Source organism: Cupressus sempervirens, chromosome 1 (assembly GCF_028749045.1).
Source record: "Cupressus sempervirens isolate cs-2001-9-10 chromosome 1, ASM2874904v1, whole genome shotgun sequence".
Classification (NCBI taxonomy): domain Eukaryota; kingdom Viridiplantae; phylum Streptophyta; class Pinopsida; order Cupressales; family Cupressaceae; genus Cupressus; species Cupressus sempervirens.
Genome location: NC_143118.1, coordinates 300,091,118 through 300,235,296, shown reverse-complemented (window position 1 = coordinate 300,235,296; position 144,179 = coordinate 300,091,118). Strand labels below are relative to the sequence as shown.

At 33.4% G+C, this 144,179-nt stretch overlaps 1 pseudogene; it reads left to right on the top strand.

The window, feature by feature from the left end:
• The first annotated feature begins 64,944 nt into the window (after nucleotides 1-64,944).
• On the top strand, nucleotides 64,945-66,277 carry LOC149577307 (transcription factor MYB57-like; annotated as a pseudogene).
• The last annotated feature ends 77,902 nt before the right edge of the window (nucleotides 66,278-144,179 follow it).

Here is a 144,179-nt window from a genome sequence, read left to right as displayed (position 1 = left end):
TTTGAGTGATTATGGGATTCAGAAATGTGATTTTGCTAAAGTTGGTTGCAAAAATAAGTGTAATGATGAATATGAAAATTGTATTGACATATCTTCTAGCTATTATAATGACAATATTGGTTTGAATATTATAGAAAGAATAGGTTTAAAAGGTAAAGGTCTAGGAAAGGATGAACAAGGATTGAGGAATCCGATTAATACTACAGTTAGGCCAAAATATGTAGGTCTTGGATATGATATAGGTAGTGAAAAGATGAATAAAGGTTCAAGAGAACCAATTGAAAGCATAAAGATTGTAAAATATTCACAATATAATAGGAAATGACATACAAATGATAGATGTTGTGGGTAAAAGCACAAACCTGTGTCACCCTTTTGTAGAGGAAAAGGCTAACAAAAGTATAACTTTTCACTTTGAATGACATAAAACTGGTATTATTATTTAGAATTTGAAAATGAAGTAAACTAATGAAATTTGTAGAAATGGTTGAGTTTTAGGATTATAATTTTTAATAATTATTTGGAATAAGAAATGATATATTTTCCTTAGTTTTATAGATCAAATTTTAGTTGTTGAAAAACGTTGAAAATTAGGGGTTTGGTTCCCACCACAAAACTATATGAAAATAAACTTATATCCATTTGAACTCAGGCTATGTTATAGATAATATATATATCTAGAACATTCAAAAATAAAAATTTACTTTAGACCTATATTTTCTCTTTTATAGTAATTCAAGTGTCAACACACCCGAAATTGATAGTTTTCATCTCCCACCACATTTTTCAAAACAAACCTATTCTAAGTAAAAGAAAAATTATACATTCTTAAAGAGGACTCTGTCCTCTAGAATGGAATATAAACTTTAAATTTTTTCATGTGATTTAATTTTTTTTCTTTCTCAAAATTGACATCTTTCCGAGTGTTAAAATATGTGCTTGCAGAATCTTTTAATTAGAATATACTATATCTAATTAAAACAATATAAACTCTATATGAGAATATTCTTGACTTTGAGCTCTATAAAATGGTATTTTTGTTTTACTAAAATAATATCATAAGAAATAGTAAGATTTATTGAAATGTGAGCTTTCTAAAATAATATTTTTATTTTAGAAATTGGATATGAACTAGTATAAAACATGTATTTAATAGACATTTCCAATTAGAAAAGTGTGAGACCATATATAACTTAGCTAAAATGAATTTATCTGGATCATATGTTTGACAAGAAATTATTTTTTGATAGAAATATTCAAGTTTAGTCGTTCTAATAAGTCAGCCTGAATGGTGACACAACTTTGTACTTTTATCCTTATACATGCTTGTAATGTTTGTGGCTTGAAAAATCATTGTGATAAGACATGTTGGAATATAGATTGCAAAAAGGATTCTATGGTAGGTTGTATAAAAATAGATTGTGGATAGAGCTATGGACCAAATTGCCAAAGAATTGCAAGAATGATCAAAAGTTTATTCAGGTACATATAAAAATGGATTGTGGGTGTAGCTATGTATCAAATTGGAAAATAATTACAGGAATAATCAAAGATTTATTTAGGTACAAATCTTCAATTGTAAGAAGGAATGCAACAACATTGGGAAATATATTAGAGAAAGGCATCAAAGAGGCAAAAGGTTCTTAGTGAACCTTGTCACCAACATTTATGACAGATGAGGCAAGATTATCAGTGGATCCTATGAAAAGAGGAAATCATTGGTGGCCAATTGCTTACAATTTTTTTGTAGAAATTAAAGGCCAAAACCTTGGAAGACACTATTCATGAAGGCATTAATGGATATCAAGATTATTGGAAAATAGCTTTTTTGCATCAAGTGGAAGAAAGGATTTGGATTTTTATGTAACAACTTTGAGATTGAAATTAGGGGAGAGTGTTGGAATGTGTAATTTGACCGAAAATGAATTGTAAAGTCATATTAGAGGATTCTAGAAACTCTAGCTAGATTACTGAACAGGGTTAGGTCAAATTAATATTTAAGATTGTAAAGTTCTAGAAGTGATTTATGTTTAGATATATCTAGAAAAATCTGTTTGTTCTATGTTAGTTAATTTAGATGTTTCCAAAAATAATCAAAGATCTCTATAAAAAAGAGGCACAATGTAATGGTTCGTCGATCAGCAATGAAATGATTCTATAATTTATATAAGTGTCTGTACTACGTATTTTTTGTTTAATTATCATTGTGGATTCAATCCATCCACCTCCATCATAGGTTCAAATACCATCATATTTGGCTAGTAGTTACTTATTCCAAAGGAATCAGATTTAATCATTTCAAAGTTTTGTGTACTCATGTAATGCATTGAAAGGCTATTAATACTCTTAATCTAGATTTGAGCTCATAGAAAATGAAATTTGGATGGAAAATAGTAATGGACACCATAACTGCTTTCTTTGAAGCCATAGTGACTAGTGTTGGAGGAGTCATTGGAAGTGTGAGTGCAATGTCTAGATTTTGGAAGATTCATGTTGGAACTTTGGTTTTTATGGATAGATAGTATTATTTTGATTTAAATCATGTTTGTTAGCTATCTCAAAGCTCTTGACTATCATATTTATTTTGCATGTTTTATACAATAGCAGTAACTTTGGTGCTAGCACACCTTATTTATTAAGAGTTTTAAATAATATTGTAATTGTGGTCTTATATTACATATTTCCATTTTTTTCTCTCAAACTCAAAAAATGGCATATATTTTTTCCTAGGTTTCTTTTTATAGTGTCTTCTTAATAAAACTTTTAGGGCACTCATTGAAAATGGTTTATTACTATTTTTTTCTTTCATAGATGCTTGAAAGTAAGTTTACAGTTTCACGAGTTTTTCTATTTGATAGATCTAATGGATGAATTGAGACAACAACAAAATGAAACAAGAATCTATTCTATTTTCATGTCCATGAAATATAACGAAGATTGATAATTTGGAGCTATTTTACATAAATTATCAAACCCTCAACATAATACCTCAAACTCTAAGGGCCCATTTGGCAACAAGAATACAAGCAGAATAGGCATATGTAAATTCTTAAAATTTTGAATTTCTCGTTCGGATGCACCAAATCAGAATTGGAATACAAAGTAAAATAGGAATATGTATTCCAATTTTGGCCCAAAAAAGAGGTTTTGCAATTCCACCGAAATAGGTGTTATTGGAATACATATTCCTATTATAGTTTTACTTATTTTAGAAAACAAAAATTTTGGGGTCAGCAAATTCCCCATCAAATATTGGCTGAACCAAACAAAGAATATGAATACGTAGCCCCATTTTCTATTCTAGAATAGCTATTCCTATTCCCGCAGCCAAACAAACCTTAAGTTAAACTTCATATATCAGTCTATGCTACATGCAAGCTTTCCTTAGTAAACTGTGATTTGCATTTGCTAAATGAATATTTAATAGATATATTTTCCTTTTGGTATTTATATACTATTTATACATATTGATGTTATGATGACTAAATTTCATCATTTAGAAATTAGGGCTTCTATCTACTCTTTCCTATGATTTCTATTTTTTTTAACATGATAGACATTATGAAACATTGCTTTAGTAGTTACCTTGGCCACTGTCATCTTTTGTGACTGTATAATAATTCTATACACCGAAAGGTATCCAATTCCCTCTTTTAATCCTTCTAATGTATCTCATTTCCCTCGTTTAATCTTTTTAAAGTATCTCCAATGTATAGTGCAATTAGTTTAATGTTCTTCTAGTTTAATAACATTATCTTTGACCTTTTAGTACTCTAATGTTGTTTCCAATGAAATCATAAAATGCATTTATCCATGCCATTTTTACGCTCCCATACTCTTGAATGTTCACTATGGAATAATATTTAATCTATCTTTAGACATAATACTATAATGGCAATTATTTACATATATTTTATTGTATCAATTAATTTGATGATAAAAATGCTTAACATTATATAATGACCTTCTTTTACTCACCACAACATTATATAACAACCTTCTTTTAATATTGAATTTTCTTTCATATTACATTTTCTAGACTCTATGAAACGAATCTATAGTCATTCATGAATATTGTTAATACCATCCTAAAAATTTAGCACTCATTTATTTAAAATATTAAGGACCCCATTTTAGTTTTTTCATAGATCAAGATGTGTTAGTACTTGATTTTTTTGATTTTTTTCTTTGTTGTAGTTTGCCTATCAATTTTGTACCCTAAAACGAGTATAAAAGTACAAGCAATCTCTTTATTTCAACATCTATTACACTCATTATTATAAGAAATCAAGTTTATATAGAAGATATTATTGGTGATTTGAAGTTCTCTTTTGGATTCAATATTTCAAGGAAAGTCTCCCAATATTTTGCTAACTAATCCTTCAGGATATCTTTTATTTATTTATTTTTTAGGAAGTAGGTTTGCTATAGTTTACTTATGTAATGATTTATATAGTTCCATACAACTGCCTAAATAGTTTTTAGGTTTTATATATTCCCTTGTTCTTATAATACATTTTTCGCTGTGAGCATTTCATTTTACATTCTTTTGGCTAGTTATAATGGTATCAAAGCCAAGTTGTTGGAGAAAAATAATTTAGATTGAATTGTGATTCCAATGCATTCTTTAATTTCAATTGTTGGAATAGTTCTTTCTAGAAAAGAGAATTACCATGAATGGTTTCCAAAAGTTAAAAATACTCTAAGTTTTAATGATTTTTGGAATGATATTTGTGAAAGAAAAGATAAAAATGAAGAGCCAAAGTAGCCTATAAATGAAAAGGAACTTGTCATGTGTAAGAGTAAAGACAAAAAGGCTTATGCTCTCATTGCTGCCTCCATTAAGGAAGAGGTAAGTAGACATATAATCTGTTGTAAGAGTGCATTTGTAACATTAAAGAAACTCAAAGATTTGTATGATTCTCATTCAAAACTTGAAATCATTCAATTATTAATGAAGTTATTCAATTTAGAAATGAAAGACAATGATCCAATGAAGTTAGCCTCTGAAATTAAGGCTTTATTTCATGATATTGAAGCCATGGGTGTTAAATTAGATCTACAACCCACTATTTTATTAAAGCTCTCTATCCTACCCATTCACACTATCTTGAATCTCTTCAAGCTAGAGAAAAGATGAAAGATATAACATTTGACAAACATGTAGAGAATATTTTAGAGAGAGAAAAAGCATTTGGGAATAAAGAGTCACTTTCAAATGCTAAGACTTTGTGTCTTGCACAAGAAAAAAAAAAGGGCAAACATCCAAAGATGAAGCTTCTAGACATGACAACAAAGGTCATGGAAGAAGACAGTCTAGTGGCAAGGGGAATAAAAAGTATCAAGGTGATAGACACTATTCTTGGCCACAACACCACCATAGGGATTATCAACAAAATGAGAGGAAATCTATACAATTCTATAGATGTAGAAAAATGGGTTATAGTGCCAATCTTTATCGAACTCCATGGGAGAAGATTTGTTACAAGAAGGAGAAGCCAACAGATAGAGGTAACCCTCCTAAATTTGCACATTGTGTTATTGCACATTTCAATGTTGGGATTGAAGAAGTTTTTAGTACTTCAAATTTTAGTTTGGATGATACTTGGTTGTTAGATACTAGATCCACATGTCATATGACATTTAGAAGAGATTTTCTTGAGACATTCAATGATCAAGTGGATGGAGTAGTATATTTTGTTGACAAATGTGAGTTAAAACCTGTAGGAATTTTATCTATTAGACTTAAATTACTAGGTCTTTCTAATTACATACTTTCTAATGTTCTTTATCTTCCACAATTGAAGAGAAATTTAATATCACTTGTGCATATTAGACAACAAGTCCATTCAATGCATATGTTTGATGGTATTATTAAGATTAGAAGAGATGATGATCATGTGATAGTAATGACTATGGTGGAAGATGATAAAACTTTTATATTTGAAAGGTACTTCATCAAGTTCTCAGAATTATGCAAATTTCTCACAGCATGGTGGTAATATTTCTTCCAGATTGTTATGGCATGCAAGATTTGGTCACATTAACTATGATAGTCTTAGAATTATTAAAAAAATGGAATTCAAGGACTTCCCACTACCCCAAAACAAATTTCTCAATGTGAAGCTTGCATTTTAGGCAAACATAGTAAACAACCTTTTCATGATTCTATGTTTAGACATTCTAGAAAGCTAGGTCTCATTCACTCAAATTTGAGTGAGGCTATGGCTTTTCCATTAGAAAATGGGAACAAATACATAATGACTTTTATTGATGACTATATCAGGATGTGTTGGGTTTATTTATTAAAAGAGAAATCTCAAGTTTTTGATACCTTCAAAAATTTACACTTGTGGATTAAAAATGAGACTCAACTCAATATTGGAACCCTAAGAAGTCATAATGGTGGTGAGTACACTTCTAAAGATTTTGAGAAATATTTTTAGGAAAATGGTATTAGGAATTAGACAACTATTCCTTATAACCCACAATATGATGGTGTAGTAGAATGTATGAATCAAACACTTTTGAATATGGTAAGATCTATGATGTTTTTTTTTAATGTTAAATTAATGTTTTGGGGAGAAGAAATTCTTTGTGCTATCTACTTAAAGAATATAATTCTTAATTCTACACTACAAAGAAAAACTCCCTATGAAATGTGGCATGGTCATCTTCCAAGTGTTAAGAATTTTAGGGTTTTTGGTTGCACTTGTTATGCTTAAATTTCTACTCAACCAAGAAATAAATTGAAAGTTAGGAGTAGAAAATGTATTTATTGGGGATATTCTACTACTTCAAAGCTTATTGTCTATATGATGAGGAGAATAAAAAATTTGTTATTTCTTGAGATGTTATATTTCTTAAATTTGAAAAAGATGCACACAATATTGACAAACAACTTTCACATTTGAATAGATTTCAATCACAAAAATTCTATCATGAATGGGATAATGAACTTACAACTCTTGAAGGGGGGATTCCCTTTCAAGTCAATGTTTGGAAATTATAGAGAATGAAGATAATATGAAACATAAAAATTCTAAAGAATTTGAAATAGTTTGTGAAGAACCTATTGAAAGAGAAGAGAATAGTTCTAAAAAAATTGAAATTGTTTGTGAAGAACCTGTTGAAAAAATTATGAACCAACTTGTAAAGAATCTAATTCAAAGGCTATTGACATTGATAATACACTAGAGAAATCAATCCATAGATTAATGCATACCAAGATAATACCAAAAAGGTATGAAGATTTTGAATTAAATTTTTTGTTGTTGATTAACCTTCTTCATTTCAAGAAGCAACAACAAGTGATGCATTGAGAATTCCAATGTAAAGAGAGTATGATTCTCTCATAAAAAATGGAACTTGGAGGTTAGTAGATCCTCCAATTGGAACCAAACCTATTGGCTAGAAGTGGGCATATAAGAATAAATATAAAGCTGATGGTTCACTTGATAAACACAAAGCAAGAGTTGTAGCAAAAGGATATGCTTAGAGAGAAGGTGTTGACTACACTAAAACATTTTTTCCTACCACCAAGTGGGGAACTATAAAAGCATTATTCTCTTTGGCAGCACAAAAAGGATGGAATATACATCATACGGATGGTAAAAATGCCTTTTTGAATGAAGATTTGAGGGAAGATGTCTATATGTTGTAACCTCAATGTTTTTTTATCAAAAGGCCAAGAACAAAAGGCATGTAAATTGGTAAAATCTTTGTGTGGTTTTTGAACCTCAATCTACATCTACATCTACATCTAAATGAAAATATAAATAAAAAATAGAAATCTCAAAAATTACTCCAAAATTTCAATTTACTCCTATTCAAAAACGCCAATCTCATCCTTCAATAATCTCCACCTCTTCCTTCTTGAAAAAATATAAAATAAAAGTGAAATGAGGAGCATTTGTTTTATAACTTGTGAGATGCTCCTCATATCCCCCTATGGATGTCTCTTCACATTCCACGAATTTGTTTCAAATTCCCCCACTCCCCACAACAAATAAGCATGAATGTGCATGCAAAATTATATTTAACAAAAAATAAAATCATATTGAAATTATTTGAGCCCTATTTTTTGGGTGTCCATTTGGCTTCCTATTATTTTGGAAAGCTATTATTTTGGGAATGTTTTTGTATTTTATAATTGTATAATTTAATATTTAATTTAGAAGTTTGTAACTGCTCCCTTTTCTTTTTTATTGACAAAGAATCTTGGCATATTCCCATGTTGGACATTTGTGCTGCTATTGTATAGAATGCCTCTCAGCGTAATTAGTGGGTGAGACAACCATGGTAACTACTGCATAGTTAGACAAGGAAATACCACAATAAAAGGAGGAGAACATGCAAGGAATCCCTAGAGGCTATGAAATAAAACTAGATGGAGTGGCAGACACAACTGATAATACAAATTCAAGCTCAAATTCATGGACTTTTGAAGACACCGAAAATATGGTATATAAACGTACATTTAAAAATGATTAAATAAGAATTCAAGAAAAGTAAGAATGATCCTACACTATAAACAAAGATTAATAAGATGGAAGCATAGATATATAATATTATCTTGGAGGAGGTTTGAATGTGGGTTTCTCTTTCTATCCTCTTAAACATTTCAACATATCAATTTAAGTTTATAAATTAAATGCACACCCTTTATGTCTAAGTAAATACAAACATATTAGTTTACAAAATTTCATCAAGTGTGGTATTTGAAAAAAGATAAAAATATTTAATAATTACAACTTCTAGTATATTTATTCTAATCATTGATTTGTATAAATAATAAACTATATAGTTATAAAATTAATTAAAATACATTAAAAATAGAATAATTAAAAACTTTTAAAGATTTTGTTGATTGGTGAAAATGATTAGCTCACAAATAATCCTTCTTTAAGAATGAATTGAGTGATAGATAATGGTCCATCACAAATCTATAAGACATTAGAAAAGAGATAGGCATCATTAATCATTTAAATTAAACAAAAAGAAATCCAATAACTTGTGTACCAAATACCAAGAAGTCAATAATTCATGCATCAACTAGTAAATGCTGTAAGTATAACATGCACATGGAAAAATAATGATAAAGAAAGAGGTGTCAAAATATCTAGAAACAATAATTTCAAAAAAATGCTATAAGTATAAGATGCACATGGCAAAATAATGATAAAGAAAGTGGAGTCAAAATATCTGGTGACAATAATTTTAAAAAGGTGATGGAAGCAATGACGTCAGCAACATGAACAAATGATAATAATTTATATGCAATGGTTTGATGAGTTAAATAAATGAAAGTGGGTTTCCTCGGACTTGGAAGCAGAAAGCTCCAACCACTATTTGTAGCACGATTTAAGTTAAAAAACCATTGGTGGCAGAAACACCAAATAAAAGCACTGTCAAAAACATTAAATCGCACTGACATTCAACTTATTATCTGCTACCACGCCTCCTTCAATCTCGCCCTATTATTCTAATGGTTTATGTTCCATATTCAGATTGTCTATTGTTCTGAACAATCTGTTTCTGTCATTTTCTTCGAATTATATGTCGGCTTTCCATATCTTGTGTGCAGTTTGCTTTATCAACCTCCACAATTATGTGGATATAACGACCCTAGAAATTTAACTGCTCAGAAAGATAAGACTATAAATGGAAACAAAACGTCTCAAGAGGCTGATATTAGTTTTAAAATAATCATTCAAAAGCTCTTCGTCCAAAATAGCTGGCTGATCTCTCTATATATACGTTATTATACAACGACTCATAGAATCAGATAAAATCGTTGTTATAGTTTTAGTAAGTCAATTTCGAGAGGATATGCATGTTTGAAGAAGTAATAGGACGCTATATTACATTATTTGTGGATAGTAATAGTTGTTCTAATTTGAGTTGGGTGTAGCATTCAGAGAATCAAATATAATGGTGGCGGACAGAAGTGCTGGCAGCTCGAAGAAACGTGGAAGAAAAAAAGGGGCCTGGACTTTTGAGGAGGACATTCGACTTATTTTTTATATCATCTTCAATGGTGAAGGGCGTTGGGAAGTTTTAGCCAAAGCATCAGGTATGTTTGGTTTATACAAACTTTAAAATATAGCAGTTGAAAAAAAGTTAGCTTTTATTAATTAGCATTTTTAATCTAAGAATCAAGTCTTAGTGTATGACGTTTAAACCGCCAGCTAAGATATCCACTTGAAAAAGAAAATATCTATTTTAATTGGAAACTAAACAGGACTTGAAAGAAGTGGTAGGAGCTGCAGGCTGAGATGGAAGAACTATCTTAGTCCTAATGTTAATCACACCAACATGACTCTAGAGGAAGAACGTTTGATTGTTGATCTCCATGCTTGTTTGGGAAACAGGTAAAAGGGAAGCATATTATTACTTCTTTAGTTAAATTTATTGTATTCACATATCTTGTCTATATAGTTTTTGTTATCTTAATTAATCTAGTTTTTTATAGGTGTTATTTTAACTTCTGGATAATAACTATAAATACTAGTAATCTGTTATATCTTAGTCCTAATGTTAATCACACCAACATGACTCTAGAGGAAGAATGTTTGATTGTTGATCTCCATGCTTGTTTGGGAAACAGGTAAAAGGGAAGCATATTATTACTTCTTTAGTTAAATTTATTGTATTCACATATCTTGTCTATATAGTTTTTGTTATCTTAATTAATCTAGTTTTTTATAGGTGTTATTTTAACTTCTGGATAATAACTATAAATACTAGTAATCTGTTATATCTTAGTCCTAATGTTAATCACACCAACATGACTCTAGAGGAAGAACGTTTGATTGTTGATCTCCATGCTTGTTTGGGAAACAGGTAAAAGGGAAGCATATTATTACTTCTTTAGTTAAATTTATTGTATTCACATATCTTGTCTATATAGTTTTTGTTATCTTAATTACTCTAGTTTTTTATAGGTGTTATTTTAACTTCTGGATAATAACTATAAATACTAGTAATCTGTTATATGACATTTAAAAGATCTAAATTTAGTTACCTAAATGTAAAGGCAGATGCTTAAGAAAGCTCTAAAACCTACCTTAAGATGTTCAAATAAATGTGCCCGAGAACCACCTTAAAAAATGTCAATATACTTAAGCATAAATAACCTATAATCGTTCAAATTTTTGAAATAATTATAAACATATCTTTGAATGTCTTTCCAAAATTCTCACTAGAATTATGTTAAAAAAGTGTCTATTTCTATATGATATATTTATCAATAGACTTTTACTAATTTTTTTAATTACTTAACCTTAATACTTGCAAGACTAAATTAACAATGAATAGTAATTGGTTTGAATTGACGCTCTTAATTCCCTACTAATCTTTAAAATAATTTATTTTATTTCATTGCTTGTTTTTTTCCCTCTATACACAGTGAATGAACCTTTCGTATGTATGTTTTTCAAGTGGTCTCAGATAGCACAAAGCTTACTAGGTAGGACAGACAATGGAATCAAGAATTATTGGAAAACCCATCTGAATAATAAAATTGAAGTCCACTCTGAGAGTTTAACACCAACTTCAAGTGAACTTCCAATTGATCTACAAAGAGGGGTTTGCAAAAGTTTAATATGGAAAACAATTGAGATCAGCAAAGAACATATTAAAATTAATTCCTTTCAAGCAAATCCAATTCCTTATAAGAATAATGATTTTGATCAATGTGAATCCTTTAATGTTGCTACTACAAGGAAGAGTACTAAATATGAAGCCCAAAATGGTGTTGAATTTAGGACAATTTTTGTTAGAATGAGTAATTTCCACCTCAAATGAATTGTAAAACAATAATAGGGGATTCTAGAAATTCTAAGAGGATTACCAAATAGGGTTAGGTAAAGTTCTAGAATTCAAGATAATTCTAGAGAAGTCTATTTGTCCTATGTTGGCTAATGTAGATGTTTCCAAAAATAATCTAAGACCTCTATAAATAGGGGCATCATGTAATGTTATTGATATGGGAAAAATGGTGAATGAAATATAATATAGTTTAATGTGCGGTAGCACATTGTGTTGTTTTGTGTCTTTGTTATTTTTCTTTTGCACATCCATCACATTGGTATCAGAGTTGTTGTGTGTTTCTACAATTGGTAGTAGAGCCTAATTGGATAGAAGGTTGTACAAAATTTTAGATTGTGATAGGTATGTTGTGCTGCTAAATGGTCGAGGATTGTTTATGAGAAAGATAATTGTTTTGAAGATCACACAAGAAGTGTTGAGCAGGAAAGAGGGACAGTTGGCAACAAAAGGTATGGTGCAAAATTCTATAATTATTTAATTTCATTTGAGAAATTTTCCTATTGTTGTTAGAAAGAAAGAAGATCAAAGTGTGTTAAATCTGTGTGTTTCAAAGGGGAAAGGTGAAGTAAAGAAGGAAAAAGATAGTTTGGAAGAAGAATTGATGAATGTTAGAGTCAAATTCAAATTTGATAAAAGGGTTCAAAGAAGTTGGAAAATAAAATTATGATTATTTGTTTGATTTAGAAATGGAATTGATCAAAGCTAAATAGAAAAATGAGAAATTAGAAGAAAAATTAAAGATATTTGATGATATTAAGAAATGAAATGAAGAATTAGAGGACAAAATGAAGTGACTAAAAGAAGAAAATGACTTGTTAATAGATGAACTAAATCAATCCATCATTGAAAGAAATAAATGCATGTGTCAAAGAAAAAATAGTATGTAATGTTTCATGTAGTACATATGTTTTGAATTCACCACTAGAAAAGTGTGACACTCTTGAGATTGTTTGTGATAAAGAATATGAAAATGTGGCATCATATACTATTAGTTGTGATAATAGGAATGTTGGATGGAATATAATGAAGAAAATGGGTTACAAAGGTAAAGGATTGGGAAAACATCAATAAGGAATCATAGATCTTGTTGAGCCAATCATGAGACCAAAGTATAAAGGACTGGAATATATGATAGATGAAAGGAATGATTATATGCATTCAAACAAATTTGTTCAACGTAAAATATATATGCAATGTTCACATTGTAACAAGAAAGGGCATACAAAGGATAGATGTTGGGACATACATACATGTAGTATTTGTGGCTTAAAGAGTCATAGTGAAAAGACATGTTGGAATAGAGATTGCAAAAATGATTCTGTGGAAGGTTCTATAAAAATGAATTATGGATGGAGCTACGCATCAAGTTGGTAGCCGATTGTAGCAATGATCAAAGGTCTATTTAGGTATAAATATTCAAGAGTAAGAAAAATACAATAGTATTGAAAAGAAAACTAGAGCAAGGCATCAAAGAAGAAAAAGGTTATTGACGTTTCTAACAAATTAGGCAAGCAACATGCATGTATTAACAAAGGCATTATTATTGGAAAATGGCATTTTGGCATTAGGAAAAAGAAATTATTTTGGCATTTGTATGTAATAACATTTAAGGTTGAAATTAAGGGGGAGTGTTGGAATGAGTAATTTCCATCTCAAATAAATTGTAAAATAATAATAGAGGATTCTAGAAATTCTAAGAGGATTACCAAATAGGGTTAGGTAAAGTTCTAGAAGTCAAGATAATTCTAGAGAAGTCTATTTGTGCTATGTCAGCTAATGTAGATGTTTCTAGAAATAATATAAGACCTCTATAAATTGACGCATCATGTAATGTTATTGATATGGGCAAAATGGTGAATGAAATATAATATAGTTTATTGTGTGGCAGCACATTGTGTTGTTATGTGTCTTTGTTATTTTTCTTTTGCACATCCATCAAATTGGTATCAAAGCTCTTGTGTGTGTTGAATTAATGTAATAAGGGGGGAATGTTAGGTTTATTATATTAATTAGGTTAGTTTTTTTGTTTAGATTAGATAAATAAAATCAATTCAATATATAGTTGTTGGGAAGTTATTCCCGTAAGCAGTTGTTGTGAGGGAAAAAAAACTATATAAAGATGCCTAGACATCAATGTAATTGATCTAGTGTTATTAATATCATTATTCATATCATTCCAATTATTCAGTATCATTTCAATGTCATTTTTTAAGTATCAATTTTGTGTGTATCTGAATGATCTAAATCAATAATTTCAGCATTTTATATTGTTGCTCTCTCATTTTATATTTTCAGTTTCACATTCTTTGGGCTTGTCATAGTGGTATCAGAGCAGGTTTGATCAATGAGAAGAAGAGTGCAAATATATTTTGGATAAAGAGGACCCTAACTTCTGTGGATTTATTGAAGAGAGGTTTGAGATTTATTATGAAGATATTACAATGTTATATTGTCATGAATATGGTGTGATCGTTCTTCTTCTCAATTTTTCAATTACATTATTTATTCTACAATATTGTTTTCTAAACAATGGATAAATTATCTGCAATTCCTAAATTTGAAGGGCCTGAGTTTCACACATGGCAAATCAAGATCCAATTACTTTTGATTGAAAAAATATTTATGGGACATTGTTAATGGAACTATTTAGAAACCCCAAGATGCATATGAAATAACAAAGTGGATAGTCAAAGATCATAGAGCCTCTGCATTGATTGGACTTGGTCTATTAGATGCATATTTGAACCACATTGATCTTTCAAAGACATCAAAAGAAATATGGGATGGGCTTAACACCTTGTTTGATTCACAGGCTTCTAGTGCAAAAATGTCTATAAAAAAAAAGTTGTTTAGGTTGAAGATGAATGGAGGTGATAACATTGTTCAACATATAAGTACTTTTCGATCACTTCTTAATCAACTTGCAGGTGTGAACTCTAAAATTGATGATGATGATGCCAAAGTAATCCTACTTAGTAGCATGCCTTCAAGCTTTGATCATATTGTTTTCACTTTGAACAAAATGAATCCTAGCCTAGAAACTATAATTTCTTCTTTAATTGATGAAGGAAATAGAGGTGATAAGAGTCATAATTTTACTGAGGATTTTTGTTTTATTTGCTAGAAAGAAATCTAGTGTTCTTGGTAGAAGACAAATAAAATGTTTTTTATTTTTAGAAAAGTGGACATGTACAAATGAATTGTTTTTAGCGGGCCAAAGATCTTATTGATGGGAAGTTGAAGAAAAATACAGCCTTTTTTGTAGTTGAAGGTGAGACAAACTTTTGTGATTTCACAATACATTCAAATACTAATGATTGTGATAATCCACCTTAAATTGATACAAAATTTGTGCATTAAAGAATTTCAAATAAGTAAATAGGAGGCTAGAGAAAATGGAGGTTGGAGGATTTTTATCATCTCAAGCTAGCTTCTCGCTCAGAGATGATTATTGCATGGGAAGCAACTATTTGTGTCCCTATAAAGTTGGGGCTTGGCCAATTCCTCCCTGAAGATAAGAGGGGAATTGATAGATTTGTGTCCTTTAATAAAAGAGGGGGCTTGGCTACGTGATTTTCCTTCTATTAAGGGGGGGGGGGGGGGGGGCGCACAGGATTTCAACAATGGCGTTTGAGACACTCGGAGGAGATGTCGACTTTTAGAGGAAAGACATCCAGACATTTTAGTGGTAATTTTTTCTATGGAACTTGAGGAGGCATTAGACACACTCGGAGGAGATGTGGACTTTCGAAGGAAAGGTGTCTCATGTGCAGCACCAAAGGAGGCATTAGGCACACTCCATGGAGATGTGAAATTGTGGAAGAACTATGTCTCATTATGTAAAAGAGGTAGAAACAATGTTTTTTATGACACCAACTTCAGGATTTATAACTTGAAGGTGGGATATGAGGGCGACATTAGGATTAAGATTTGAAATTTGAAGTTGTAGACTATTTACAAAGATTGGTAAAGGAGCTCAACTTCAGGATTAAGATTTGAAATCTAAAGTTGTAGACTACTTTTAAAGATTGGTAAAGGAGCTCAACTTCAGGATTAGGATTTGCAATCTAATGTTGCAGACTACTTTCAAAGATGGAGCTTCATCAAAGTTTGTAATATTGGTGAAGGCTTTTCAATTTTGTTAGATTAATGTAATAAGGGGGGAATTTTGGACTTATTACATTAATTAGGTTAGGAATGTTGGACTTATTAAATTAATTAGGTTAGCAAGAATGATTGTTGAATTAATGTAATAAGGGGGGAATGTTAGGTTTATTACATTAATTAGGTTAGTTTTTGTGTTTAGATTAGTTAAATAAAATAAGTTCAATATATAGTTGTTGGGAAGTTATTCCCATAAGCAGTTGTTGTAAGGGAAAATAAAACTATATAAAGATGCTCGGACATCAATGTAATTGATTTAGGGTTATTCATATCATCATTCATATCATTCTAGTATATTATTCAGTATCATTTCAATGTCATTTTTTAAGTATCAAGTCTATGTGTATCTAAATGATCTAAATCAATAGTTTCAGCATTTTATATTGTTTCTCTCTCATTTTATATTTTCAGTTTCACATTCTTTGGGCCTGTTATAGTGTGTTTCTACAATTGATATAAGAGTTGTTGTGTGTTTCTACAATTTTGAAACAAAGAGAATATTCAAGTGATTCAGCTTACAACTTCTCCGGAGAGTTGTATAGCTCTGAAGTGGGTTATTCCTTGCATAACTTTCATTCGCCATACATCTTTTCCAATGAATAGTTTTACTCTGATGAATTGTGGAACATGGACGAGGAAAACCATTGCTTCTTTAGTTCATCAGATCCAAAGTCTTGTTATGCCTATATAATACCCATGATCAAGGGCTATGTCTTAGAACATTAGACATGTGTTAAAGAGTATGTTCATCTTATGATAGATATTTTTACCAAAATGGAAAGAACTTGCTAGATTAAGTACACCTAATATTTTAAAATAACAGATATAAATTGATTTTTGAGCTCACTCTGCTCAAACAAGAGAGGAGCACCACAAGATTCCACCATCATATTTTCAAATAGCTTATAGAATAAATTAAGTATTAAAGCTTACTAAAATAATAGAAGTCTAATTTATATATTCCTATTCCACTTTTTGATATTGTCATTTTGGAAAGAAATTGGTAATCTATTTAAATGTCTTCTTCCATTGCAATGACAATGTTCTTGTCATTACTTTCCAAATAATTATAAATTTTTTAAATCACATAAAAATTGTTGTAGATGTTACTTAGTCATGTGCATTCCACATTCACCACTAGCTTTTTTTTCCAACTATATGGCTTAATAGAACTTAAACCTTGTAAAGACTGAGTTCCTATAACATTTTCACATAAGTAAAATACTTAATACAACACAAAGAGTTTTTTTCAAAAATAAGATCTAATAATTTGAAACTAATTATACATATCAACCAATGGTCTAATAAAAAATAATAAGATAGTGTTATCACAAGCTAACAATAATATAAAGAATGAACATATATTATCATATATGATCGAGGAGATCAAATAATGGTTCTAAATACATAAAAGCATGCGCCAACTTGTAGTCTAGTGGGAAAAAATGATTAGTAAGTTAAATAACATCATGATATTGTCAACCTACTTGACGTACATACAATGTGAGCATATCAAGAAATGATAGAATATGCCACAAACTAAAGTAAAACTAAATACATGTCATCATATCTATGTCCATTTGCATGAAGCCATGTCTCCAAGCCATCATCCATGTCCATCCACTATCATGAAACTGGACAATTGGACCAGATTGATGGAAGAAAACTAATCATGCATTTCAAATATATGCATTTATTTTTTATCTACTTGGCCGTGCGATTTAACGGGAATGAAGAACATGTGAGAAATATATTACCAACCCTAAAAATCAATTTCATAGCCCCAAATAATACTTGAAAAAAAACTATTACTGAGTGCCAGTTTTTCTTGGCACCTTAAGGAGTCGAGTGGCAGGAGAGTGCCGAGTGAGCTCAACAAATGAAGAACAACTCGGCACCAATGGATGCCAAGTGAGCTTAGTAGTGTGGATGCAAAGTGAACTCGGTAGCCACTAGAGGGTGGAGCTCAGTAGAAGAAGGTACCGAGTGAACTCAGCAGCCACTGCAAGGTGAAGCTTCATCTGCAGAGATAAAAAATTCAACAAGACTTGACTGAGTGAAGATTTATAACATGAATATCTTCATCATTAAAAATTAGAGAGATAAAGTATGAAGCTTCTAAATAAAATTTTCAAATGCAATGAATAGAAGAAGCACAATGGATTCTAGTATGCCTCCTTGCTTTCTATTCAACTTTGATTAAATGCTTAAAAAATCTAGGAGCATTTGGCTTCAACCAGAAAACCCTAAAATAACCTTAAAATTGGTGAAACTTGAAACTTCAAAAACTTTAAAGTTGCAGCTCTAATGGCTACATACAATAATGCCTAGAGCAATTACTGTTTCACAAAACGAGCAATAAACTTACAGAATGACTAGAGAAGAAACATGTGCATCTATAGGTACAAAATGAACTTCCTTCTGTCTTTGCACTCTGATGACTAGATCTACTAATAACTTTTCTTCTCTCTACAACTTCTAATCTCTTCAACTTCAACTACTTCTACAAAAGTTTTTCTCTCTGTCTCACTGAATGAATGAATCAAAACATTCCATTTTTTTTCTTTGGAAATAATTTTTCTGCCTCTTTTCCAAATTTGAAAACTCGCCTACTGCATTCATGTTTTCTGTCTATTCTGCAATCTGTCAGGGGTGGTAGGTGGGAATTTGGCTCCAGGGGCAAACATTAACTGCAATTAATATTCCAACACTCCCCCTTTGTCCTAAGCAAAACAAACAAGGATCACTACTAATCCACATCAACTACACCAAGACACTCTCTTAGGTGTACAAAAGTTCCTATGCCTAATGCCTTTGGGAAAATGTCTACTAGCTACTACTCAGACTTACAAAATTCTATTTTGATATCACCATTCTCCACCAACTCTCTGATGAAGTGATAACTGATCTCTATATGTTTGCTTCTCCCATGGAAGACTAGATTCTTAGATAATGCAATAGATGAGATGTTGTCACAATAAATTGTGGTTCAATCCTCTTGCCTTTCATTCAAATCTGTCAAGATTCTTCTTAACCAATTAGCTTGACATGCTGCTGCATTTGCTGCTATATACTCAACCTCTACTATAGATTGAGCAACAATAGGTTGCTTCTTAGATGCCCATGAAATTGCACCCGATCCCATATGGAACATGTATCCAAAAGTGCTTTTCTTATCATCTATACTTCCAGCCTAATCACTATCTGTATAACCTTCCAACTTGAATTCATTTGTTGCAGTATACAAAATTCCAAATCCCTTGGTACCATTCACATGCCTTAGGATCCTTCTTCCCGATTGCCAATGGGAATCCTTTGGTGTTTCCATAAATCTGAAAATCAAACTTACTGCATGCATTAGGTATACTCTTGTATAGTGTTGGATCCATTCTCTTGCTAGAATCTTCCTTGCTCAAATTTAGACCTATAACTGTTGGTGTGGGGGCTGGCTTACTATTCTACATTTTGAATCTCTCCAAGATCTACCTTGCATATTTTTCTTAAGAGATGAAGATGCCATCATGCATTTGTTTTACTTCTATTCCTAGAAAGTACTTCAAAGACCAAGGTCTATCATCTCAAATTAAATTTTCATGACCTCTTTGAACTCGCCAATTAGACTTGTCATTATCAGTAAAAATCAAATCATCCACATACAAGACACCAATCAATACATTCCCATTTGCTGCCTTGATGTAGAGAGTAGGCTCACCATTGCTTTTGCTAAAGCCATTGCTCATCAAATATGAGTCAATCCTACTATACCATGTCATTGGAGCTTTCTTGACCCCATAAAGAGGTCTCTTCAATCTATATACTTTGTTCTCTTCACCTGCTACTTCATAACCAAGTGGCTGCTCCACATATCCTTCTTCCTTCAATACAGCATTTAGGAAGGCGGACTTCACATCCATTTGGTATACCTTCCATTTGTGCTAAGCTGCAATTGCTACAACAATAGGCATGATTTCCATTCTTGCAACCAAGGCATATGTCTCATCATAACTCTGCCATACTACTGTTTGTAGCCCTTGACTATCAGCCTTGCCTTATGCCTATCAATCTTGCCTTCAACATGCATTTGGTCTTGTAGACCCATTTCACTTCAATCACTTTCTTTTTAGGAGGCAATTCAATTAGCTCCCATGTCTCATCCCTTTCTATAGCATCTATCTCCTCATCCATGGCCTTACACCATTTCTTCTCCTTAATAGCTTCTTCAAAATATATTAGATCACTATGAAAAAATAATGCAAAATTAATACTCTCATCATAATCTTCATACCTTTCATCTTGGTATATCTCTCTAAGACTCTTTTTCTTTCTTGGTAATAGGGAGGAGAGTGTGGGATCATAATCTTCACTACTACTTAGCACTGACACTTGGTCATGCCTAGAGAAGCTCAACAATGATTGAGGCTACTTGTCTTTTCTTCTATCTACTCCTTCTTCTTGCTGTTCATCAGCATCCTCTTCACTCATAATTGGCACTTTACTTGAGGTTCTTGGTGATTCATCAGTCGGTCCATATCATGAATGATTTTTAAGAAATTCCACATGTCTTGAGAGAATCATCTTGTTGTTCAATGGGTCATACAATCTGTATGCCTTTCATTCTAAGTTGTACCCTATGAAGAAGCACTTCACACCTTTGGCATCCAATTTTTCACTTTGCTCTTTAGGCACGTGTGCATATGCAACAAATCCAAACACTCTTAGGTGTTCAACTATCCATCTTCCTTATGACTATGCTTTCATTGGAATTTTATCATGAACTACCATTGTAGGACACCTATTAATTAGGTAAACTATTGTTGCCATAGCCTCTCCCCAAAGTTTAGTTGGGAGACCCTTTTCTTTCATCATGCTCCTTCTCATTTCAACAATGGTCCTGTGCTTTCTTTTAGCCACTCCATTTTGCTATCGTGTATAGCTAGTTGTGAGCTCTTTCTTTATGCCATGTTTCTTGCAAAAAATTAGAAAAGAATTGGAAGTATACTCTCCTGTATACTCTCCTCCTCTATTTGATCTTAGGACCTTAATATAGTATCCACATTCTCTTTTAGCCTAGGCTTTGAACTCGAGAAACTTATTAAATGCTTCAGATTTAGATTTCAAAAAATAAACCCATGTCCTACAACTAAAATCATCAATAAATGTCATGAAATAAGTACTCCCCCCAATGGAAGTAACTTGAATAGGACCAACTAGGTCAGTATGCACAAACTCTAATGGATATCTAGCCCTCTTAGAATTTCTAGAATTAAAGGGAAGCCTATGTTACTTACCCAAAATACAAGCCTCACACTTGTCACATGAATTTCCTATACATGGCAAACCTTCTACCATTCTTTTATTTGACAACAAATTTAAACTAGCATAGCCTGGATGACCATACCTAAGGTGCCATAGCCATGAGGGGTCTTCAATCACACTCCTTAGAGATGATTGTGTGGGAGGTGCAACACCAACTTGAGATGAGAAACATATCTCTATCCTCAAGGGAAACATTCTATTCTTTGTCATTTGAACTGCTACAAGTTCGTTCTTGCTCCCATCCTTTTCATGAATGACACACATGTCATTCTCCATCAGCAATTTGTATCCATTTTGAATGAGCTAACCAATGCTCATCAAATTGTGCTTCATACTAGGGTTAAAATAGACATTTTGTATTTCCTTCTTCTCACTTAGCTTGGTGTGGACCATGATAGATCCTTTGCTCACTACTAGTAGGGTTTCATTATTACCCATTTTAATCTCAGATTTGAAACTCTTGTCAATGAATAAAAACAAGGTTTCATTATGACTCATGTGGTTGCTACATCCATTGTCGAGGTACAAAACCTTAGGGCTTCCTTTTTCACCAACATTACACATGATGAAGGCAATGGCATTGTTTCTACTTCCCATGTTAACATTAGCCACATTTTCTTGTCCTGACTGATCATTTTTCTTCTTCCAGAATTCACTTGCATAATGCCCATATTTATTACAGTAGTAGCATTCTACATTACTCCTATTTGAGTTGTAGTTTTTCTTACCTCCTCTTGAAGTATTTTGTGAGCTACTTGCTCCATCTGCTCTTCTCAAGCTTTCTACTGCAGCATTTATTTGTCCTCCATTACCTCGGCTTCTGCCTCTAGAGTTTCTACTTGAGCCATTTATTCCTCTCTGCCTTCCTCTTAGATATGACTGAGCCTTGGAAACTTTCTCTTGGGAAGAAGAAGAAGATGCAAATCTGTTGATCCTATGCTCATGGGTTTGAAGAATACCCATCAACTCATCCATTGTCAAAATAGTGAGATCGTTTGCCACTTCTATGGTCATGACCAAATTGTCATATTTATGATGTAAACTCCTCAATATCTTTTCCACTATCCTCTGTTCTTGATAGTTTTCTCCATTTGACTATAGTTGGTTAATCAAATTAGAGGTCCTTGAACTAAAATCTGTAACTGATTCATTTTCCTTCATCTTAAGGTTCTCAAACTCCCTCCTTATATTATGTAGCTTTACTGTACGAACTTTATCAGTCCCCTTGAAGTTTTTCTCAAGGATATCCTATGCTTCCTTTATGTAATTTGTTGTTGCAATCTTGGGAAATACTATCTCTGTCATTGCTGCCTCAATCAAACTTAATGCCTTAGCATCCTTTGTCCTTGACTCTTTCAACTGAGTATTTTGTGGATTTGTGAGAGAAACATATTGAGCTAGGTCTATCACATCATTGAATCCATTAACCATGAAATCCCAAAAATCATTAGCAACCATTATGGTTTTCATTTTCTTTTCCCATGTATCATAATTTTGTCCATTGAAGGGTGGTGGCTACTATCATATCTTTCCTGCATCTCCTGCCATGTCAAATATCCCAAAAAAAAATTCCTAAATCACTTTGGATGTGGGGTCTCAAAGCTCTGGTACCATGTGAGAAATATATTGCCAGCCCTCAAAAACAATTTCATAGCCCTAAATAATAATCGGCAAAAAACTATTGCTGAGCAGTAGTTTTGCTCGGAACCTTAAGGAGCCAAGTGGCAAGAGAGTGTTGAGTGAGCTCAAATGAAGAACAACTCAGCACCAATGGATGCCGATTGAGCTCGATAGTGTGGATGCAGAGTGAACTCGATAGCCACTAGACGGTGGAGCTCAGTAGAAGAAGGTACTGAGTGAGCTTGATAGCCACTGCACGATGAAGCTTAGTAGAGGAAGGTACCAAGTGAACTCGGTAGCCACTGTAGAGATAAAAATTTCAACAAGACTTGACCGAGTGAAGATTTATAACATGAATATTTTCACCATTAAAAATTAAAGAGCCAAAGTATGAAGCTTCTAAATAAACTTTTCAAATGCAATGAATAGAAGAAGAAAAATGGATTCTAGTATTCCTCCTTTCTTTTTATTCAACTTTGATTAAATGATTACAAAATCTGGGAGCATTTGGCTTCAACTAGAAAACCCTAAAATAACCCTAAAACTAGTAAAACTTCAAAAACTTTAAACTTGCAGCTCTAATGGCTACATACAATAATGCCTAGAGCAATCACTACTTCAAAGGATGAGCAATAAAGTTACAGAATGACCAGAGAAGAAACATGTGCATCTACAAGCACGAAATGAACTTCCATTTATCTCTGTACTTTGATGACTAGATTTGCTGATCACTTCTCTTCTCTTTGCAACTTCTAATCTCTTCAACTTCAACTACTTCTGCTAAAATTTTTCTCTCTGTCTCACTGAATGAATGAATCAAAACATTCCTTTTTTTCTTTGGCAAAAAATTTTCCCCCTCTTTTCCAAATTTGAAAACTCACCTATCGCATTCATGTTTTCTATTTATTCTTCAATCTATCAGGGGGGGTAGGTGGGTGTTTGGCTCCAAGGCCAACGTTAATTGTAATTAATATTCCAACAGAACACAAATCTAACAAGTAGTATAAATAGAAAGAAATCTTTATCTTTATTAATAACTATCCTTCCTTGATAGGCTCATATTCAACAGCCCTCAAGGAGATTGATCAACAACAATGCTTTCATCGTAACCATTTAAGCTAACTTAATTTTATATGAACTTACATCCAATTCTTCGAAGACTATTTAGTTCTCTGATCATTTACTTTTTAATAATTTGAAGAATTAAAAACACATCTCAACTATATAGGCTATTCTCAGTCAAAGAAAGAATAACACAAGAAGCATGGTTATAGTTGATATCTTGATTGAGTATGTTGGAATTTTAATTCATTTATGGTTGCCCTTGAGCCAAGATAGGAGCTCATATGAATGATATTTATTTTTTGGATTTTATTTCCCGCTGGATTCTAACAGTACATTAAATTTTGATACGTAATTTTGAATTTATATTTTTGTGTGGGAAAAGTTTGTAGATAGCAGGAAGACAAAAGAAAAAGAATGTTTCTCATTCCATTATTCTCTCATACAATCTGTTTTTGCAGCAGCAATAGAGAATGTTTGTGGGTATTTTTGTGCAACAATATTATTAGTATTTTGTCTAGTTGAGTAGTGATTGCTCTAGGAAATTTTTGCAAGAACTCTAGATTCTTGCAAGTTTAATTACAGAAGCAGTAGTTTTTAAGTTTTATTTTTATGAAGTTTGTAGTTTCCAATTTATATTTGCAAAAGTTATTTTCAGATTTTTAATAGAAGAAATTATTTGAGTTTTTTAATGTCTCCAAACTCCATCCCCCTATTCTATTGTACTCTTTTTTAATTGAACACAATCATATTGAAGATTTTAGATTCTAGATAGAGTGTACCCTATATTAAATTTTCAAAATTTTAACAAACATTTGTTTTGGAAAGAAACCAATATCTGAAATGTAACATTAATTACTCCAGGTTTCTTGACTTTTTCAAAAGTGAGAGCTTGTTATCTCCCTATGTATAATTCATAGATACAACAATTTTCTAGATTTTTATTTAAAAATTTTAAACTATTGTTTTACAAATTTATTAAGTTTTCATAGTCTTGTCTATATTTGAAAGTAAAGATATAAAAGAAAATGGAAATTCCCCAATAAACTTTAGGTACTTATAATTAGAAATTAACAAAAGGTTTTTTTAAACATTTGGTCCTCAAACCGAAAGACATTGGTTATTGCTACGCATATCTAGTAAAAATTATACTCTGAAACATCCATAATAAGAATTGAAAACAAGGAGATTAACTACAACCATATTTATTGGTTCAACCAAAATAGATAACCATTTCAAATTTTTTATTTCTTAGCTATCATTTCCTAATCATCTGGCATTAACTATAGAGTTTTAAATCATTAGAGTTTTGGGTCTATGACCAATGGAAATTGGTATATCTTTCATATCATAAAAGGTTACCATTTAATAAAGTTTTCTTTGAGCTCTATTCATCACCACAGGGGTAAAAATTTATTAAGACAAAAAGGAACAGAACAAGGAGAGCTCAACAAGGAGCTTTGTTCTAAGCAACAGGTTCATCAAATTCTTGTAACAGATCAAGGGAAATTGACCCCCTATCGATAGTACTTCAGCTGAGAGCATGAATAGAAGCCCATTTGGCCAAACAATCAGCAACTCTATTCCATTCATGAGGGATGTAAGTAAACCTAATGAACTCAAGAGAGGGACAAAAGAAAAGAGTCTGATTAACAATAGTAGCCAGCTGCCAACTAACATCCTCAAACTCCTGTAAAATTAGCAAGTCCATCACCACTTGGGAGTGAGATTCATAGATAATCTTGCAACATCCTTGCAAACAACACTGCTCTACACCATATAAAATGGCCTAAGCATCCATGAGATTGTTAGTATGGTCACCCTTATGCATTGGGAAAAATAATTTAGCTTCACCAGAATTACAATGAGCTACTCCCCCAATACCAAAAGGGCCCAAATTCCCCCAGAAGAACCATCAGTGTTAATTTTTAGAACTCTGCTAGGAGGAGGAGTTCAATGTCCCTCTCAATTCACCAATCCTTTCCCCTATTGTCGAGGCTATTTGGGCACTCTTTGATTCCACTAAGCTGCTGTAATATTGGCTCATTGCCATCTCAACCAATTCTGGTCTATTTCTGATCAATCCTAAAGTCCTATTCCGTTAGGAAAATTCTTATTCGGCTACTTGCTACTTGACTTAATTGTTAGATGCCAAAAACCCTAATCTGCATTCATCATGCTTATTATTTAATTCCTATAGTATTTACTCAAATTAGTCACATTAAACCTATAAATTAATATTTAATTAAATTACTAAGTATTTATACTTTTATTAAATTAAATTATATCTTAAGGCTAATGTACTATGGAATTAAATTTATTTAATTTAATAAATGTACCTATTTTAATTAATTAAATAAAATTATTTAATTAAATGGAGTACTTACTTCTAATTAATTAAAAAAAGTTATTTAATTAAATGGGAAGCCATTCCTAATTAATTAAATGAAGTTATTTAATTAAATAAGAAAAGTGTCTCTAATTAATTAAATTATTATTTAATTAAATAGAAAAGGTAATTATGAGAGTATATCTCATTTTATTAAATTAAATATCTCACCAAAATCTCTCTTCAGTTCAAAAAGGGAAATTTCTAGTTCACTATTGATAAAAAAGGAATTAAATCAGTTAACTCCTTATTCTACTCAAATTAAATTAGTTAACTCCTTATTCTACTCAAAAGAAATTAGTTAACTCCCTCTAATTTGAGAATCTTCCTTTATGACTGAACTTCATCTCCAATCCTGACCGTTGATCCGAATCGATCTCAACCGTTGATGGATTCCAGGAAAGTCTATTTAAGAGACCCTCATCTCTTCATTTTCAGAGGTAGGTTGAATGAGAATTTGCATCGAATTGCTGCTAGATTGTGCATTCATTTGAGCTCCCTACTTTCATATTCATTTTCTAGGTTAATTCTCATCTAGATTTAATATGTATACATTTAGTATAATTTCTTTTACATGTTCTTAGATTAAATGTTTATACTCCATTCTAGATTAATCTACATAATCATATAGGTTAATTTCATTTCAAATTCTTCATTCTTACAAGGTTTGGTTGCTTAAACACCTCGGATCTGAGGACATCTTACAAGCAATTCCCTTTAGATAGAAGGCAACAGGTCACTTTGCAGGCTGATTTTCAGATGAACAATCTAATATTCATTCTGGGATGAATCTGCATACAAAGACCATGTTGAAGTGTGTGTGTTAGCAGAGCCCGCATATTCACGCATACATTTCTGGCACCCATCGTGGGGCGTCAACCAAGTTTCTAGCTCCATCTTCTTTTCTTGCATTTTATTTTCAATCTATTTTTTGACTTCTTTTTTTTGCAGCAGTTTACTAGTTCTAATCAAGTGGTTTTTTAGGTTCTTATTTTAGCTTTTAAGGCTAACCCTTGTGCAGGTTGAGTTGCAGGCAAAATAAAAGTCTTAGGGTTCTTGAAAGATTTGATCATATCCTTCAAACAGTTAATTATTTCAATCTAAAAATTTTATTGCATATTTAGCATGCAATCTACAGTTCACAGTAAAAATTACAGATTTATTTGATCCAAAATGAATTTTTAATAAATTTTTTATGTATTTTTCATAAACAAATTATTTCGCAACACAAATAATTGAATTTAAATTTGAAAATGTTACTGTAGATTTGAGACATGCTGCGCAGTTTATAGTAAAAATTTTAGATTTATTTGATCCGAAATGAATTTTTAGTAATTTTTTAATTTATTTTCATAAAAAAGTTATTTCACAACACAAATCATAGAATTTAAATCTAAAAATTTTATTGTATTTGAGAAATGCTGGGAAATTTACAATAAACATTTCGGATTTTTTTAAGCAAAAAATGATTTTTTATAATTTTTTTATGTATTTTCATAAAAAAATTAATTCTTGACATAAATCAAAGAATTTTAATCCAAAAATTTTATTGAATGTTTGGGAGGCTTTCTATAGACTACAGTAAAAACTTAAGATTTTTTGGATCATAATTCTATTTTTAATAAAAAAAATTATGTGTTTTCATAAAAAAATTTATTAACACATGATGCAAATCTTGGAATTTTAATCAATAATTTTTATTGTTTTTTTTTTTTTTGGAAAATAGAAAGGAAGAAAGAAAGGCCATCCAAATATGACAAAAGAAAGCAAAAAAATAAAATAAAAATGCATCTCGCTTTTGCTAGCTTCGAAAACAGCACAAGAATTGTTTAAAATTAGGTAAAATCTACTAAGTGCTTTGCAAGGATCACCAGGTAACCTTCGTCAGCTGATAACACTTCATTTGCAGCTAAAATGAACATCTCTTGTGTCAATCTTGTGTGTATTTCCTTCCATGTTCTCATTTTACAACACATGCATAATTTGATACTAGGTTGTGATCTCTATTAGTTTCATCTAGCAGGCTTAGTTACTAGTGATAGATCTAATTGGCTATCTTGGGTTATTGGACTCGCTAATTCGTTGGCCCCTCGTTCCACCCTGTGTTTGCAAGATCAGCACCACGTTAAAGGGGAGGGTTCTACAGGAAATAAGTGTTAAATGCTCCACAAGGCAACCCTTTTGTGCTTTCTAGAACTGACTAGTTTCTGAGTTGTGAACTCGTTTTGGCTTGTGTGAGGGGTTAAATGTTCCACATCTTTGGACTCACCTCACAATAGTTAAAGCATTAAGTGTACCACCTTGTGCTTTTTGATTGCTTTTGGATAGATTTTCTTACGGGAATTAACATCTATACATACATAGTAATTAGGCCCCCATGAACACTATTCGTGGATCTTGAGAGAGTGGGTTCCTAGTGAAACTCTTCTCTAAGATGGATTCCTTGTAGGTGGGGAGGATACTTTGAACATCTCGCAAATAGATGAATCTTCAACTTGTTGATTGAGGCATCCTTTCTTCGGAGAGGTTGATAGATCACTGGGAGTTGATATCATAGATCTTTAAGAGATACTTTTAGTTTAGCATGTCGGATTAATCTGTCTGCTTTGATTGGGCTAAAAGTGAAAAGGTGTCAAGACCTTGAATCTGGAAGCTAAGTCCCCTTGTGGTACACTATTGTGAGTCAGTCACCTTTAGAGAGGGTTAACTGTAGCAGACAATCCCTCTACAGGGAAAACTGTATTGACGAAACCTCGAGCGGTAATAGCCATTTTTGACGGGGTAGTGACAACTGCTATATAAATATCCTTGTGGAAGAAATCTCCACAAGTGTGGTTCATTGTGGGTTGTCAAATCTCCCCAACAACTCTTAAAGATTAAGTTCTCGGATTATGTTGAAACCTCGGTGTGTGGAGATTGGAGGTCACCCCTGTGAGTCATAAAAGTTGCAGAGTCAAAACATTACTAAAAACCTTAGAGAGGCCAAACTTTTCACTTTCTAGGAATGTGTGCAATGATTACAAAACTCTTTGAAAACATACACAAATAGCTCTCCTAGGGATTAGCACAAACTAAGTCACTTGATTGTTCTTGCCCAAGGTTGCTTTTGCCCTTGCTCATTGTTTTTAGACGTGCTTAAAATCACCTACTTGCTATTTTACGTGCCTCTTTATCTACCTAGTTACTGAAACGAATCAACAATCTATCCAAAACTATCTGAAATCTTCAAAGTCTTTTCAAAATCTAGTTTAGTTGTCAGTCTGGTTTCCATTTTCACACACAGTTTGCAAACTTTTTTGCGAATACTTGTTGTCCTACTACTTCTTCATGCAGCTTTGTCCAAGTTCTCGTGCAAACAGTTGCACATCTCCATGCAAGATCTTTATGCTATCCAAGTTAACCTTGCACTACTTTGTGTGGCCTATAGCACATCCTCGTGTGAAATCTTTATGCTATCTTGAGTTTTTGCATGGTTTTGTGTACTTTCTCCTGTGCCTTTCTGAGGATCTTCACATGAGATCTTGAGTCTGAACTATCAAGTTAGTCTATTAGAGCTATCTGTGCTCTGTATCAAGTCTATTTCTTACATCGGTTTACTGCTTCTCTGTCTAAAAACAGTCCCAAATAGTGACATCATGCTTAGCTAATGACTTGTGATCCATACTTTAACTAGTCTTGTCTCTCAGTTATCTTGCTCTTGTCCTTTAGTGCTTGTTGTACTCCGTGTTATGATAGTCATAATCTTTAGTTGTTCTAGCCTTCAAATAAAACTATTCATGCCTTAGTATACAACACTCTTATCTTGTCCCATTGAGACTAAGTTCTAGTGTGGTCCTTGTCTAAGCTTTTGCTTTTTGTCATTGTCTATGACTATGGAAACTTGATTTATGTTCTAAAACATGGTTGTCACTACTTGAAACATAGTACATCAAAATGGCTAACAACAATTGTGCTAAATCCAATATTCCTAGTGAGGAAGAAGAGCTACTTATTGCAAACATGAAGCAACAAATTTAATCAATGAGCTCTAAACTTCACAGACTAAAAGAAGAGGAAAACACATCATCAAACAAATTCTCTTTGAGAGAAATTTTCTCTTCCTTCTATGACAACCAAAAATCACATTCTTTTGATCTTGAATCTAAGACATCTGAGAACACCTCACATACACCCAAGAAATCTAGAAATATCTTTGAAGAAAAACCTTGGGAACCTAAACCAAAGTGTGATTTCACACCTTAGGGAAAATCTTATGAATTAACCTTGGAAGAACTTCTTGAAGAGAAACTCATTGTATTACCTAAGGTCACTTTGGTGGGAGTTTCCTTTATGAGTAACTATTGTGCCTATCATAGACATAATTTACATCAAACTTCCCATTGTAAGGAGCTGAAAAATGAGATCTAAGATCTCTTTGACAATGGCATAATTCAAAAATCTAAGCTCTCAACTACTAAAGATTCTACTCTCAAGAAGGATCAACCTCATGAAACCATGTCTAGTAATGGTTCAAACACAACTTCTACTTGCTCCAACATACATCCACCTTCTAAATTGTCCAATCTTTCCAACACATATTCATCAAAAGAACTCACTATTCCCCCAATTGACTATGTGTACCCTCAAGGACTACCTTTAAAGGAAACTCAAACTAATCTTGACTTAGCTGCAAACCTCTCCCATACTACACAAAACAAAGATCCAAAACCTCCATGTGTTGCTCCTCCTATTATCCCCAATCCAACTATTCCTCCATTGTCCCTTCAAGAGCCTGTTATGGAGACTCTAGAAATATATTAAAATATAGATTCAGATACTCCCTCATATTTGGATTTGGTTTCATGTCAAGAGGACCACTTAAATGATGAAGAAACAAGTGTTGATCAAGACCAACATTCCTTCATCCCCTTTCAAGTCTTCCAAGATCTTGTGTCTCCATCTCAAGAGCCACATAGTCCTCCATCTCCCATGTCATGCACCTCTACTAAGAAAGATCAAGATATTCCTTCCACCATCCTTAAGGAGGTTACAAAAGACCAAGAGAAGGATACTTTTCCTATGTTACCGAAAATTCCTTTTGAAGAGAAAAGTGTTCCCTCACTCTCTTATTCTACCTTGCTACATTCACTTCCAAATTATGCTCAAGCTTTAAATACTCATGTCAAAGGTATTGCTCCTATAATAGTTACTCATAAATCTATTGATGGCTTTGGTCATATTTCTCACTCTAAATATGTTGATATCCATACTCATGGTCCGTTCACATCTTCTAAATCTATCCTTGGTCCATACCCATCTAAGCTAAAACCTTCAAGTCTTACATCCGTATTGGGACCTTATGTTCCTCTATCTCCTACTTCCACTCTTAGACCATTACATGTTCCTCCTACCCTACCCCAAGATCAAAAAAGATACACATACTCGAACTCTTCACATCCACCTTCCCATCTAAACTAGTCATATTGGCCTCATTCATCCATAAATCCTAGGTCCTTTGGAAGCAATTTGGATGATCAACTCAAACACAAGTGCATGAATCCATCCTCAAAAGTTCACTATGTCTCCTCTAATCGACATGTGAATGTCAAGAAGGAAAAAACAAAAAAGAGACTGCAAAGGTCCACTATTCAAAGAGCTCAACCAAAGAAAGTATGGGTTCTTAAATCTGTTATTGAAGAAATGCATTCCAAAGCATCTAATGAAAAATCAAAAGCTATATGGATTCCCAAGTCTCTTTTGAAGGACTTGAATATCAAAAACAAATCAAAGTTGACATTCAAGCTTACAGAGGCTTCCACTCCATCTTCTTCCCAACATCTTCCTAAAAAGGTTTCAAAACCTTCTGCTCCACCCCTCTTCAAAATGGCTTTTCCACCTCATACATCTAAACCTCAAACTATTTCATCCATATTTCCTCCATCATTCCACTACCCTTCAAGGTGTGTGTCAATGTTGATCTTTCCTAATATCTCATCCACCCTCATGAGATCCTCTAAATCTTATGCCTGCTTGCCATCCTTGCTTGTTTCAGTCTTCCAAAACCAACAACCTTATCCTCCATCTACCTCTCATTTTCCTATCTCCCTTCCATTACCCTATCAACATCTTTGAGCATACCTTTCTATGGTCTTGGCTTATCATAATTTATCCTTCCAATAGGAGCACTATTCAAATTGAAGAAGGCTTGAATTCTTTCCAAAAACTTTGAAAATCCCCCCCAAAAAAAAAGAAAAAAATGTGCCTTGGTGAAAACCTGGAAATAGGCACCTTGGTAGCAAAAGTAAAGAAAAATAAATCCGTCTTATGGTGAAAACCACTTCTTGTAGCATCTTGGACAAGTACCATGATGAAAACTTGGTAAACAGGCATCATGCGTAATTCTTCCATCCATGACATCCTATCATGATCTTGCTTATCCTTCAGATGTCCTTGTCTCAAGTCACTAACTCATAACCTCCATAAAAAACTTTTTTGTCCTATTTAGTTAACCCTCTAGTCTTGATCAATGAAAGAACGAAGAAAAGTCAGTTCTTAGCAATCTCTTGACATGGTCATTTTCTTGGATTACTTATGTGACACCCTTCATTACACCATGAGCTCATATTGTTATATCCTTTTCCCTAGCTTGGGTAATCTTGTGAAGACTTTCCTTTAGGGTAACATTCATTGCTTCATACTCCTTGCCTTTCCATCTCTGCTTATCCACTAGCTTTCTACTACATATTTCCCTACACCTTGCTAGACACTGGAATAAAATCAAGGTAATCCTTCTTGAGAGCTAGTAATCTCTGAAAAAGTTCTAAAATTTTGCAAAAATCCTAAAAATCAGAAAAAGTCCTAAAAAAATGGTTACCCTAGTGAAAACCTAGCAATAGGCACCTTGGTAACACCAAAAAAAAATCAAAAAGAGAAAAATACAAAAAAATTGAAAAACAAGAAAAGTGCCATTGGTGAAAACCTAGAAACAGGCATCATGGTAGAAAAAAAAAGAAATCTTGCCAAGAAGGTGAAAACCTGGTAAACAGGCACCTCTTGTTCCCAACGCTCCATCCTGCAGTGCATCTTCTAGCTTTCTATACAGTTGCTTTCATGCTTTCACGTTCCTTCTTTTCTTGCTTTCTACTCATGTATCCATGGATTGAGTGTTGTTACAGCTTGGGGGCATTCCCCCTTAGTGTCTCTCTTTTCAAAATTCTCCTCATAGAATCTCCTTTGCGACAGTCACCAGTGGTCCTCACTGCATTTGCCTACTGTTGCCAGTGTCACTCTTTCCAAGATTCTTCTCATAGGATCTCTTTGGCAATAGTCACTAGTTGTTTCAACTGTGTCTGCCTACTATTGCTAAGGTCATGTCTCCAGATTCCTTTATGGAAGATCTCTCTTGCATTAGTCACCAGTCATCCTGGCTGTGTCTGCCTACTATCGCTCAGTCCTTCTTAGGTTCTTCATCATGAATATTCCTCTTTGACCTCAGTCACTAGTCGTTCTGACTACATCTGCCTACTATCATCACCTTATTGAAAATATTTCTTTCAAACATGTTCTGGACACTGACACTTGACATCAATCGAAAAAATGAACTCAAAAATGATATACTTGTTTGGATATGCTAGGATTTTTCTTTGTTTGCTTTGTTTTTTTGATTTATCATATGTCCTCGAGCAACTCGATGATGTCATCGTCAACTAGAGAAGTAATGAGTAGGGGCATGATCTTTTCTTTACTTTTTGTTTGTGGTTTACTTCCAATAAGTTGATTTATTCCTATAAGAGGGGTGTCCACTATAAGAGACTCCATCTTGTATTGGATGGTTGTGTGTACCTCAACTCCTTTTATACGAATACACCAACAACATTGCTTCTTCTCCTTGTTTGTTGGAGTAAACTCTTCATGCTATAGTACATACTAATACTTGTCCTATTAAGTGAACGTACGGGTCATTGCGATTATATCTAGCACACTTCTGTCTTAGGTTACGAATGCAAGGGTCGTTGCGGATAGTATAAATACTGAGTACTTAGCATAAGATGGATCTCCTGTGTGTTTGGTGTGTCTATTATGCAAACAACATTCAGGTCATCCTAGCATCTATGCTTTGATGCTTATGTTAACTTGCTACATTAAAAGGGACAAATGTTCTGGTCATTCTAGCTTCTTGTGCCTCGAATGCTTACATTTAATCCTGACAAACCAATAACATATGTTATATTCATATTTCCATGATTGCAATGTCAGTGGGAATTGTATAACACACGAGCTTTATTTTATATCTGGTGATGATTAAATATTGACGCTCAGTAACCAGACCTAGGGTTGTATTTAACATAGTCTTGCATTGCATACTTCACTTGCATAAGCATGCGATTCAATTGCAAATCTACTTTCACCTTCTTTGATGAGGGATTGTTGATGTCTTCAAAGTATCATGTTCTTTCACGAACTGCAAAAATGATTGATTAATCACCCTCTTGGCTACTTTGGTTCCTCTGAACCCATTTTTTGGGATCGAATTTGAAATCTGACACACTTAAGTGGCTAAAAATGCATTTTAAAATTTTTTGTGCACTCCAAATATTTCTGATACTTTGCAATTCTTGGAATCTTTTCAACTCAAACTTGGTCTTTTGGATCTCAAAATCACTTCGGATCAACGTCCAAATTTCTTTTGATCATTCTGATCTCTTCGTATTTCTTCAAGATCATTCTGATCTCTTTATATTTCTTCAGATCATTCTAATCTCATTATATTTCTTCAGATCATTCTGATCTCTCCAAAATTTCTTCAAATCATTCTGATCTCTCCAAATTTCTTCAGATCATTTTGATCTCTTCATATTTCTTTAGATCATTCTGATCTCTTTATATTTCTTCAGATCATTCTGATCTCTCCAAATTTCTTCAAATCATTCTGATCTATTCATATTTCTTCAAGATCGTTCTGATCTCTTCATATTTCTTCAAGATCATTCTGATCGCTTTATATTTCTTCTGATCGTTCTGATCTCTTCTACATTATGCTACATCTTAGATTTCTTCTGTATCTATTGCTATATTTCTTCACATCTATTTCTGGTGTGTCATCTTTCGATTTCGCTCCCAAGGGGGCAAGATGATTAACATCATTAAATACCTATTGCTTGGGGCATCTGGTTCCCATCTTATGTCCTTATCACTTGGGGTATCTTATCACTCGGGGCATCTTGTTCCCTTCTATTTGGCATCTTTTCTACCTATCTTATCTTTTCATTAATTGATCAACCTTATAATAGCTCTTCTCAGAGTTTGATGGACAATTATTGGGATAGTCTAAACCCTGACTCCTCAGGATCAAGCCTCATTCTGGGAATGAGTCTACGACTCATGATTGGACCTTGTTATCTTTTATTTATCTTAGGTATCTAGGTTTTCTATTTGGATCCTTGAAGGTTAAGCTCCGTTCTAGAGATAGTCTTCTAAATGCTTTTAATCTTAGGTATCTAGTTGTTCTATCTAGATCCTTGAAGATTAAACTCTGTTCTGGAGATAATCTTCTAAATACTTATCAATTTTAGGTATTTAGGTGTTCTATCTGGATCCTTGAAGGTTAAGCTACATTCTGGAGATAGTCTTCTAAATGCTTTTAATCTTAGGTATCTAGGTGTTCTATCTAGATCCTTGAAGATTAAACTCTGTTCTGGAGATAATCTTCTAAATGCTTATCGATTTTAGGTATCTAAACATTCTGTCTGGATCCTTAAAGATTATACTTCATTTTGGAGATAGTCTTTTATATGATATCGATCTTAGGTATCTAAGTGCTCTACTTGGATTCCTTGGGATTAAGCTCTGTTCTAGAGATAATCCTTAAAAGCTTATCAATTGGTCTCCATGTAATCAACTTGGAAACCAATCTCATGTTCACATCATGGTTTCTAATTATCTTTGAATTAAATGTGCTACTCGCACATTCATTCAAAGAGGGGCAAAATGTAATACCCCAAAATTGGCTCATTACCATCTCAACCAATTCTGGTCTATTTCTAATCAATCCTAAAGTCCTATTCTGTTAGGCAAATTCTTATTCGGCTACTCACTACTTGACTTAATTGTTAGATGCAGAAAACCCTAATCTGCATTTATCATGATTATTATTTAATTCCTATAGTATTTACTCATATTAGTCACATTAAACCTATAAATTAATATTTAATTTAATTACTAAGTATTTATACTTTAATTAAATTAAATTATATCTTAAGGCTAATGTACTATGGAATTAAATTTATTTAATTTAATAAATGTACCTATTTTAATTAATTAAATGAAATTATTTAATTTAATGGAGTACTTACTTCTAATTAATTAAAAAAAGTTATTTAATTAAATGGGAAGGCATTCCTAATTAATTAGATGAAGTTATTTAATTAAATAAGAAAAGTGTCTCTAATTAATTAAATCATTATTTAATTAAATAGAAAAGGTAATCTTGAGAGTATATCTCATTTTATTAAATTAAATATCTCACCAAAATCTCTCTTTAGTTCAAAAAGGGAAATTTCCAGTTCACTATTGATCAAAAAGGAATTAAACCAATTAACTCCTTATTCTACTCAAATTAAACCAGTTAACTCCTTATTCTACCCAAAAGAAATTAGTTAACTCCCTCTAATTTGGGAATCTTCCTTTGTGACTGAACTTCATCTACAATCCTGACCGTTGATCGGAATCAATCTCAACTGTTGATGGATTCCAAGAAAGTCTATTTAAGAGATCCTCATCTCTTCATTTTCAAAGGGAGGTTGAATGAGAATTTGCATCGAACTGCTGCTAGATTGTGCATTCATTTGAGCTCCCTACTTTCATATTCATTTTCTAGTTTAATTCTCATCTAGATTTAATATGCATACATTTAGTATAATTTCTTTTACATGTTCTTAGATTAGACGTGCATACTCCATTCTAGATTAATCTGCATAATCATATAGATTAATTTCATTTCAAATCCTTTGTTCTTACAGGGTTTGGTTGGTTAAACACCTCAGATCTGAGGATATCTGACAAGTAATTCCCTTTAGATAGAAGGCAACAGGTCACTTTGCAAGCTAATTTTTGGATGAACAATCCAATGTTCATTTCGAGATGAATCTGCATATAAAAACCAGGTTGAACTATGTGTGTTAGCAGAGGTCGCATATTCATGCATACAACTACAACCCCATCTCAAAGATAAAAATTAAGGCCATTGCATATAGAAAAATTATCCAGATCCATACCCCCATCTAACACACACTTGAATAGTTTCCTAGAGAGAATGTGAGATCTTCCACCAAAGATGCAAAACATGAATTCAACCATCTTGGAAGATTCAATGATTCCTCTCTAGCTAGATATGCCAAAGAATGAACGATGTACAAGCAAGCTAAGCAACATGGAGAGGAGAAGACTTGGAGGAAGCATTACCCAAGCAATCCTTGAACTTAGTCAATGAGGAAGCATGCATACAAGAGAAACCACAAGCACTCCACCAAAGGTGTCATAACTGAGTAGAAAAGGACCAATGGAAGAATAGATGGGAGACATACTCCTCCCCATTACCATACATAATACAATAAGAGGGGCCCTAAATTCCACATTTACAAATATTATCCCATGTAATACAATAGTTGTGGGCCACTAGCCACATGAAAAAATTGCACTTGGACCAAGAAACTTTATTCCAATTTTGCTTCCACCAAGGAACATCAACATCCTCAAATAATTGTGTAGTTATCTCTCGATACCCAGCAAAGACATAATATTTACTAGACAAGGTACCTTCCCATGCCAAAATATATGGTCCTAGAAGAGAGGAACACTCCGTAGAGGCCAAAATTTGAGAAAACTCCTGAAAATCCACTTCTGTGCCTCTAGAAGGCCAATCAAAAGAGTGCTTCCATCTATAAGCAACAATAAGTCCCAATTAATAAGAAGTCTTATAATGAGCCACTTTGTCTCATCCAACAACATGAAAAGAATCATAGAGAGTCTAAAGGTGAGAGGACATGCACAATATTGAGGGGAATCCATTCCAAGCATTAGACCAAAACAAAGCCTCAGAGCCTCCCTTACATATCCAGAAAAAATCTCTCTTGACTAATAGAGCACAAGTCTTCAAAGTATGCCAAACCATAGAGCCAAAACCTTCAAAAGGAAGTGCATAAATAGAGCTAGTATCAACACCTCTAATATATTTGTGAGTGATAATATGAGTCCAAAGTTGATGTTTTCTAGAGCACCATTGCCAATAATTCTTAGCAACCAATGCTTGACTACTCAAGAGAGATGATGGAGACCAAGATTGCCCTCCTTTTTAGGCCTGCACAGAGTCTCCTAGCTAATCAAACTCCATTTAAAGCTATGCAAATTACCACTCCAAAGGAATTCTTGAGAAAGAGTTGTGGCTACCCAATGATTTACCTTTTCTTGAAGCTTGAGAGTCAAATTTTGCTAGAAGAGTCATGGCTACCTAGAAACAACAATAGGGGTGTAAAAATAAGTCAAAGGAAGTGACCCAATTTGAAACTATAGGATATCAAAAATCCTTTTTTGAATAGAATTAGAAATTTTAAAAAGATAAATGGAAGGTTTGTGCTCATTAAATTTTTGGCCTAAATTTGACAAATAAATATCTAAAGAATGTCAAAAGGCTTCATCTTCCTTGATCCTAAAAGGACCTACAAGAGCAAAATCATCAAAAAATTGAAGCTGAGAAAGTGTAGGTAAACTATTACCCCACTACCACCCTTAAATAGAGTTCTGGGACACCTAATACTTAATTAATCTACCTAAGCCCTCAACTATAATGATGAAAAGATAGGAGAAGAGAGGATCACCCTAGAAGAGACCTCTAGAAGCATCAAATAGCTGGGAAGGTTGACCATTAAGAAGAACTGAAAAAGGGGTAGAAGTAATTCAACTCATAGTCCAACTCATCCAATCATAGCTAAAGCCAAAGGTAAGAAGAATATTCCTCAGTAAACTCTATTTAACTCTATTGTAGGCCATAGCCATATCCAACTTAACAAACATTGATCAGTCTCTTGAACTAGCCATAGAGTGAATAACCTTAGGAGCAATAACCACCCCATCCTAAATTTGTCTTCCAGCAACAAAATTGCCTTGTTCCTTTAATATAATAATCGTGAGCCACTTTTTAATTATCTCAAATATCAAATTAGTAATGAGTTTGTAAACTAAATTACATAAGGTAATTGGTCTAAAAACTCCAGTTGATTAGGCCCCCTCTTTTTGGAATAAGAGTCAAGAAAGTAGAATTCAATGCCCAAAGCCTCTGCTTGCTAGAATAGGATTCCTTAAACACCTCCTACAAATCATGGTTAATGATGTCCCAATTTTTTTGAAAGAATTCAACTAGATAGCTATCAAGACCAAAAGCATTTCCCTTAGGTATGCCAAAGACCACCTCCTCTAGTTCTTCTAAAGAGATTAGTCACATGAGATAATCATTAATTTCCTAAGTAATAAGGGAAGGAATACAAAAAAAAATAAAAATTATTCATTATCAAAAGAAGGAGATTCCTCAGAGAAGAGGGTAGAGAAGTACTGAGTAGCCTTCTAGAACATATTTGGAAAGGAAGTTAGTTTAATACTTTGAGAATTAACCAATGAAAAGATATTGCTTTGATTTAGGAAAGATTACACAATTTTATGGAAAAAATTAGTGTTCCTACCACCTTCCTAGAGCCAATCAAATCTAGCCTTTTTCTTCCAATAAATTTCCTCTCGAGGTTTCTCATTCTTCTAGAACTCTAGAAGATAGGGATTCAGGCCTTCCAAGATGTCTTTTAACATATTGAAGTCTTTTAGAAAATGAAAACATAATACTACCATATGTAGGAACTCCATCTCTCCACCAACATAATACAAGATCATGAAGAGAGGAGTCACAACCATATCAATTAGAACTTAAAATGAAAATACTTCAAAATAATAGCCCTAATAGAAAAAAATTTAATTGGCCAATAATTGAAACCCCTTTAGTCCAAAATTTTTGAAGAGAGATTAAGGGTGCCACCAACCTAGAAACAAGAAACAAGAAATCTGTCTAGACATTCTAAGATAGCATTAGCCCTAGTCCTTCAATTATTCCAAGTATAGAGACCATTAGAAGGCTTATCATTAGAGAGGTGCAAAAGAGAAATTTATTGATGAAGAAGAGCTGAAGAAGGTCCCAATCTAGCCAAACCACCTTGCTTCTCCTCCAAAATTAAAACTGAATTGAAGTCTCCTACTAACACTTAAGGATGAAAAGGGTGACAATTTCTAACATACTAAATATGCCTCCAAAGTTCATCCTTTCCCACAAAATCAAAAGGTGCGTACACATTAGTAATCATTATTACCTCTCCTAATTCCAAAGAAAAAACAACCATAGACAGAGATGAGAAAGAAGATAGCCAACCAAGGGGAGACATTTTTTGTAGATCCCAAAAGATAGCCAAACCACTAGCACTTTGTAGAGCACAAACACACTAGCATTTCCCATGAGGCCAAATACTAGAGGCATATAAGACCATAGACTCGATAGAGAGCTCATTCTCTTGGACACAAAAATAATTAGGAGAATGATCAACCACCAAATTCTTAATAGCCTTTTTGTTTAGGGATTCTATTCAAACCCCTAACATTGCATGAGAGAATAATCATCATTGAGTAGAATGGGGAAAATGTGCATCCAATGGTTTCACTAACCCAAAATCTATTAATATATCTCCTGTGAGTTTAATCTTCTCCTAGTCTATTTTGCACCCACTCCTTAGAGGAGTAAAGGAAACTCGCTTAAAAGGTCTATGCATCAATCCCAAGGGGAGAGGAGACCCCTTACCCTTACTAGATGCTAGCACATCCTTAACCAACTCAGCCAAAACAATGTCATTATCCTCTAACACCACAGGTGTCACCAAAGCATATGACATGGGAGCTATAGGGACCTCACTTTCCTAGTGTACAAAAACCTAGGATGCTCCATAAGCATCATGAGATGCAAGTTCCTCATCTTAGAAAACTAGATCATAAGCAATAGTGTGAGAAATATCCTCCTCTAAAACCATGCTATCTAGCACCTCAAAGAAATTAAAACTTGAATCAAATTATAGATCTTTCAAAGGTCTCTTTTGACGATGCCCCTTAGCTCATGGGTGAGTAGGGGTAAATCCATCCTTATCCTACATTTGAGCCTTTCCCTTTCCTATAATATCTTGTTGATTCTTCCCCTTAGTTGTATTATCCATCTAAGCTTATCCTTTTCCTATGACATCTCCCAGACCACCACCACTGCTAACCATAGAACCATCCACTCCTTTGAAAGTCAAGTTGTGAGGACATTGACACTATAAATTACCATACTCATGACATATCCAGCATCAAAAAGTGAGGGATTCATAATCTAACTACTACACCTAAGAAAAAGCCCCAAGACAAATTTACAAAGAATTTGGCAATGGGTTATTTAGATCAATTTCAACTAAAAGTATAGAAAAAGAAATAACCTTTTTATAGAGGGGTTTTTGTGAAATCATAGTTTTTTTTCCTAGAAAAGAAAAAAATTGATGGAGAATGTCTTCTCATCATAATTCTAGGGGAAGGCGAGGCAAGTGAACCCAACCTGGCACTATTGAAGGGAGATCCTCATTAGAATCAATTCTTGAATGCCAAGGTTTGATAAATAACGTCACATGGTTGTAGAAATAAGACCCTCCTTCAAAAACATGATCGTGATTAGATATGCATGAGAATACAACAAAAAAATAGCTATTCCTAGCTAGCATGATCTCCATATCTCCTTCCACCTACCATGAGCAATAGATCCATTCCTTAAGAGTAGATAAGGAAATCTAGATTCCAAGAAATTTTCATATCAAAGCATGCATACTCCAATATTCAATGTCCTCCATCATCATCACTAGAGGAATAACTAGAATAGGGTGATCATGTCTATGAGGAAAGCATCCATTAACTTTTGTCAGCTTGGAGCTCTCACCTAAAAAATGTGATTCAAACCTCATTGCATGCACATTTGGAGTAGAGCCATCTATCTTCACCAATAGAGAAGAAATCATAGGCCCTACCATGCAAGAAATAAAAACCGCAATCCAACAATGTATGCAAATTCTCTCCAAAAATTTGGAACCCACACTTACTTTGTCCAACAATAGTCAATCCAAAAAACTTTCACATCTCTTATAAACAATTAATTTCTAAATTTTATTTATAAAATAAACACTAAAGACATATGTTATTTATTTATATTTCTCGAAAATTTTATTTGAGACAACTAATTTTTGAATCCCATTTAGTAAAATTGGGAAATTCTAGATGGGGACCATATTTTGATAGACTTCCAAACCAAAATCACTTTATTTTGAAGAGCAGCTCAGTTGTTCCTAGTTAGTGCTAAAATGTAGGCTACAATTCAACCAAAAAAAAAAATACTTCTATGATAGTATTACTAGATTTTTTATTATTTTATAAATTCTAAACTTATTCTGGGCAAAAGTTTTGCTAATCAACTCTTTCTACTAGAGCCTATTGTCGGAGTTATAGGTGAAGACTTTAGTTAAAAATTAGAGGTAGCCATGGATTCTAATGACATCATAAATATATATCCATTTAGTGCTTAATGAAGTCATTCTAATCAATTTTTAAGCTATTGCATACTACTTTTAATTGAATTTTCCTAGTCACAATTAGATATAGGCTCAAGTTCATTTCCTAACCATTAGATATTCTTTTATCCCAATTCCATGTATAATTTTCTCCTAAATTTATTCATTTCTTAAATACATTTTTTAATAACTAATCTATTGGAATCTCATTTGGGCCAAGAGAAGAAAAGTAGAAGATGGAAGGATTTAATCAAGCAAGCTACATTGTGAAAATTAGGTAAGAGATTGGTCACTCTATTAAGGTCTCATGTGTCTGTTTGAGCTTTCCTTCTATGTTATCTATTTGTAAAACTACATTTAGAATGAAAATTTTTAGGGCTAGTTTATAATTGCACTAGCGAACTATGATGAATTAGTTGATACTAGTGCTTACACTGTTGCTTTGGAAAGCTACGACACCTTCATTGAACAGATGTCCTTGCAAGTTCATCCAAAAGGTCTTCCATGAGGTATCCCTAATATTATCCTTCTTCTACAAGAATTTGATGTTGCATTTGAATGTTTACAACAACATACTTTGGTAGGGTATTTTATGGGTCTAGGATTCCTCCTAAAGCCATGCTCAGAGAATGGGTTAACAAGAGCTAGACTCCTCATGGAGTCCACCTTGACACTGTGCAAAACCTTACCATTTTAAAAAAATTATTCCTCTTTGCTAACCCATCCTAGGCTGATGTGATTTTTGGCATTGATCCTTGGTTAGTTCATTCCTCCTTTATTGTGTTCCAAATATGGTAACAAGAATTTATAGTCTCTGATGAAAACAAGCTTAGGGTTCCTATTTGGGTTGAGTTTCCTGGTCTGCCCTTGCCTTGCTAGCTATTTTTTGAGTCCATTGCCAACACCCTTGGCAAAGTTGTTACTAAAGAATGCGATAAGTTTTTCAATGCTCACCCTAAAAAATGTGTTGCATTGAGGTTGATTTCTACAAGGATCTCAAAGATTCTATGGAGATTCAGGTTTGTTCCCACACCTTCTCACAAAAGGTTCTCTATATTAAAATTGCCCAACACCTATTATAGGTGCCAATTGGCCAAAGAAAAGATTAGGGATTGCTCTTTGGTAGTGCCTAGGGTTAACCCCCTCCCAAGGATGCTCCTATTAAGCCAGCATAAGGAAAATAAAGGAGGAATGGATCACTATTGGACATAAGGGAAAGTCTTCCTTAGCTCCCAAATAGTTGTAAGTTGTTGCAACTTCTACTCCTCCTATGTAGACAGGAGCTCAAACCTTAGCCTTTATAGGGTTGACAATAGTTTCACCAGAGTCAAATCCTATTGTTTCATAGGTGTCAAACCCATTTGTTTCACAGGGGATCAAGGAAGCTATGATAGCTACCACTCTTGTAGTGGTCTACAGTTCTATTTTTGCATCCTCCATAGTGACACATAATGTACAATGTTCTTGTAGTCCTCTTGAATGTGTTGAGAAACTAGAACACAAACGATGGGCTATCAGTCCATGAGAGTTTCCTTCTATGTTCAACCCACTTTCTACATTTTTCCAAAATAAATACTCCTCTTTCAAGGACAAAGAAGATATGGAAAAAAATTCATGAAATTTTTATCATGGAATGTGTGAGGTCTTAGAAACCCATCTAGAAAGTACTATGTCTAGAATACCCATCATAGACTTGGCAATTTAGGTTTCCTTAGCATGCAAGAGGTTAAAATATTTGGTTTCATACTTTCTTTAGCATGTCGCACCGTTCGTCCAGATGACACTATGTTTTCTTCTAAACACAAAATTGGTAGAGGTGGTGTAGTTACTCTCTTGTCACCTCATCTTTATTATGTTATTAGTTTACATGATTCTGACTCCATGCACAAAATGATTTAGATTTTTCTTTCTATCAATAATCATAACTTTTGTATAGTTAATGTTTATGCAAGTCCAATGATGCTATGGAATGATCTCAACTTTTGTGTTGGATGGTTAACAACGTGCCTCCAACTAGTTGAGTGATGTGTGGTGATTTTAATATGGTTAAGCTGACTTTTGACAAAGAAGACATTTTCATTTTCGCTAGATAGTTAGGGAAATGAAAGCTTGGGACTACATATGTAATAAATTGGGCCTTTATGATCGCAATACTAATTTCCACCAGCAAAGTGGGCTCTGGCACACTTGGTCTAATTTTTAAGCTAGTTCTGACCACATAATAAAACATTTCGATCGTGCCATAATTTCTACACAATCTTTTTTCTTCTTTTGTAAAGATTGAGAGTTACCTGTCATTACTCTATCAGATGTGACATTTTCAGACCACTATCCCATTTATTTTACCATTTTTTTGCAAATAAATGTCTAGCAATCTATTAGAACACAATTTTTCCTCAACACATTAGTGTTGACACATTCTTCCACTATTGCTCAGATTCTATGTGTCTAAAATTTGTAGCCATGTCCCCACTCTCAAACAGGTTGGATTCAATGGTGGAATGATTTTATTACAAGAACCTCTATATTTTTTTGCATCTATGGGAGACTGTTGGTGGTTTTCAAAAAAAAGGGCTTATGAAGCCAATACCAAGGCCCTCAAGAAGGCTTTTGAAGCTCTTGCCCTTAACCTATTTGATGTTGATTTACAAATCTAGCTTTCCAAGATTTTTTGTGATAAATAGATTGCAGATAACTATGCTGCTGAGAGGTCCCAAATCAAGGCTCACCTACACTAGTTGGAGGTTGGTGATAAAGCTTCTAAAGAGTTCTTCAAGACTCTTAGATATCATCATACCAACTTTGGGATTAAAAAGTTTAAACAGGAAAATACTACTCACTCCAATTTCCCTAACATCCTACAAGATTTTGTGCATCATTATGTAAATGTTTTTTCTTCATAGAGAAATTTGGTTACTGGGGAGGAAGCTCTCAGAAAGTGTGTTTCTCTTACACCAAACCACCTACCAGTCAAGCAATAGGCTTTCTTTGAGCAGTTTCTCACTATCAAGGACCTCATGAAGATTATCCTTTCCATGGCATATGCCAAGTCTACTGAATGTGATGAGTTCCCTTGTGAGCTTTACAAATACCTAAGTGATTCTATTGGTCAAGAGCTATACAAAATCTATATTGAATCTTATCATAAGAAGAGCCTAGGAGCCATTATTAATAAAAGCAATATTAAGTTCATACCTAAAGCTAGTGTCCCTAAGAATATCTATAACTAGCAACCCATCACCTTGATTAATGTGTCATACAAGATCATTTCTTGTTAAATTTAGATCTCTACAAATATACTAACAATTGTCATTTTAATTAATCATTTTCAAATGCATATCGAATGATATATAAATATAAGAGGAAGAGACATGTGTCTTGTGGTTAATCATCATTAGATATAGATAACACATTAACAATAATATCCAATATATGTATATTAGATAATATTAATAAATTGGTCCATAATAATCTTCATATTAGGATTTTTTTAATGATATACATCCTTTGATAAGAAGTAAATAGGTATATAGAAAATAAAGGCAATCGATATAGTGAAAAATGCTATAGCAATTGAGGGGATTGCATCTAGTAAAAATTTGAGCCAATTCTCTAGATGTTTCTTATCAAAAGGGGTCATTGATGAAGTAAACCATTCATTCCCCTTCACAAAAAAGGAACTCCTATCAATCTAATAAACATAGTAAATACTCCTAATATAACTAAAGGAAATAGCATTGTCTTGCCTGATTCTTTTGGATATGCAAAAGATCCCTTACGGAAGAAGAAAGGATAAGTGATAGCCAAACCTCTATTCTTTTTGTACAATCCTTCCATGTTATTGGAAATTTGAAATTCTTCTTTAGAAAAGGAATTATTACTTCCTATAATTTGATTCATCATAGAAGCCGCTCTCATTCTATTTAATATCCCAGATTCCTTCTTTCCCCACATATAAGTCAAACATAGTGTAATATGATTGTTATATAAAATAACGAAATTGGCAAGGAAGTCCCCTTCAAAATTAAGTAAATACATACGAAACAAGTAAAAGGTAGTTAATCCTATTGTGAAGTAAGTTATTCCTCCAAAAATGGGATAATATAACTTACTATCACTAAGAATTTGGTCTTTAGACCAAAAAAAAGAAAAAGTTGGAATACTAAAAGGAGAAAGTATTCCTAAAATAAAAGTGATTCCCGTTGTGTGTGTGTGTGTGTGTGTGTGTGTGTGTATCTATGTATGTATGTATATGTATACACATGTATACATATATATACATATATGTATATGTATATGTATATGTATATTTGTATATATATATATATATATATATATGTATATGTATATGTATATTTGTATATATATATATATATATATATATATATATATATATATACATATATATATATATATATATATACATACATATATATATATATATATATATATAGACATACATATATATATGTATATACATACATTAGTTATACATACATATACATACATACATACATACATATATACATACATACATACATCTTTGTATGTATGTATGTATGTATCTATATGTGTATATATAAGTTTATATATAATATATAACTAAATGATGATTTACCAACAACAAGGAATCTTATGAAAATCAATTTGACTATAACTACAAAATTAATACTCCTTAGTTAGGGAGGATTGATTTATAACACATTATGCTCTTGAGTATATGAATAAATATTCCTAGAATGACATATTAAGGATATCAACATGAATCCATCAACACACACACACACACACACACACACACACACACACACACACACACACACACACACACACACACACACACACTCATTAATATATTTAATATATGGAATTTACTTCAACCATAAGGTTAAATTCCTCAACACTCCCCCTTTTAGTAAAGAGGGAATTGAAGCAAATAAAATACAAGATTAAATCCAACCTTGAGTGTGGTCTATGATAGATTTAAGTTATGGGGTTTGGGAAGAGCCAGCCTAAAGAACCATAACAAATGATTTTCATGGTGTCTGGAAAAATCTGACATAATAACCATGATGGATATCAACGTGTCCAAAAAATTTGGCCTAGTAACAATGACACCAATAGTTTTAATGGCATCCAACAAGATCCAGCCTAATAACCACGATGGACATCAACATGTTTGGAAAAGCCTAGCCTAATAACAATGACACCGATAACCTTCAACAATTTTGGTATTATAAGGTTGTTCATTTATTTATAAGATCATCACCTTACAATAGTTACCTTCTATTCATCATCATAACTTCCAACACACCCGAACAACAACTTAATGTAATCTTTTGTAATAACAAGTCCAACTATTGATAAGATTGTCACCTTTAAATAAATCTACTCTAAATATATGCATCAATGAAATATCATCATATTTCATGACATAATTATGAAAACATCGTGTAGTAACTCAGATGATATCCATGATGAACCAAGTTAGATGGTGGACCCACCATAGTTTCTACTAGAGGGTGGAACAAAGGTTTTTCACTTCATACTTCTATCTCATAGAGGAGAGCACATTATAAATAATTTCTCTTAGAACTTCTCCTCATAAATAAGATATCATCCACAAACGATTTCACTTGAAAATTTCTCCCTCTGAACATCGATCCTAGAAAGCCAGGTCCTCTAGTTACTTCCAACACAAGAGCTTAGAAGATTAATACTCAAAGGGAGTCTAGAAAAACATGTGTATGACTACATGATGTTTAAGGGCTTACTCCTATATACATCATGAGGAAATTATGATTTATAACTAGGAAATTAGAAAATTGACATTAGATTCAAAGTGAGTTCGAATAGCATCCTGGGGTAAAGAGAGTTTCTGAGGAAGCTAGGTCATCTAGTTACTTCCTCAAAAACTCTCTTTACCCAAGGATGCTAGTCAAAATCACTTTGAATCTGATATCAATTTTCTAATTTCATGGTGACAATTCATCACTTCCTCATGATATACATACCAGTAGGCCCATGAACATCATGCAGTCATATACATGTTTTTCTAGACTCACTCTGAGTATTAATCTCCTAAGTTCTTGCATTGGCTTAGAAGAAGTTTCATACACTCTCTTAATGTAGAGGAATCTCATGATCTTAATCATCAAGGATGTTTCATTCAAGAGTCTCACTATATCCATCTTTATCATCAGGGTCTTTGAAGCTACTATCATTAGATTGAATTTGCACAATATTGGTAGCATATGTAAAGTACAAACTTTCTTTTCCAGTAAGAATATCGTCAAACATAAAGGAAAAGATCAAGGAAAATAACCCTTATAGTATGTATAGAAATAAAAAATAAGAGAGAGACTACAAGGAGTAGATAATGTTAGAAATATGAATACTTATCTACACATGAAGATTCAAAACTTGTCCTTTTAGGTTATTTGAGAATGGAACATCTCTCCTCTAAATAGGGATAGAGTAGGAATGGAACATTGACTATTATTCCCCTCGAAATAGAAAATTTCAACTCATTCTTATATTATTCAATAATATTGTATCAAATATGAAAACTCCTTTCTAAGTTCCAACTTTCACTTTTCGTCCATTGAAAGCCCAAACATTCATTTTATATTAATAGTATAAGTGAACACATACTTGTCCATGATACACCAATCTCTTGATTGAGTATGATTGCGCCATTTGAATGACTCCATACCTCATACATCAAGTTTCATTTATCATTTATTGTATATGGTTCAATTGAAGTCATTTCTTTCGTATGATGTACACAAGGGATAGACCCATTAAAATAACATAGTTGCATGAATTATAATCCTATTGTTATAGTTTATTAACCACTAAAAATTCTATCACAACATGCTTTACCCCCTTTGAATAAATATGATCGATATCAATGAATTTTTATGAAACCATATCCACTATCTACGCCCTCTCTTTCAAGGTTGCCTCTAATAAAATGTTAGTTTCCCTCTCAATCTCAATCTCCTGAGCTCCTCATCCAATAGTTCTTCTGATAGAGTGTTAAGCTCCCTCCGAGATTGACATTAATCCTCCTTTTCTTGCAAGAACATTCTCAGAAGAAAAGATCAATACACATAATTCTTATAGTACGTAAAGAAATATAAATAAGGAGACTACTATAATACCCAAGCATAATAGTTCTACGTAATAAAATCATTTCAATATAGATCTAACTTAATCTATATTTTCAACATATTGTTTTCTTATTAATATTATGCATAATAATCTATAGTGACCAATTTCACCTTTATTCTTTTCAAATTATTTTAAAAATATATTTGACCTCATATATAATCTCCATATATTTAATATCACATATATACACATATGTATGTTCAATGATATAATAATATAAAGGTAACTATAATATAGATTGACTTTGTTCTATATTATTCAAAATATTTCATATTCAACATATTGAAATGAGATCATAAGAAGAAATAATAAATACACCTATATACTTACCTTATAATCTTTCTTGCACTAGCTGACATGGGAGAAATTGAGGAGGGTAAGTTTCTTTAGCGTCTTTATAATTGTTTTCTCTTTTCTTTTTGGCATAACCTCTAATGAAAAGGCAGATTCATAGATAATGTCTTTAGTTGCCACATATCATTGATGGCTTCACCACTATTACAAAAAATTTGGGACACCTCAACTAATCCCTTTAGATGTTGATATCTCAGTTTCTTGGATTTGATCAAGCCTTCCATACACCTGTGTATGTTCTCTTGACATCATAGAGTAAGTGAGTATACACTAGCTTTGATAGTAATGTATTCCTTGCTAACTTTCATCATGTCATAGTGGTGGTATTTAAATCGTTCAAATTTTATTCCAAGGCTCTGGGGTTGGGAGGATTTACATATGCATATCACATTTGGTAGAAAGTTTTCTAGTTTCTATTTCATGTTATCCACACTTCTTGAATGCATTTTGTTTACTATCACCATGAATCTCTATTTACATATCTCAACACAATTTAGGAGCTGCAAGCTCTCATGAAAATCAAAAGGCTATGATCAAAGTCTTATGACAATTGCATCAATGATCATGATTTTCCTAAGAAATGAAGCTCATATAGTAACTATAGTGAATTAAACATCACACCAACAACACCCAAAGCTTGTATAGCATCATTCAACGGGCAATGCACCAAGTATATGTATATATATATATATATATATATATATATATATATATATATATATATATGTCATATTTTATAAAGTCAAGAGCCTCTATTATTGAATAGTCTATTGAAGCATCAATAATAGAGGCTCTTAACTTTAGTTACAGTCATGATACTGGTGATGCACAACTGCCTCCTAGATTCACATTCCATCCCATTGATGAAGAGCTCATAATACATTATCTGATTAGAAAGGTTTTAGACAAAAATTTCACAAGAAGGGCCATTTCTGAAGTGGACCTCAACAAGTGTGAGCCTAAAAAAAAAATTGACCAAGCATTGGTAAAAATTTTGTCCAATGCTGGTAGAAAACTGCACAACATTGGTCGAAATTTTGACCAATGCTTGGTAGAAAATTGCACCAAGCATTGGTCAAAATTTTGACCAATGCTATGTAGGTTTCCACCAAGCATTGGTCAAAATTTTGACCAATGCTATGCAGTTTTCTACCAGCATTGGTTGAAATTTCGACCAATGCTTGGCAGAAATTGTGCCAACAATTTTGACAGTTTTTGACCAACCAATAAGTTGGTCAAAGTTTCAAATATAAAATTTTTGACCAATTGGTTGGTCCATATTTTGACCAACTTGGGTCAAAATTTTGACCAATAAAGGTCAAAAAATGAGCCCAAATGTACTAGTGTGGAGCTAGAAGATAAGTTTGACAAGCTTGCCAATTTCTTAGTGCAAGTGATGCATTCTACTTCCATCAACCTCTACCTCATATAGAATAACAAGGAAGACACTGATGGTGCTAAGGACATGGAGATGAATCACTCTCTATAGGAGTTCTTTGCTGATGACTTGTTTTGACTACTTCTTGAGAATCCAAGGAACCAGAGCAAGGAGGGTTAGCATCCACTTGTGTTCTTCAATTTAGTTTTTTGTTCAATATTTGGTAAGTTTTTTATTGGTCTAAGGGCTCTCTTTGTAATTTTTTACTTGACTAGTTTAATGACCACTATGAATATTTTGGCCAAGTTTTTATATAATGTTGACATTTAGATGGTTTTTACTCATACTAGTATTACAAACACTTTATCATGGGGTTTTTTGATAGTTAAGAAGGGGGTTGGGTAATTGCATGCAATTATTTCCAACTTATTTTCATTTAGTTTTTTCCTTTGTATGGGTTAGTCCCCATTTTGGATATTTCTTAATATAAAAAACATTGCATGGCATGTCAAAAATTGACAGGATTGAGCAACAATGGTGAGAAGTGGTTTTGAGTTAGTTTGGATAGTTGAGGCATGAGCCATGAAGTTATTTACGACCATCTAAGGTCTAAGATCAAGGCTAGAAACTTTTACATATCATTTATATAATGAAGCAATCAATTTTCCTACATTAATCTATTATAGTCACTTTACAATTCAAGAATCCACATGGTAATAGATTGATTTGAGATCATTCTTTTTATGGTTGGATAAGGTATTGTTTATACTCTATTGGTGTGCATTTATTAGAGTGGGTTTTTAAAAATTTCTAAATAAAATCCCCTCTTTGTGACTTGTTCACTCGTCCATACAAAGTAGGAGTGCTTAAAATGGCACTAGCATGAGATTCTATGGTGAGAATTGTTAGGCCTTTTGGAATATGCTAGGGTACTGTATACATTGTGAAAGATAGAATTCAAAGTCAAGATCTATAGATTTTCTATTTTTAACATCAACCCCTACATGAGTTTTTTGTACCTGACTAGGAGGTTTGATAAAAACATTAAGAAGGATGGAAGGATTAATGGAATGATAGGATCAATCCAAGTTTTCCAAGTATAGAGGGATGTAAATAGGAATTGTGTGCAACAAATGAAAGCATAGTGAGTTCATTTGTGGGTTGTTTGGGACCCTTGAGTTCAATACTTCACAAATAAGTTTGAAACCCTTAAATTTAGGCCTATTTCTAGGAAGGAGTTGTATGGATAGTTTGGAACCCTAGAATCCTAAAAATATTTAACTTCTCTAAAAAGGGTGTCAAGAATGGTGATTTTTTGGGGCCTTTTTTGGCAAGTTTCATCGATATTGCTCAAAAACTCAATCAAGTGGCCTAATTAGACCTAGAAGGCTACTAGCCCTAATTTTCAAGGGTTTCAAGAGATTGGTAAGGAAACCATGAAAGGTAGGAACACATTGAGATCAAACCTAGTTGAATATGTAGTTTGGGAGCCTTCTAAACCAAATTTGTAAGAAGCATGGCCATGGTGTGTTGAATCCTAAGGAGGAGAGTAAACAAGTTGGAGTATCTACTTGGTAGAGACATATTTAGGGAAAGACGAGTAATAGTTCCTCTAGTGTAGGGTATTAAAAAGAACCCTAGAAATGTCAAGATAAGGACCCGGTGGGAATCCTCAAGAGAGTAGGACTCAAGTGGAAAGATCTTCCTATCAAATTGGTATCAGAGCCTAAGAGATTTGGGCTAGGTATATGTCAAAGTTTGGTAGTGCACTAGCTTGTATATACCTATACATATATATCACACTAAGAGAAATAATTCTCAAGGTGCCTATTTTTATTTAATCCCAAGGTTATTTTAATCACAATTAAGATTTATGAAAATAGGCACCTTGAGAAAAATTACTCTTGATGTAATATATATAGGTATATATAAGCTAGTGGTAGTCGCAACACAATAGGGAAAACATTTTTTATTTATTTATATTTTGATAAGGTTACTATAAAATTGTTAATTAATTTTTTATTAGATTTGTATAAAGTCATTATAAAATTATGCTTCAAAACAATTTTTTTAAAAATTTAATATATGGTGCTTAATTTAGATAAAAAAGATTAATTTTATTTTTGGGATATCGTAATGTAAAATGTTATAGTTGAATGTAGATATATGGTTAGGGACAAAGATACCGTTATAGTTAATGTTGACGCTAGTGACAGAATTAGAGTTAGGGTTAGCATTAGGGTTAAGGTTGGAGTTAGGGTTAGGGTTTGAGTTAAGTTTAAGGTTAGTGTTAGAGTTATGGTTGTGGTTATTGTTAGAGTTATGGGTAAGGTTCAGATTATATAAATTTTTATGGTTAAGGTTAGGGTTAGAGTTATGGTTAGGGTTATGGTTAGGGTTAGAGTTATAATAAAGCTAGGATTAGGGTTAGGGTTAGGGTTTGAATTAGGGTTAAGGTTAGAGTTAGGGTTAGGGTTTGAGTTAGGGTTAGGTTTTGAGTTGGGGTTAAGGTTAGAGTTAGGGTTAGGGTTAGGGTTTGAGTCAAGATTAAGGTTAGGGTTAGGGGCTATGGTTGGAGTCCAATTATGATAGAGTTAGATTTAAGTGTATAGTTAGGGGTATAGTTATGTTTATGGTGAAGGTTAGTGTTAAGGTTAGGGTTAGGGTTAGAGTTAGAGTTAAGGTCAAGGTTAAGATTAGAGTTATGGCTAGGGTTAGTGTTAAGGTCAGGGTTAGGGTTAGGGTTAGAGTTAGAGTTAGGGTTAGCATTAGGATTAAAATTAGAATGTGAGATAGGGTTTGAATTAGAGTTATGGTTAGATTTAGGGTTATTATTAGGGTTAGACTTACAATTAGAGCCAAAATTAGGGTCAGGGTTAGAGTTACATTTAGGGTTAGAGATAGGGTTAGGGTTAGAATTAGGTTTAGAATTAGAGTTAGAGGTAGGATGAGGGTTAGGGTTAGAATTAGGATTACAAATTTAGTTAGGATTAGAGATAGAGTTAGGATTATGGTAAGGCTACAAATTAGGGTGAGGGTTAGAATTAGGGTTACAAATACATTTAGGGTTAGAGTTAGAGTTAGAGTTAGAGTTAGAGTTAGAGTTAGAGTTAGAGTTAGAGTTAGAATAAGGGTTAGAATTAGAGTTAGATTTAGGGTTAGAATTAAGGTTAGGTTTAGAATTAGGGTTAGAGTTAGAGTTAGTCTTAGTGTTAGGGTTAGAGTTAGGGTTAGGGTTAGAGTTAGGGTTAGGGTTAGAATTAGAGTTAGAGTTAAAATTAGAGGTAGTGTTAGTATAAAAGTTAGAGTTAGAGTTAGGATTAGAATTGGGGATAAGGTTAGGGTTAGGGTTCGGGTTAGAATTAGAGTTAGATTTAGGGTTCTAGTTAGAGTTAGAGTTAAAGTTAGAGATACAGTTAGGGTTAGCATTAGATTTAGAGTTAGGGTTGGGATTAGGATTATAATTATGATTAGGGTTAGAGTTAGAGTGATATATAGTATTAGGGTTAGGATTAGGGGTAGGTTTAGAGTTAGAGTTAGGATTAGGGTTAATGTTAGGGTTAGGGTTACAATTAGAGTTAGAGTTAGAGTTAGAGTTAGGGTTAGAATAAGGGGTAGGGTTAGAATTAGAGATTAAGTTATAATTAGAGTTAGAGTTAGGGTTAGAGTTAGAGTTAGATTTATGGTTAGAATTAGGGTTAGGATTAAAATTAGCATTAGAGTTAGAGTTAGGGTTAAAATTAGTGTTAGGGTTAGAATTAGGATTAGAGTTAGGGTTATATAGGTAAGGGTTAGGGTTAGGGGTAGAATTAGAGTTACAATTAGAATTAGAGTTAGGATTAGGGTTAGGGTTAGGGTTAGAAATAAGGTTACACATATAATTAGGATTATAGATTGAGTTAGAGTTAGGGTAAGGGTAAGGGTAAGAATTCAGGTTAGGGCTAGAATTAGGGTTACAAACATAATTATAGTTAGAATTAGGGTTAGGGTTAGTTTCACAGTTAGGGTTTGAACTAGAGTTAGAGTTAGAGTTAGAACAAGGGTTAGAGTTAGAGATAGGGTTAGAATTAGTGTTAGGGTTAGCACAAGAGTTATGGTTAGAGTTAGAGTTAAAGTTGGAGATAGAGTTGGGGCTAAACTTAGATTAAGGGTTAGGGTTAGATTTTGGTTTAGAGTTAGGGTTAGATTTAGGGTTAGAGTTAAAGTTGGGGTTAGAATTAGGGATGGGGTTAGGATTAGAAATAGGGTTAGCGTTAGATTTAGAGTTGCATGTAGTGTTAGGGTTAGGATTAGTATTATATATAGTGTTAGGGTTCGAATAAGGGTGAGGGTTACGGTTAGGGTTATAATGAGAGTTGGAGTTAGAGTTATAGTTATGGTTAGGGTTAGAGTTAGAGTTGGAGTTGGGTAAAATAAAAAAATTGTGTCACCCTTTTGTAAAGGAAAAGGCTAACAAAAGTATGATAGTTCACATTCAATGACATAAAACTAGCATTATTATATTGAATTTGAAAATGAAGTAAATTAATGAAATGTGTAGAAATGGATAAAGTTTATGATTCTAATTTGTAATAATTATTTAGATTAAGAATTGATATATTTTCCTAATTTTATAGATAAATTTTTAGTTGCTGAAAAATGATGAAAATTAAGGGTCTAGTTCCCACCACAAAACTGTATGGAAATAAACTTATTTCCCTTTGATTTCAGACTATGTTATAGATAACACATATAGCTAGAACCATCAAAACTAAAAATTGTCTTTAGACCTATATTTTCTCTTTGAGAATGATTCAAGTTTGAACTCATGAAGAATCAATAGTTTTCATCTCCCACCACATTTTTCAAAACAAATCTATTATGACCGAAAGAAAATTTATACATTCTAGAAGAGGATTCTCACCTCTAGAATGCCATATAATTTTTAATTTTTTTAATATGACCTAATATTTTTTTCTTTCTCAAAATTGTTATCTTTTCGAGTGTTAAAATATGTGCTCATAGAATTTATTAATTAAAATCTACTATATCTAATTAAAACACTATAAATCTATATGGGAATATTCATGACTTTGAGCTCTATAAAATGGTGTTTATGTGTTATTAAAGTAATATCATAAAAATTAGTAACAATTATTGAAATGCTACATTACTAAAAGAATTTGATTTCTTTAGTAATTAGATACAAATAAGTATAAAACATCTATTTAATTGGCATTTCCAATTGGAAAAGTGTGAAACCATATATAACTTAGCTACAATGAATTTATCTAGATCATATGTTTGACCAAAATTGGTTTTTAGATAAAAATACTCAAATTCAATCATTTTGGTAAGTCAGCCAAAAAGGTGACACAACTTTGTACTTTTACCTAGCTAGGATTAGAATTAGGGGTAGGGTTAAGGCTAGGGTTAGAGATAGAGTTGGAGTTGGAGTTAGGGTTAGAGTTAGAATATGGGTTAAAATTAGGGTTAGGTTTAGGGTTAGAATTAGTGTTAGAGTTAGAATTAGAGTTATGTTAAGAATTATAGTAAGGGTTAGGGTTAGGGATAGAATTAGGGTTAGGGTTAGAATTAGGATTAGGATTCGAGTTAGGGTTATATATGGTTAAGGTTAGGGGTAGGGGTAGAATTAGAGTTAGAGTTAGAGTTAGGATTAGGGTTAGGCTTAAGGTTAGGGTTAGAATTAGGATTAGGGTTGTAGTTATAGGTATAGCTATAGTTATAGTTAGAGTTAGTTTAAGAGTTAGAATTATAGTTAGAGTTAGGGTTTATGTTATTATTGTGGTTAAGGTTATTTTTGGGTTACTAATCATGTTATAGCTAATGTTAGTGCTATTATTACACTTTACCCTAATGTTAGGATAAATGTTAGGATAATTTTTTATGTGGATTAGTCCTATTATAGTGCCCAAGATTAGTGCTATTGTGATACAAGTTATAAACCTTTTTAATAATATAATTAATCTCTCTCTCTCTCTCCCTCTCTCTCTCTCTAGTCTCTACATACACCACCTAGTCCCTCTCTCTAATCTCTCTCACCCTACTCTCTAGATACACCTCCTAATCTCTCTCTCTCCATCTATGCTCTCTAGATACACCCCTAATCTCCCCCTCTCCTTCTCTCTCTCCCTACTCTCTAGATACACCTCTCTCTCTCTCTCTCTAGATACATCATCATATGACTATCTCTTTCCTTATCTCTAATATCTCTCTCTTTGCTAAAAGCATGTGTGGTTAAATGTTACACTAAAATAAGGGACATGGTTAAGGTAAGTATGAGATTTAGGTGTAGTGTTAGAGTATTTTGAGTACAACTATTGTCAAATCTGGGATATATTTTATACAAATGACTCAAATAGTGGAAAATTTTTAATTCATGAAAAAAGAAATTATAAGTCTCAACACAACTATTTGGATGATGTAAAAAATATGATATAATATATAAGAATCAATTTTATGGAAATTATTTCTCCTTGATGATGTGAGAACATCATATAGTGTTGAATTTTTAATAATGTAAATGCTATTTATTCAATGATTAAGAGTTGCAATCAATAAGTATGCCTATTAGTAAGGACATCTATTTATACTTATGATTTTCTTTCTTAATTAACATATTTAGTAGCCACATCCAATGAAGAAATGTTTTGTACAAGAATAAATTTATCTTTTCTTGTTCTCTTCTTCATGAAAGTTATATAGAAGAATGGGGAAACAAAACTGCCAATAAAACTAATTAGAAGTAAAATTCTAAGATTAGAGACAAGAATGAACTATATACAAAAAAATATCTCAATGGTGTAAATACATGTAACATTCTTCAATAATTAGGATTCTTTTGCAACCTTTATTTCAACAATGATTGTTAAAAAAATTATTTCATCATTGAGTGAAACCTATCTAGTATTGTAGATGTGTCATACAAGAATTTTTATGCATCTTTCATAAGCATTACTTCCATTTCCTCAACATGGCCAATTGTAAATATTGTGTTTTCCACAACTTTAAATATAGTTGTGCATGTCTCTTTAATTATTTGTAAGAATTTGTCAAACTCAGTCTCAAAGAAATCATTTGAGGTCATTGAAGTAGTTAGACTAGTATCAAATAATGTTTTATTCTCTATAAGAGGCATCCATAACTCAAATAGTAACCTTCAAACTTATAAACAAAAATCAAAATATAGAAAAAAAGAAAGAAAAAATATTAATAGTTACCATTAATTCTTTCAAATGAATAATGTTCAAAATAACATAAATAAAAATCAAAACTATTTCAAATGAAATAGTTAGATTGTAATGTTTGAACTATGATGGCATCGCCTTCAACTTTTCAAACATTAAAAACATAAATATTAATAAAAATCTATATATACTATGAAAAATATTTAAATAAAACACATACATAATCTAATTAAATAATGAAAATATATAAACTAAATATATAATTTTTAAAAAAAAATTAATCACTAAATTTAATAAAATATAAATTTTATCGATAAGGTGACCTTTCCATCCACATCAATGAAAAAATTTAATTATCAAATATGAGAAATGTAAATATTTTGAAACATGCAAATATAAAACTATTATGAAACATACAAATCTAAAATATGCAAACCAAAAGCATTTTACAATATGCAAATCTAAAACTAGTATGAAACATGCAAATGTAAAACTAAATTGAAGAATGCACTTAAAAAATGTGCAAATGAAATGTATTATCAAATATCTAAATCAAATAGATTTTCAATCATTTTGTTCAATTTTAAATTTGCAAGGCTAAAGTATATGAAACTTATTGAAATTGAAATCTATATCAAAGGAGAATATTAGAACTAATTTTGAAACTAAATCTTCCTTTAAATCTAAATATGTAACTAAATCTTCATTTAAATCAGAATATATAACTAAATCTAAATCTAACTACAAAACTAAATAAAAAATAAAAAATAGAAATCTCAAATGCAAAAAATTACTTCAAAACCTTAATCTAGTCTTCTTAAAAAACTCTAATATGCTCCAATAATCTCCACCTCTTCCTCTTTGTAAAAACACAAAATGAAAATGAAATGAGGAGCATTTATTTTATAACCTATGAGAGACTCCTCATATCCCCCAATAGATGTCTTTTCATATTCTACAAATTTGTTTCAAATTCCTCCACTCCCCACAGAAAAAAGCATGAATGTGCATGTGTCAATGGCCCCGTGGTCTACTAGTAAAGTTGCATGGCTCACAAAGACTCCACCGAGGATCAAGTCTTGTTGAGTGCAAAGCTCTAGCATCATAAGGGATGAGGCTGAGATCATGCCCTAGGTGATTTTGACGATGTGGATGCCCCTTAGTCCTTGGCTCTAAGCCAAAGAGGTTTCAGGCACGAGTGGGCCTGTATCGGGTTCCTAAAAAGTTTATGTGGCGGCCTTCACTAGTTGGTAGCTCGTAGGTTTCGTGCCTCACTTGTATGAACTCTCCATAAAAAAAAATATACATTTAACAAAAAGAAAATGTTTTATATTAAAAAAATTAATGAAATTATTTCAGCCCTTTTTTTTGGGTTCTATTTTTTTGATCTTATCTTTTCAGGTCCTATTTTTTGGCCCTATTTCTGGGTCTTCTTTTTTTGCCCCTTTTTTTGGACCCTATTATTTTGACATCCATTTGGCTTCATATAATTTTGGCCAGTTATTATTTTGAGATTTTTTTAAAAAAAATTATAATAAAAAAATATATACTAAATATATGATTCATCTACTTTAAATAAATCATTAACTTTAATAAAATACAAATTGTATTGATATGGTGGCATTGTCATCCACATTAATGATAGAATTATACTTTGAAACATGAAAATATAAATACTTTTAAACATGTAAATGTCAAACTATTATGAAACATTCAAATCTAAAACATTCAAACCAAAACTATTTTGAAATATGCAAATCTAAAACTAATATTTGTAGGCATTTATAGGCATTTTTCAAACTTAGTCTCAAAGAAATCATTTGAGGTCATTGAAGCAATCAGGCTAGTATCAAATAATGTTTGATTTTCTATTCGAGGCATCCATAACTCAAATAGTAACTTGCAAACTTATAAACAAACATCAACATATAGAAATAATCAAAATAAAAAAGTATTAATAAATAAAATAAATTCTTTCAAATGAATAATTTTCAAAATAACATAAATAAAAATCAAAACTATTTCAAATGAAATAGTTAGATTGTACTGTTTGAAATATGGTGACAATTCCTTCCACTTTTAAAACATTACAAACATAAACATTAATAAATATCTATATATACTATGAAAAATATTTAAATAAAACACATACATGATCTAATCAAATAATGAAAAAATATAAATTAAATATATGATTCATTTATTTTAAATTAATCATCAACTTTAATAAAATAAAAATTTCATTGATAAGGTGACCTTGCCATCCACATTAATGATAAAATTTGATTAAGAAACAAGAAAAATATAAATATTTTGAAACATGCAAATATAAAACTATAGTGAAACATACAAATCTAAAACATGCAAAAAACATTATTAAATATGAAAATCTAAAACTAATATGAAAAATGCAAATGTAAAACTAAATTGAAACATGCCAATTAAACATTTGTAAATAAAATATATTATCAAATATCTAAATCAAATAGATTTTGAATCAATTTGAATTCTAAATCTAAATCAAACATGCAAGGCTAAAGTTTATGAAAATTATTGAAATTAAAATCTAAATCAAAAGGTAATATTATAACTAATTTTAAAACTAAATGTACATTTAAATCCAAATAAATAACTAAATCTAAATCTAAATGCAAAACTAAATGAAAATAAAAATAAAAATAAAAATCTCACATGCAAAAAATTACTCCAAAATTTTAATCTACTCCTCTTCAAAAACTCTAATCTGCTCTAATAATCTCTACCTCTTCCTCCCTATAAAAACACAAAATGAAAAAGAAATAAGGAGCATTTTTTTTTATAACCTATGAGAGAGTCCTCATATCCCCCAATAGATGTCTTTTGACATTCCATGAATTTGTTTCAAATTTCTCCACTCCTCACAAAGAATAAGCATAAATGTGGATGCAAATATATATTTAACAAAAAGAAAATGTTTTATATTTAAAAATTTAACAAAATTATTTCAACTCTTTTTTTTGGAGTTCTATTTTTTTGGGTCTCATTTTTTTGGCCTTATTTTTTGGGTCCTATTTTTTGGCCCCTTTTTCTCGGCCCCTATTATTTTGGCATCCATTTGGCTTCATATTATTTTGGCTAGCTATTATTTTGACAATATTTTTTTATTTTATAATTTAATAATGATAAAATATATACTAAATATATGATTCAGCTACTTTAAATAAATTATTAACTTTATTAAAATATAAATTGCAATGATATGGTAGCATTCTCATCCACATTAATGATAAAATTATATTTTGAAACATGAAAGTATAAATACTTTGAAACATGCAAATGTAAAACTATCATGAAGCATTCAAATCTAAAACATGCAAAACAAAACTATTTTAAAATATGCAAATCTAAAACTAATATGAAACATGCAAATTTAAAACTAATTTGAAACATGCACTTTTAAAATATGCAAATGAAAAGTATTATAAAATATATAAATCAAATAGATTTTGAAATAAAATCTAAACCTAAATAAAAAATGGAAGACTAAACTATTACATGCAAACCTAATTTTTTTGAATAAAATTCTAAATCTAAATGAAACTAAATAAAATTTAAATTTAAATCAAAGTAGAATATTATAACTAATTTTAAACCTCAATCTACATCTACATCTACATATAAATGAAAATATAAATATAAAATAGAAATCTCACCTGAAAAAAATTACTACAAAATTTCAATCTACTCCTATTCAAAAACTCCAATCTAATCCTTCAATAATTTCCACCTCTTCCTTCCTAAAAATAACATAAAATGAAAATGAAATGAGGAGCGTTTGTTTTATAACTTGCTCCTCATATCCCCCTATATACGTCTCTTCACATTTTACAAATTTGTTTCAAATTTCCCCACTGTCCACAACAAATAAGCATGAATGTGCATGCAAAATTATATTTAACATAAAAAAAAAATCATATTGAAATTATTTTGGGCATCCATTTAGTTTCCTATTATTTTGGCCATCTATTATTCCAGTAATATTTTTTAATTTTATAATTTAGAAGTTTGTAATTTCTCCCTTTTCTTTTTTATTGACAAGGAATCTTGGCATATTCCCGTGTTGGTCATTTGTGCTACCATTATATAGAACGACTTTCAGCATAATTAATGGGTGAGACATCCATGGTAACTAATGAAAAGTTAGACAAGGAAATGACATAATAAAAGGAGGAGAATAGGCTCTTGAATGAATTCCTAGAGGCTATGAAATAAAACTAGATGGAGTGGCAAAGACAACTGATAGTAGAAAATGAAGCTCAAAATAGTTATAAGGTCCACAAATAGATTTGAAATTGGCCTTCTTGATATTTGTTTTATATGTGTGTGTGTGTCTATGTGTGTGCAACACCAATCACATTATGATCTAACTCAATATGCCAATGAGGAATATCGGGTAAACAAGAAAATTTATGAACTTTTGAAGACACCAAAAATATGGTATATAAACATACATTTAAAATTGATTAATAATGAATTCAACAACAGTAACAATGATCGTCCACTATATACAAAGATTAATAAGATGGAAGCACAGATATATAATATTATCTTGAAGGAGGATTGAATGTGGGTTTTTCTTTTCTATACTCTTAAACATTTCAACATATCAATTTAAGTTTATAAATTAAATGCACACCCTTTATGTCTAAATAAATACAAACATGTTAGTTTACAAAATTTCATCAAGTGTGTCAAGTATTTGAAAATAGATAAAAACAATTAATACTTACAACTTCTAGTATATTTATTCTAATCATTGATTTGTATCAATAATAAACTATATAGTTATAAAATTAGTTAAAAATAGAATAATTAAAAACTTTTAAAAGATTTTTTTGATTAGTGAGAATGATTAGCTCACAAATCCTTCTTTAAGAGTGAATTGAGTGGATAATAGTCCATCACAAATCTATAAGACATTAGAAAAGAGATACAGAGCTTTAATCATTTAAATTAAACAAAAAGAAATCCAATAAATTGTGTACTAAAGACCAAGAAGCCAATAATTCGTACATTAACTGGTAAAGACTTATAAATATATGATGCACATGGCAAAATAATGATAAAGAAAGAGGAGTCAACATATCTAGAGGCGATAATTTAAAGAAGGTGATGGCAGCAATGATATCAGCAACATGAACAAATGATAATAATTTTGGTTTGATGAGTTAAATAAATGAACGTGGGTTTCATCCGACTTGGAAGCAGAAAGCTCCAACCACTATTTGTAGCACGATTTAAGTTAGAAAAACCATTGGTGGCAGAAACACCAAATAAAGGCATTGTCAGAAACATTAAAACGCACTAACATTCAGCCTATTATCTGCTACAACGCCTCCTTTAATGTCGCCCTATTATTTTAATGCTATGTGTTCCATATCCAAATTGTCTATTGTTCTAAACAATCTGTTTGTCATTTTCTTCTAATTTGTACCGTTTGCTTTATCTACCTCGTGAATTATGTGGATATAACGAACCCTAGAAATTCAATTGCTCAGAAAGATAAAACTATAAATGGAAACAAAACGTGTCTAGAGGCTGATATTAGTTTTAAAATAATCATTCAAAAGCTCTTGGTCCAAAATAGCTGGTTGATCTCTCTATATATACGTTATTATACAACGACTCAAAGAATCAGATAAAATCGTTGTTATAGTTTTAGTAAGTCAATTTTAAGAGGATATGCATGTTGAAAGAAGTAATAGGACGCTATATTACATTATTTGTGAATAGTAATAGTTGTTCTAATTTGAGTTAGGTGTGGCATTCAGAGAATCAAATATAATGGCGGATAGAAGTGCTGGCAGCTCAAAGAAACGTGGAAGAAAGAAAGGGGGCTGGACTTTTGAGGAGGACATTCGACTTATTTCTTATATCATCTTCAATGGTGAAGGGCGTTGGGATGTTTTAGCCAAAGCATCAGGTATTTGGTTTATACAAACTTTAAAACATATCAGTTGAAAAGGGGTTAGTTTTTATTATTTAGTATTTTTAATCTAAAATCAAGTCTTAGTGCATGATGTTTAAGCGGCCAGCTAAGATATCCACATGAAAAAGAAGATATCTATTTTAATTGGAAACAAAACAGGACTTAAAAGAAGTGGTAGGAGCTGCAGGCTGAGATGGAAGAACTATCTTAGTCCTAATTCCATCACACCAACATGACTGGAGGAAGAATGTTTGATTGTTGATCTCCATGCTTGTTTGGGAAACAGGTAAAAGGGAAGCATATTATTAGTTCTTTAGTTGAATATTAATCTAGTTGTTTATAGCTGTTATTTTAACTTACGGATAATAACTATAAAAACTAGGAATCTCTTATATGACATTTAAAAGATCTAAATTTAGTTACCTAAACATAAAGGCAGATACTTGCTTAAAAATACTCCAAAACATACCTGTTCAAAGAATGGTACTCGAGAACCACCTTAAAAATTGTCAATATACTTGAGCATAAATAACCTATAATCATTCAATTTTTTGTAATAATAATAAGCATATGTTTCAATTGTCTTTCCAAAATTCTCACTAGAATTATGTAAAAAAAAGTGTCTATTTCTACATGATATATTTATCAATAGACTTTTACTAATTTTTTTAATTACTTAACATTAATACTTGCAAGATTAAATTAACAATGAACAATAATTGGTTTGAATTGACGCTCTTAATTCCCTACTAATCTTCAAAATAATTTATTTTATTTCATTTCTTTTTTTTTTTCCCTCTGATAATATACACAGTGAATGAACGTTTTGTATGTATGCTTTTGAGGTGGTCTCAGATATCAGAAAGCTTACTAGGCAGGACAAACAATGGAATCAAGAATTATTGGAAAACCCATTTGAAGAATAAAATTGAAGTCCACTCTAAGAGTTTAATGCCAACTTCATTTGAACCTCCAATTGATCTACAAGGAGGGCTTTGCAAAAGATTAATATGGAAAACCGCTGAGATCAGCAAAGAACATATCAAAATTAATTCATTTCAAGCAAATACAATTCCTTATAAGAATAATGATTTTGATCAATGTGAATCCTTAAATGCTGCTACTACAAGGAAGAGTATTGAATATGAAGCCCAAAATGTTGTTGAATTTAGGGCAATTTTGGAGTAGGGAGAATATTCAAGTGATTCAGCTTACAACTTCTCCGAAGACTTGTATAACTCCGAAGTAGGGTATTCCTTGCATAACTTTCATTTGCCATGTGAGAAATATATATTATCAATCTTAAAATTAATTTCACAAAACCTTAAAAAATGGTCGAAAAAAACTATTGCCCAGTGCCATATTTACTTGGCAACTTAATAAATCAAGTGGTAGGAGTGTACGAAGTGAACTCGGTAGATGAAGGACAACTGGGCAACAATGGATGCTGAGTGAGCTCGGTAGTGTGAACGCTGAGTGAACTTGTTAGCCACTAGAGGGTGGAGCTCGGTAGAAGACAGTACCAAGTGAAGTCGGTAGCCACTACAGAGTGGAGGTCGGCAATAACTATAAAGTTAAAAACTCAAATAAAGACCAAACCAAGTCACAAACTTCCAACCTAAATATTACCACCATCAAAACCAGAGAACCCAAGGCTTTAAATATTAAAAAATAAGCTTCACAATGAATAAAGAGCAATGGATTCAGGTGTTCCTACTTGCTTCGTATTCCACATTGATTGAAACTATTACAAAAGCTGGGAGCATTTGGCTACAACTAGAAAATCCAAAAATAACCCTAAAACTTTGTTGGTAAACAAATTTGTTCTTTTTATCTTTTGTGAAATATGATTCTAAATGCCCAGATTATGAACAATATCTATTCACAACAGTTGAAAAGTCATTTTATGATTATTGGCTCTTCTCTGAACTAGTAGGTACAGCTCCCTATATGAATGATATTCAAAGAATTATGTTTGTTCCTACTATCTAATTTGGGGTATGCTCTTAACCCGAGAGCAGAAGAGGCAAACCAAATTAAGCCTAACTAGAACTTAATTCGGGCAAGAAAGACTTCAAAATATTGAAACAGATTCACATATCCACACCTCTTATGAATACATAAATCTATTCACATAAGACTAGATTAAGTTAAAATACAAATCTAAACTAAGACTAATAAATCAAGAAAAACTAACAGAATCCTTTCACCAAATGAATTATAACAATACTTATTACATTCATTTGTATTATGGAAAACAGGGGAAATGAAACTCTGTTCTTCCTTAGTTCTCTTTAAAACAGAAAGGAAATACTAACTAATCATAACACGTACTGGAGTAGAAAACGATTGAAATAAACTACCATTCAATTGGCTTTGCAAAAAATAGTACTTCACACAAAAAAATTTCTGAACTTTGATTAATCATTGAATTTCATACATATAGGATTTGAGAGATGATCGTTACAATAGGAATATTAATCGGTTCATCTTCTCTAGATGACAAATGACAAGATGCCAATTTATCATATCAAAACATTAACAAAGATTTCAAAATTTACAATAGAAAATGAAAAAGGCGGTAATCTAAATCACTTGGACTTCGTCCCCTTTTTAGTTTTCGTCCTATATGTTTTAGCAACCACCATGATGGCAATCAATTCTTCATGATTGGATGCTTGTACGTTGGTGAATCTCAAAAGAAATTTTGAATGTTCTAGAGCTAGTTCTTTTACTTCATTCAGCTGACTTGTCATTTCTTTAGCGGCCACATGCACGCATCTGCCAAGTGTTTGTAGTTTTGTCACTCTGTTTTGGCTGCTTGAAGCTATCCCAGACATATTACTCAAATATGTAGAGAAATTATTTTTCATCACTTCTACATTAATAAAGGATTTCCTTTGCCCACTAGTTTGTGACTCAGTGTGCAATCCTCACATGAGCTCAAATGCTCTCTCTTGGGTCCTCTTTGCTTTATCCCCTATTTCTCTGAGTCCCTTCTCAGCTTCCTCAATCATTTCCATCTTGAATTGAATACTCTAGAGCCATTCATTCAAGGGTTCATTTCCTTTCTTTAGAATCTTTGCTTCAACTACATCCTTTGCTTTCATCTAAATAACCATCTCCAGGAGAGAAATGCAATCTATACACCTCACCCTTTCTCCAGCCAAGATCTTACTGTTAGATGTAATATTATCCTTTTCAGTTTCTAGTCGGAGGATAATATTTTCAATTTGGTTGATTAGGGAAACTCCATCTTCATTGAGTTTCTCAATCCATTCCTTTCCAACTTGACCAAAATGCCTATCTTTTTGGAGCTGCGATATGAAAGTTTGTACCTCTTCTGTTGAAGGATTTTCAGTAGCAGGCATATCGGTGATAGTCACCAATGGAACAACTAATTGCCTAATAAACCTTCTTAACTCTTCTATTTCAGCTTTCACTTTGATCTTTGACAACTTGAGGTTCTCCAGTTGTTCTTCTATCACCTCATTACCTGATTTCCATAGGCCTACTTTTGTATCATGTCTAGCCTCTCCAAGATCAATTGAATGCAGAGTGAAGTCCTCTGGCATCATATCTTCAATTCTCCCTACCTTGTTTGGTTTTGCTACCTCCATAGTTAAGTGCCCTATTTCTGGATATTGTCCCAATATTGACAAGGTCTTCTATTTTTTATCTTTCACTATGGTAGATCCTGAGTGCACCGCTTGAGATACAACATCCTTTTAGGAAACACTTTCATCTTTTCTTTTCCTTTTCTTCTCCAAAGTATCCTTGATCCAAGAATCTGTACTAATCACTTTGGAGGTTGTTCCAAGTGATTCAATGCTAAACATTTTCTTCTTTACTGGAGTCATTGCCAATGTAGTTACACAAAAGAGATTCTTCAGATCTCAAGAAAGAAGCTAAGATGAACCTAGAGCTTTCTCTTCTTCTTGAGTTTTCTTCGCAACTTCATTAGACTTAGTGGATTGTCTACTACTACTTTTATCACCTCCAATCTCTACTATTTGAATAGGAGAACTAGCAGGCTTTAGAACAGGAGCACTTATAGATGGAGTAGGGCTATGATGAGGGGATGAGACAAGGGTTCCATGAGAACTTCTTTAGGCTGGCACTCAACACATTCACTAGGATTTCTTGCCTCACGATCTCCACGAGCACGATCATATCATTTCGATACTTGGGCAACTTTAGTGGAAATCCATCAAATGCTACAAGATGCAAATAAGAAAATGATGAGAACTAAATGAAATAACTACCAAATTGGCTGATGGCTACCATTGCTTCTGGACTAAATCTTTGCTCTGGACACCCTTGGAGCTCTCTACAAATCCCCATGGTGAATGCATCATTTACTCGGATATATTCTGCATAACTATTCTCTAATTGCAAGCATGGATAAAACTCGTAACTTTTTACATTATCAAGAAAATTCTCAATTCTAGGAAGTCTCGGTCACAATTGAAGAGAAGCCAACATGTATATCAAGAAAGAGGACAAATAAAATGAATTATAAAACTTAGCTGCACTAAGAGCTCTAGAAAGATGCTCACTAACCTCATACACCCAATCGATATACTATGTGTCTGAGCAAATAACTTGCACCAAAAAGAAATACTATTCTACAAAATTAAAGGCTTCTACCTCACCTTTGAGTCGATGCAACAGAACCAAAATGTCAACAATTTTTGGTTTGAGGTCTGTCCCAAAAGGAGTTTTAGGGACTTTACTCTTAGCTCCCCTTAGCCTTTAAAACCAAGACTACATGATCTCCTTCCTCCATACCATCTTGTTTAGAGAGAATTCGAACATAGCTCCTCCCATCGTTAAATCAGAGAACTCCTCCCATTCTGGAATTCACAAACAATTCACTACTATTTGGCGATCAATTGAAATCAACATCGTTTGGTTGGGCAATAGAATCTGGTTTGTATCCGGGTTGTAGTGATTGATACATTCCAAAATTAACTCTGGGGCTTGTACTGCCATAGGAAACTTGGCTGCTTCCACTAATCCACTTCCCCAAAGTTTGTCCATTATGTGATGAATTGGCTCTACTCTTAATCTCCTTTGAAAATCTTGCATATTGTAGAAATGGAGTGAAGTATCCATGATAGTCGACCACGCCGACTTAATTCCACCCAATCTAGCAAAACCCATGAATCTTGTTGCCATCTTGTTTAATGTATGATAACAAAATTTCAAAAAACATCGCAAATGATATAAGAAGCAAACTCTGTAACATTGAAAATTACTGTAGGCACTATCCAATACAATAGTATAATAGTAAAATGGTAGTTTGGAAATCTGTTACATCCCTCTTTATAGCATAACCCTAAATTTTCCCATTGGATTTCATAAACCGTGCCACACGAACAAATTCAAGGGTGAATCCATTGGATTGGTGAGTATAAAGGTTCTAACAGATTTATCCTTGTCTTTTCCATGTTTCTGTTGGCTCAATGGTAATTTTCATTAATTAGTAGTTTACTTTCTGTTTTCACCCATCTTTCAAAAAAACAAGAACGGAGTACTTCCTAGGGCAAAATTCGCTTAACTCAATTCTACTTGCAAAAGCCCTATGAATTCACTGATATGCTTCCATTTCCTCACCCAAAAAAATCCACAATCAATTCACAAACTTACCATGCTTGCAGGGATGATTTTTCCCCAAATGTAGAAAATGACCTTTGAGGGTAGAAAACCCGCAATGGAGAAGATGATTTCTGAATTTCTACTTCTATCTTTCTTTTATTTCTTTGCCTTAACCCCTTTTATATAAAGCCTTCGAAAAACATAAAAGTAGCTTTTTCAATGAAGAGTGGGACCTACCATGTCATTTTACCATTTTATAAAAGCCTTTGCAAAAAATTGACTTCTAACTTCGGAAACCCACCATGGAGAAGTTCTTTCCAGATTTTCTACCAATCACTATTTTGGTCATTTTTCTGACTTTAAAATGATTCTCGCTGTGAAATCATGACATCATTTGGATGATCCTTCCATAACATCATTCACTTTACTTCAGTAAAGCTTACAAATAACATTTGCCAGTCTTTGCAAAAATTCTCCTTCAGGGTGTGAAAACCCGCTGAGGAGAAGCCAGAACTTGGTTTTTTGCCAATTCAATTTTCTCCATCTTCAGATCAAATGAGCTTCAAGAAAGTCAAATGATATAGCATAAATTGAGAATCTCCATTGAGTATGGTTCTAAACTACCCTGATAATCTAGAAATATCCACCTAGGCTATATGTGACATGGGAGAAGGGATGAGATGAAAACCTAATGAAGAAACTCAACACCTAAAGAGGACATACCTATTGACCCAATTTTGACAAAACATGATATTAGTTTATTCTCCACTTTGCAAAATTGTTATATGGTGAAAAGTGGGGCAATAGTTGGCTCTAACTGGAGACTTGGGTAGAGTATGCCCAAGCAAAGGGACTCAGAATCTCTTGTTTCATAGAAGAAAATACAAAAAAAGGTGGCAACACAACAAAAACTAAGCAAAACAAGAAAACAAGGAAAAGACACCAGAAAACGAAAAGCTAACCAAGACACACAACACTAGGTTTAACTATGGTACATTACAGGGGTTACCTATTTTCAATTTGTAACTTGGTAAAGCTTGAGATCCTGACCATTATAGGTTAGGGGTAGTGCTTCACCCTCTTCATACACCAATTTGAAAGAATTATTCTCAAATGCCTGTTGAATTTTGAAAGGACCTTTCCATAGAGTATCAAACTTCTTATGCATTCCTTTTGGAGCCTTTCTTTTGTCCTAGAGTAGCACCATATCTCCCACCATAAATTTTTGAGGTCTTGTTTTCTTGTCAAAAATTTCTTTTACTCACATTTGATGTTGTGTGATATGATAAAAAATTTCTATCCTTTCTTCTTCTAGTTTATTCAGATACAAGATTCTCTTTTCTAGACCATCCTTATAGACATCATCTTCAATTACTATTCTGAGTTTGCTTGTGGCCAATTCCAATGGTAAAGGTAGATTAGCTTCAGTTCCATAAACTAGCTCAAAAGGAGATATTCCAATTGCCCTCTTAGGTGTTACTCTATCTTCCCAAAGTGCCTCATGGATTTTCTTGTGCCAGGTTTTCTAATTATCTGAGACCAAATTCTTAATGATATTAATCAAGTTTTTGTTGCTAGACTTCGCTTGGCCATTCCCTTGGGGAAAATAATCAGATGAATGACCAACAGTAATCCCATACTCAAAACAAAAATTAGTGATTTCAATTGATGAAAAACAAGATGCATTATCCATCACTAGTTTGATAGGAACACCAAACCTGACCAGAATGTTCTCCTTTATAAATTTGCGCACTACTTCTGTAGTAGTCTTCTTTGTGGGTTTAGCTTCTACCCACTTAGTGAAGTAATCAGTTGTAGTTATGATGTATTGATGAACAACAGTGGATGCAGGAGTAATCAGACCAATGAAATCCAAGGCCCCATTGTTGAAAAGGTCCTTCAATGATAACAGGCCTTAGTGGTAGTGTGGCTAACTAAGGGCATCTAGAGAACATTTTACACTTTTCACATTTCGCTACCCATGCATATGCATCTTTGAACATCCCAAGCTAGTAATAGCATTTCCTTAGTATTTTGAAAGCTATAACTAAGGAAGAGAAGTGTCCTCCATAGGTCTCATCATGAAATGCTTTCAATAGCTTTTCTTGCTATGATTTATCTACGCACCTCACGAATGTACCATCAATAGCCTTTTTGAAAAGCTTACCATCCCAAATCACATACTTGGCCATTTTCAATTTAAGGTCTGTTCTTTGTTTTGCATTCAAACCTTTTCAACATTCACCATATGTTAAAAAGTAAGAAATGTTTTCAAACCATGAATCATAGAGACCTACTACGAGCACCAATTGCTTCTCATCTGATTCTTCTAATTCTCCAGTGGTTTTATTTTTTGCAATTGCTCTGCATAGAGAATTTCCTCTTATCAGCTTGGTAGGTTTAATCTCTATATCATATTCTTGTATTTTTTCCACCCATGCTCCTCTAGCATTACAACTGATATCCTTCTACGTCAATACACTCTTTACTGGTACATCTAGGAAAAAGACTATTGAATGTGAATGTAGGATATAAAAACAAAATTTTTTAAGGGCTTTAACCACTGCAAAAGTGTGTTTTTCAATCTATGAATAATTTAACTCGTGATTCTTCAAAGGTACACTCATGAAAGCAATGGGAGCTTGTATTCCTTCATCATTCTCTTGCACAAGAATAGCTGATAATGTATGTTTTGAAGCATAACAATAAATAATAAAGTCCTGCTTGTAATTTGGATGGCATAGCATAGGGGCATTAGCAATAGAAATTTTTATATCTTGAAAAGCTCACTTTCCCTCTTCATTCCATTTGAAATTCGAATTTCTCTTCATCATATCTACTATATGCTTAGTGATTTCTGTAAAATTGGGAACAAACCTTCTAAGGAAATTCACCTGGCCAAACAAAGATTTAACTCCTGCTTTGTTTATAGGAAGGCTCAATCTCTAGATAGCCTCTTCTCTGTCAAGATCAATTTTAATGCCTTCTTGTGAAACTATATGTCCAAGTAGCTTTCCTTCAGTTACACAAAAAACTGACTTCTTTGGATTGAGAGAAATCCCATGCTCTCTGCATCTTTGTAACACTCTTCTCAGATCTTCCATATGGTCTTTCCTTTTCTTTGAGAACATAGTGAGATCATCTAGGTATATGACTATTATTTGATCTTTCATTTCAGTGAAGATCTCACTCATACATCTTTGGAACGTAGCCCCAACATTGATCAGTCTAAAAGGCATCCTGTGATATGTGAATGTACCATAAGGAGCTGTAAATGCTATTTTATGTTGATTTTTCTTTTCTACTTCGACCTGGTTATAACCTAAAAATCCATCAAGCATAGACATCATCTCAGATCCAGCAACTATTTGTAACAAATGGTCCATGTTCAGGAGAGAAAAATTACCTTTGAGAGATGCTTGATTCAAATTACAAAAATCTACACAAATCCTTATCTCTTCATTCTTCTTCCTGATAGGTACTATTTTGGCTATCTAGGTAGAGTGATGGATAGGATAAATGATCCTTGCTTTTAACATTTTATCAACTTCTCAGAAAATGGCATCTGCAACCTTCGGATTATAGTTTCTTTGCTTTTGTCGAAAAGGTACTGCATCTATTTTGAGAGGAATCCAATGTTTCACCTCTCCTCCTTTATAGCTCTTCAGATCTTCATAGCTCCAGGAAAAGACATCTCTATATTCTTCAAATAATTTCTTTGTAGTTTCTCTCTCTTCGGGAGTACAACATTTTCCAATATTAATCATTTTGGGACCATGGACATCTTCGATGTTCAATCCTTCACATTCACCTATGGTAGGTCCTTCTTCTTCTCTTTTCAGCTTAACATAAGCATCATGTCTATTAAATAACTTTTCTAGAGCTACAAAATATTGGTGAATAATATTTCTTTTCAGTTGGACCTTACCACTTTTGTTATGTTCATTATCCTCATGAGACTTAGGTTCAACGCTAGATTTATCATTCTCAAGAAACAGATGCAAACTCTTATCATCATTAAAAACTTGCCAGGATTCTATATTATCTAGGACAATAGATCAATATATAATTTCAATTTGATATTTCTTATCCTTGAAATCTAGATGTGGGAGTAACAATGAGGCAGAGACTGCAAGTGAGTCAGCCTTTGTATTCATTTCTGTTGGCACAACTTTAATGGAGAAAGCATCTAAACCTTCTATCTCATCCCACACCTTGTTTCTGTAATTCTTCAGATTATGATTCTTCACTGAGTATTGTCCTTTGATTTGTCTCACAATAAGCTCTGCATCGCCTTGTGCCTTCAAGATTTTTATCCCCTTTTCTTTTGTAGTAACTATCCCCAATATTAAAGCTTCGTATTCTGCTATATTGTTTGTGTTACCAAATTCTAATTTGAAGGCTAAGGGCTCAACTTCTCCTTCTGGAGATATCAATACTACACAAGCTCCAGAGCCTAAGGAAGCACAACTCCCATCAAATTCGAGTGTCCATATACCTGTCACATCTTTTTTTTCATTTGGAATTTTACCACCTAGATTTTCATCTATTTGTTCATTCATTTCTTCTCCTATAAACAACATATAGTTACTGAATTCCAGTTCTTGATAAAGAATTTGAACTTTAGGATCATCTGACTTCAAAACTGTGAACTTTTCTTTCTCCTAAGGGTTCTAATTTGACCTTCTTATTCCCAATAGGTATCACTGCTTGAGACCAATCTAGTTTTATTTCTCCTCACAAGTCTTGACAAAAACTTCTACTTAATAGAAGTCTATAGCTTTCTAGAATATCAACTACTAGGATAGTCAGTAGGAGTTTCTTTTCTGGATGTAAAGCTAAGGCTACTTGAGCATCTTTGATCTATCCAAGTAAAGGGACTTGTTTGGCATCCATAGAGTAACATCTCCCATGCACTTTAGTAAGATTTAGTCCCAAGGCTTTGGCTACATAATATGGCATAACATTATCTGATGCACCTAAATCTATTATGAAATTGTTGAGTTTACATCCATTGATATACAATGAAATATAAAAAGGTTCAGGCTTCTATCTAGGGAAGGTTGCTAAAATAGTAGAATTTTCTTGATTAAACAAGCCAAATGTTAAAGTTTCATCTTCAATTTCAATAGTCACATTATGACTCAAGTCTAAGGTACCTCTTTTACATCTACCCACTAATCTCTTTAACTCAGAAGGATGTGACTTTAAATAATCAATAGTAGAAATTTGAACTTTTGACTCTTCACAAAATTGAATGAAATCAAAAGATGTCTTGTCCTTACTCATCTGTGAAGTGGAGGTTTCTTGATCATTATGTACTTTACTCATAGAAGGGATGGAGTCATTTCTAGGAATATGAGTAGGAGCTTGATTCTTCATCCTTTGCCCATGGGTAAGCATTGTTTATGAAGTCCCATCAATAGTTGCATAGCATTCACCCTTTGATTTGGAATCTGATTCATATTCTAAAAATAAATTTCTAGAGCTTCCATTTGAACAAGAATAAGGTTCTGAACACAGAACTGCAATATTTAATTCATTAGTAGATAGCAATTGCATCATACAAACAATCTTTGGACAATTCTTACTATCATGATCTGTGGTCAGATGAAAGATGCACATATTTCCTTTTTTTAGTGCTGCTTCAATTTGTAACCTAGGTTGTGAACTTGTAAGCTGCGGAAATCTACTTTCATTGCTTCTTCTTGGTGAGTTTTGATAATTCTATTGATAAGAGTTATTGAATCCAGGTAATTTCTTTTTCATCACTACTAGCTCATTGGACAACTTCTGAATCATCTCTTCTGATGATGTGGTATTACTAGAACTCCCTTTAGTTTGAAGTTCTCTTTTCCATTTTCCTATAGAATAAAAGTCATCTTCACATTCAATAGCTTTCTTCTATGCGTCAGCTAGATCAGTTGGGCATTCTCTTCTTAGATCATAATTGATATTTGGAGGCATAGCACTAATAAAGAAAGTTTCTAGATTGACAGGTGTGGGTCTATTAGCAGTAGGAATTCTGCTATTAATCTTATTGAAATTGGCAACAAAATCCCTCATGCTCATAGTTGGTTGCTTTTTAATTGAAGTCAACTGTGTTAGCAAGTCATGTTCATCTTCTGCAGTTTTGAATCTGGCTTCAAATTTAGTTCTCATCATGTTCCAATCAATTATTGAACCATCAGCTAAATGATAAACCTAGTTTGCTGCACTATCTGTAAGGGTTTCTACAAACAACCTTACAACAACATCTTCATGTCCCACCCCTAATATATGGGTAGCTGCAAAGAAAGCTTTAATGTGCTCGTCTGTAGTGACCTTCCCATCACCTAAGAATTTAGGGAAATTCTTCCATGAACTAGCTGGGAGTGGATGATAAGCATTTAGTGCTAACGGCCCTGTTCACATGGCCCATGGAGCAGCCATGATTGTTCTAGCAGTATATGACAGAAAGTTAACAACTGGAGGTGCAGTAACTCAATTAAGTGCTAATACCTCACAAGTGGAGTGCAAAGTATTAACGTCTTCATTTCTACCAGGGGAAGGAGGTCTACTCTAACTTTTACCTTCACTATTCCACTTTGGAACTTCTAAGATAGGGAAACTGAGCTCTGTTAGTTTATCAAAGGTGGAATCTTGCCCACCCTGTTCCTAGGTACTTCTGAGGAACCTAAATTGTTCTAGGATGCTACACGTGTTTTAACTCTAAGCTTACTATCTTAATTGTCTTTCTGCTCTCCAGATATTTCTCCTTTGAATAGCTCTTTCAAAAGCTTCAGCTCTTCTTTCTTCTTCCTCTAATATTTGGCTAGCATTTTGATAATGTTTAGTGTTCCTTCTATGCCTCCAAACAAATGTGTTAAGAGATGAAATTATGTCCTCTTGTGTTAGATTGTGGTGACTGATCAGGAAAGTACTGTACATACATCATAAATAGTGGGGTTCGGGGCATCGCCTCGAAAATGTTTTTTGGGCCGTGGCCGACATGGTAGCTGACATATTATGGCCGACATATGGCCGACATGTTATAACCCTAAAGTGGTTTAATACTTGTATAAAAGGGCTTAGGGTTGGGTATTTTTTAATATGTTGTGATGTGAAATTGGTTCTTGCGGCAGTATTGAGCTACAAGGGATTACGGATTGTAATCAGGTTGTAATCACTGGACTGTAATAAGATCGGACTTGCTATTTGGTGGACGTAGCCTAGGGATTGGGTGAACCACGTTAAATCTTGGTGCCTTCTGTTCATTTCTATGTGATCTATTATTTTTTGTTATTAGTTATATTTGCATGTAGTTTTTTTATTTCTATCTGTGGTTTATCCTAACAAGTGGTATCAGAGCGATGTTGTCTTTCAATTATCCTCTGCAGGAAAGTCTCACAATTGAGTGGGAGCAATGGCAAATGAGGGTAAGCTGAGGGTTGATAGGTTTAATGGGAAGAACTTCCAGTTGTGGAAGATGCAAATGGAAGACTATCTATATCAGAATGATTTATGGAAGCCGTTGGAAGGCAAAGCCAAGAATCAAGCAACTATGTCAAAGGCTGAATGGGATCTTTTGGACAAAAAGGCACTTGGAAGCATTCGGTTATGCTTGGCACCATCAGTGGCATTTAATATTACAAAAGCAAAGATGACAAAAGATTTGATGAAAACCCTAGCGACATTGTATGAAAAGCCCTCCGCTTCAAACAAGGTATTTCTCATGAAGCATTTATTTGATATGAAAATGGTAGAAAATGGATCTATTGCAGATCATTTAAATGAGTTTAATACTATTACTAGTCAATTATCTTCTGTGGGTATCAATTTTGATGAAGAAATTAGGGCTCTCTTGATTTTGTGTTCTTTACCTGAAAGCAGGAATGGCTTGGTAATGGTTGTGAGTAATTCTGTTCTTGGATCTAGTACCCTAAAATATGATGATGTGATTGGTGTTATTTTAAGTGAGGAAACTCATAGAAAATCCTCAGGTGGATCTACATCAGGAAGTGCTTTGAATGCACAAAGCAGGGGTAGAATGACTGAAAGAGGAAGTAACTCTAGAAATCATGAAAAATCAAGAGGAAAGTCAAAGGGGAGGAGGTCTCAATCAAGAGGACCAAATGATTGCTGGTACTGTGGGAAACCAGGGCACAAAAAGAAAGATTGCTGGAATCGAAAGAAAAATGAAGGAGCTAAATAAGATGGAGACAAGGAGGAAAATGTGGCAAGTAACAAATCCAAAGAGGATGCTTTGCTTTTGTCTTTAGAGAGTGTTGATGATTCATGGGTTTTAGATTCTGGTGCTTCATTTCATGCTACACCTCATAGAGGTTATTTCATTGATTATGTCCAAGGGGATTTTGGGCTTGTTTATTTGGAGGATAATGAACCCTATCATATTGTTGGAAAGGAAAATATTAAGATTAAGTTGTAGAATGGGAATCATTGGCTACTACATGAGGTAAGACATGTTCCAAAACAAAGTAGGAATTTAATTTCAGTAGGGCAACTCAGTGATGAGGGTTGTGTAGTTACTTTTAATGATAAAAATTGGAAGGTTTCAAAAGGTTCCCTTGTAGTAGAAAAAGGTGTGAAAGTAGGCACCTTATATCTTTGTACAGGTCATATTGTTCCTTCTACTTTGATTGTTTCAGAGAAAAATGAATGTTTAGGAACAATTGCTGCAGTTGAGCAGGAAGAACAAATAATTGCTATAGATTCTGATACAGCGCTGTGGCACAATAGACTTGGGCACATGAGTGAGAAAGGTATGAAAGTACTTCATTCAAAGAAAGTTTTACCAAGTTTGAAATGTGTGAATATGGATTTCTATGAAAGTTGTGTGTATGGAAAACAAAAGAGAGTGAGTTTTGTAAAGATTGGGAAGGAAAACAAAAGGAGAAATTAGAGCTTGTGCATATAGATGTATGGGGACCAGCTCAGGTATCTTCCCTTAGTGTCTCTCATTATTATGTTACATTTATTGATGATGCAACTATAAAAGTATGTTTTTATTTCCTTAGACAAAAATCTGATGTATTTCAAACTTTGAAGAAATGGAAATGCTTGGTTGAAAATGAGACTGGTAAGAAATTAAAATGTCTCAGATCTGATAATGGTGGTGAGTATTGCAGTTATGAATTTGAAGATTATTGCTCCACTAATGGTATTCTTAGACAAAAAACTATTCCGAGGACTCCACAGGAAAATGGAGTGGCTGAACGCATGAACAGGGCTATAATGGAGCGTGCCAGGAACATGAGGTTGCATGCTAGGTTGCCCTTACACATGTGGGCAGAGGCTATTAATACTGCAATATATTTGATTAATAGAGGTCCCTCTACTCCTTTGGGCTATGGTATTCTAGAGGAATCATGGACTGGTAAGAAGGTGAGTTATTCTTTTCTCAAGATCTTCGGTTGTGAAGCTTTTGCTCATATAGACTCTGAAAATAGAACTAAGCTAGAAGCTAAATCAAAGAAATATGTCTTTGTTGGATATGACATTAATGAATTTGGTTATAGGCTTTGGGATTTTGAAAATCTTAAAATTGTTAGAAGTCAAGATGTCATATTCAATGAGAAAGTGTTGTACAAAGATCTATTGCAGCAACATGAGAAGAAAGAAGATGATTATGTAGTGTTGGATGATACTTCAAAAGCTGATGTTCCAGCCATTCCTCATGATGTGCAACAACTACAACAACAAATACCACACACACCAATGAATATTAGACGGTCAACAAGGCAAATTAGACATCCACAAAGGTTTTCTCCCTCTTTGTATTCTATTTTACTTACTGATGCTGGTGAACCTAAAAGTTATGATGAAGCTGTGTAGGTGGATACTAAGATTCAGTGGGAGTCTGCAATGAAAGATGAAATGGACTCTTTGCTGAAAAATAAGACATGGGATTTGTGCAAGTTGCCTGCAAGTAAAAAGGCTTTACAAAATAAGTGGGTTTACAGGTTGAAAGAAGAAAAAGGAGGTAAGAAAAGATTTAAGGCTAGGATAGTTGTAAAAGGATTTGCACAGAAAAAGGGAATTGATTTTGATGAGATATTTTCTCCTATTGTTAAAATGACTTCTATTTGTACTGTTTTAAGTCTTGTGGCTACTAAAGATTTGCATTTAGAGCATATGGATGTTAAAATAGCCTTTCTTCATGGTGATTTGGATGAAGAAATATATATGGCTCAGCCACAGGGTTTTGAAGTCAAAGGTAAGGAGAACTTAGTGTGCAAATTGAAGAAAAGTTTATATGGCTTGAAGCAAGAACCTCGGCAATGGTATCTAAAATTTGACAGTTTTATGCATGATCATGGATATAACAGGTGTCATTCAGATTACTGTGTTTATTTTAAGAGGTTGGATGATGATAGCTATATTATTTTATGTTTATATGTTGATGATATGATTGTAGCTGGGTCTAACATGGATCATATTAAGGGGTTGAAATTCTAGTTAGCACATGCATTTTCTATGAAGGATTTGGGGGCAGCAAAACAAATCCTTGGTATGAAGATTTGCAGAGATAGGAAGAATAGAACATTGACACTATCTCAAGCTGATTATGTTGAGAAGGTGTTGCAACGTTTCTCTATGGAGAATGCTAAAGCTGTCAGCACACCTTTACCCAGTCATTTAAAATTGACTAAGGAAATGTGTCCCAACACATAGGAAGAGGAGGATAAGATGTCCAAGGTACCCTATGCTTCAGCTTTAGGAAGCTTGATGTATGCTATGGTATGCACTAGGCCAGATATTGCACATGCAGTGGGAGTCGTTAGCTGGTATATGATTCATCAAGGATTTGAGCATTGGAATGTTGTCAAGTGGATTCTTAGATATTTGAGAGGAACATCCAATAAGTGTTTACACTTTGCGGGCTCTACTACTGATTTACAGGGCTATGTTGACTCAGATTTGGCTAGGGATATTGATACCAGGTGGAGTACTATAGGTTATGTCTTTACTGTTGGTGGGGCAACTGTGAGTTGGGTTTCTAGGTTACAAAAGATTAATGCTCTATCCAATATAGAGGCAGAGTATGTTGCTGCTATAGAGGTAGCCAAGGAGATGATATGGCTTCAGTTCTTCTTGGAAGAATTGGGACATCCTCAGAAGGATAATTATTTGTTCATAGATAGTCAGAGTGCCATTCATCTTGGTAAGAATTCAGCTCTGCATTCTAAGACCAAATACATATAGTTGTGGTACCATTTCATTCGGTCAGTTTTGGAGGATGGACAGTTAAAGCTGGAGAAGATACATACCAATGACAATCCAAGAGATATGTTGACAAAGGTTGTAACAAGGGAGACGTTGAACTCCTCTTCAACTTTGGTTGGTCTTTTAGACTGAACATGAATAAAAGAATAGTAGAGTCCAGGGTGGTTTGATCTAGTGGGAGCCCCATGTGGTAGTGGTATTGCTACAGGATTAGTCTCCAAGTGGGAGATTGTTGTTTAGTGTGGAGCCTGATCAGTACCCAAGTGGGAGATTGTTAGATTGTGGTGACTGATAAGGAAAGTATTGTACATACTTCATAAATAGTGGGGTTCAGGGCATTGCCCCAATAATTTTTTTTAACCCATGGCCGACATGATAGCCGACATATTATGGCCGACATATGGCCGACATGTTACAACCGTAAAGTGGTTTAATGCTTGTATAAAAGGGCTTAGGGTTGGGTATTTTTCATTATGTTGTGATGCGAAATTGGTTCTTGCGGAGGTATTGAGTTGTAAGGGATTATGGATTGTAATAAGATCGGACTTGCTGTTTGGTGGACATAGCCTAGGGATTGGGTGAACCACATTAAATCTTGGTGCCTTCTATTCATTTCTGTGTGATCTATTATTTTTTGTTATTGGTTATATTTGCATGTAGTTTTTTTTTTTTGTCTGTGGTTTATTCTAACATCTTGGTCATCCTCAAAACCAAGGTTAGGTTGGAGCATTGAGATTATGTTTTCATGAGGTAGTACCATTTTCCCTGATGACTTAGGCTTTCTGGTCAAGCGACTATTTGTCTCCCTAGTGGAGTCACCAAAAATCTATTGGTAAACAGATTTTTTCTTTTTATCTTTTGTGAAAATATTACTCTCAATGCCCATGTTATGAATAATATCTATTTACAATAGTTGAAAATCCATTTTATGGTTACTAGCTTTTCTCTGAATTGGTAGGTATAGCTCCCTATATGAATGATATTCAAAGAATTATGTTTGTTCCTACTATCTAATTTGGGGTATACTATTAACTTGAGAGCAGAAGAAGCAAACCAAATTAAGCCTAACTAGAACTTAATTTGGGCAAGAAAGAATTCAAAATATTGAAACAGATTCACGTATCCACACCTCTTATGAATCCATAAATCTATTCACATAAGACTAGATTAAGTTAAAATTCAAATCTAAACTAAGACTAATAAATTGAGAAAAACTATATGAATCCTTTCGCCAAATGAATTATAACAATATTTATTATATTCATTTGTATTCTAGAAAATAGGGAAAATGAAACTTTGTTCTTCCTTAGTTCTTTGTAAAACAAAAAGGAAATACTAACTAATCACAACACGTACTAGAGCAGAAAATGATTGAAATAAAATACCACTCAATTGGCTCTGCAACAAATAGTACTTCACACAAAAATTTTGCTAACCTTTGATTAATCATTGAATTTAATACATATAGGATTTGAGAGATGACTGTTACAATAGGAATATTAATCAGTTCATCTTCTCTAGATGAAAAATGGCAAGATGCCAATTTATCATATCAAAACATTAACAAAGATTTCAAAATTTACAATAGAAAATGAAAAAGGGGGTAATTTGAATAACTTGGACTTCTTCCCGTTTTCAGTTTTCATCCTATATGTTTTAGCAGCCACCATGATGGGAATCAAATTTCATGATTGGATACTTGTACATTGGTGAATCTCAAAAGCCATTTTGAATGTTCTAGAGCTAGTTCTTTTACTTCATTCAGCTGACTTGTCATTTCTTTAGTGGCCACGTACACGCATCTACCAAGTGTTTTCAGTTCTATCACTCTGTTTTGGCTGCTTGAAGCTATCCTAGACATATTACTCAAATATGTAGAGAAATTATTTTTCATCACTTCTACATTAATAAAGGATTTCCCTTGCCCACTGGTTTGTGACTCAGTGTGCAATCCTCGCATGAGCTCAAATTCTCTGCCCCGTGTCTTCTTTGCTTTATCCCCTGTTTCTCTGAGTCACTTCTCAACTTCTTGAATCATTTCCATCTTGAATTGTATACTTTGGAGACATTCATTTAGGGGTTGATTTCTTTTCTTCAAAATCTTTGCTTCAACTGCATCCTTTGCTTTCATCTGAATAACAATCTCCATGAGAGAAATGCAATCTATACACCTCGCCCTTTCTCCAGCCAAGATCTTACTATAAGACATAATATTATCCTTTTCATTTCTAGTCTAAGGATAATATTTCCAATTTGGTTGATTAGGGAAACTCCATCTTCATTGAGTTTCTCAATCCGTTCTTTTCCAATTTAACTAAAATGCCTATCTTTCTGTAGCTGCGATATGAAAGCTTGTACCTCTTCTACTAAAGGATTTTTAGTAGCAGGCACATCGGTGATAGTCGCTAATGGAACAACTAATTTCCTGATAAACCTTCTTAACTCTTCTATTTCAACTTTCATTCTGATCTTTGACAACTTGAGGTTCTCCAGTTGTTCTTCTATCACCTCATTACCCGATTTCCATAGGCCTACTTTTGTATCATGTCTAACCTCTCCAAGATCAATTGAAAGTAGAGTGAAATCCTTTGGCATCATATATTCAATTCTCTCTACCTTGTTTGGTTTTGCTACCTCCATAGTTAAGTGCCCTATTTCTGGATCTTATCCCAATATTGACAAGGTCTTCTACTTTTTAGCTTTCACTATGGCAGATCCGGAGCGCACTGCTTGAGATACAACATCCTTTGAGGAAACACTTTCATCTTTTCATCTTTCCTTTTCCTTTTCTTCTCGAAAGTATCCTCGAGCCAAGACTCTGTACTAATCACTTTGGAGGTTGTTCCAGGTGATTCAATGCTGAAAATTTTCTTGTTTACTAGAGTTTTTGCCACTGTAGTTGCAGAAAAGGGGTTCTTCATATCTCGAGAAAGAAGTTGAGTTGAACTTGGAGCTTTCTCTTCTTCTTGAGTTTCCTTTGCAACTTAATTAGGCTCATTGGATTCACTACTACTACTTTTATCATCTCTAATCTCTACTATTTGAATAGGAGAACTAGCGGTCTTTAGAACAGGAGCACTTACAGATGGAGTAAGGCTATGATGAGGGGATGAGACAAGGGTTCCATGAGGACTTCTTTAGGCTGGTGCTCAACACATTCACTAGTATTGCTTGCCTCACGATCTCCATGAGCACAATCATATCATCTGGATACCTGGGAAACTTTAGTGGAAATCCATCAAACACTGCAAGACACAAATAAGAAAATGATGAGAACTGAATGAAATAACTGCCAAATTGGCTAATAACTACCATTGCTTCTGGACTGAATCTTTACTTTCGACACCCTTGGAGCTCTCTGCAAATCCTCATGGTGAATCCATCATTTATCTAGATATATTCTGCATAACTATTCTGTAATTGAAAGCATGGATAAAACTCATAACTTTTTACATTATTAGGAAAATTCTCAATTCTAGGGAGTATCAACCACAATTGAAGAGAAGCCAACATGTATATCAAAAAAGAGGACATATAAAATGAATTATAAAACTTAGCTGCACTAAGAGCTCTAGAAAGATGCTCACTGACCTCATATGCCCAATCGACATACTGTGTGACTGAGAAAATAATTTGCACCAAAAAGAAATATTGCTCTACAAAATTAAAGGCTTGTACCTCACCTTTGAGTCGATGCAACAGAACCAAAATGTCAACAATTTCTAGTTTGAGGTCTATCCTGAAAAGAGTTTTAGGGACTTTACTCTTAGCTCCCCTTGGCCTTTGAAACCAAGACTGCATGATCTCCTTCCTCTAGACCATCATCTTTAGATAGAATTTAGACATAGCTCCTCCCATCATTAAATTAGAGAACTCCTCCCATTCTTGAATCTGTAAAAAATTCACTACTACTTGGCAATCAATTGAAATCAACACCGTTTGGTTAGGCAATAAAATCTACTTTGTATCTAGGTTGTAGTGATTGATGCATTCCAAAATCAACTCTAGGGCTTGTAATGCTATAGGAAACTTGTCTACTTCCACTAATCCACTTGCTTGAAGTTTCTCCATTATGTGATGAACTGGCTCTACTCTTAATCTCCTTTGAAAATCTTGCATATTGTAGAAATGGAGTGAAGTATCCATGATAGTCGACCACACCGACTTAATTCCTTCCAATCCATTGAAACCCATGAATCTTGTTGCCATCTTGTTTAATGTATGATAACATAAATTCAAAAAAAATTGCAAATGATATAAGAAGAAAACTCTATAACTTTGAAAATTACTGTAGGCACTATCCAATACAATAGTATAATGGTAAAATGGTAGTTTAAAAATCTGTTACACCCCTCTTTATAGCATAACCCTAGATTTGCCCATTGGATTTCATAAACCATGTCACACGAGCGAATTAAATGGTGAATCCGTTGGGTTGGTGAGTATAAAGGTTCTAATGGATTTATCTTTGTCTTTTCACTATTTCCATTGGCTCAATGGTAATTTTCATTAATTAATGTTTTACTTTCCATTTTCACCCATCTTTCAGAAAAATAAAAACGGAGTACTTCCTAGGGAAAAATTCACTTAACTCTATTCTACTTACAAAAACCCTATGAATTCACCAATTTTCTTCCATTTCCTTGCCCAAAACAATATATAATCAATTCACAAACTTACCATGGTTGTAGGGATCATTTTTCCCCAAATGTGGAAAATGGCCTTCGAGGGTAGAAAACCCACAATGGAGAAGCCAATTTCTGAATTTTCGCTTCTTTCTTTCTTTTATTTCTTTGCCTTAACCCCTTTTATATAAAGCCTTCGAAAAACATAAAATTAGCTTCATCGATGAAGAGTGGGACCCACAACATCATTTTACCCTTTTATAAAAGCCTTTGCAAAAAATTGACTTCTGATTTTGGAACCCGCCACGGAGAAGCTCTTTTTGGATTTTCCAACAATCACTATTTCGGTCATTTTTTTTACTTTAAAATGATTCTCACTGTGAAATCATGACATCATTTGGATGATCCATCGATAACATGATTCACTTTACTTCAGTAAAGCTTGCAAATAACATTTTCCAATCTTTGCAAAAATTCTCCTTTGTGGTGCGAAAACCCACCAAGGAGAAGCCAGAACTTGGTTTTTCGCCAATTCAATTTTCTCCATCTTTAGATCAAATGAGCTGCAAGAAAGTCATAATATAGTACAAATCGAGAATACCAATTGAGAATGGTTCTAAACTACCCTAGCAATCTAGAAATACCCACCCAGGCTATATGTGACATGAGAGAAGGGATGAGATGAAAACTTGATGAAGAAACTCAACACCTAAAGAGGAAAGACCTATTGACCTGATTTTGACAAAACATGACATTAGTTTATTCTCCAATTTGCAAAATTTTTATATGGTGAAAAGTGGGACAAAAATATTCAAAAAACTTTAAAACTTAGAAACTTTAAAGTTGCAGCTCTAATGGCTACATACAATACTGCCTACAGCAATCATTGCTTCAATAGGACAAACTCAACAAACAATAAACTTATAGAATGATCAGAGAAGAAACACATGCATCTGTAGGCACAAAATGATTCCTTCTGTCTCTACACTTTGATGACTGGATCCACTTCTTTCTTCTTCCTTCTCTACAACTTCTAAGCTCTTCAACTTCAACTTCTTCTACTGGTTGAATGGAACTGAATATTCCCTTTTTGTCTTTGCCAAAAAAATTCCCCCCTCATTTGCAAATTTGAAAACTCACCTACCAACAATAAATTTTTTGGTTGTTGTGCAATCCATCAGGGGTGGTAGGTGGGCGTTTGGCTCCAAGGACAAATGTCAATATGCATTTAATATTCCAACACTCCCCCTTTGTCCCAAGCCAAACAAACAAGGATCACTGCTCATCTAGATCAACTACACCAAGACACTCTCTTAGGTGTACAAAAGTTCCTATGCCTAATGGCTTTTTGAAAATGTCTGCTAACTGCTACTCAAACTTACAAAATTCTATTTCGATATCTCCATTTTCCACCAACTCTCTAATGAAATGATATCTAATTTCTATATGTTTGCTTCTCCCATGGAAGACTAGATTCTTGGACAATGCAATTGATGAGATGTTGTCACAATAAATTGTGGTTCCATCCCCTTAACTTTTATTCAAATCTATCAAGATCCTCCTTAACCAAATAGCTTGACATGCTACTACACTTGCTGCTATGTATTCAGCCTTTGCTGTAGATTGAGCAACAATAGGTTGCTTCTTGGATGCCCAAGAAATTGAACCTGATCCCATGTGAAACATGTATCTGAAAGTGCTCTTCCTATCATCTACACTTCCAGCCCAATCACTATTTGTATAATCTACCAACTTGAATTCATTTGCTGCACTATACAAAATTTCAAATCCCTTGGTACATTTCACATACCTTAGGATCCACTTTCCCGCTTGCCAATGGGAATCCTTTGGTATTTTCATAAATCTGAAAATCAAACATACCGCATGCATCAAGTCTGGCCGAGTTGCAGTTAAGTACATTAAACATCCAACCATACTCTTGTATAGTGTTGGATCCACTCTCTTGCTAGAGTCTTCCTTGCTCAACTTTAGACCAATTTTTGTTGGTGTTGGGGTTGCCTTACTATTCTGCATTTTAAATCTCTCCAAGATCTGCCTTGCATATTTTTCTTGAGAGACGAAAATGCCATCATGCATCTAGTTTACTTCTATGCCTAGAAAGTATTTCAAGAGACCTAGGTTTGTCATTTCAAATTTATTTTTCATGACCTCTTTGAATTCACCAATTAGAGCCTTTTCATTACCAGTAAAAATTAAATCATCTACATACAAGACAATGATCAACACATTTCTATTTGCTACCTTGATGTAGAGAGTAGGCTCACCATTGCTTTTGCTAAAGCCATTTCTCATCAAATATGAGTCAATCTTATTGTACCATGCCCTTGGAGCTTGCTTGAGCCCATAAAGAGCTCTCATCAATGTATATACTTTGTTATCTTCACCTGCTACTTCATAACTAGGTGGCTGCTCCACATATACTTCTTCCTTCAATACACAATTTAGGAAGGCGAACTTCACATCCATTTGATATACCTTCCATTTGTGCTAAGCTGCAATTTCTATGACAACATGCACGGTTACCATTCTTGCAACTGGGGCATATGTTTCATCATAATCTCTGCCATATTGCTATTTGCAACCCTTAACTACCAGCCTTTCCTTATGCCTATCAATCTTGCCTTCAGCATTGCATTTGATCTTATAGACCCATTTCACTCCAATCACTTTCTTTTAGGGAGGCAATTCAATTAGCTCCCATGTATCATCCCTTTCTATAGCATCTATTTCCTCATCCATGGCCTTACAACATTTCTTCTTCTTAACAACTTCTTCAAAATATATTGGATCACTATGAGAAAATAATGCAAAATTAATACTCTCATCATAAAATTCATACCTTTCATCTTGGTATATCTCCCTAAGACTCTTGGTCTTTCTTGGTAATAGGGAGGAGAGTGTGGGATCAAAATCTTCACTACTGCTGCTTTGCCAACCAGCTCAGTCTTCATTGTTACTCAACACTAACACTCGATCAAGTCTAGAGGAGCTCGACAATGACTGAGGCTTCTTTCCTTTTCTTCTATCTACTCCTTCTTGTTGTTGTTCATCAGCTTCGTCTTTAGTCATAATTGGCACTTTACTTGAGATGCTCAATGATTCATCAATCAGTCCATACCATGACTGATTTTTAATAAATTCCACATCTCTTGAGAGAATCATCTTGTTGTTGAATGGGTCATACAATATGTATGCCTTTGATTCTGAGTTGTACCTTGTGAAGATGCACTTCACACCTTTTTCATCCAATTTTTTCCTTTTCTCTTTAGGCACATGTGCATATGCAACACATCCAAACACCCTTAGGTGTTCAACTATCCATCTTCCTCGTGACCATGCTTCCATTGGAATTCTATCATGGACTACCTTTGTAGGACACCTATTGATTAGGTAAACTATTATTGCCACAACCTCTCCCCAAAATTCAGTTGGGAGACCTTTCTCTTTCATCATGCTTCTTGCCATTTCAACAATGGTCTTGTTCTTTCTTTCAGCCACTCCATTCTGCTATGGTGTATAGCTAGTTGTGAGTTGTTTCTTTATTCCATGTGTCCTACAAAAACAAAAGAATTAGAGGTATACTCCCTTCCTCTATTTGATCTTAGGATCTTGATATAGTGTCCACATTCTCTTTCAACCTGGGCTTTGAACTCATGAAACTTATCAAATAATTCAGATTTAGATTTCAAAAAATGAACCCATGTCCTATGACTAAAATCATCAATAAATGTCATAAAATAAGTACTTCCCCCAATGGAAGTAACTTGCATAGGACCGACTAGGTCAGTATGCACTAACTCTAATGGATATCTAGTCCTCCTAGAATTTTTATAATTAAAGGGAAGCCTATGTTGCTTACCCAAAATACAAGCCTCACACTTGTCACATGAATTTCTTATTCGTGGCAAACCTTCTAACATTCTTTTATTTGACAACAAATTTAAACCAGCATAGCCAAGATGACCATACCTGAGGTGCCATAGCCGTGAGGGGTCATCAATCACACTCCTTAGAATTGATTGTGTGTGAGGTGGAACACTAACTTGAGATAAGAAACATGTCTCTATCCTCAAGGGAAACATTCTATTCTTTGTCATTTGAACTGTTGCAAGTAAGTTCTTGCTCCCGTCCTTTTCATGAATGACACACATGTCATTCTCCATCATCACGTTTTATCCATTTTGAATGAGCTAACCAATGCTCATCAAATTGTGCTTCATACCAGGGGCAAAATGCTCATTTTGTATTTCCTTCTTCTCACCTTGCTTGGTGTAGACCATAATAGATCCTTTTCCTACTATTGGTAGGGTTCCATTGTTAACCATTTTAATCTTAGATATGAATGAATGAAAAAAAGGTTCCATTACCACTCATGTGGTTGCTACATCCACTATCAAGGTACCAAACTGTAGGGCTTCCTTCTTCACCAACATTACATATGATGAAGGCAGCGACATTGTTTCCACTTTCCATATTCACATCAGACACATTTGCTTGTCCTGACTGATCATTTTTTTTCTTCCAACATTCACTTACATAATGCCCATATTTAAGATAGTAGCAGCATTCTACATTACTCCTATTTGAGTTGTAGTTTTTCTTACCTCCTCTTGAAGTATTTTGTGAGCTACTGGCTCCATCTGCTCTTCCTGAACTTTTTGCTGCAGCATTTCTTTGTCCTCTATTACCTCGGCCTCTACCTCTAGAGTTTCTAACTAAGCCATTTCTTCCTCTCCCCTTCCTCTTGGATTTGAATGAGCCTTGAATGTTTTCTCTTGGGAAGAAGAAGATGTAGATTTGTTGATCCTATCCTCATGGGTTTGAAAAATACCCATCAACTCATCCATTGTCAAAATAGTGAGGTCTTTTGCCTCTTCTATGGTCTTGAACAAATTGTCATATTTATGAGGTAAACTCCTCAATATCTTCTCCACTATCCTCTACTCTTGATAGTATTCTCCATTTTCCTTTAGTTGGTTAATTACATTGGAGGTCCTTGAACAAAAATCTGCAACTAATTCATTTTCCTTCATCTAAAGGTTCTCAAACTCCCTCCTTATATTCTATAGCTTTATTGTGCATACTTTATCAGTCCCCTTGAAGTTCATCTCAAGGATATCCCAAGCTTCCTTTGCATAATTTTCTGCTGCAATTTTGGGAAAAACTATCTCTATCATTTCTACTTCAATCAAACTTAATGTCTTAGCATCCTTTCTTCTTGACTCTTTCAACTGGGTCTTCTGTGTATTTGTGAGAGTAGCATACTAAGTTGGGTCTGTCACATCATTGAACCCATTAACCAAAGACTACCATAAATCATTTGCAACCATAATGGTTTTCATTTTCTTTGACCATGTATCATAATTTTGTCCATTGAAGGGTGGTGGCTGCTGCCATATCTTTTCTACATCTCCTGCCATGTTAAATATTGCATAGAAAATTTTTCCTAACTCACTGTGGATGTGGGGCCTCAAAGCTTTAATACCATGTGAGAAATATATATTACCAATCCTATAATTAATTTCACAAAACCTTAAAAAATGCTCAGCAAAAACTATGGCTGAGTGCCATATTTACTTTGCAACTTAATAAATCGAGTTGCAGGAGTGTACCGAGTGAACTCAGTAGATGAAGAACAACTCGGCAACAATGGATGTCGAGTGAGATCAGTAGTGTGAATGTCGAGTGAACTTAGTAGCCACTAGAGGGTGGAGCTCGATAGAAGAAGGTACCAAGTGAAGTTGATAGCCACTATAGAGTGGAGCTCAGCAATAACTATAAATTTAAAAACTCAAATAAAGACCAAACTGAGTCATAGACTACCAACGTGAATGTTACCACCATTAAAACCAGAGAACCCAAGGCTTAAAATATTCAACAATAAACTTCAAAATGAATAAAGAGCAATGGATTCAAGTGTGCATTCTTGCTTGGTATTCAACTTTGGTTGAAACTATTACAAAATCTAGGAGCATTTGACTACAACCAGAAAACCCTAAAATAATCCTAAAACTTCAAACAACTTCAAAACTTAGAAATTTTAAAGTTGCAGCTCTAATGGTTTCATACAATAATGCCTGCAGCAATCATTGCTTCAACATGACAAACTCAACAAACAATAAACTTATAGAATGATCAGAGAAGAAACATATGCATCTACAAGCATGAAATGATTCCTTCTGTCTCTACACTCTAACGACTAGATCTGTTGATCAACTTCTTTCTTCTTCCTTCTCTACAACTTCTAAGCTCTTCAACTTCAACTTCTTCTACTGGTCAAATGGAACTAAACATTCCCTTTTTATGTCTACCAAAAATATTTCCCCCTCATTTGCAAATTTGAAAACTCACCTACCAACAATAAATATTTTGGTTGTTGTTCAATCTGTCAAGGGTGGTAGGCGGGCGCTTGGCTCTAGGGACAAACATCAATATGCATTTAATATTCCAACATACATCTTTTCCAATGAACAATTTTACTCTGATGAATTGTGGAACATGGACGAGTAAAACCATTACTTCTTTAGTTCATCATCTCCAAAGTCTTGTTATGCCTATATAATATCTAATAATCAAAGGATATGTCTTAGAACATTAGATATGTGTTAAGAGTATGTTCATCTTATGATAGATATTTTTACCAAAGTGGAAAGTGCTTGCTAGATAAAGTACATATTAAGCAAACCAACCAAGTTATATTGCAGATTACAGGCTAGATGGTGCCCTCTAGTTGGGCCTTTCCTAAAACTAAATTTTGATGGTGCTTGTAAAGGAAACCTGAGAATATTTGGCATTAGGGGATTCATTAAGGATTCTAATAGGAACTCATTAGTGCTTTTGCTACAAGGATTCCAGATGGTACAAATAATCAGGTTGAAGTGATAGCCCTTTTAGAAGGTGTTAGGTTGGCTATCTCCATGGATATTTCACACCTTTTCATTGAACATGACTCTCAATTAGTTATTTCGGCCCTTGAAAATCAAAGCCAAGTTGTGTGGGGCCTTCATTATATCATTAAGGAAGTTTGGAAGCTCCTTCCTAGGTTCTCTGAATACATTATTGGCCATTTTTACAGGGAGGCTAATAGCCTAGCTAATTGGTTGACAAATATTGGGGTGAATAGCAATAAAGATTTAACTACATTCGATGGTGATACTCTTAAACTGGCTTTCTCTAAGGTTGCTATTGGGAAGAGAATCTTAGAGGAAGTGAGATTTAGCTAACATAGGATTTTTTCTTTTGATGGCTATTGGCACCAACCGTATTTTTTGATTGTCTTCTCTGTGGAGGTTCTCTTTCTAACTTTCCTCCTTATTCCCTTTCCTTTTTCTTTGTTCTATTTTTAATAAAGTTTATATTGTCTCTATACACTTTTATCAAAGGGTAAAAAAAAAGTACACTTCATATTTTAAAATAACATATAAAAATTGATTTTCCAGCTCACTGTGCTCAAACAAGAGAGGAGTGACCTATTTCAAAGTGTTGTAGGATTCCATAATCATATTTTCAAATAGCTTTTAGAATAAATTAAGTATTAAAACTTACGAAAATAATAGAATTCTATTTTATATATTCTCGTTCCACTTTTTTATATTATCATTTTGAAAAGAAATTTGTAATCTATTTAAATATCTTCTTCCATTGCAATGAAAAACATCCTTGTCATTATTTTCCAAATAATAATGAATTTTTTTAATCACTTTAAAATTTTCATAGATGTTACTTAGTCATGTGCATTCCACATTCACCACCAGCTTCTTTCCAACTATATGACTTAATAGAACTTAAACCTTGTAAAGACTGAGTTCTTATGACATTTCCACATGATAAAAATACTTAATACAACACAAAGAGTCTGTTTAAAAAATAAGGTCTAATAATTTCAAACTAATTATATATATCAACCAATGGTCTAATAAAAAATAATAAGATAGTGTAATCAAAAGCTAACAATAATATAGAGAATGAGCATATATTGTCAGATATGATCAAGGATATCAAATAATGGTTCTAAATACATAAAATCTTGGGCAAGTTGTAGTCTAGTGGGAAAAAATGACTAGTAACTTAAATAACATGAAGGATCATTAGGATATTGTCAACCTGCATGACGTACATACAATGTGTGCATATCAAGAAATGATAGAATATGCCACAACATCAAGTAAAAGTAAATACAGGTCATCAAATCTGTGTCCATTTACATGAAACCATATCTCCAAGCCATCAGATCCATGTCCATCCATTATCATGAAACCAGATAATTGGACTAGATATATGCATATATTTTTTTATTTGTTTGGCCACGCGATGTAACTGGAATGAAGAACACAAATCCGACAAGTACTATAAACTAAAAAAATTATTTATCTTTTCTAATAGCTATCCTTCCTTGATTGGTCCATATTTAGCACCCCTCCAATTAATATTCAAAAGGATTGGTCAATGCCACTATTTTCATGGTAACCATTTAAGCTAACTTAATTTCATATGAACTTACATCCAATTCTTCAAAGACTATTTAGTTTTTTGATCACTTACTTTGTAATAATTTTGAGAATTAAAAATGTCTCTCAACTATATAGCCTATCCTCAATCAAAGAAAGAATAACAAAAGAAGCATGGTTATAGTTAATACCTTGAATGATTATGTTGGAATTTTAATCATTTATTGTTGTCCTTGAGCCAAGATATGAGCTCCTATGAATTTTTTTTTTTTTTCATTTCCAGCTGGATTTTTACGATGCATTAAATTTTGATACATAATTTTGAATTTAGATTTTTGTTTGGGAAAAGTTTGTAGATAGTAGGAAGAAAAAACAGAGGGAATGTTTTTCATTCCATTATTATCTCATACAATCAATTTTTGCAGCAGCAACAGAGAATGTTTTTGGGTATTTTTGTGTAGCAAAATAATTAGTATTTTGTCTGGTTTATTAGATATTTGTAGAACAACCGAAAATAGAGCACAACCAGAACTCATAGGTAGAAAATATTATCTGTATTGTTTCTCATTCCATTCCAATCAATCTATTTCTTACATTATAGATTTACAAGATATAATGAACCATTCAAAGGCTGCCAGATTTGAAACTCAAAACTGAATGAGAAAGTGAAACATTTACCTATCACATTAAATACAAAACTAACTGTCAAATGTGGGTGGGTTTACACACTATCACAATAGTTGCTAACATTACTTGGCATACACTAGGTGTTTTGTTCTTATGTCAAGCAACCCTTTGATGATTGAGTGATTTGGTCTTTAATGTGCTATGCGTTAACACGAGGGTTAACAGACGACGTCAACACAACAAATAATAGACTCAATAATTGCATTTAACACACCCCCTTAATTTTGACTCTATCTACATTAATACATTTTCAACATTACCAATTCTGAATTGCTACTTTTGAAATTCAAAACTTGCTCTTGCTAACGACTTCATGAATATATCTCCCAATTGATCCTTTGATTTGCAATGTTGTATGTTGATTTCTCCATTTCTAATGAACTCTGTGATGAAATGATATAAATTGTTAATGTGCTTTCTCTTTTGATGAAAGATTAGATTTCTAGAAAGTGCAATTGCTGAATTGTTGCCACAAAAAATTCTGATTGACTCCTTCTTTGATGTTGGCTCAAGATCACTTATCAATCTCTTCATCCATATTTCCTAGCAAGTTGCTGATGTGGCTACTATGTACTTTTCCTCTGTTGATGAAATGGTGACAATTGATTGCTTCTTGGATTCCCATGAAACTATACCTTTACTTAAGAAAAATGCATAACCTAGTGTGCTCTTTTTATTAGCTACACTTCCAAAAAATTCACTATCTGTGAATCCAATTAGTTGATTATCTTCATTACCTGAATACAAAATACCATGTTGCATTTTTCTTACAATATACCTTAGTATTCTTTTGCCTACTTTCCAATGTAATGTCTTTGGTGATTCCATGAACCAAGAGAGAAGTTTGACTGCAAACATAATGTCTAGCATTGTTGCTGTCGAGTACATTAGGCTACCTACCAATTTCTTATATAGAGTGGAATTCATTATTGTACCCTCATCATTTTTTCTCAATTTTATGCTTGGAAATTTTTTTTTTCAACACATCTTGTACATACTTCTTTTGACTGATGAACATGCCCTATTCCAATTGTTCAATCTCTAAACTAAGAAAGTATTTCATGTGACCAAGATTGGTCATTTCAAATTCTCTTTCCATATCAAGTTTGAATTCTTCAAGATGCAAATTACTAGTATATAATAAATCATCAACTTAAATACATACAATCAATATTTCACCTTGCAAGTTTGTTTTGGTGTACAATGTTGGCTCATTGTTGCTATGCTTGAATCCCTTGTTGAGTAGATAAGAATCTATTCTGCCATACTATGCCATTAGTGTTTGTTTTAATCCATATAAAACCTTTTTTAGTTTATAAACTTTTTTCTCTTGTTCTTTAATCTCAAACCCAAGTGGTTGATCATCATATACTTCTTTATTTAAAATTCCATTTAAAAATGTTGATTTCACATCTAACTGATAAATTGACCATTGGTGTTTTGATACTACTACCCAAATAGTTCTAATTGTGTCTAATCTTTCTACCAGTGCAAATATTTCTTCATAGCATATCTAGGCTACTGTATATAACCTTTGGCTACCAACCTTTCCTTGTGCTTCTCAATTTGAACTTTTTCATTTAGCTTTGTCTTACAAATCCACTTAGTTCCTATTGTTGGTTTGTCTTGGGACAAGTCTACTAACTCTCATGTGCCATTCTTCTCAATGGATGCAACTTCATTGTTCATTTCTTCTACCCACTTTTTCTTCTTAATAGCTTCTTCAAAGCATGTACGCTGACTAGACATCAAAGCAAACAATACTTGTTCATTATTGTCCTATTGTTCATATATTTCTCTAAGTGTTCTAGTCTTTTCATTCCCTAATTGTGCTATTGTAGGGTCCTAATCACTACTAGAAGAAGGACTATGTAGTTGTTGTCCTTGCTTTTCTCCTACTACTATTGGAACCTCTAATCTTGGTAGTCTTTCTCTTGGTTGATCAACATCTACTAGTTAAAAACTATGTGGAGTGGTCTGATCTTGAGTTGTTCCATTATCTTGTTCATACCATGACTTATCTTCAATAAATTTGACATCTCTAGACACTATTGTCTTCTTAGTGATTGGGTTATACAACTTGTATGCTTTTGATGCATCACTATATCCTATGAATATGCATTTCTCACTTCTATCATCAAGCTTTTTCCTTAGCTCCTCAGGCACATGTGTATAAGCTACACTTCCAAAAACTCTCAAATTTGTTACATCTAGTTTTACTCCACTCCATGCTTCTAGAGGTGTTTTATTCTTCACACCTTTTGTAGATGATCTATTCAAGATGTGGATTGAACATGCAACTACCTTATCCCAATATTTATTTGGTAAGTTTTTAGCTTTTAGCATGCTTCTTTCCATGTTCATGATTGTTTGGTTTTTCCTCTCTGCTACTCCATTTTGTTGTGGAACATACCGGGTAGTAAATTGTCTATGAATTCCTTCTTCTCTACAATATGCAAAAAATCCTTTGGAATCATATTCACCTCCTCTATCAGATCTTAAGACTCTAATGTTCCTACCACTCAGATTTTCTTTCATTGCCTTAAATTTTTTGAATCTCTCAAAGGTGTCTATTTTTTTCTTGATGAAATATACCCATGTCATCTAATTGTAATCATCAAAAAGTTAAGAAATAATAGCTCCCTCCTATAGACTTTGTTTGCATGGGGCCACAAAGATTAGTATGCACCATCTCTAAAATATCTTGGGCTCTATAAGTTGCAACATTTGGAAAGGCATTTTTCTTATGCTTGGCAATTATGAACTCTCACAAAGGATTGTGGTGAACATCTATTGCTGGTAGACCTACAACCATTGACCTTTTTTACATCATGTCTAGATTGTTAAATGTTGAGTGGTCATATCTAAGATGCTATAACCAAGTTTTATTAGAATTTGTGACACTTCTCAAATTTAGAGAATATAATTTATTTCTTGTCATTTGAACTCTAGCTATGACCATTTTTCTTGGAGGTTTGTCTATGATAATGCAAGTAGGTCCTTTAAAACTAACTTCAAACCCATTCTCACTCATTTGGCCAACACTCAATAGATTATGCTTCAAATTCTCAATGTAATAAACATTATGGATTTATTTCTTTTCATTTTCCTTATTTACAACTGTGACAATACCTCTTCCTAGAGCATGAACCAAGTGATCATCTCTTAATTTTATCTTGGTCTTCATTGTTTCATCAAAGCTAGTAAAAAGGATTATTGTTACCTGTCATTTGATTGCTATAGTGGCTATCTAACAACCATGTGTCTTCTCTATTGTTATCTTCTACTACTGATCATGATAAAAACATTGAATGAGTTCCCTCTTCCACATTAGAAACATTATCTCTTCCTCTATTCTAGTCTACTTGTTTCTTCCTGCACTCACTCTCAAAATGTCCAATTTTTTGTAGTAATTACATTGTATGTTTGATTTATCAAATTTGTCTCTTCCTCTATTGGTTCTTCCTCTTTCTCTTTGGTTTTGTGACTATGGTAGAGGTTGTTTTGCTTGATTTTCTACACCATGTATGCTATCAAATTGAAATGAACTTCTTCCTCTTCTTCTTCTGTGTCTATTTCCTCTACTGATTATGGCTTGTGTTTGTAAAGAAATCTCCAAAGATTCATTTCTCTTTTGAATTCTAGATTCATGGTTCAACATTGAACCAATCAATTCTTCAATGGAATATGTAGAAAGATCTTTACATTATTCAATTATAGTTACCAAAGTGTCATATTACTGTGGAAGACTTCTAATTATTTTCTCTACAAAAATTTTTATCCGTGACATCTTCACCATAAGCTCTTACCTGATTCACTATATCCATGGCTTGAGACATGAACTGATCTATAGTTTCAATATCCTTCATTTGCAAGCTTTTAAACCTTTTTCTCAAAATCTATAGCTTAGCATTCTTCACCTTTTCTACTCCTTGATATGCTGTTGGAAGTATTTACCATGATTCATATGCATTACTTGCTGCTAAAATTTTGGGAAATATGGATTCTTCAACTCCATTAACTATGTTCCACAAAGCTCTTGAATCTTTCCTTCTGTTCTCTACACTAGCATTACTTTGTGCATTTGTCATTTGAGCTAGTTCTTATGTACTGGGTTCTTCATATGTAGTCTCTATAGCCTCCCAATAGCATAGATTCTTCAAGTAACTCTTCATTTTGATGGCCCACATAGAATATTTATTGTCATTCAATATTGGTCATTGTGTACTAGGATTACTTGTAGAAGCCATAACTACTTCAATCTATTTTCCCTTTCTCCTGAGATAAATAACAAGATTTCTTTGTCAATAAATTGTTAGACACACTATTACCTTGATTTTCTCTTCTTCTAAGAGAGATTGTATGCCCTTGGATGTTTTTTCTATAGATGCTTTTATCTTTGTAGGTTAAACACGGCTAGTTTAATTGTTGTCTTTGCAGGGTAAGAACATGACTAGTTCACCTAAAGCTTTCTCTTGATCCTCTCTAGATTCCAACTATTATCTCTTAATCATTAACATTCAACCATCAGCTCTAATACTATATTAGATATTTGTAGAAAGGAGGAAAACAAAGCATAATTAGAACTCACAGGCAGAAAGTATTATCTATAGTGCTTCTCATTCCATTCCAATTAATCTATATCTTACATTATACATTTACAAGATATAATAACATCTTGAAAGGACACCAAATTTGAAACTCAAAATTGGGCAGGAATGTGAAATGTTTACTTACCACATTAAATACAAAACTAATTGTTATAAATTTAAAATGTGGGTGGGTTAACACACTACCATGACATGTGTTAACATTACTCAACATACACTAGGTGTTTTGGTCTTGTGTTGAGTCACCCCTTTGATGACCAAGTGATTTGGTCTTTCATATGTTGAGTGTTAACACGAGGGTTAATAGACGAAGTCAACACAAAAAATAGTAGAGTCAATAATTACATTTAACATGGTTGAGTAGAGATTTCTCTAGACAATTTTTGTGAGAGCTCTAAGTAGGAAGTTGTTTGTATGCAGCTCGAGATTCCTATAAGTTTCATTACAAAAATAGTAGTTTTAAGTTTTATTTTTATGAAGTTTGTAGTTTTAAAATTTTCATTTATAAAAGTTATTTTCAGATTTTTAATAGAAAAAAGAAAACAAATTTTATTGCACATCTGCAATTGTTTGGTTGTTTGAGTATTTTTTATGTCTCCAAACTCCATCCCCCTATTCTGTTGCGCATTTTTTTAATTGAATACAATCATATTCAAGATTTTAGATTCTTGAAAGAGTGTGCCATATAATAGATTTTCAAAATTTTAACAAACATTTGTTTTTTAAAGTAACCAATATCTAAAATGCAATGTAAATTACTCTAAGTTTCTTGACTTTTTCAAAAGTGAGAGCTTATTATCTCCTTATGCATAATTCATAGATGTAACAGTTTTCTAGCTCATTATCTAAAAATTTTAAGCTATTCTTTTACAAATTTATTAAGTTTTCAAAGTCTTGTTTGTATTTGAAAGTAAAGATATATAAGAAAATGAAAATTCCTCAATAAACTTTAGGTACTTATAATTAGAACTTAAAAAAAGATTTTTTTAACCATTTGGGACCTCAAACCAAAAGATATTGGTTATTGCTATGCATATCCAGTAAAAATTATACTCTAAAACATTCATAATAAGGAATTGAAAACAAGGAGATTAACTACAACCATATTGATTGGTTCAACCAAAATAGACAAACATTTCAAATTTTTTATTTCTTAGCTATCATTACCTAATCAATTGGCATTGACAATAGAGTTTGACATCATTAAAGTTTTGGGTCTATGACTAATGGAAGTTGGTATATCTTTCATACCATAAAAGATTACTATTTTCATTGAGCTCTATTCAATACCAGAGGGGTAGAAATTTATTAAGATAGAAAGGAAAACAATAAGGATAGCTCAACAAGGAGCTATATCCTAAGAAATAAGTTCATCAAATTCTTGTAACAGATCAAGGGAAAGCTGCCCCCTATCTATAATACTCGAGCTCGAAGCATGAATAGAAGCCTATTTGGCCTAACAATAAACAATTATGTTCCATTCTCCAGGAATGTAAGAAAACCTAATGAACTTAAGAGAGGTACAAAAGAGAATAGTCTAATTAATAATAGTAGCCAGCTACCAACTAACATCCTGAAGCTTCTGTGAGGTAAGCAAGTCCACCACCACTTGGGAGTCAGACTCAGATAGTCTTGCCCTATCCCCAAAAACAACATTGTTCCACACCATATAAAATGGCTTGAGCCTCTGTGAGATTGTTAGTATGGTCACTCTTATGCAGTGAGAGAAAGAATTTAACTTCACCAAACCTACAATGAGCTACTCCCCTAATACCAACAAGGCCTGGATTTCCCCAGAAGAACCATCAATGTTAATTTTTAGAACTCCACAAGGAGGAGGAATCAAATTCCCCTCTTGATTCACCCATCATTTCCCCTACTATCGAGGCTATTTGGTACTCTTTGATTCCATTGAGATGCAACCCCATCTTGAAGATGAAAATTGAGGTGATTGCATATAGCAAAATCAGCTAGATCCATACCCCCATCTAGCACACACTTAAATTGAATAGTTTCCTCAAGAGAATCTGAGATCTTCCACCAAAGATGAAAAACACCAATTCAAACATCTTGGAAGATTTGATGATTACTCTCCAGCCAGATATGCCAAAGAATGAAATATGGGAAAGCAATCTAACTAGCATGGAGAGGAGATCACTTAGAGGGAGCATTACCCAAGTGGGCCCATAACTCAGACAAAGAGGAAGCATGCTTACAAGAGAAACCCCAAGCACTCCACCACAAGTGTCATAAGTAAGTAGAAAAGGTGCAATGGAAGAATAGATGGGAGACATACTCCTCCCTATTACCACACATAGAAAAATAAGAGGGGCCCTAAATTCCATGTATAAAAATATTATCCCACATAAGACAGTAGTTGTGAGCCACCAACCACATGAAAAATTTGCACTTGAACCAAGAGAATTTATTCCAAACTTGCTTCTACCAAGGGACCTTAGCATCCTCAAATAATTGTCTAGTTATCTCTTGATACCCAATAGAGACATAATATTTACTAGACAAGGTACTTCCCCAAGCCAAAACATCTAGTTATAGAAGAGAGGAACACTCACTAGAGGCCAAAATCTGAGAAAGCTCCTGATGATCCACCTTTGTGCCTCTAGGAGGGTAATTATAAGAGTAATTCCATCTATAACCAACAATAGGTCCCAATTGATAAGGAGTGTTATAATGAGCCACTTTAACCCATCCAACAGCATGAAAAGAATCATAGAGAGTTTGAGGATGAGAGTACATGGATAATATGGAGGGGAATCCATCCCAACCAAACACAAATCCTTAGAGCCTCCCTTAAATATCTAGAAAAGACCTCTCTTGACTAATAGAGAACAAGTATTCAAAGTATGCTAGACCATAGATAAACAACCTTCAAGAGGAAGTGCATAAATAGAGCAAGGATCAAGACCTCTAAAATATTTGTTAGTGATAATGCAAGCCCAAAGTTAATGTTGTCCAGAGCACCATTGCCAATAAAGCTTAGTAGCCAATGTTTGATTACTCAAGAGAGATGATCGAGACCAAGAACACCCTCATTTTTAGGCTTGCAAAAATTATCCTAACTAATCAAACTCCATTTAGAGATATGAAAATTACCACTCCAAAGGAAATCCTAAGAAAGAGCATCAAACTCCTTGAGAGAGCTAATAGGAGCAACTTGAACCATGCTTCTATAAGTAGGAAAAGCTTGAATAATAGATTGAAGAAGAGTAACTTGAGTAGTAGTAGAAAGTCATCTATATCTCTAATGATTTACCTTTTCCCAAAGCTTGATAATCAAATTTTGCTAGAATAGTCATAGCTACCCAGAAATAACAATAGGGATGCCAAGATAAGTCAAAGGAAGTGACCTAGTAGAATCAGAAGTATTAAAAAGTAAATGGAAGATTTGTGCTCATTAACATTTTGGCCTAAAGCTGCCAAATAAATATCTAAATAATTTCGAAAGGGTTCATCTTCGTTGATCCTAAAAGGACCCACAAGAGCAGAATCATCAACAATTGAAGGTGAGAAAGAGTAAGAAAGCCATTACCCAACTGTCACCCCTAAATAGAGATCTAGGTCACCTAATACTTAATGAATCTACCCAAGCCTTCAACCATAATGATGAAAAGATAGGGGAAGAGAGGATCACCTTGGCTAAGACCTCTATAAGCATCAAATAGCTGGGAAGGTTAACCATTAAGAAGAACTAAAAAAGAGGCAAGTAAGACAAGTCATAGTCCAACTCACCCAATTAGAGATAAAGCCAAAGGTAAGAAGAATATTCCTCAAGAAACTCCATTTAACTCTATCATAGGCCATAGACATATCCATATTAACAAATATTGATTACTCTCTTGAACTAGCCATAGAGTGATTAGCCTTAGTAGCAATAACCACCCCATCCAAAAGTTGTCTTCTAGCAACAAAGTCACCTTGTTCCTCTAAGATAATAATGGGGAGCCACTTTTTAATTCTCTCAACAATCAAATTAGTAATGAGTTATTAAACCAAATTACATAAGGAAATTGGTCTAAAAACTCGAGTTGATTAGGCCCCCTCTCTTTTTGGAATAAGAGTTATGAAATTAAAATTCAATGTCAAAAATATTTTCTTGCTAGAATAGGATTCCTTAACCACCTCCTAAAAATAATTATTAATGATGTCCAAAAATTCCTGTAAGAATTCAACTAGATAGCCATTAGGACTAGGAGGTTTTCCATTAGGCATGACAAAGGCCACCTCCTCCAATTCTTCTAAAGATATTAGTCACATGAGATAATAATTCATTTCTTGAGTAATAAGGGAATGAATACAAGACAAAATAATATTTTCTTCATTATCAAAAGGAGGAGAGTCCTCAGAGAAGATAGTAGAGAAGTACTAAGTAGAATCTTGGAACAAATCTAGAAAGGAAGTCAATTGAATACCTTGAGAATTAACCAATGAAGAGATATTGCTATGATTTAGGAATGATTGCATAGTTTTATGGAAAAAAGCATTGTGCCTATCACCTTCCTAGAGCCAATCAACTCAAATCCTTTTTCTTCCAATATCTAGAACTCTAGAAGATAGGGATTCAGGCCTTCCAAGATTCTTCGAGAAACCTTAATCTCTAATATGCCTAGTTATTACATCAAGATCTTCTTGAGAAAGCCTCTTCATAGAGTGAAGGTTCCCAAAAAATTTCCTATTCCATATCCTGAGATCCATTTTAACATATTGAATTCTTTTAGAAAATGAAAATATAGTAGTACCATATGTAGGAGCTTCATCTCTCCACCAACATTATACAAGATCACAAAGATAGGAGTCAAAAAGCCACATCAACTAGAACTTAAAATAAAAATGCTTTAGAATAATATCCTTAATAGAAAAAAAATTAATTAGAAAATAATCATAACCTCTCTAGTCCAAAATTTGTGAAGAGAGGGTAAGGGTGCTACTAACCTAGAAACAAGAAATAAGAAATCTATCCAGATGTTATAAGATAGCATCAGCCCTATCCTTTGATTATTCCAAGTATATAGAGACCATTAGAAGGCTTAACATCAGAGAGGTGAAAAAGAGAAATGTATTGTTGAAGAAGAGTAGAAGGAGGCCCCAATCTAGCTAAACCACCTTGCTTCTATTCTAGAATTAAAACTAAATTAAAGTCTCAAGACTGCTAAAACTAAAGGATAAAAAGGGTGAAAATTTCTAACATACTAAATATTCCTCCAAAGTTCCTCCTTTCCCACAAAATCAAAAGGCACATATAGATTAGTAATCATGATTACCTCTCCTAAGTCCAAAGAAAAAGCCATTGTAAAGAGAGATGAGCGAGAGGACACCCAACCAAGGGGAGATTTTTTTTCATATCTTGAAAGATAGCCAAACCACTAGAACTTCCCAAAGCCCCAACACACTAGCATTGAACATGAGGCCAAATACTAGAGGCATATGAAACCATAGACTCCACAAAGAGCTCAATCTCTTAGATACAAAAAATATTAGGAGAATGATCAACCACCAAATTTTGAATAAATTTTTGTCTAGGAATGCTATTCAACCCCCTAACATTCCATGAGAGAATAATCATCATTGAGTAGAATATGAAAAATGAGCATCCAATGGTTTCACTAAGCCAAACTCTATCAATATATCTCCTATGAGTTTAATACTCTCCTAGTCTATTTTGTGCACACTCCTTAGAGGAGGAGTAAAGGAAACTCATTTAAAAGGTCTATGCATCAACGACAAGGGAAGATGAGACCCCTTACTCTTACAAGATGCTAGCACATCCTTAACCAAATCAGTCAGAATAATGTCATTATCCTTTGACACCATAGCTATCACCAGAGCATCTGACTCAAGAGCTATAGGGACCTCACTCTTCTGGTGTACCACAACCTAGGATGCCCCATAAGCATCATCAGGTGAAAGTCCCTCATCTAGGAAAACTAGATCAAAGAGATAGTTTGAGGAATACCCTCCTCTAAAACTATACTATCTAGCACCTCAAAGTGATTAAAAATTGAATTGTATTTCCAATCTTTCAAAGGCCTCTTCTGACCATGCCCCTTAGCTCATGGGCAAGCACGGGTAAATCCATCCTTATCCTACATTTGAGCCTTTCCCTTTCTTGTAGTATCTCAGTGATTCTTCCCCTTAGTTATATTATCCATCTAAGCTTGTCCTTTTCCTAAAATATTTGCTAAACCTCCAGCACTACTTGTAGAACAAGAATCTTAGTGTGCAAAGTACATTAACATTAAAGCAAACATTCACAAACTAAAACTATATTCACATATGAGATTAGACAAAAGAAACAATTAAGGAATGCAAACCCAAAAAAGGAAACACTCCATGCTTCCTTGATTTTGTAGATGTGTCCTTTGACGTGGATGTATGCTCAAATGCTCAAAGTTTCTTCAATGGTGGAGATGGATAATAGCAAATTGGTAGCTTTGTGAGCTCTCAATTTGGCATTATAAGGGTATGGGTATGGCTTTGGTTCTCAAAATAGCATGGTAACTTTAGCTCCAAGATTGTTGATGAAATGGCTTGGGATGGGATTCAATTTATAGGCCAAGGTGTAGAGGGATGGAGGGCTTAGATGCAAGGATGGATGAAGGCTTAAGGAGGGCTAGGATGCACTCAAAGGAGAGCACATGGATTGTGCTTGTTTAGCACCAATGGGAAGGTGACACTTGTCACAAGGAGGATGAGTGTGAGAGGGTAGGGTAAAGGGTTGGTTAAGGGCATGATGAGTGGGGTTGAGTATGTAAGAGAGGTGTAAGAGGAATGAGTGTGGAAGAGGGAAGAGTGTGGAAGATGGATGTAGGAGTCATGAGTGGGATTGTAAGAGTCTTTTATGGTTTGTAAGAGCACTCATGACTTGGTGGTTGGGATTTTTGAGGGGAGACTTTGATTTGGTTTAGGAAAGTCTTAAACTTGTTTAGGGAATGTGACAACATTAGGGGGTGGATTAGGCTTGGGTTTAGGATTAGATTAGGGATGTTAGAGATGTACAAGTGGATGGAATTAATGAGCGTGGGTGAGTTAGTGGCTAAGCTTGGTTAGTATGGGTGGATGGGGTGGATTAGACTAAATGGAGGATTAGAGATAGGTTAGGGGTTTTTTAATTTGAGGATTTCATTTATCAAATAGATTTATTTAATAAATGGGGATTTTTGGAATTAGATAGGAGAAAAGGATTTAATTGATAAATAATAGATTATTTGATTTATCAATTAGGACTATAGATGATTAATTAAATTAATCAACTAGGGGATGACAAAGGATTAATTAAATAGAAATTTAATTAATAATGCCTTTTTAGATAACTAAATAGGATTACTAAAATAGTGTAATCAAATTTAGGTGTCTACACTACCAACTATAGAACCATCCAATCCTTTGGAAGTCATGCAGCGAGGACATTGGCACTATAAATGACCATACTCATGAAATATCCAACATCAAAAAGTGAGGGATTCATAATCTAACTACTGGACCCAGGAAGAAGCCCGAAGACAAATTTCCAAAGAATATGGTGATAGGTTATTTAGATTAATTTAAACACAAAGTATACCAAAATTAATAATTTTATTATCAAGGGATTGATGTGCAATCATAGTTGAATTTCTTTAGCAAAGTAGCAATTTGACAAAGAATGTCTTCTCACCAGAATTCTAGGGGAAGGCAAGGCGAGTGAACCCAAATTGGCACTATTGAAGGGAGATCCTTAGAATTAAATCTTGAATGCCATGGTTTCACAAATAACCCCACATGGTTGTAGAAATAAGGTCCTCCTTCAAATACATGATCATGATTAGACATGCATGAGAATACAACATAAAAATAGCTATTCCCAGCCAACATGATCTCCATATCTCTTTCCACCTACCATGAGTGAAAAATCCATGCCTCAAGAGTAGATAAGGAAATATGATTCCAAGAAATTTTCATATCAAAGCATGCTTATTCCAATATTCAATGTCCTCCATCAGTATCACTAGAGGAATAACTAGAATAAGGCAATCATGTCTATGTAAAAAGCATCCATTAAAATTTTCAGCTTGGAGCTCTTGCCAAAATAATGTGATTTAGATCTCCTTGTATGCACATTTGGAGTAGAACCATTTATCCTCACTGACATAGAATAAATCACAAGTCCTACCATGCAAGCAATAAAAATCCCAGTGCAACAATATCTATGAATTCTCTCCAAAAATTCATAACCCACACTAACTTTGCCCAACAACCGTCAATCAAAAAAAAATCACATCTCTTATAAAGAATGTATTTGTAAATTTTATTTATAAAACAAACACTAAAGACATCTACTATTTACATATATTTCTAGAAAATTTTATTGGAGATAGCTAAATTGTGAATCCCATTTACTAAAATTGGGAAATTCTAGATGGGGGCCATATTTTGAAGAGAAGCTCATTTATTCTTAGTTAGTTCTAAAATGTAGGCTATAATTCAACCAAAAAAAATACTTTTGCAATAGTATTACAAGCTTTGTCATTTTTTATTATAAATTTTGAACTTACTCTGGGCAAAAGTTATGCTAATCGACTCTTTCTACTGGAGCCAACTGTCAGAGTTAAGGGTGAAGAATTTAGTTAAAAATTAGAGGTAGCCATGGATTCTCATCACATCATAAATATATATCCATTTAGTTCTTAACAAAGTCATTATAATCAATTTTTAAGTTATTGCATGGTGCTCTTAATGGAATTTTTCTAATCACAATTAGATAAATGCTCAAGTTTAGTTCCTAACCATTAGATATTCTTTAATCACGATCTGATGTACAATTTTATCCTATATTTATTCATTTATTAAATGCATTTTTTTATAACTATTCTATTGAAATCTCATTTGGTCCAAGAGAAGAAAAGGAGAAGGTGGAAGGATAATCAAGCAAACTGCATTGGGAAAATTAGGTAAGAGATTGCTCACTCTATCAGGATCTCATGCATATGTTTGAGCTTTCCTTCTGTGTTCTTTGTCCACCAAACTACATTTAGAACAACATTTTTTAGGGGTATTTTATAATGGCCTCAGCAAGCTATGACCCATTATTTAATACTGGTGCTCAAGCTACTCCTTCAAAAAGTAATGACGTCCTATTGAACAAACATCCTTGCATGTTCATTCCAAAGGTCTTCAACAAGGTAATCCTAATATTATCCTTCCTCTACAAGAATTTGATGTTGTCTGTGAATGGTTAGAAAAAAATACTTTGATAGTGTATTTTTTGGGTCTAGGATTCCTCTTGAAGCCATGCTCAGAGAATGGGTTAAGAAGAGCTAGAGTCCTTATGGAGTCCACCTTCACTCTGTGCAAAACCTTACCAATTTTTTTATTTTATCCCACTTTGCTAACCTATTCTAGGATGATGTAATTTTTGGCAATGGCCCATGGTTGTTTTTTTTTTGCTTTCTTATGTTCTGAAGATGGTCTCGAGACTTTAAAGCCTCTGACAAAAAAAATCTTAGGGCTCCTATTTGGGTTGTGTTTCCTAGTCTACCCTTTCCTTGCTAGCTTTTTATTGATTCCATTAGCAAGACCTTGGAATTTTTTTTAGTAAATAACATGATAAGTTTTTAAATGCTCACCCTCATAAATGTGTTTTCATTGAGGTTGATTTCTCTAAGGATCTCAAGGATTCTATGGAAATTCAGGTTGGTTCCCACACCTTCCCTTAGAAGGTTCTCTATTTGAACCTGCCTAACACATAGTATAGGTGCCATCTGGGAAAACATAAGATTAGGGATTGGTAGTGCTTAGGATCAAATCCCCTTCCAAGGATTCTCTTGTTAAGCCATCATAAGGAAAATAAAAGGAGGAATGGATGACTATTGTACACAAGGGAAAGGCTTCCTTAGCTTCCAATTAGTCATATGCTACTGTAACTTCCACTCCTCCTATGCAAACAAGAGCTCAAACCTTAGCCATTGTAGGGTTGATGATGGTTATCCTATTGTTTCATAGATGTAAAACCCAATTATTTTACCGGGGACCAAGGTATCTATGAAAACTACCACTCGTGTAGTTGTTTGCACTCCTCTTTTTGCATCCTCCATAGCAACACAAAATGTACGATGTTCTTGCAGTCCTCCTGAATGTGCTGAGAAACCAAATCACAAGTGGTGGGCTATCATTCTAGGAGAGTTTCCTTGTAGGTTCAATTCACTTTCTACTTTTCTTTCAAAACTACTCCTCTCTTAAGGACAAAGAAGATATGAAAACATTTTCATGAATTTTTATCATGGAAGATGCGAGGTCTTACAAACCTCTCCAGAACGTACTATGTTTAGGATACTCATCATAGACTTGGAAATTTAGATTTCCATTGCATGCAAGAGGTTAAAATATTTGGTTTCATGCTTTCTTCAACATGTCACATCATTTGACTAGATGACATTATGTTTTCTTCTGAACACAAAACTGATAGAGGTGGTGTTGTTACTCTCTTGTCACCTCATCTTTATTCTATTATTATTTCACATGGTTCTAACTCCATGCACAAAATGATTTGGATTTTTCTTTCTATCAATAATCATTCCTTTGGTATACTTAATATTTATGCTTCCAACGATGCTATCAAAATATCTCAACTTTGATGTTGGATGGCTGACTACTTGCCTTTAGCTACTTGGGTGATGTGTGGCAATTTTAATATGGTTGAACTAGCTTTTGACAAAGAATACATTTTTCCTTTTCACTAGATAGTTGGGGAAAGGAATGTGTAGTAACTTAGGCCTTGATGATCCCAATACTAATTTCCACCAATAGAGTAGTACCTAGCACACTTGGTCTAATTTTTGAGCTAGTTCTAACCGCATATTAAAACATTTTGATCGTGCCATAATTACTGCACAATATTGTTTCTCCTTTTCTAAAAATTGAGAGTTACCTTTCATTCCTCTACCATATGTGACATTACTAGACCCCTATCCAATTTATTTTACCATTTCTTGGAAAATAGATGTCTAGCAATTTGTTGAAATGCAATTTTTTCTCAATGCATCAATGCTCGTGCATTCTTCCACTATTGCTCACAACCTATGTGTCTGAAGTTTGGATTCAATGGTGGAATGATGCTATTACCAAAATTGGCAGATTTCTTCACATCTATGGGAGACGGTTGGCCATTTTCAAAAAAGGGCTTATGAAGCAAATACCAAGGCCTTCAAGAAAACTTCTAAAGCTCTTACCTTTAACTTGGTTGATGCTGATTTACAAATCTAGCCTCCCAAGCTTTGCCATGATAAATAGATTATAGATAACTATGCTACTTAGGGCCCAAATCAAAGCTCACCTACATTGATTGGATGTTGGTGATAAAGCTTCTAAGGAGTTCTTCCAAACTCTCAAATATCGTCATACTAAATCTTGGATTAAAAAGATTAAATAGGGAAATACTATTCTCTCCAATCTCCCTAACATCCTACAAGATTTTGTGCACCATTAGATATATTTTTCTTTGCAAGGAAATTTGACTGCTCTAAAAGTGTGTTTCTCTTTCTCCAAACTACTCAGCAGTCAAGCAATAGGCTTTCTATGAGAAACTTCTCACTATCAAGGACCTCAAGGAGATTGTCCTTACCATGGCATATGACAAGTCCCTTGAGTGTGATGGGTTCCCTTTTTGAATTTTACAAATACTTCAGGGAGTCTACTAGTCAAGAACTACAAAAAGTCTATCTTGAAGCTTATCATACAAAGAGCATAGGAGCTATCATTAATAAATGAAATATTAAATTCATACCTAAAGCTTGTATCCCTAAGGATATTTGTAACTAGCAGCCCATCACCTTGCTTAATTGATCATTTCTTGTTAAATTTAGATCTCTACAAATATACTAACAATTGTCATCGTAATTGATCATTTTCCAAATGCACATCGAATGACTTATAAATATAAGAGGAAGAGGCATGTTTCTTTTGGTTAATCATCATTAGATATAGATAACATATTAACAATAATATCTAATATATGTATATTAGATAATATTAATTGATTGGTCCATATTAATCTTCATATTAGGATCTTTTTATGATATACATTATTTGATAAGAAGTAAATAGGTATATAGAAAATAAACACAATTAATATACCAAAAAATGCTATAGCAATTGAGGGGACTACATCTAGAAAAATTCAAGCCAATTCTATGGATGTTTCTTATCAAAAGGGCTAATTGATGAAGTAAACCATTAAGATCATATGTCATAATTTAATCTACTTTGAAAAAAAGAACTCCTATCAATCCAATAAACATAGTAAATATTCCCAATATAACTAAAGGAAATAGCATTTTCTTTCCTGATTCTTTTGGATATGCAAAAGATCCCTTATGGAAGAAGTAAGGCTAAGTGATAACCAAACCTCTGTTTTTTTTGTACAATTCTTCCATCTTATTGGAAATTTGAAATGCTTCTTTGGAAAATGAATTATTACTTCCTATAATTTCATTCGACATAGAATCTACTCTCATTCTATTTGATATCCTAGATTCTTCCTCTCCCAACATAGAAGTAGAAAATAGTGTAATATGGTTGTTATATAGATAAACCAAATTGATGAGCAAGTCCCCTTCAAAAGTAAGTAAATCCATATGAAACATGCAAAAAGGTAGTTAATCTTGCTGCAAACCAAGTTATTCTCCCCAAAATGGGATAACATATCTTACTATCACTAAGAATTTGGTCTTTAGACCAAAAACAAGCAAAAGGTGGAATACTAGAAAGAGAAAGTGTTCCTAAAAGAAAAGTGATTCCCGATATATATGTATATGTATACATACACACACACACACACACACACACACACATATATGTATGTATGTATATACATATGTATACATATACATATATATGTATGTATATATGTATATCTATGTATACATACATACATACATATATATATATATATATATATATATGTATATATATATATATATACATATATATACATATATATATATATATGTATGTATGTATACATACATATACATATATACATATATATATGTATATGTATGTATACAAAGATATACATATATATATATATGTATATACATATGTATACATATACATATATATATGTATATATATATATGTATATGTATGTATATATGTATACTTACGTATACATATACATATAGATATGTATATGTATACATATGTATACATATACATATCTATACATATACATATATACATACGTATATGTATATACATATGTATACATATACATATATACACATATACATATACATACACATACCCATACACATCCACACACACACAGATATATATGTGTGTGTTTGTGTCTATGTGTGTGTGTGTGTGAATATATAATATATAACTAAATGATGATTTACCAACAATAATGAATCTCATTATGAATCAATTTGGCTATAAGTACAAACTTAACACTCCCTCTTAGTTAGAGAGGATTGATATATAACACATTATTCTCTTGAGTATATGAAGAGATATTCCTAGAATAACATATTAAGGATATCAACATGAATCGATATATATATATATATATATATAAACATATTTAACATGTGGAATTTACTTCAATTCACCATGAGGCTGCTAAATTCCTCAACACTACCCCTTTAGTAAAGAGGAAATTGATAAAAATATAATACAAGATTAAATGACACCTTAAGTGTGGTCTATGATAGATTTAAGTTATGGTGTCTAGAAAGACCCTACCTAAAGAACCATAACAAATAATTTTCATGGTGTTTTGAAAAATTTGGCATAATAACCATGATGGATATCAATGTGTCTAGAAAGAATTGGCCTAATAACAATGACACCAATAGTTTTCGTGATGTTTAATAAGATCTAGTCTAATAACCATGATGGATATCAATGTGTTTGGAAAAATCGTGCCTAATAACAATGACACCAATAACCTTCAACAATTTTGGTGTTATAAGGTTGGTCATTTATTGATAAGATCATCACCTTACAATAGTTACCTTCTACTCATTATCATTGTTAGAGTAAATAATTAATTAATTGTTAATTATTTATTCTATTTACTTAAGCTTACTTAGGTTAATGCATGTAGTTGAAGTTAGTTGTTGAAAACACGGGAGTTTGTTCCCTTTAGCATACTTATCTTTTCCACCTCTTGTGGATGTGTGCTTAGTTGTCAACCTTATCTCCTACCTCATTCCAATTTGTTCTACAAGCTTCTATGAGGTCTTTCTATTTGGTCTCTCATTCATTGTAAATTCATTCCATTAACATAGCAATTCTAATTTCCTATTGTGAAATATTCTCTTGTGCGATATTTGCTTTGGCTCTTTTCTCCCTAGGTTTCTCTTCAACAAGCTATTTGCATTGTAGGTGATCTTGGCACATTTTCAGAGTCAGATTCTCAACTCCTACATGGTATTAGAGCCTCCTTGCTACTTTTTTTTTGAAGGGATTTTGAAGCCATCATTTGGAGTCACAAACCCTAGTTTGTTTATGCATTTTTCTTCAAATTAGGGGTAGAGCAATTTTTTGGAGCAATTAGGGGTCAAACAGATGCTTCTATTAGATCCAAAAGGTCATTTACAACCAAAATTCATATAAAACTTTTCATTTTTGGCTACAAGACATTTTTGAAAAAATTTTATCCTCCCTGGTTGTAGTCGTACCGACTGTATAGATGTGGATTTAAAAAAAAAATAAAAAAGGGCACCACTAATGCAATGCCCAAGCGCCACTAGTAGCCATCTGCTAGCCACCTGCTGGTATCTCCTAGCTATAGCACCACCGCACAACAACACCACTAGGACTCCACCCCCGCTCAATCAAGGAGCCACCACCACTCCGCCAAAGATAGTGGTGCCACCAGGTTCTCCTTTTGGGTGCCATCGTGACGGGTGAATTCTTTTGTTCCACCGCTCTAAGACTGCTCTACCCTGCTGATGTCACTTTTTGACTGTGTGATGTCATTTTTAGGCACTGTAACATCATTTCATAATGCTGACACCATCATCTTGACAGTTAACATCATACTAGCCAGTGACCCTACTGACATCATCTTTTCATCTGCTAACATCATCTACTTGACTGTTGACATCATCTTTTCAACTAGTGACATCATCTTTCTGGTGATGGCCTTCTGACGGTCGTACGAGAGTCAAATTTAACATAGTGTCTAATTTTCTAGCAAGGTGCATTTTTGGAGCAGTAGTCAACTTTTTGGCCATAACTTGAGCATACGAAGGTCTTTTTCCAATATGAAAGAAGTGACAAAAAGATGACTCAGAGACAGAGACATTGGTGTTAGTTTCATAAGATACTAAGTTCATTTGTGCTCCCATTTTTGGCATCAAAGTAGAGGCTTATGTTTCCTCCTATTCTGCATCAACAAATCCAGGTTCTTTTCCAATGTTTTGCTTTCCATAGTTGTTTTTGTGTTATTTGAGGGTTATTCTTATACATTTGTTGGGGGGTGTCTTTTTTTTTTGTAATTTACTTCAGTTAAGACCCTTCTACTTCTATCTTTTTCTTTCTCTCAATGGCAGATCCATCTATGACCTATCTTACTCTACACAACTATCACACTTGGAAGGCACAAATGACTAGGCTTCTCATGTCAAGAGGTCTATGGTCTTGTCTAGATGAGAATCAACTTGTTCTTATGTGACCTTTTGAGGTTCTATAGCACAGGAACAAAATAGATGAAGCCATGGGACTGATTGCACTCAACATTTCAGATAGTTTGCTATTTCATCTAGATGGTTTGACTACTCCATGGGCTTATTGGCAGAAATTTCAGACTTTATTTCAATAGGTGAATGAGTTTTGAGAACTATAGTTGGATGTTGAATTAACTTCTTTGTCACCAAGAAACTTTCCCAACATCGAGGACTTTTTGATGAAGTTCAAATCCCTAGGTGAAGTTTTACAGGAATGTGGGAAGAACAAAACTGATAATGAGTGCATATTTTTGATACTCTCAAAGCTGAAGGGGCATTATCAAGTTTTGTCTTCTACTTTCTACTCCACCATGGATGCCCTTGGAGACAAACATAGGATGCCTACATTTGAGACGTTTTGTGATAGGTTGACTAGTGAACAGGCAAAGATCCACTAGGTGGATGACTCTAGTTCTTCTAGCCAAGCATTGGTTGCTCAAAATTCTAAGAAGAAATTAAAAAAAGAAAGGAAAATCAAAGAAAGATACATCACAATCTAATCCTAAGCCTTCAGCTAATCCTCTAGCAAACTCTCCCAAGGGTAAAGATTCTTCAAAGTTGGGTGAGTCTATCTCCAAGATCAAGAAGAAATCAAGTGAGAATTGCAATTTTTGTGGGAAAGATGGGCATTCAGTTTCTATGAGTTGGAAATAATTGGAGGCTTCAGAGGAAGCCATGAAGGAGCATCACATTTGAGCTCCTCAGTCTGCATCTCCACCTGTAGGGAAAGGTCGTGCTCTTTCTACACAAGCTACGACATTAGGGCCTACATGGATTCTTGATTTTGGGGCTTCTCGCTACATCACAAACACTCCTAAGTAGCTTACTTCACTTGCTCCTTGTGCCACCACATAGATTGCAGTTGAGAACTCTTTACAACTTTTAGTTTTAGGTTCTAGTACTGTTGCTTTGGCTAGCGGCTCTCTACAAGATGTACTTTGTGTTCCTAATATTTTGATGAACCTTTTTTCTATCTATCAGATTTGCCACTCTGGCTCTAGGAAGATAGTCAAGTTCTCACCACATGATGTGGTTATTTAGGACTTGCACGATCCAATGATGATTGTGGCCACTAGCAGTGTTGACTCTATATCTCGCCTCTACAAATTTTATAGATTTGATTCTTCTGATAACACAAGTTCATGCTTAGTAGCACATACAGATTCAATAAGTAGACTTTGGCATGAAAATTTTGGTGATGTCAATTATAGATATCTTTAGCAGATGAGCACATAGGCACTTGTTCTTGGGCTTCCCCAGATTTCCTATCTAGATGGTATTTGTAAGAGATGTGCACTTGGCAAGCAACATAGGGATTCTTTTTCAACATGGATGAGCCACTTGTGCTTTAGCACCTTTGGAGTTGATTCATAGTGACCTCATGTCATTTCCTACTTCTTTTTTGGGTGCTAGATATGTGCTTACATTCATTGATGACTTCTCCAGACGCACATGGGTGCACTTTCTTAAGTACAAATCTGATGTCTTTGATTCATTTCAAGTTTTCAAGGCATTTGTAGAGAAGTAGTTTGGGCTTTCTATTCAATGCATATGCATGGATAATGAGGGGGAGTATGTGAACCAAACTTTTAGAGATTTTTGTTCTAAGCATGGTCTTTAGCATTAGCTTTTAGTGCCCTACACTCCTCAAGAGAATGGTGTGGCTGAGAGGAAGAATAGAACCCTTTGGGAGATGGCAAATTGCATGATTCAGTCTAGGTCCATGGATTCATGTTTTTGGGTAGAGGTAGTCAATTGTGCCAACTACATTCAAAATTTGATGCCTCATAAGGCACTTCAGCATATGACTCCTGAGGAGGCTTGGTCCCATGTCAAGCCTGATGTATTGTCATTCAGAGTTTTTGGGAGTACAACATATGGATTTGTACTTGATGCTCAAAAGAAAGAAATGGAACCGAAGAGCTAACCATTAATTTTTGTTGGCTACTACAAGGATGTAAAGGTTTATAGGTTATTTGACCCTAATTCTAGAGAGGTCCTATTTTGACGGGATGTCCAATTTGATGAGAGCCCTCCTGTAGTACATTCCTCGCCTCCAACGACTCCTTCAGCTCCCACCACTCCCTCTTCATTGCCACTTTATTTCACAAATGATGACGATGATGATCATGGTGATCTCAATATACCTCCACCATAAGATCCTCCCTAGATGCCTAAATGGACTCGAGCTACTGTTGAGGCTCCAGGATCTCTAGCTAGTGACCCATCCAAATCTCATCACACCCATTCTCACACTACAAGTTCTTGTCTACTCAGTCATGCTATTAGTATTGATCCTTAGACATTTGGAGAGGCAATAGGACATTTAGAATGGGATAGTGCAATGAAGGATGAATATTCTTCTTTGATGAAGAAACACACATGGGATCTTTGTCCTCTTCTCAAAGGGAGAAATCTAGGGCATTTTAAGGGGATTTATCACACTAAGTATGCTACTGATGGTTCTATTGATAAGCATAAGGCTCATCTTGTTGTGAAGGTTTTTTACAGGTTGAGGGTGTTTTTTATTTCAAGACATTTTCCCCTATCACCAAGGTGAATTCTATATGCCTTTTCTTGTCGCTCGCAGCTTCACAAGGATGGTCAGTCTATCAGATGGATGTGAAAAGTGTCTTCCTACATGGTGATATTACTTAGGAGATTTATATGGAGTAGCCTCTAGGATTTGTGCAGGATCCTACCTTGTTTTACAGGCTTCGATGTTCATTGTATAGTCTCAAGCAAGCCCCTCGAGCTTGGTATGAGAAGATGGACTCATTTCTGCTATCTACAAGCTTCACTCACTGCTATTCTGATCCCATAGTGTACATTTAACATCTTGGTGATGAGATTTTGATTCTTGTTTTTTATGTTAATGATCTTATACTTACAAGTAGTTCGTCATCCATACTCCAAGATGTTAAGCATGCACTAATGGACTAGTTTGAGATGACTGATCTTGGTTTATTGCACTACTTTCTTGGTCTTTAGATTCATCAATCTCCTACTGGCATTTTTGTGTATCAGCAAAAGTATGCTCTTGAAATGCTTCATTGCTTTCACATGTTTAATTGTAAGGCTACTCCTACACCATTTTAGTTGGGTGTTAGTTTTTCTACCTCCTACTCCTCACCTATAGTGGATGCTACTTTGTATCGATAGTTGGTTGGTAGCCTATTATACCTAACACACATGCACCCCAATCTTTCTTTTGTGGTTGGCCTAGTCTCTCGATTCTCTCAGGACCCTCATGAGAGTCATTGGCAAGCTACCAGGAATATTGTGCACTACATTTAGGGCACACTCATGTATGGCATTCATTACACTTTAGGGACTCCACACATTGTTGGGTATACTGAATCAGATTGGGCCAGTGATGTTGATGATCGAAAGTCTACTTTTGGCTTTGTGTTTTTCCTTGGCTTAGGTCCTATTACATGGTCATGTAAGAAGCAGAATGCTCAAGCACTTTCATCTATAGAGGTTGAGTATAGGGTTGTAGTTCTTGCTAGTTAGGAGGCTTTATGTCTTTGTCATTTTATGACTGAGTTTGGCTTTCCTCCTGATCATCTCATTGTTTTGTGGTGAGATAATCAGAGTGCCATCCATATTTCTCACAACCAAATGGAGCATCAGCATACCAAACACATTGAGTTGCATATGCATTTCATCCATCAGTTGATCCAGGATGGTGTTATTGCATTGGAGTACATTCCTACTACTGGTCAGGTTGTAGACATCTTCACTAAACCTTTTGCAATGCTATGCTATCTCCAGCTATAGTAATTGCTTGGGGTTACATAATTTGTCCTTGGGGAGATTGGTTGAGGCCATCCTTCCTTCACTTCATGGTTTATTTCAGCATGATGGTTTTACCTCTTTTTGGAGGAGCATTTTTCCCATAGGGTTTTCCCTCTTTCTTTGTTTTTAGAGGTTGCATTTTCTTGCATTGTTCATGGGTACCTAACATGGCCTTGTTGTCGAGACCCATTTTGAATATTTTCCTTTGTTTTGTGAGCTTAAAGGAATTCCCCTAAGTTGCACTTAAGGGGGTGTGTTAGAGTAAATAATTAATTAATTGTTAATTATTTATTCTATTTACTTAAGCTTACTAAGGTTAATGCATGTAGTTGAGGTTAGTTGTTGACAACACAGGAGTTTGTTCCCTTTAGCATACTTATCTTTCCACCTCTTGTGTATGTGTGCTTAGTTGTCAACCTTATCTCCTACCTCATTCTAGCTTGTTCTACGAGCTTCCATGAGGCCTTTTTATTTTGTCTCTCATTCATTATAAATTCATTCCATTTACATAGAAATTTTAATTTCCTTTTGTGAAATATTCTCTTGTGCAGTATTTGCTTCAGCTCTTTTCTCCCTAGGTTTCTCTTCAGCAAGCTATTTGCATTGTAGGTGATCTTGACACTTTTCGGAGTCAGATTCTCAACTCCTACAATCATAACTTCTAGCATGTCTAAACAACTTAATAAAGTCTATTACGATAATAGGTCCAATTATTGATAAGATTGTGACCTTTCAATCAATCCCTTACACACACACACACCTATCAATGTAAGATCATCATATTTCATGATGTAATTACAACAACATCATGTAGTAAATCACATGATATCCACAATGAACCAATTTAGAGATTGGACCCACCATAGCTACTACTAGAGAGTGGAACAAAGGATTTTTACCTCATACACCTCTCTCATAGAGTTGAGAATATTATAAATAATTTCTCTTAGAACTTCTCCTCACAAATAAGATATCATCCACAAAGGATTTCATCTCAAAATTTCTCCCTTTGAACATCGATCTTAGGAAGTCAAGTCCTCTAGTTACTTCCAATGCAAGAGATTAAAAGATTAATACTCAGAGGGAGTCTAGAAAAATATGTGTATGACTGTATGATTTTTATGGGTTTAATCCTACATATATCATGAGGAAGTGATGACTTATAACTAGGAAATCAAAAAATTGATATCAAATTCAAAGTGAGTTTGATTGGCATCCTTGGGTAAAGAGAGTTTCTGAGAATGTAGGTCCTCTAGTTACTTCCTTAGAAACTCTCTTTACCCAAGGATGTCCATTGAAATCATTGTGAATGTAATATCAATTTTCTGATTTCTTAGTGATAAGTCATCACTTTCTCATGATATACATAGGAGTGGGCCCATAAACATCATGCAGTCATATACATGTTTTTCTAGACTCCCTCTAAGTATTAATCTTGTAAGCTCTTGCATTAGCTTAGAAGAAGTTTCATACTCCCTCTTAATGTAGAAGAATCTCATAATTTTAATCATCAAGGATATTTCCTTCAAGAGACTCACTATATCAATCTTTATCATTAGGGTCTTTGGAGCTACTGTCATTAGATTGAATTTGCACAATATTAGTAGCATATGTAAAGTACAAAATTTATTTTCCTATAAGAATATCCTCAAACATAAAGGAAAATATCAAGGCAAATAACCCTTATATTATATACAAAATTAAAAATAAGAGAGAGACTACATAGAGTAGATAAATGTTAAAAATAAGAATACTTATTTATACATGAAGATTCTGAACTTGTCTTTTTAGGTTATTTGAGAATGAAACATCTCCCCTCAAAACATGGATCAAGTAGGAATGGAAAGTTGACAAGTATTCCCCCTAGAATGTAAAATTTTCACTCATTTTTATATTTTTGAATAATTTTTTATCAAATTTGACAACTCCTTTCTAAGTTCCAACTTTTTCTTTTCATCCATTAAAATCCCAAATATTACTTTTATATTTACAGCATAAGTGAACACATACTTGTCCATAATACACCAATATCTTGATTGAGTATGATTGTACCATTTGAATGACTCCATAACTCATACATCAAGTTTTATTTATCATTTATCATGTATGGTTCAATTGAAGTTACCACTTTCTTATGATTTACACAAGGGATAGGCCCATTGAAATCACATAGTTGTTTGAATTATAGTCCTATTGTTATAGCTTATTGATCATAGAAGATTTCATCACAACATGGTTTACTCCCTTTGAATCAATATGATCAAGATAAATGAATTTTGATGAAACCATATCCACTATCTACTCCCTCTCTTTGAAGGTTTCCTCTAATAAAATGTTAGATTCCCTTTGAATCTCAATCTCCTAAGCTCCTCATCCAATAATGCTTCTGATGGAGTGTTAAGTTCCCTCTGAGATTTACATTAATCCTCCTTTTCTTGCAAGAACATTCTTGGAAGAAAATTTCAATGCACATAATTCTTATAGTGTGTAAAGAAATATAAATAAGGAGACTACTATAATATGCAAGGATTATAGTTTTGAATAATAAAATCATTTCAATATAGATCTAACTTAAATCTATATTTGCAACTTATTATTTTCTTATTAATATCAAGTATAATGATCTATGGTGACCAAATTCAATTTTATTCTTTTTGAATTATTTAAAAAAATATTTGACCTCATATATAATCTCCATATATTTCGAAATACATATATACACATATATATGTTCATTAATTTAATAATATAAAAGTAACTTTAATATCGATTCACTTTATTCTATAGCACTCAAAATATTTCATATTCAACATATTGAAATGAGATCATAAGAATAAATAATACATACATGTATATATGCACCTTACAATCTTTCTTGCACTAGCTAACATGGGAGAAATTGAGGAGGGTAAGTTTCCATAGAGTCTTTATAATTACTTTCTCTGTTCTTTCTAGCATAACCTCTAATGAAAAGGTAGATTAATAGATAATGTCTTTAGTCGCCACATATCATTGATGACTCCACCAATGTTACAAAAATTTGGGACACCTCAACTAATCCCTTTAGATGTTGATATCTCAATTTCTTGGATTTGATTAAGCTTTCCATACACCTGCATAGGTTCTCTATGTTTGATGTACTTCTCACATCATAGAGTAAGTAATTATATACTAACTTTGATAGTAACTTATTCCTTGCTAACTTTCATCATATCACAGTGGTGGTATTTAAACCATTCAAATTTTGTTCCAAGGCTCTAGGGCCGGGAGGCTTTACATATGCATATCACATTTGGTACAAAGTTTTCTAGTTTCTATTTGATGTTATCCATACTTCTTGAATGCATTTTGTTTACTATCACCATGAATCTCTATTTAACTATCTCGACACAATTTAAAAACTGCAAGCTCTCATGACAATCAAAAAGCTATGGTCAGAGTCTTATGAAAATTGTGTCAATGATCAAGATTTACCAATAAGAAATAAATAACTAAATGATGATTTACCAATAATAATGAATCTCATGATCAAATCAATCTGACTGTAACTACAAAATTAACATTGCTAAGGTGTTATCTTTTAAGATTCAACATCTCCTTCTATTAATTATGCAACTAGAACAAATTAGTGTTATTAAATCTAGGTATATTCTTAACGACATCATTTTTGTTTGGGAAGGCATTGAATGGGCTAGTAAATCTAATTAGAAAACTTTATTTTTGAAATTTTATTTTGCCAAAGCTTTTGATGGAATTGAATGTTTCTTCACTTTGGTTATGCTTAAGGCTTTGGGTTTTGGTCAGGTAACTTTCATCAGTCTATGGGGATGCTAATGCTTGTACTACAATTAATAGTTCTCAATCTAAAGCCTTCAAACTTTTTTGATCTATCTGACATGTTTTCCCTCTACCTCCAGCTTTGTATGTTCTTCTTGGTGAAGGGTTTGGTTACTTATTGGCCCACTTTTTTTCCTATGGTTTGGCTCATATCATTTCCTTGCCTGAATCTTCTTCCTAGCTTGTCAATGGGCACTTTGCTGATGATTCTTTTCTCACTCTTTTGGAGGGTGAGGAGAACATCACTAATGCCTTGTAATTCTTGTACAACTTTTGTCAAGCTTCTAGTTAAGGTATTCAATGGAACAAGAATCTTTGTTATAAGCAATCTTTTCTTCTAGCTCCACTTTGGCTTGCTCAATTCAAGTAGAAATTGGTCACTCACAGGGAGATTTTACACTTTATGGGAATCCCCTTTGCATTTTAGGCTTCTCCAATAGACTTGTGGAATGTTGTGCTCATGAAAATTGAAAAAAAATCTTAACTACTGGCTTACTAAATGTCTTTCTCTTGTGTGGAAAATTTAGATTTGCTCAAAAGTGCTAGTGGCTACTCATGTATACTCCTCATGTTGGACTCCTTTCAAAGCCTCTTGTAAAGAAACTCTATCTATAGGAAGACCAAATGGAAAGGATTCATGTCTCTTCTATAGATGATCATCCAAATGAAGGATAAGGTAGTAGTTGATTTTGAAATTTTTCCAAAATTAAATGAGCCTTTTTTTGAGTTGCAACAAAGCTTCCAATTTAAAGTGGGTATGATCTCTTTCATAGAAGTGGGGTAGAAGGAGACAAAGAGTAATGTTAAAGAAGAACAAGATAACGATTATGAGTTGTTGAAGGGCCTTCATACTAAGTCTCAAATTAGTGGACAAGGAAAAGGGATAGTTGGAGTCACCATTTTGCAAAAGGCTTTCTTTGACTAGTTAGATAAGTTAACAGATAAATCGTTTAGTCATCAAAATAGAGTGTTTGATCTTCAATGACTTAGCGAATGTATACATATGGAAATGAAAGAGATATAAGAGCATTTTAATGCAATCAAAGACTTGGCAAGAGAACACTCCAAGTGGCTAATTTGATACACTAACATCTACATCATCAGACACTAGGAGCTCATTCTAATCATCATTGCTACCCAGGCCTATAATGCAAAATTGGAATAGAAAAAAGAAAGGGAAATAATATTATTCTTGCTCTCTTGTATTTTGGCTAAATTGTAACTGATAATTGGATTCTTTCAATTTTTCATTTTTTAGAAAGGAGATGAACTAACTCATTCTCTTTTTGTAATGTTTCATCTTGAAATCCTATATGTACTCATTTAAAAATTAATGAAAAGGTCAGTTAATTTTTGGTGTGCAATTCTTCAGATTGGAGAGATAAATTTGTGTCAATTATTTACTATTCCATTGCATGTTTTAGTTTAAACATCTCTTTAAGTTGATTTTAACTAGTGAATGAATCTAGAGCTTTGTTACCCTATTTTAATATAATAGACTTACAATAATCATATTATTGTCTAAAATAAAAAGACGCCCTTTCAATCTTTTCTTAAATTAGTTTGTTTCTATTTTTGAAGTTAAAAATATTTTTCAAGAATCTTAGTCTTCCAATACGATTCATTATTCCATTACCAAGTTTGGGGGTTCATAAGATGTGTGAATTAATAGATTTGGTTATTTTTCTAACCCAAATTCTTGCCTAAGTTAGTTCTCATCTAGGTCTAACTTGGTTTTCCTCTTCTATTCTCTGGTCAAGAACAAATCCCATCTTAGAACTAGGAACAAATAAATTCATTGAAAATCACAACTGTAAGGGAGTTGTACCTATAAATTCAGAGGGAAATTAGTCATTTACTATGATTTCCAACTACTATAATCAATTATTGTTCAAAAATATTAGGCATTCAAAGAGTTAATTAAAGTGAAAAATATGTTTACCAACACAATTGTCACTTCTCTCTTTGAAAATTCTTTTTTTTAGTGCATGTGCACCGAAGATCTTATATCACTACTTCAGCTACTAGTAGCTTGTGAGTATTCATCATCATCATCATCTAACATAAGCTCACATGCATATCTTCTTTCCTTTAATGCTTTCCCATTTCTAGCTCTTCAGGTCATTATCTGTAACCTTTTTCATGCATCCAAGAAGCTTTTCCCACTCTTTTCCATTAACTAGGTAGGATTTATCTCTTAATCTTGAGTAATTAGTTAATAGTTTCATTCTTAACATAATTCATAATCAAATTCTTCATTGCTAGTTTTCTTCTTGATCACTACAATATTTTCTACCCGACTAAAATTTTTGTAATCAGTTGATATATGCTCACAATTTTTGCTTGCCTAATCTTTAGGCATATGATTGAGCATTTAGATCCAAAAAAGAGTTGAAATATAGATATGACAGAGGAATAGTTTTAGATCCCCAATTTTAAAACTTAATCAACTAGTAAATTTTCAAGTTTGAATGGCACCAAAAACTTCTAAAATAATAAGCATTTTAAGAGAAGCATCCCCAATCAGCCTCAGAATATGAAGGTTTGAATTTCTATCTATTCCTTCTTCATCAAATGATTCTAAAGGGAATAAAACTCTTACCAAAAAAATTAGTTTCCAAATAGATCTTTTCCTTTTTTTTTGTGGATCAAATTTTAGTACAAAAATCCTCTTTATGTCCTTCTCCCAATGTACATGGGAATGTACAACCACTTTAATATGCTTCATCTTATCATATTTATTTGTTTGGATAGTGGGTCCTTCTACTTCGTACAACTCCTAACAAGGTTGGCACAACCCCTAATTGGGTTAGAATCTTCTAGCAAGAATTCAAAGTCTCCTAATAGAGACTCATATGTACTAAATGTGTTGATAGACTCCTAATAGGGTCTATCCTCTAACAAGGAATATTTATATTAGTACATCATCTTTTGGGTACCATCCCCATTGAGGTTTTCTCTCTATTCAATGATTTCCCTAGTTAACAAATCTAGTGTAATTGTGTATGTGCATCTTGTTATGGTTATTATTTCATTTGATTAAATGGTTAAGGTCAATTAAAGTTGATAAATGTTTTAATTGGATAATTGATTCACCCCCCTCTTGTTGAGTTGTCATTTTGCATGATGCTTAATGGTAGGAATCCTTTTGAACTCCTCTCTTGAAAAGTTAATTTTGGGGATCAACTCCAAGGTTCTAGGTGATCTTGCTACCTATTGGAATCTACTTAGTTGAAGATAAATGTGTTTATTCCTGAGGTGGCCTTTGCTAGTTCAAACAAATTTCAGATCAAATGATGAATTTTCTTGTTGTTTCAAAATTAACCACCAAAGAGATATGTTTTTTTGGTATTTTCTATTTTTTGATGAATCCAATCTAACAATGCAACTATATGAATTCCTAATTTAACCAAGGTGTTAGTAAAAAAAATAATGAAGATAAGGTAATGAGAAATGAAAATAGATAACATGAAAGGAAATTTAAATGGACATAAGCTATGAAAATATGTCTATGAGCTAAGCCTTTAAAAAGATCAGTGGGTAACAAAAAAAAAAGGAGCATCACTTCATTAATTCCACTAATGCAATCATTGATGGGAAGTTAGTAACCATAAGATGTTTCACTTTTCATCAAATCACAAGGCCATAGAAAGTGCACTCATGCAAGATGAAAAGCTATGAAAGAACAATATGATGATCTCTTTTTGAACTATATACATTAGAAGAATTTGTAAAACTGTAGCAAACACCAGAACTACAAGATCGCAAAACTAGAAATAACACAATAAACTTTTGGCTCAATAACATTCCATGAACATACGTTCACAAAAATATGACACACTTAGGCAAGAATCACTACACTCCAAATGCAAGCACCAAAAGCATATATTATTGCAAAATAACGATGGCCTAGGATACATATATTACATTCCTAAATTTATAAGAAATCTTCTCCTCAATTTGTGTTGAGAGTGAGATATCTCTTTATGCAAATATATGCTTCTAAACTAATAAAATAAATTTATTTATGTACAAACTGACTCTTCTAGCTACTTCTTAGTAGGACTCCATCCATTTTATATCATTTATTGGATGCATGAGCCTTTACATGTCTAAAAAAAATGAAAATATGAGAAAATAAGAAGAAGGGAGCCTTTAGTTGATGTAAGAGTATTTGGAAGTGTGGGAAATAGAAGCTCCATCTTTACTAGGCATCTCTAGATGCATTGAAAGCTCTAAGTTTAGATCTAGTAGTTAACTATTGATGCACCTATGGAGAAGCGTATCTCAGAAGAAGCACACCTAGAACACTAGTGCACCTGCATGAATTCTTCAAAATCTTCTAAACATTATTGAAACAGTGTGCCTAGCACACCTAGTGTAGTAGTGCACTAGCAGACTTGCATGAATTCTTCAAAATCTTCCAGACATCATTGAAAAATGCATCTGGTGTACCTATGCACTTGGTGTAGTAGCGCACCTGGCACACTAGCACACTTGGTGCACCAACGCACCTCTAAAGCTCAATTTGCCAAAAAATCAAAGTTCTCAATTTTGAAAATGTATTTTGCATTTTTCTCAAATGAGGTTTTAGATCACTTTTTTGTACTTACTTTGATCCTTTTAATGATTTATACCCTCTCTTTATAGCCAAACACTTCCATACATTTGAACTCCTTGTGCTTCTTCTATCTGAAATTCCAAGGTGCATGTGTTGGATCTTCTCAGTAATAATTTCATAGGATGAGGACCCTATTCTGGTTCATGTGTCTAATATTTGTATCTTTGATCTTTTTCTTTTCTCTAATTGCCCTATTATTTCCAGTGAGAGACTAGGTGATCCAGATTATCCAAAATGATCAAATGTTTGAAATTTTTTCACAAGATTTTCTAGGCATTTCTAATTGGCTTTTTTGGAGGTCTTCTAGAAAACAATTCAAGTTAAAACTTTCATCGGTCCCTAAAACTAGGCAGCCAAAGGCTCGCTATTTAAGGATTGAAATTAGATTTTCAGTTTCTCTTTCCAATGGTGTAAACAATTTTGATTGCCAAGCTTTAAGTTAAAATTTATGACCCTAAAAAGTTGAGGATACTTTACGTACACAAAGAAGAAAACATTAGTTTGGAGAGATGAAAATCAAAAGTTAAACAAACCCTAATTATGAGAAAAAGATAAAGAATGCAAAAAAACCATAAAATATGTAAAAACCTCATTCAAACCTTGATAAACAAAGAAAGGTGCACTTAGATTACTTGGTAGGTTCATCTAGTGTGCTTTTTTTCTTTTTTAAGTTATGTAGACTGCACAATAGTGCACCTCATTAGGTGCTACTAATGTGCACCCTATATTTTGATGTCAAAAAAGGGGGAACTCTCACTTAAGGTGTGAAGTAGTGCACCTAAGTAGGTGCACTGCAATACACATTTAATCAAGTGTCTTAGTTTTTAGTTAGGTTTTCTAGAGTTTTTAACAAAGAAAATGGTGTTGCCCTGTGCACATTTTGGGTGGCTTGGATTTATATTTCTTCTATTTATGATGGTGATTTGGCATAGTAGTGCACCTAGGGAGGTGTGCTAGTGCACCCTTTTTTCTTTACAAACATGACTGACCTCTCCAATGATGATTTTTGGAATCTAGGTTTCTAAACAGGGACCTAAATTTGATCAAAAATACTAGATAAAACCCTAAAAAAGACTCAGACCCTAGACTAGGGATCTAGGAAGCCAAAAAATTAAAGTAGGTGATCTACATTTCTTAGTGAAATAAGGCATACATTGTGAAACCACAATAAATAACCCCAACAAAAAGGAAGAAATTACAAAGGCATTTCTTCATCAACAAACATGCCTCTAATATGTGTCAAACACAAACTGAATCCTAAATACTCAAGGCATATTTTGAATCACTTTACAATCAAAACCTCAAAATCTTGAATCTTCAAGTTTATTGATTTTATTTCCTTCAACATCTTAGGATGCAATCTATCAAAAACCTTTGACAACTTGGAAACAATTTTCCACCCCTTTCAGTCCATTCATTGGGAACTTTCACAAAAGTTCTTTATCAATCCCTTATCTGACCAGATGAGAGAATCAGTCCTTAGGGCTCTTAACAAGTTAGACCTTTTTCATTTGAAGTCATGGGTAATCTTTTGAATATTTTCTTCATGTAGCTTGAATGTCACCATTTGATTCTATGATGAAGCAATCATTTTGAAATTGGATAGCTTATTTGGAGTGCTTATCCCTATAGCTAGATTACAATTCTCAAATTTTGCAAAATATGTCATTCTTAACACCCTTCTCTATTTTATTTTCTTTATATACCCTAACCACACTTAGATTGTGTGGCCAAGACATTGGTGTCATTTCTCATATTCAATCTTTAGTGAATATCCCTTGCATTCCTCTTTTAAGAACTTTTAGAAAATATCATGCCAAACAATAATCCTAACAATTCCTTCAAGAAGACTCTTCTATTTAAACCAGTAGGGTTTGGAGTATCCCTTGCTGCCATTGACCTTGGTTTGAAAAAGCCTAAGATAATCGATCCTTACATTTGAAAAGTGTTGAAAACTTTTTGATTTGTGATTCTGAATTCAAGACTAAAAGTCCCCTATTACTACAAGTAACATCCATTCCTTAGTTGGTATAAGAAAAAAATAATCAAAATATTTTGACAAAGAAATACCTCTTCCCAAAAATTGAAACAAAAAAATGGTTTAATGAGATGCATTAGGATAAAATCTTGAATGAACCTAACCCCTAGATTGACACAACTTTGAATGAAGAAACAAAAAGGAATGAAACCCATACAAAAAGACTCAACTCAAAAAAAGCTAACACCTAACTAGAAAGACTGAAAGAGACTAACAAAAACAAAAACAAAAATTTAAATACATAAAACCTTGAATAATAAGAATGTGGGGTGGTTTTTAGTAGATTTCTCATGATGTGCAATACTAATGAACCACCCTATATAGTCCTAAGAAAATCTGATTTTTCTTTGTACTCAGAAAAATAAAATTTGAACAATCTTAGCTCAAATACCAAGAACTAATCACACAAAATTAGAAGTTGTGGTAACTCTCCATGACCATGATTAATCCATAAATAAGTTCTCTTACCTTTAGAATCATATTCAAATTGAAAATCATTGAACTAAGAGGGATAATGGGAAAATATCGCTTGATCTAGCAAGTCCCCCACCATAGGGGTACACTCACACATTGTAATCTCTCCTTTTGGTGGTCTTATCTCATGGTTTACAACTTCATTCACACATGGAAAAATTTTAGGTTCCTTCAAACTAGAAAAATTAATCACCAGACTTCCTTTTGAATTACATTATTCATTAATATCATTGACCAATATGTTTTCTACCTCATACCCCAAAGAAGCCTGTTCAAAAACATACGTTCCCTGCATCACAATCTTCCAAGCTAACAAGAAATCAAAATAAGTTTCTTCTGAATGGAACCCAAATGGATGGATTCTACATGACTCATTTATTGTGTGGCTTGATATATGTATAGAATACCCACAAATAGACATTTCCTCAATCGAGCTTGAGACCAAATTGAGCACTCTATCCATCTCTTCTAATGAAAAATCTTGTTTTGAGGGAGGTATCTTATCATTATCCAATGGAGAATCAATATCATAGTAGGAAGAATTGGCATCTTCTTCTTGATGACTTTCTAATTCAAAAATCTCATGAACCTTAGGATATTCTACATTTCCATCACATTTTGCAACTTCATGGAGTTTTTGAACTCCAAAAATTTCTACATCCTCAAAATTTCTTGGCATATCCACACTTATTGAAACATCAAAACTTGGAGGAATTTCTTCATTGCATAATAAGACAAACTCCTCTTGACCATCTTTGTCATTTTTTCCTCCTGTAGTTTACTCACATGATTCAAACATCATTGCACTAAACTACAAGGGTTGTTCCTCCATGATTTGGGAAGGCTGATCCAAAAAATCATTATGCCCATATCCATATTCACTTAGAATCATACCTATAATACAATTATTCTCATTGTTGATCTTCTTGTAAAGTCTAAAATTTCCACTCTGATTTTGACAATAATTTTTTTGGGTAGCAAGTTGTCTTGGATGATTGCCTCATTTTCTTGAAGAATTCAACTTTATTTTGATGATTTCATTGGATAAAAGAGACATCATATCCTTCATAGCCTTAAACTCTCTAGCCATATTTTTTTCTTCTTTAGTCAATGTAACTACCTTCTACTCAAAGAAAGTAGTCTTTTGTGACTCATACCATGAATATGTAATTTTTGGCATTGGAGCATCTATAACCTAATTTATGAATGCAATAGCCTCTTTGAAGGCCTCTTTAATGGTATCAATGTCTATGGGTGGGATCCTTCTTAGAAATATAGAACTTAATGAGTCCATTGTTACAAAATAGATCTGAATGGTAGCCTCTTGTTGTATAATGTAAGGAAACTCCATTCTTTAATACATCCTATAGAAGAAATGATTAAACTATGAAATAGTCTTATGGGATCCCTCCTAATTGAGATAAACTGATGATATAGGATAGATGGATAAATATAGATCTTGAATTTTTCTAGAAACTTTTTCTCAAAGGAGTTCCAATCCCTTATTGATGCTGGTGGTAGATTAAGGTACCAGTTGAATGTCATTTCCCAAAAGTGTAAGGTAAAAGGAAAAATACCATGTCCATATGCTAAATCTAGTTTCAATTACAAATCTCCTTGAAAATTTTAGTATGATCTTCTGCTCTTCATGATTCTTTATACATGAGCCATGGGAAAAACATTTTAAGATTTTTGGGTAAGTCATGTAATGGTCTAGTTAGATTCAAAGGTGAATATTGGGTATTGAAGAAAGACATGGTGCATAATGATGGGGATGTGTGAAGTAGAATGTAAAGGGAATGATGATGATGGAATGTGTAATGTAAATGGGTGGAGTTCTTGATATCCCTTTATCACTATGATGCTTGTGAAAGGGATTGAGTTCTAGGAACTTGTATTTATTCTAAAAAAGTGCACCTCTAAAGAAACACACTTTCTCAAAATGGTGCATCTCACACACCTACGAACCTGGCACACCTAGTGCACCTCTGCACATAGTGCACCTATTGAAAATTCATAAATTTAGGTTTTTCATTTTTTTCTAAATTTTTGTGAAAATTATAGAATTTTCAAATACTAACTTTGGTTTTTTGAACCGAATGGTTTTCAAGCCCTCCTTCTAGTGCCACTTCTATTTAGCTATCATTTTGCATGATGGTTAATGACAAGAATCCTTTCAAACTCCTCTCTTGAAAAGTTAATCTTGGGGATCAACTCCAAGGTTCTAGTGATCTTGTGATCTACTGGAATCCACTTAGTTGAAGATAAATGTGTTCGTTCACGAGGAGCCCTTTACTAGTTCGAACTAATTTTAGATGAAATGATCAATCTGCTTGTTGTTTCAAAATGAACCACAAAAGAGATATGTTTTTTTTTTTTTTTTTTTTTCTATTTTTGATGAATGCGATCTAACAATGCAACTATATGAATTCCTAATTTAGCAAAGGGGCTAGTAAAGAAAATAACGAAGATAAGGTAACAAGAAATGAAAGAAAATAACATGATAGGGAAATCCAAACTGACATAAGCTACAAAAACAACACATTTTCAAGTTAAGCCTTTGAAAAGATTAGTGGGTAACCAATAAAAATAGGAGCAACACTTCCTTAATTTTGCTGATGTAATCATTAATGGGAATTCAGTAAACATAAAATGTTTCACTTTTCAGCCCCAGAAAGTGCACTCATGCGAGATGAAATGCTATGCATGAATAATATGATGATCTATTCTTGAACTAGATATGTCAGAAAAATTCATAAAACCATAGCAAACACTAGAACTAAAAGATTGTAGAACTAGAAAAAACACAATAACTTTTTGGCTCAATCACATTCCATGAACATACATTCAAAAAAGTATGACGCACTTTGGAAAGAATCACTACAATCCAAATGCGAGCATGAAAAGCATATATTATTGCAAAATAATGAGGGTTTGGAATACATATCACATTTCTAAATTTATAAGAAATCTTCTCCTCAATTTGTGTTGACAGTGAGAGATCTCTTTATGTAAATATATTCTTCTAAGCTAGTAAAACAAATTTATTTATGTACAAACTAACTCTTCTAACTGGTGCTTAGTAGGAATCCATCCATTTTATATCATTGATTGGATGCACGAGCCTTTGCATGTCTTAAAACAAAGAAAACATGAGAAAATAAGAAGAAAAGAGCCTTCAATTGGTGTAGGAGTGTCGAGAAGTGTTAGAAATAGAAGCTCCCTCTTTATTATGCATCTATAGAAGTTAAAATATAATTAGGATGGATTTTTGATGCATGGAAAGCTCTAATTTTAGAACTAGTAGTTAACTGTTGGTGCACCTCTAGAGAAGTGCACCTTAGAAGAAGCGCACCTGGCACACCAACACACCTACACGAATTCTTCAAAATCTTCCAGACATCATTGAAAAAACACACTTGGCACACCTAGCGCAATAGCACACCAATGCACCAGTGAACCTACATGAATTCTTTAAAATCATCCAAAAATTATTGAAAAAGTGCACTTGATGCACCTGTGCACCTAGCGCACTAGCGTACCTAACGCACCTTGGAAACCCAATTTGCAGAAAAAATCAAAGTTCTTAGTTTTGAAAATGATTTCTAGATTTTTCTCAAGTGGGGTTTTAGATCACTTTTTCATAGTTACATTGATCCCTTTAATGATTTGTCCCCTCTCTTTATAGCCAAACAATTTCATACATTTGAACTCCTTGTGCTTCTTCTATCTAAAATTCCAAGGCACCTATATTCAATCTTGTCATTAATAATTTCATAAGATGAGGAACCTATTCTAGTTCATGTATCCAACCTTAGTATCTTTGATCTTTTTTTTCTCTCCAAGTGCCCTATCCCTCCCAGTGAAAGACCCGGTCATCCAGATTATCCAAAACAATCAAATGTTTGAAACTTTTTCACAAGATTTTTTGGGCATTTTTAACTAGATTTTTCAATGGTCAACTACTCAAAATTTCAAGTTGAAACATTCATTAGTCAATAAAATTGGGTAGCCAAAGGCTTTCTATTTTAGGGATTGAAATTATATTTTTAGCTCCTCTTTCCAATGGTGTAAACAATTTTGATTTTTAAGCTCTAGATTAAAAGTTATGACCCTAACAAGTTGAGGATGCCATTTTTACCTACACAAAGAAGAAAACATTAGTCTAGAGAGATAAAAATCAAATCTTAAACAAACCCTAATTATGAGAAAAAAAGATCAAGAATGCAAAAACATCACAAAACATGCAAAAACCTCATTCAAACCTTGAAAAGGAAAAAAAGGCACACCTGACACAGTTGAAAATCTAATTGAAAAGATCATTTAAGAAGAAAATATATTGCAAAGAGGGAGATTGTTGATGAAGAATGTTTTCAATAATTTTTTTGTCATTTGATGTCAAACCTACTACTTGCTAGAATGATAATTTCTTATAAGATCCAAGTACTATCACTTAATTGATTGATGAAGAGGATTTAATAAACAAGATGTAACAAAAGTACCTAAGGGAAAGATTGAGTTATTGTTTTGTAATGAAGTGCAAAGATCAGTTAAGACAATGGTAAAATGATGTATTGATACTATACTTGAAGATACAGATGTTGGCCACACTTAAAAACCCTAGAGTAATAAGATGTAACAAGGTTGACTACAAAGCTCAACTAAGTTCATTAGTGAGTGTTGAGAAAGCTAGTTCAAGCTAAGTAGATTTTTAGTTACTACTAAGAAAATGCAAAATCTAGTGTGTGTCGTGTGATATAGAAGGAGCCGAGTGTGTTCAGGTGCTGAGAAAACTTCAGGTGCCAAGCATCAAAAAAACTTAGTGGATGTTGAGTGAATCCATAGTAGATTTCAAGCTTTAGTAAAATGTAGAAGGTGCCAAGTAACATAGTATGTGTCAAGTACTAGAATTTCAATAGTGCTAAGCTACTACATTATGTGAAAAGTCAAAGATTCACCAAATCTGAGCTAACAAGGTTGTTACCTTGAATTTTGTGAACTAGATGGAGGATAAGGATAATGAGCTAGAGGCTCAAAATTTTAGATAAACCATTTTTGAGAAAATTCTAGAAGATTCTTCATGATGTTTCTAGAAGGAACAAGATATGGGTTAAATTCAATGAATCCTACCTAATCCATCAAAACTTGAAATTAAAGAAGGGAAGAATCAAGCGGGAAAAGAATTTTCTAGACTTCTATTTAAGGATTCATAGGACAAGAAGTAAGAGTTTTTGGTGTGCCATAATTGTGAAGTGGTTAAAGGGTGTCAAGCAGAAGACATAGAGCACAAAGACTCTACTTTGATAAGTTGTTAGAGAGAGATGATTGCACTGGTACAAAGCATGAAGACTGAAGGAGACAAAGCTTGAAAGGAGGACAAGCTGTCAAAGTTGCAAAGATTGTAAACGAGGCAATTTTATGAGCCGAATAGAGATCTAAAATCTACAAGATAAGTTGTGAATTGTAATCAATTCAAAACCCCTTATTGTTACTCTCTAGAAATTGTATCAATTAGGGTAAAATTCTATGGACTTAGGTTGGTTTAATAGCCATTTGTAAATCCTTTAATAGGGTAGCATTTCAAGTGAATGTTCTAAAGTCCTCTAACCGAGCACACTTCTAATAGGGTAGTTAAATCCTCTAACCAGGTCACATTTAACAGTGTGTTATAGCCTTTAACAAGGTTGGCCTTTCACATGGTATCACTACAAAAGAGTGAGAATTGAGTAGCATGTTACTTATAGTTTTTCCCAAATTGGGTTTCCACATAAATCACTATGTTATGTGTTGATTCTTCATGTGTTATGTTTGCATGTTGACTTACATTAACTTTCTTAGGAGGAGAAGTTTAAGATTGGATGAATGAATAGTTTAATGGGCTCACTTTATTTGGTAAAAAGTTTTATTAAAAAAATTTGGACTTGAATAACTAATTCACACCCCTTCTCAATTATTCTAAAGCATTTCTAACAATTGGTATCAGAGCCATCTATTGATTTAGTTTAAAGGTACTAGAAGCAGGAAGATCAAGATGTCCAAGAGTGAAGTTCCCAGGCTCAACAGAGATAACTTTGCTACATGGAAAAGTCTAATGAATATATACCTTGGATCAATAGGTGACTATGCAAAAACCTCAATTATAGTGGAACATGTAGATCTAACTAGAGCCTTCACTACAGGTGATTTGAACAAAAGGAAGGATCACAATTAGGCAATGTTGGAGATTGCCTCTACAAGCAACTATGTTGAATTTGATGACATCAAGGGATGTGACTTTGCATTCAAGATGTGGAAATCCTTGACAGATATGTATGGAAGAGATTAGAATGTTCAAAGAGCAAAAAGAGAAAGCCTCAAAGGAAAGTTTGATGACATGAAAATGGAGGAAGCTAATAATGCTTCTTAATATGCCTCTAGAATGAAAGAAGTGGTAAGTGCAATAAGAAGTTTGGGTGGTCATTTGGAGGATGACACTGTTAATAGAAAATTCTTAAGAACCCTTCTCCCTATCTATGCTATAAGAGTTTTAGCCATCCATGAATTAAGATGTGTACTAGGAAATGCGCTAACTTTTGAAGGGATAGTAGGAAGACTTATTGCATTTGAATTGTCTATCTTTGATAACTATAGACCTGAGAACCTTAAGGCCAAGATGACATTAAAGGACATCGAGGAGGTGAAACCAAAGAAGAAGAAAAAGACAAAGTATGCATCCAGTGACAATAGCATAGATGAGGAAGATGCAGAACAATTGGAAGCATTATTGGCCATAATATTTCATAGAGGCAAAGGTAAATTCAAAGATAAGTTGCCTATCATTTCCTTTAATAAGAAATGAAGTAGGTCATATTGGTGCAAGATGCACTTAGAAGAAGAACTACAAAGAAGGAAACAAGTACAAAAAAGAGAGAGAAGATGATGGCAGATATTACAAGGACAAAGGCAAAAGATGCTACATTTTTGAAGAAGATTCTGATGACAATGGTGATGAAGTAGTCTATGTAGCCATGAAGGATGAATCAAATGAAGATGAGGCAACAACACTAGTAACTTGTGTGAACAAGAATGAAAAATGGATCATAGACAATGGATGCTCACATCATATGACAAGAGATAAAAGTAAGTTTATTATCTTTACTCAATCTAATAGAAATAGTGTTAGATTTGAAAATGATGCTCCATGTCAAATCAAAGGAAATAAAATCTATTAAAATTATAGAGAAAATGTCATGTGATAATGCATACTATGTTGAAGGATTGAACTACAATTTTTTGAGTGTATCACAATTAGGAAATATAGGTTGTAAAGTAGAGTTTGGAAACAAAAATGCCAAAATCTATGATACTAATAGAAATGTAATAGGAAGAGATGAAAATATTAGGAGTAATCTATTTTTCCTAGATATGGAAGATGCAACCTATCTCATTATAAAACTTGATGATGTGTGGCTATGGCATAAAAGGTTGTGTCATGTTAACTTTGACAATATGATTAACATCAATAAAAAGAAGAAAGTTAGGGGGGTTGCCAAAACTGAAGAAGTCTAAAAATACAATATGCAAATAATTTCAACTAGGAAAAATGACTAAGTCAAGTTTTAAAAGTAAAACCTACACTTCCAAAGAAGTATTAGAGCTAGTCCATATAGACTTATGTGGCCCAATAGAAGTTAAAATCTACTAAGGAGATAGATACATAATGTTGTTTGTGGATGACTACTCCAAGATGATGACTACTATGTTCTTAAAGAAAATAATTGATGCATTTCAAATGTTCAAGTGCTATTTGGCTAGAGTTGAGAAGGAAATAGGAAAAAATTTGAAGTGCTTGAGGTTAGATAGATGAGGAGAGTTTACATCAAAAGAATTTGAGACATTTTGCAATGAAAAAGGAATTAAAAGACAAACATCAACACCAAGGACTCCACCACAGAATGGCATTGGAAAGAGAAGGAATATATCACTGATAGACTATCCTAGAACATTAATGATGGAAAAAAATGTTGCTTTGAAGTACTAGAGAGAAGCTATAATTACTATTGTTTACACCCTGAATCAAGTTCAAGTCAAGAAAAGTACAAATACAACACCTTTTGAACTATGGCATGGTCACTCACCTAATGTAAAACATTTCAAAGTATTTGGTTGTAAATGCTATATTCTTAAAGATACTAGAAATGGGAAGTTTGATGCAAACATTGACAAAGGCATATTCTTTGGATACTCCACAAGAAGAAAAGAATATAATTGTTTGAATACCAACCCTAAAAAGATTGTGGAGGGTGTAAATATAAATTTTGATGGGTATGTAGAAGTCCAAGTTGATGAATCTATGAAACTAAAAGAGTACAAATCTTTTGTATACTTCTATGAAGAAATTCCTATTGAAGATGATACTACCAATCAAATTGGAATTTAGCAACAGATCTCAATATCAACCAAGTCACAACTAGTGAATTCTGAGATGCATTCAGAAGTAGAGTTGCAAAATGAAAATAATGCACATTTTGACTCTAAAGTCAGTACCCATGAAAGAGATGATGAAATACTTGAAAGTGATGTGCATAGTGAATCTGAAGCTAAAAGATCAAACATGGAAAGAAGGATAGAACCAAGACTATCCAGGTATGTGAGAAGACATCACCCTGTAGAAAAAAATCATTGGTGACAAGGAAGCTAGACCAATGACAAGGAACAACCTAAGAAATGAATCATGTTTGATGAGAAATATTGAACCTAAAATAGTAAAAGATGCACTACAAGATGATGACTAGTATAAATCTATGGAAGAAGAAATAGATCAGATAAGGACTAGACTACAGAGAAACTTTTGCCTCTATTGCAAGAATGGAAGGAGTAAGAACAGTAGTTGTATATGTTGCCTACAAAGGTTTCAAAGTCTACCAAATAGATGTAAAGTCTAATTTTCTAAATGGTATATTGGAAGAGGGAGTCTACATAGAACAACCAGAGGGATTTTTTGATGAAAAAAACAAGGATATGGTTTGGAAAGTACACAAAGAACTCTATGGTTTGAAGCAAGCACCTAGAGCATGGAATGAGAGACTGCACAAATATCTTGTGAAGATAGGATTTGAGGGATGAGATGACAATAACAACCTGTATATCAAGGGAATAAAAGGTAAAGATATTCTGATATATGAAATCTTTGTTGATGATATAATATTTGGACGAAAAGATGTCCTATGCAAAGATTTTGCTAATTAAATGAAACATGAGTTTGAGATGTCAATGTTTGGAGAAATCAAATTCTTTGTTGGATTGCAAGTACATCAACTAAAGCATGGCATATTTGTGACCCAATCAAAATATAACAAGGAGATGCTTAAAACATTTGGCTTAGAAGATTCAAAACTAGTAAGTACACCAATGGTAATAGGACATAAGCTATCTAAGAATGATGAATCTACTAAAGTGAATCTGACATTATATAGATCAATAATTGAAAAGTTGTTGTATGTTGTGTATAGTAGACTAGACATTGCATTAGTAGTTGAAATAATGGCAAGATTTTCTACAAATCCAATAGAAAATCATCTTATGGCAGTAAAGAGAATATTGAGGTACTTAAAAGGAATAGATGACTTTGGCTTGTATTACAAGAGGAGTGAAAAGTATGAGTTGAAAGCCTACACTGACGCATACTAGGGAGGAAATATTGATGACAAAAAGAGTACCAGTGGTGGAGCACTTTTCTTAGGCAAAAGATTGGTTACTTGAACTAGCAAAAAGAAAAGTTATACTTAACAATCAATAATAGAAGCTAAGAATATTGCAACTACTATCTATTGCACCAATATTGTATGGATCAAACATCTACTGCAAGGTATGAACAAAGAGGTAATTGAGCCTATGATAATCTATTTTGATAACACATGTGCCATCAATATATTAAAGAATCCTATGATGCATGCTAAAACAAAGCATATTGCAATTAATTATCACTATTTAAGAGAATTGGTGAAAGACAAGCAAGTGAGAATGGAATATGTCAGTTCAAAGGAACAAATTGCTGACATCTTCACAAAAGCATTAACTAAAGATGCATTTGAATATCTTAGAGGTAAGTTAGGGGTGATACCCCTAGCCAAGGCTACTTCAGTAACAACAAGGATTGCCCTGCATCAAATGAGTTGATGGTTGAAATTTTGTGAATTGATGCAAAGGATACTTACTTTATGATTTTTCCTAAAGTAATCAAAGAGCTGAAGTTCCAAATTAGTCACAAAGCAAGGTGATAGAGGGAGAAATTGGAGTACTTGCAAATGCTATATTTACATGTTAAGATGCTCAAATAATATGTCTTTGGCATTGTTGTCAAAGAGGGAGAAAGAGCAAAGAGAGACTGATCAACAACATTTGAGGAGAAAAAGAAAAGAACAAAAATTGATCAAATCTATAGGATGGAATGGATAAAGAGAGAAGTAGCTGATACTAGAATAGAAAAAAATGAACACTGTATACAAAGGGAGAAAGAATGAAAGAGGGAGTTAGAAGTAGCATAAGAACAAAGTGAATAGTTAAAAGAAAAAGGAAACAATAGCTAAGAGGGAGAAGTAGAAGTAAAACAATTATGATACAGATCAGAGAGGGAGATGTGAAAACTAATGGTAACACATTTTCCTTTTTGGCATTTGACTTATTGTTCTAACCTAGTTAGCATTTTGATAATTTGGTTGAATAGTTTGGTCTGATGGTTGATCAGTTTGGTTTTCCATCAATGCCAAAGAGGGAGATTGTTAGAAATCTAATTGAAAAGATCATTGTAAGAAGAAGATTAATTGGAAAGAAGGAGATTATTGATGAAGAATGTTTTCAATCATTGTTTTTCCATTTGATGTCAAACCTACTAGTTGCTAGAATGAAAATTTCTTATAAGATTCAAGTACTATCACTTAGTTGATTGATGAAGAGGATTTAATGAACAAGATGTAACAAAAGTACCTAAGGGAAAGGTCAAGTTATGGTTTTGTAATGACATGCAAAGATCAGTTAAGAAAATTGTAAAATGATGTATTGACACTATACTTGAAGATACAAATGTTGGCCACACTTAGAAACACTGGAGGAATAAGTTGTAACAAGGTTGACTGCAGAGCTTAACTAAGTTCATTAGTGAGTGTTGAGCAAGCTAGTTCAAGCTGAGTAGATTTTCAGTTAGTGCCAAGGAAATACAAAATCTATTATGTGCTGAGTGATATAGAAGGAGTTAAGCATGTTTAGGTGCTGACAAACTTCAAGTGTTTAGCATCAGAAAATATTAGTGGATACCAAGTGAATCCATAGTAGGAGCTGAGCATCAGTAAAACATAGTACGTTTTGAGTAACACAGTATGTGTCGAGCACCAAAATTTCAATTGTGTCGAGCTACTGCATTATGTAAAAAGTCAAAGATTCACCAAATCTAAGCCAACAAGGTTGTTACCTTGAATTTGTGTACCTAATGGAGGATAAGGATGATGAGCTAGAGGCACAAAATTTTAGATAAACCATTTTTTAGCAAATTCTAAAAGATTCTTCATGATGTTTCTAGAAGGAACAAGATATGGGTTAGATTCAATGAATCCTACCTAATCCATTTTAACCTAAAATTAAAGAAGGGAAGATTCAAGCGAGAAAGCATATTTGGGACTCCTATTTAAGGAGTCATAGGCCAAGAAGCAAGAGTTTTTGGTGTGCCAAAATTGTGAAGTGGTTGAAGGGTGTCAAGGAGAAGACATCAAGGTGAAGAAAGAACAGAGCTCAAAGACTCTACTTCGATAAGTGGTCAAAGAGAGATGATTCTACTGGCACATTGAGTAGGAAGACTCAAGGAAACAAAGCTTGAAAGGAAGAGAAGTTGTTAGAGCTATAGAGACTATAAGTTAGGCAATGTTATGAGCTGAACTGAGATCTAAAATTTGTAAGATAAATTGTCAATTGTAATTAGGTCAAAACTCCTTATTGTTTCTCTCTAGAAATTGTATCAGTTAGGATAAAATCCTATGGACTTAGGTTCATTTAATGACCATTTTTAAATCTTTTAATATGGTGGCATTCCAAGTGAATGTTCTAAAGTCCTCTAACTAGGTCCACTTCTAACAAGATGGTTAAATCCTCTAACTAGGTCACATTTAATAATATGTTAGTATGTTGTAGCCTTTGACAAGGCAGGCCTTTCATAGGGCATCACTTCAAAAGAGTGAGAATTGAGTAGCATGTTACTAGTGATTTTTCCAAAATTGGGTTTCCATGCAAATCACTGTGTTATGTGTTGATTCTTCATGTGTTATGTTTGCATGTTGATTTTAAATAACTTGCTTAGTAGAAAAATTCTAAGCTTGGATGAATGAATAATTTAATGGGCTCAGTTTACTCAATAAAAAGTTTTATTAGGACATTTGGACCTTGAATAACTGGTTCACTTCTCCCTTCTTGGTTATTCTAAAGCATTTCTTGTTAGAAATCTTTATAATAACTGAGAGAGGGGGGGGGGGAGGTGAATCAGTTATCCGAGGTCTAAATGCCCTAATAATAAATTTTTTCAAATTATAGTGAATCCATAAAGTTTTCATCAATCATCCTAGAAAATTACAGTAAATCAATATGTAGGGATAAAACATGCAAGATCAACACATGACACAATGATTTACATGGAAACCCAATTTAGGAAAAACCATTAGTAACATACTACTTGATTTGCACTCTTCTAAAGTGATGCCCTGTTAAAAAGCCTACCCTGTTAAAGGCTTACAACACATTTTTAAATGTGACCTTGTTAGAAGATTTCACCGTACTATTAGGAATGGGCCTGATCAAAGACTTTAGAACATTCACTTGAGATGTCACCCTGTTAAAGGATTTACAACATGGCTATTAAACCAACCTAATTCCATAGGATTTAAACTAACTGTTACAATTTCTAGAAAGTAACAATAATGGCTTTTTGATCTGATACAACTTACAACATATCTTGCAAATTTTAGATCACACTTCAGCTCTGACACCTTGTCATCTCAAGCTTCATCTCCTTGAGTCTTCTTACTCATCATACCAATGCAATCATATATGTGGTCATCTATTGAAGTAGAGTAACTGTGCTTTCTTACTCCTTAGCAACTCCTTGATGCAAGAGCATCCAGAGGTATAAGGGCAATCCTATGTCACCCAAAAAAATGTACTTAGACTTAGTTTCTGTTTCATGTCTTTACATTTTTGGATACCCATTTGGCTCAAATAAAGGTTCCAACTCTCATAGTTCAACTATCAGTGCGTTTGAAAATCCCAAAAAAATAGGAGCATGTATTTGGGCCATCATTTCGGTAAACTAGAAGGTTGGAATTGGCCAGATGAATGTAGTCATGATTTAGAGCA